We start from the raw sequence: 144,179 nt of genomic DNA, 5'->3' as shown, positions 1-144,179 counted from the left end.
TTAAACATTTACCAGTGCACCACTGCTTATAGGTTATTGAAAAAGATGTCATAGACAGTTCATAATCCTGTAATAGCACTAACCATGAGGATGTGGGAAGGGCAAGCAATGTGAAGGGAGAGAGCTAAGGAGTGAAAAAAGAACTTGAGTTCCACCTCCCAGTAATTCATAGCTTCTTGCTAAGCAGCTAAACTGTCCCTCTGCACTAGGGAGTCCAAAGCAAAAACTCACCCAACCCCAATGGGCCTCCTCTAGTGTGCAAAGTCTTACAATGCTGTTGGCTGTTCATCTCTGTTTTTTGCTTTCCACACTCAGCACAAATTTCTTTCTTTGTCTTTATTTTGTTTTTCTTTTTTTCTTTTTCTTTTCTTTTCTTTTTTTTTTTTTTTTTGTTACTGGGTCTCACTATGTTCTCAAGCTGTGGTCTTGAACTGCTTAGCTCAAGCAATCCTCCTGCCTCAGCCTTCTGAGTAGCTGGGACTACAGGCATGCAACACCACACATATTCTTCCCCTCATAGTCCAACACCAAATATGCACTGGTTCTCACCTTTCCTTACTGAAGTACTTGTCCCACTGCCTTCATCCTTTTTATCCTCAGACATCTGTTTCAGAAACATAGGTTAGTAAGAGTGATCTCAGTTGTTTTTTGATAATATGTACTTGTTATAAAACACTATTGCTGAGGCCCATTGATAATGTCTGGTTTTTTTATTATTATTTTTATTTTTATTTATCTTTGGAGAGTCTCACTCTGTTGCCCAGGCTGGAGTGCAGTGGCATGATCTCAGCTCACTGCAACCTCTATCTTCCGGGTTCAAGTGATTCTCCTGCCTCGGCCTCCCAAGTAGCTGGGATTACAGGTGCCCGCTACCACGCCCGGCTAATTTTTGTATTTTTAGTAGAGACAGGGTTTCACCATGTTGGCCAGGCTGGTCTTGAACTCCTGACCTCAAGTGATCTGCCCGCCTTGGCCTCCGAAAGTGCTGGGATTACAGGTATGAACCACTGGGCCCGGCCTGACAATGTCTAATTTTAAACATTCAGTTTAAACAAGTACTTACTGAGTTAAATAATAAGCTAATTCAGTATGTATTGAGTTCCTGTTATAGTGATCCTACTTCCACTTCCCATTAAGACTATGCTTTGATAGCAGAATCTACCAAAATGTTTTGGACCAAACAAAATGGAACAGACTTGAGAGAAAATAACACTGACAAGGAGCTATAGCTTATAAAGCTTTCCTGTACCCATTTACATTACAGAGAAGTAGTGTTTTTAAAAAATTTGATAGTACTCAGATTAGTTTAGTTGTTGTTTTTTTTTTTCTTTTGAGACGGAGTCTTGCTCTGTATGCCCAGGCTAGAGTGCAATGGTGCGATCCCAGCTCACTGAAATCTCCACCTCCCAGGTTCAAGTGATTCTCCCGTCTCAGCCTCCCGAGTAACTGGGATTACAGACATGCACCACCACGCCCAGCTAATTTTGTATTTTTAGTAGAGACAGGGTTTCTCCATGTTGAAAAGGCTGGTCTCGAACTCCTGATCTCAGGTGATCCACCTGCCTCGGCCTCCCAAAGTGCTAGGATTACGGGTGTAAGCCACCGTGCCTGGCCCAGATTAGTTTAGTTCTTAAAGGACACTTGATCAGGGTAAATTACTGATAGTTCTTTAAGATAGAAGACATCTACCATACACACAGATCTTTACCTGAATTCATGAACTTAATATCTCCTTAATCCCTCTGAAAGTTTCCTCCAAAATGTAATCATGATATATTATTTGTGAATACGGCAACCAAAAGAAATGGATTTCTTTGAATAGTTTCAATTTCAAATATTCTGCCCCCCAATACTCCATAAATATATTTGTCCCATTTTTCAGATTAGTGTCCCACTTTTTAATGCTGAAAGTGATTTTGCCAAAAGACACAGATATAAACCAACTCTTTCAGAAAATAACAAAAACTAGAAATTTTCATTAACACCTTTGACATATAATTCTCTCTCCAGGAATCTATCAGCAAGAAATAACCCTCAGAAGAAAGAAAGCTTTGTCCACAGAAACATTCATCACAGTATAATTAGGATAATAGAAAATTCAAAAGTAGACAATGGTTTAAGTAAATTATGGTACAATTATATGATAAACAGTTGTAAAATTATTATAATAAAAGTATGTCATAACATGAGGAAATAAGTGTGCTACCATACTGGGTTAAACATCAAGATGCAAATTTGTATATACAGCATGAGCACAAATTAGCTTAAAATATGAAAAAAAAGACTTTAAGGAGCATATAAAAGTGATAGCTATGGTTGGCTTTAAGTGGTGAAACGGACTTTTTCTCTTCTAATTTTTTCAAATTGTCTACAATTAGGAAAAAATGAGTTTATGTGGAAGTCCAGTTTCTTTGGGATGAAAAGTGCCATGGTTCGGTATTTATAACTGCAATCTAAGATCCTCGGCTCATTCTTAATATCTGATCTCTGCAACGGTAGGCAAGCATCTTTAATGAGGTGCCTTTTTGTTTTCTGGGTTACAGCAATCATTCTCCAAAAATCTTGAAAGCGGAGTTCACTTTTAAGATACCACTTTCTGGCCAGACACGGTGGCTCATGCCTGTAATCCCAGCACTTTGGGAGGCCGAGGCGGGCAGATCACAAGGTCAGGAGATGGAGACCATCCTGGCTAACACGGTGAAACCCTGTCTGTACTTAAAATACAAAAAAATTAGCCGGGTGTGGTGGCGGGTGCCTGTAGTCCCAGCTACTCAGGAGGCTGAGGCAGGAGAATGGCGTGAACCTGAGAGGCGGAGCTTGCAGTGAGCAGAGATTGCACCACTGCACTCCAGCTTGGGTGACAGCGAGACTCTGTCTCAAAAAAAAAAAAAAAAAAAGATACCACTTTATAAAAAATGCTTTTGGAAGAGGCTTAAATATTTTAAATTTAATATGTATCACTTAGATTAGGTTATAGAAAAGGAAAAAAATAAATTTAATATATATAAAGAAAATCAAAATAATTGGAAGTTTATAAACCTAAAAGTTAACAGTAGTTGGTTATTTCTACATAATCTGGAGTGATTTTTATTTTGTCTTCTGCCCTGTAATTTCCACATTTTCTATATAATGTGTACTTTTGTAATAGACAGGAGAAGTTGTTTAAAAACACTTATTAGGCTTATATCATTTCCACAGAAAGCTCTCACATTTGATGTCAAATCAAAACATAACCACAAAATCAAAAGAAAGATTTTGCATTAAACTAAGTGGGATCATATGAACTGTGGTTACGAAAAGCATTTTATTAACTGTCTTTGTGACTCAGTGAGTGAAAACAGCAGGAGTGCCTACCCTGAGGGGCAGAGTAGAAAATGTGGGCCGTGGCTCTCTTTCTGCCAGTAACAACTCTTGATTTTTCCAAGCCACTTAACACCTCTTAAGCTCAGTTTCCACATAAGCAAAATAAGGAGTTTGGATTACCATTGTCCAGAAAAATACCAGCACTAGCAATCTGAATAAACACAAAATAAAAATATAAACTAAATATAGTATTTATAGTCTGAAAGCAAAAGGGTAAATGCCACTTTAAAAAGTGGCAAATTCAGAGGAAATCAGCGTGCTTCACGTTGGAGGATAATTACCACCACATTTCCATCGCTCTTTTACCATTACTTCAAGGTTTGTAAATAAAGCCTCATAGTTTAGCAGAGAAAATGAAGAAGTTCAAAGTGAAGGAAAAATTCCATCCTCCTTTACTAGCTCTCATATGGTTCTCAGATTTCAAATCTGGGACCCTTCAGAAGAAGCAGTCTAGCCGACTGTAGCTGCCACAAGGGTACAAAGTGAAAAACGAAACCTCTAAAATAATTAAGGTTTTAATCAGGACTGAGTAGATCTAAGTGGACATTTCAAACTATGCTTTGAAGCAAACAAATAATTTGACAGGAAATCTGGGTATATTCCCCTTCTGTCACTAACACTTTTGTGACATTGGACAAGTCACTTAATTTCCTTGGGGCTTATTAATAAAAAAATGGGTGGGGGAGGGATAATGATAACTTACTTGCCTACAAACAGAAGGCCGGACCACATGCTCTCTTGAGGTCCTGGAAGCTCAAGGCTGTATTACTCCCAAGAGCTGATGCAAGCAAGGGAGCAGAAAAAATAGCTTAGACTGGGCCGGGCGTGGTGGCTCACGCCTGTAATGCCAGCACTTTGGGAGGCCGAGGCGGGTGGATCACGAGGTCAGGAGTTCGACACCAGCCTGGCCAACATGGTGAAACTCCATCTCTACTAAAAATACAAAAATTAGCTGCGTGTGGAGGTGCACGCCTGTAATCCCAGCTACTCGGGAGGCTGAGGCAGGAGAATCACTGGAACCCAGGAGGCTGAGGTTGCAGTGAGCCAAGATCGTGCCATTGCACTCCAGCCTGGGCAACAGGGCGAGACTCCGTCTCAAAAAAAAAAAAAAAAAAAAAAACAGCTTAGACCTCTTAATTCATGATGAAATTTTTTTGGTAATTTTCTAAAGTAGCTTTGCTTGCCAGGCCAAATTCAATATACTTAGCTAGGGAGTCTAAGACACATACAAGCTATCACTATTCTAAATCTCCTTTTGGCAAAGTATTTACCTTAAGAAGCATTTAGACTTTAGATGAACGTTCTTCACCAGGAGGTGGTGGTTATCAGAGTCTTTGATTAGAATGGAATCCAGCTGGCATGGACATAACAAACCTTCTCCACCCCATCCAGAGCTCATAGAGCATTAAGTCTTACTGACCACTGCCAGCCCAGGCCTCTGGCTATAATGCTAAATGATGGTGGTTTTCTCAATCATCAGCCTGGTATTAATGGCCAGCAAGGATATCATGTCAGCAAATTATAAGAGCTTGGTTACGGCTGGGCGCGGTGGCTCATGCCTGTAATCCCAGCACTTTGGGAGGCCAAAGCGGGCAGACTACTTGAGGTCAGGAGTTTGAGACCAGCCTGGCCAACATGGTGAAACCCCATCTGTACTAAAAATACAGAAGTTAGCAGAGCGTGGTGCCGTGCGCCTGTGGTCCCAGCTACAAGGGAGGCTGAGGCAGGAGAGTCACTTGAATCTGGGAGGCGGAGGTTGTAGTGAGCCAAGATTGCACCACTTCACTCCAGCCTGGGTGACAGAGCAAGACTCCATCTCAAGAAAAAAAAAAAGAGCTTGGTTACTCATAATATGTTGGAAGCATCACAGTCCTGATAAAGTGGGATATCTCATTCTTAAGATGATGGCATTTTAGTGGTGACTTTAGTTCTGTTTAGTCTAGTTCTGCTTATTCTATGCAGAAAGCGTATTGCTTCATTCTAAAAACCCCAAAATCCTACAGCATGTATCCTATCAATATGACAACTTTCGTATCTTTGATTAGAATCACATGGCTAGAAAAGGGATTTGGAAGTCATTAACCAGCAGGGAGGTTTATGCCAGCATTACATAGCAGATGAATAAACTGTAAACAATCTGAATGTTTCAAACTTGCAGAATTTTTTGGTGCAATCACAAGATAGAAAATTATGCAGTCATTAAAAGTGCTGCTGAGTGAATATAATTTAAAGAAGTATTTCTGATATATTATTAAGCTTAAAAAGCAGGATATGAAAATATATGCAATATAATGCCAACCATGTAAGATCAAAGATAGAGAAATGGAGAGAGATATATTGGGAAAGGCAGAGAAAAAAACCAAACTGGAAGAACATACTCCAAAATGTTAACAGTGGTTATCTCTGGGAAAGAGGATAACTGTAGCTTTATATTTTCCTCTTCACCTTTTCCATATTCCTGGATTCTCCAGAATAAGATTGCATTATTTTTAAAACTAAACAACTTTTAAAAGTAGTTTCATCAAAGTATAGTAAATGTATTTTATGGAAATTTTCCTAGTGTACAGTAAACATATTATTTAAAATGAAAAAAAGATATCCTACCCAGACAGAAGCCCTAGAGAAGAACATCAGGACAAATACGATAACAAAATACCAAAGCAGGAAGCTCCCTATGGTTCCACAAGAGTCATCCTTCCAGCATTCATAATCCTGACTTGGAATGGTACAATTTAAAGGTATGGGGGGAGGATCTACCTCCCAAAATAAGGAAAAAAAGGTCTCCCATGATGACTCCTTGCTCAGAAAATAAACCATGCTTAAAGGGATAAAGATGACTGGGAACTACTTCACTCCCTCTATGATGTATGACAATTTCCTTGGCAACCTATTATGACATATACTTAAGCAACTGTTCTAGGAACTGACAAATGCTTCTTGGATTTCTAAGTTTGTGGAAGGTTATTCAAATTACTCCTCTGAATGTTTATGTTATTTTCCCCCATACCTCAATATGGTGCATTCTGCCTTAATTTTTTTTCCTAAAACTTGTATATACTATATTTTCTTATCTTCACGTCTAAGTGTTTAATGTATCCACTCATTTTAATTCAGTCTCTTTTATATGTATCATGCCATTGCAAATTATCATAGACAGTTCTAATGTATTACCGATCGAACTGTGTTCCCTAAAATTCATATGTTGAAGCCCTCACCTCCAGTGTGACTCTATTTGGAGACAGGGCCTTTAAGGAGGTAATTAAAGTTAAATGAGGTCATAAGGGCCCTAATCCAATACAATTGGTATCCTTACAAGAAGACAGCAAGGATTCACGAGCACAGAAATCAAGGTCACAATACAAGGTGGCCGTCTGCAAGGAGACCCGCCTCAGGAGAAACCAACCCTGCTGACAATTTCATCTTAGACTTCCAGCCTCCAAAATTATGAAAAAAATAATTTCTGTTGTTTAAGCCACCTGTCTGTGATATTGCGTTATGGCAGCCCTAATACATAATGCTGTCATTTGGTCAGTGGTGTTCTTTTTTAAGCCTTGAATAAATGCACAACAGCTTATAGATTACATTAAGAGGGAAAAACACAGATGTGCCCGTTATGAACTACTATGAACTACATCAAATGCATACAATTTCTTCTTAGGAAAGAGTCACATATGGAGGGGGTGGGAAACCGGTATTCTAATTTTTTTTTTTTTTTTTTTTAGCAGGGTCTCACTCTGTCGCCCAGACTGGAATGCAGTGGCACCATCTTGGCTCACCGCAACCTCGGCTTCCCAGGCTCAAGTGATTCTCCTGCCTCAGCCTCCAGAGTAATTGGGATTACAGGCGCGTACCACCACGCCCTACTAATTTTTTGTCTTTTTAGTAGAGACAGGGTTTCAGCGTCTTGACCAGGCTGGTCTCCATCTCCTGACCTCGTGATCCGCCCGCCTCGGCCTCCCAAAGTGTTGGGATTACAGGCGTGAGCCACCGCGCCCGGCCGGTATTCTAATTTTGATTGCACCTTGAGCCCTTTCACTTTGAACAATTTTCCAGTTAGTTCATCTCTAAATCTAAAACTAGAGCAAAACAACATTGCTGCTAAAGCAATCTAAAAATGATAAAACTTAACAGCTCTTCAAGAGCACAGCATACCTGCCGATTTTCATTAATATACAATACCACGTGGTATTAATCTTAGGATCATTTTAGGAAAAACTTTGGCCATTGGACATACATGATGTAATCCACTAGCTTACTGTGACATGGCTTAATGTTTTTATTAGGAGGCACACTTCAGAACAAGTCCCCAGGCCCTGGGTTTCTGGCCGTGGACTCTAACGCGTCATCTCCTCCAGGAAGCTCGCGAGAGCTGGGGCTGGGCTGGACGCGCCTCCTTGGGGAGCACTGCATGCGCCTCCTTGGGGAGCACTGCATGCGCCTCCTTGGGGAGCACTGCATGCGCCTCCTTGGGGAGCACTGCATCCACCTCACCTGCCACCGAAATGCATCTGTGGACCTCCGCTGGGGTTGAGCTCCTCTGGGTAGTAACCAGGAAGGTCTTATTTTCTATATCCGTGCGCCTGGCTCAGCGGCACACTTGTAGGTATTTGTGCTAAATAAAACAAAGCTCAACCTTTTCCTCAGGATGAGCAGCTCTTCCAAAAAATACATACGAAAATGTGTTATTATTTTTAACCTCAAAACCACTAGCAACTTCAATAAAACAAATTTTGGGTGTGCTTGTTATTGCTGCACCCTATTAAACAGATTAAGAATTTAGGCCGGGCGCGGTGGGCCACGCCTGTAATCCCAAAAGGCGGTGGGAGGCCAGCAGGCGTTTGGGAGGCTGAGGCGGGCGGATCCCTTGAGGTTAGGAAATCGAGACCAGACTGGCCAACATGGCGAAACCCTGTCTCTACCAAAAAAAAAATTACATGGGGTCAGGACTCTTGACATAGATACTTTAACACAGGGGAAAGAAATGCTTTGTCACTGATGGTGTCTGGCCACTTTATCACGCCACTCTATCCTACGGTGAGCCGCCCTAATCAGTTTACACATGTGAGTCCATAAATGCCCTAGGGAAGCTAAAATTATATTAATAGATACAAAATTCAGCTTGTTACAATTATTACTTTTTACTGCGGGTTCAGAGCCTGGTCTGAATTTTGCTGCTTAGCTTTCTCCCGCAGCTGAGTGGGAGCCGCAAAACCGAGACCTGTTTCCCTGGTAACGCTCCGAGCGCCTGGGCCTGCGACCCCTCCCTTTCTCGCGAGAAGAGACTGCCCCGTTCTTCCGGTAACTTTAGAGCCGCTTGCCGGTGGCCTCCCGCTTGAGCTTGGCTTTGCGCATGCCCAGAGAGAGTGGCGCGAGCCTGCGCTTTCCGGCCAGAGGACATGGTACGTTTTCGGGGTCGTGTTTGTGCTTCCTGTCTTGGAATCTACGCGGGTTGTGGGAGTTCCGCGCCTGCTGATCTGTCCTGAGTTCAGCCAAGGGGGGATGTGGCTAGGCGTTCCGCCTCTCTAGGGGAAGGGAAGAAAGAAGCAATAGGGTTGCTGAAGTTCGTGCCCAGGAGCCGGGGAGGGAAGCTCTGGACTGGGAAATTGGGACGCGGGGGCTGAGTGGCGCGAAAGCTATTGCTCTCTCCTCTGTGGGATACGACTGCTTGTCGCTGGAACAAGTTTTGCACGGTCTGTAAGAGTTGAGCCTAGCTGAAGAAAGGAGGAATTATAAATCCCAAATGTGGACCAAAACAATGCACGTTTTCCCCTCTCTCCCTCTTACTCCGCTCACCACCCCATCATAAGTACGTGCCCTTCTAAAACTTGGATCCTTGTCCTTTATCCACACACAAAAGGGAGAGCCCTGGAGTACAGCTGTCCAAGTGCAGAGTTGTTTAGATAGTAATGGCGTCTGCATGAGGATGTAGAACAGTCTTTATGACTTACAGCAGATATGGAATATAGTCTCCCAAAACTTGACATTTTGAGTTTCTGAAATTAGCCTTTTGCCTAGTCCGTGTAACATACCCCAAAGACAAAATACAAAGTATTTCTAGACATAACCCTTAAATTACAAAATAAGACATTTTTATGTATTGGAAGTATTAAATTGTTCTTAAATAACCAGCCACGTCTGGGCGCGGTGGCTCACGCCTGTAATCCCAACACTTTGGGAGGCCGAGGCGGGTGGATCACAAGGTCAGGAGTTCGAGACCAGCCTGGCCGAGATGTTGAAATCCCGTCTCTACTAAAAATACAAAAATCAGTCGGACGCGGTGGCGGGCGTCTGTAATCCCAGCTACTCGGGAGTCTGAGGCAGGAGAATCGCTTGAACCCGGGAGGCGGAGGTTGCAGTGAGTCGAGATCGCGCCACTGCATTCTAGCCTGGGAGACAGCAAGACTCCGTCTCAAAACAAATAAATAGATAAATAACCAGCCACTTCTCTGTTGATTACACTGTGATGCCAATTAAGTTACGTATAATTTTGGGTTCCCTTTTCATATACTGATATTAAAATGGAAGAAGTTTTGATAAAACATTTTAAAGATGAGAGAAGGTATATGCGGTTTCAGTTACCTTTGTAAGGGATGCAAAATTTGGTTTTTAAATGGAGCAATAGTTTCTTCTGGTTAATTCCTGTGCTTTTTGTTTTTTCATAGATGCAGGGGGAGGCACACCCTAGTGCTTCCCTTATTGACAGAACCATCAAGATGAGAAAAGAAACAGAGGCTAGGAAAGTGGTCTTAGCCTGGGGACTCCTAAATGTATCTATGGCTGGAATGATATATACTGAAATGTAAGTGAATCAGTCCAAAAAAAGTGAAACTTTAAGAAGCCAGTGGCTGGTTCCACAGGTTTTTGTGTTTGTTTTTGATTTTTGGTGTTTTTAGGTTCACTGGAAAGCCTTTCTAATTTTTTTTCAGGACTGGAAAATTGATTAGTTCATACTACAATGTGACATACTGGCCCCTCTGGTATATTGGTAAGTAAGTAATTTTCACCGTAACTTACATTTACCAATAAAAAACTGCCTTCAGGTTTAATTCAGCTTAGTATACATTTCCTTATTCAACAAGTATTTGACTGCCTGCTGGGTTGTAAAAACTGGGAATACAGCAGAAAGGGAGCAAGGTAAATCCCTGCTATTATGAAAGGAACATTCTGTTAGACAATCAGATTAATAACACTTCAGGTAATTATGAGTTCTGTGAAGAAAAATAAGTTTAGAGGTTAGTGAGATTTGTTTTTATTACTCTCCTGAAATGCGCTTTCTGTGTCTCTACCTTTTTACTTTTCAAGACCAGCCCAGATTTCTGCTCCATTGATGCCTTCCTCAGTTTTCACATTCTTTCCTCTCTTCTTGTCTGCTCTTCCATAGTCATTGGGTATAAAGAGTCTTTATGGATGTTAAAGTAAATTTCATAGTCTATACACATTAATCTAAAGTCTTTCACAGGGAGATAGTGTGCCAAGTTGGGAGAGCAAGGGATTTGCAATCAGCAGACCTCGGTTAGAATCATGGCTTCACTAACTCTCTACTCTTGTAAGAGTCACTTGGCTTCTGAATAATGTTGGTTTATATTTAAAATGAAGGTGAAAATATTTATTGTACAGGGTTGCTAGGATTAGTGCTATTTTGAAACTCACTAGTAAATTACCTACACATAATTTTTTTTTTTTTTTGAGAAGGAGTCTCACTCTGTCACCCAGGCTGGAGTACAGTGGCACAATCTCAGCTCACTGCAACCTCCACCTCCCAGGTTCAAGCAATTCTCCTGCCTCAGCCTCCCAAGTAGCTGAGACTACAGGTGTGCGCCACCACACCTGGCTAATTTTTATATTTTTAGTAGAGATGGGGTTTCACTATGTTGGCCAGGCTGGTCTCAAACTCCCGACCTCAGGTGATCCACTCGCCTCAGCCTCCCAGAGTGCTGCAATTATGGGTGTGAGCCACCATGCCCAGCCACCCTACACATAACATTCATTAAATTATAGTTTTTATGAGGAATAAGAAGGTAATTTTAGTTTGCTAAGTATAGAGGGTTTTTGTGTTCTCCAATAGATGCCCTCCTCACCCCCCTTATTAAAAAAAAAAATTGTTCTCTTCCAGAGCTTGCCCTTGCATCTCTCTTCAGCCTTAATGCCTTATTTGATTTTTGGAGATATTTCAAATATACTGTGGCACCAACAAGTCTGGTTGTTAGTCCTGGACAGCAAACACTTTTAGGGTTGAAAACAGCTGGTGAGTGTTTTATATCTCTTGCAAAGGTGGGGAAAAGGTTGGCAATAAATCTTTCTCAGTTTAATTTTCCCATTTCGTAAACTCAAAGCTGGAAGGGACATCAGCTATCTTAAGCAGGATACAATAAATTGTCTTATGACCAATGATTATCATTCCTACTTGTATACATTCAACTATTTCATGGAAGTTTGTTCCATTGTTCAGGTGCAATTAAAATTAAATGACTAACTTGCTGAGTTGAAACCAGTTTCTAATTTTGCACTCTGGAAATGGTAAACACGTAATTTGTGTCCTTTGGTAATAATACATTCTGTGATTTAACAACCAAGTAACTCTGTTAACTTTTTTCCCTTAAGAGAAAGACTTAGTTGCTTAAATATATTTTCGTATAATTTTATTTGAAGGTACATACACATATGTTGCTTTTTTTTTTCCTTCTAGTTGTACAGACTACGCCTCCGCATGATCTGGCAGCAACCCAAATCCCTCCCGCTCCACCTTCCCCTTCAATTCAGGGTCAGAGTGTGTTGAGTTATAGCCCTTCTCGTTCGCCCAGTACCAGTCCCAAGTTCACCACCAGCTGTATGACTGGTTACAGCCCTCAGCTGCAAGGTCTGTCCTCAGGTGGCAGTGGTTCTTATAGCCCTGGAGTGACCTACTCGCCCGTCAGTGGTTATAATAAGGTAATGACTCTCTTCTCTTGTCTAGTCACATTATTTTAGAATTGAGAGGTATACTAAAAATCATCTAATGAGTCAAAACTTATCAGTGAGCAAACTGAGAGTTGATTTGCTCAGAACACCATTTAAAAACCAAGAATAGAACATAATATCTTAAACACAACATCTTAAAATGAAAGAGAAAAAATTAGCATTTACAGAGATAACAAACTTAGTGCACCATCTACGATCTTTCAGCTGTCTTTAAAACAAGTTGAAACCAGGATAATTTTTTACTTTAGTTGCTTTTACTCCTGTTTTCCCTCTTGCTTTCCTTCTTCGTGTGAGGCCTTTGTATACCTTTTTAGAGTTTTAGTGTGGTTTATCATGTTGGAGTGTCTTCTAAGCTAAAAGCTGGGATTGTCACATAGTTTCTTTTTTTTTTCCAATGAGTACAAATGATTCTTGAATATGGACGCTTTCCATGGAATAGTAGGAACCTTCATTTCCACTCCCACAGTAATGTGAAATTTTGTTCTAATTTTTAGGATTAATAGAAACAGGATTGACAAATTGAAATTTTGACTCCTTCTTGAAGCATAAAACTATTAATATAAGAGGGGCGTTGAAAGAAGAGTGGTCATTTCAGATGCTGTCGCTACTGTGTTGGACTAACATCTCTGTAGCTGCTAGTTAAAAGAGGAGTCTCTGGAGATGAAACTGACACATTCTCTGCCCTTATCCATTTACATATTTCTTTTTTTTTTTTTTTTTTGGAGACAGAGTCTCCCTCTGTTGCCTAGACTGGAGTGCAGTGGGGTGATCTCAGCTCACTGCAAACTCCGCCTCCCGGGCTCATGCCATTCTCCTGCCTCAGCCTCCCGAGTAGCTGGGACTACAGGCGCCCACCACCGTGCCCGGCTAATTTTTTATATTTTCAGTAGAGACGGGGTTTCGCCATGTTAGCCAGGATGGTCTCGATCTCCTGACCTTGCGATCCGCCCTCCTCAACCTCCCAAACATTTACATATTTCTTTGTAATGAAATTCCGTACTACTGGTTATCCAATATTAAAATTAATTTTGGCAGGTAATAGAATTTTGAAAATTTTGTACAAGTTAAATTTTTATGAGAAAGTATATATGTAGTGAAAATTAATAACTCATAGGTAAATGTGACTTTTAAAAATAATTTTTCACAAGATGATACTATATGATCCTTATAGAAAATTGGAAAAGTAAAACAGAAGGAAAATTATTATAGTCCTGCCACACAAAAATAATCTGTTTAATGGCTATTTAATACTCATCTAATGGATATACCATAATTTACTCTTCAATGTTTAAGTCATTTTCATTTATAAAAAAACTTTTTAATGTATACTAAATAGCCCTGTACATAAAATTATTGATAAATTTGGGATGGGAGTGTCTATCCAAAAGAATTGTACCAATTTACATTGTCGCAGAAATGTAGAAGAGTGTTCGTTTTACCACACTGTTGACCATCAAGTTAATTTTTTTAAAAAATAAATCTCTGCTAATAAGAAACATGACAATAGTCTATCGTAACTTTTAACATACATTTATTTCAAAGCCGCATAGCTAAATCAGGAACTTCTTGTGCTTTACTCACTTGTCTTTTGGGTCTGTATCCTCTGATTTTTTTTCTTGGGTTGCTGTTTAATTATAGAGTTTAATATATGTAGAGAGAGAGAGAGAGAGAGAAACTTTAAATGTTTAATAGTCTTATCTGTTTATCTCCTTGTGGTTTGCTCTGTTTTTAAATTTAGAAATTTTCTTAATTTCAGAATTGATTCCCCCCCCACCATAATATAAGATGATAATTTTCTCATTTTTGTTTTTTGCTAAAATTGATAACTAGTTGTCCCAATATTATAAATTATTTTTACCTTGATTGACTTGGAGCCTCCTTTGAATTACATGTGATTTGTCTTTTTCGGGGTGATTCTGTTCACTTGCTGTGTTTTTAGTGCTGTGTGTAGCAGTTTCATTGTGGACTGACTGTTAGAAGAGTTAACAAAAAATGTTAAATACTATTGCATTTTTGCTTCAAAAACAGATAAATCATAGCTTATGTTCTATTTGTACAAAAGAAGTGACACCACCAAAATATAATTTTTATTTTTAAAGAAATAATTTTTTTCTTATGTTAACTCTCCCTTTGTACCCACTCTTTTCCAGTTGTTTCTTCTGCCTTGTACATCTTTGTATTTATAAATTAGAGGGAAAAAATAATGAATTGAGTTTTTTTTTTTACCTTAGTAATCTTTCTTTTTTTTAAATCTTAAAAGATATGTCAGGAAATTATCAAAAGAAAGTAAAGGTGACGGCTGGGCGCAGTGGGTCATGCCTGTAATCCCAGCACTTTGGGAGGCCGAGGCAGGCGGGTCACAAGGTCAGGAGATCAAGACCATCCTGGCTAACATGTTGAAACCCTGTCTCTACTAAACAAAATACAAAAAATTAGCCAGGTGTGGTGGCAGGCGCCTGTAGTCGCAGCTACTCGGGAGGCTGAGGCAGGAGAATGGCGTGAACCAGGAAGGCGGAGCTTTCAGTGAGCCGAGATGGCTCGCTGCACTCCAGCCTGGGCGACACAGCGAGACTCTGTCTCAAAAAAAAAAATAAAAAAATAAAAAAGGTGACAAAGGCATATCAGGAAAGCATAAAAATAAGGTGGTAGTATTAACAATGAATAACTTTAGAGGAGGAAGAATTATATGAGACAAAAGGTCATTTTAAGTTGATGGAAGAAATAATACGTAAGATAAAATAATAGTTAGAATCACAATCCCTGTATATTGAATAATACAGCATCATAAAATGTAAAACAAAAACCTTTAGAAACATGAAATCAATAAACACAATTGTATTGGAAGACTTTAGCATTATCAATGTCTGATAAAGTAGGCAACAAATAAGGACACAAAAGATTGGAACAGTAAAATTTAATAAGACAACCTCCATAAGAATACTATTGAATATTGTACCTTTCTATTTGAGATGTTCATGAAATTGTACACATTGTATTTTCTGACCAAAACAAAAATAAAACTAGAAATTAAAAATAAAGGTTTGAAAAACACCACTAAAATGTTTAAAAATACTCACCAAAATATTAGGTTAAATTAAAATTAGGAAAACAAGAATGCTTCAATATCAGAATTTATGAATATAGTAAAAGCTATTTGCAGTGGTAAATTCTTAACCTTAAATGGTTTCATTTTTGTTTTTTGGGGGGGTTTTTTTGAGACAGAGTTTCACTCTTATCACCCAGGCTGGAGTGCAGTGGTGTGATCTCAGCTCACTGCAGCGTCCGCCTCCCGGGTTGAAGGGATTCTCCTGCCTTAGCCTCCTGAGTAGCTATGATTATAGGGGCCCGCCAGCATGCCCAGCTAATTTTTTTATTTTTAGTAGAGATGGGGTTTCACCATGTTGGCCAGGCTGGTCTCCAACTCTTGACCTCGAGTGATCCGCCCACCTCAGCCTCCCAAAGTGCTGGGATTACAGGCATGAGCCACCTCGCCCTACCCATTTTTGTTTTAAAAAATAAAAATAGATGTACCCAGAATTCAGGTCAAAGTTAGGAGAGTACAACAAGGAGGATACAGAAAAAATGATAGGTATATGGTACAACATGGATGAGTCCTGAAAACACTATGCTAATGAAAGAAACCAGTCACAAAAGACCACATATTATATGATTCTAGTTACATTAAATGTTCAGAATGGGCAAATCTATAAAGACAGGAAGATTAGTGGTTATCTAAAGTTGGGGTGGGAAGGAAGGAGAAAAAGGGATTGATTTTAGTGGAAGAACAAGAATGTTCTGAAATTGATTGTGATGGCTGTATAATCCTGTGAATATACTAAAACACATTGAGTTGTGCACTTTACATGAGTGAATTGTGTGGTATGTGAATTTATATCTCAATAAAGCTATTTTTAAAATGATAAAAGCAAATGTTAATGAACTGTTATCTAAGAGCTTTTTTCTGTGTGCATGGGAAATCCCATAAAATAGACAAATCTGTCAAATCAGCAGAGCAAATAAGACATAGACTTAAGGAGAAATTGAAATGGAAGATTTAGAAAAGGATACAGAGAAGTGTAAACCAAAATGAATATTTTTACATTTTATGGTAAGAGCAGAGAATAGCTATTACCATAACGTTTCATGTCTCTGTGTTGTTACTGATCTTTTTAAGTTATTCTGTCTGCTGAAAACACTCTTAATATCATCCTTTGTTTAATGATGATAAAACATATCATTTTTAAGTGCATAGTTCAGTAGCATTAAATGCATTCAAATTGTGCAGCTGTCACCATCATCCGTCTCTAGAACTTATCATCTCCCCACTGAAACAATGTGCCTATTGAACAATTAACTCTCTTTTTCCACCCCCTAAGTCTCTGGCAACCACTATTCTGTCTCTGAATTCGATACTGTAAGTACATCATGTAAGTGGAATCATACAGTATTTGTCCTTTAACTGGCCTATTTCACTAGCATAATGTCCTCAGAGTTCATCCATGTTGTAGCATGTGTTATAATTCCCTTCCTTTTTAAGGCTGAATAATATTCTATTGTATGCATACACCACATTTTGTTTATCCACTCATATGTTGATGGCTTCCGCCTTTTGGCTTTTGGGAATAGCGAATGCTGCAGTGTACATGGCTGTACAGCTTATCTGTTTGAGTCCCTGCTTTCAGTTCTGGGTATATATCAAGAAGTAAAGTTTATGTATCAATTTTTAATTTTTTGAGGAAACACTGTATGGTGTTTGTTTGTTTTGGTAGAGATGGGGTCTTGCTATGTTGCCTGGGTTGGTCTCAAACTTCTAGACTCAAGCAATCTTCCTGCCTCAGCCTCCCAAAGTGCTGGGATTACAGGCATGAGCCACCACACCTGGCCCCGTACCATGGTTTGTAGCCACTATGCCATCTTACATTCTCACCTTAGAATATTTGCATAATGATATACCAAATAAAGCATAGTAGTTTAAAATAATTGCTTGTGTTAGTCTGCTTGGGCTGCCATTAAAAAATGCCACAGGCTTTGTGGCCTGACAGAAATTATTTTCTCATAGTTCTGAATGCTAGAAGTCTAAGATCAAGGTCCCTGCTAGTTTGGTTTCTGGTAAGGGCTCTTTGTAGTTTACGGACAGCCACTTTGCCCTGCCATGGCCTTTCTGGTATCTCTTCATATGACACTGAGCCTGTCAGAACAAGGCCCCACTCCAATGACCTCACTTAGGTTAATTACCCCTTTACTTCAAAAACAGCCACATTGGGGGTTAGGGCTTCAACATATGAATTTGGGGAAGACACAGACATTCAGTCTATAATGTTCACTTTTTTTCCTCTAGACTGTAACCCTCTTGAGCACAGGATTATGTGTTTTTATTCATCTTTGTTTCCTTAGCACAGTATATGGAATATAGATGCTACATCAGTGTCTGTTGAACCAAACTAATAACTTAGAAAAGTTAATGAAATACATTACTTTTCTTGGAAAAAAAAAAAAGCCAAAAATTGGCTAAGAAGTAGAAAACCAAAATGAGAGAGAAAGTTTAAAAACAATATATCGAATACATCCCCAGAAGACTGTAGGGCCCTTAAGTTTTATTATTGAGTTCTTTTAAACTTTGAAGAAACAGTTACTTTATAGACTTTTTATTATGGAAAATCTCAAACTCACAAAAGTGAAGAGACCAGTTTTAATATAGTAAACTCCTGTGTATCTTTTACCCATCTTCTAAAAGTTATTAATATTTTGCTGGGGTAGGAACAGCTAATTCTAATCCAGTAAAACAACATGTTAACATAAACTTGAGTTAGAAAACAGGATTGAAATCCTGGTATGATCTTCAGCAAGTTACCTAAACTCATAAGGCGAATATAGTAATCATATGTACCTGTTATTGAAAAGATAAAATAAGACAATGTATATATTAAGCGTAATTAGCACATTGCCTAACATATATAATGACTGCCTAAATACTTGGTATTCAATATGAATTATTACCAAATGCAGAAAAGATGAGAACACCACTACCTATTTCACTTTACAGAATGTAATAAAACTTAAAGCACAAAATAGTTCTCCCTGGGATCTGTAAAAAACAAACCGAAAAAACTTAAAAACAAATAGGACAATGTGAAAGTTGTAAATTAAATAATGGTTTGAATTCACAGAAATTAACAACTTTTTTTTTTTCCAAATAACTTTTAAGGAATAATTGATGACCAGGTAAAATTTATCCTAACAATGCAAGAAATCTATTAATACATTATATTCAAGAGTTCATTTAAAACCTAAAGTTTGAAAAGCTGTTTCCTAAAAACATCCATTTTAATATTAAAAACTTTGGTTAAGTGGCTGGATACACAGTAAATATCCAAAATCAATAGCTTACAGTCATATATACGCCAGCATTATTCAATTAGATCCAACAGGAGTTTCAAAATTCCTTTCATAATTGATTAAAAAACATAAGATTCCAAGATTGAGCTTTAGAAGTAAAGTGGGGCCAAAATATTGCCAAGAAATAATAAGAGATGCTAGATGAAGAGGGATGAAATGTTCTTGGATAAAAAGATACTGTTACGAAGATTTTCTCCCTACATGCTAATGTATAAGGTGTATGCAATTCTAATCAGTCCCAGTCTACCATTTTTAAAGAATAGATTTATGCAAGTTACTCATTGATTTTAAAGTTAATAAAGAAAAACAAATGATCCAAGAAAATTTTGAGTAACAGGATACTTACCCATAGACATTAAAACTTAATAAGTAAAATATTATGGCCTGTAAGCAAAAATAGGCCAATTAATGCAATAATAGCCCAGATATAGTGTATATAATTATGTAATATGTTAATTTTAAAAATAAAAGAGAAATCTGTGTGGAAGAGGATTAACCTTTTTATTTTCAAACAGCATTTAACAATTACAAGACTGGTTAATCTTTAACTTATTGCAAACTAATACGAAGTGATAATAAGACCCCAATGGAAAAATATTATAAATGTACTTGAGTAAACATTTAAATAAAATAAGTAATCCAAGTGACCAGTAATTGTATTTTTTAAGTGTTCAATGTCATAAATATAGGGAAATGCAAATTAAATGTCCAGTTTTTAAAATTCTTGTATATCAAGTAAATGTTAATATGCTTTCATCAAATAATTTCAGTTTTAGGAATCTGTTAAAGAAGCCATCAGAAATTCAGTCAAAGATTTATGTACAGCTATCTTCATTGTAACATTGACAAAGCTATGTATATTTTAGAGATTTTAAAATACATAAAATATGAAAAAGGATTATATTATCTCTGGGTGGCAAAGTTACAGATGTTTATACTTTCTATTTTTTAAAATATGCATGTGTTACTTGTTTTTTTAAGAGATAGGGTCTTGCTCTATCACCCAGGCTGGAATGCAGTGGCACAGTCGTGGCTCACTGTAGCCTCTAACTCCTGAGCTCCATGAGTTACCTTTTTTTTTTTTTTTTGATGGACTTTATTTTTTAGAGCAGTTTTGAGTTCACAGCAAAATCAGGAGATCTCATGTACATCCCCTGTCCTAACATGCATAGCCTCCCCCAGGATCAGTATACCCCCTCACAGTGGTATATTTCTTTTCTTTTTTTTTTTTTTTTTTTTTTTTTTGAGACAGAGTCTCGCTCTGTCACCCAGGCTGGAGTACAGTGGTGCGATCTCGGCTCACTGCAAGCTCCGCCTCCCGGATTCATGCCATTCTCCTGCCTCAGCCTCCCGAGTAGCTGGGACTACAGGTGCCCACCACCACACCCAGCTAATTTTTTTGTATTTTTAGTAGAGACGGGGTTTCACCATGTTAGCCAGGATGGTCTCAATCTCCTGACCCCGTGATTCACCCACCTAGACCTCCCAAAGTGCTGGGACTACAGGCGTGAGCCACCGCACCCGGCCTCACAGTGGTGTATTTCTTACAGCTGATGAACCTGCATTGACACGTCATTATCACCCAAAGTGCATAGTTTACATTAGGGTTCACTCTTGGTGTTGTACGTTCTATGGGTTTGGACAAATGTGTAATGACATGTTCACAATTATAGTATCATACAGAATAAAACTGCACCATTTATTCATTCATCTTTTCCTCCAAATTCCTGTTAACCAGTGTTTTTTTTTAATTGCCGCCATAGTTTTGCCTTTTCTAGAACGTCATGTACTTAGAATCATACCCGTGTAGCTTTTCGGATTGGCTTCTTTCACTTAACAATATGCATTTAAGATTGCTTTATGTCTTTTCGTAGCTTGATAGCTCACTTCTTTTTTTTTTTTTCTTTTGAGATGGAGTTTCGCTTTTATTGTCCAGGCTGGAGTGCAGTCGCGCGATCTTGGCTCGCCACAACCTCCGCCTCCCGGGGTTTAAGCGATTCTCCTGCCTCAGCCTCCCTAGTAGCTGGGATTATAGGCATGCGCCACCACGCCCAGCTAATTTTGTATTTTCAGTAGACACAGGGTTTCTCCATGTTGGTCAGGCTGGTCACCGACCTCAGGTGATCCGCCCACCTCAGCCTCCAAAAGTGCTGGGATTATAGGTGTGAGCCACCGTGCCCAGCGGTAGCTCACTTCTTTTTAGTGCTAATACTCCATTACCTAATTTTGCCAGTTTATTTACTCGTTCACCTACTGAAGGGCATCTTGGTTGCTTCCAAGTTTTGGCCATTAGGAATAAAGCTGCCATAAACATACAGGTTTGTGTGTGGACGTAAGTTTTCAACTCCTTGGGTAATACTAAGGAGCACAATTACTAGTTCGTATGGTAAGATAATATTTACTTTTGTAAGAAACAGCCAGACTGTTTCAAAGTGGCTGTATCATTTTGCATTCCCACCAGCAAAAAATGAGAGATTCTGTTGTTCCACAACCTCATCAGCGTTTGATGTTGTCGGTATTGTGGATTTTCGCCATTCTACTAGGTGTTTTACTTAAGTCAAAAACCAAAACAAAATGAATTTCAATTAAAGAAAAATAAAGTAAAGATCTTTTATTTTGTATAGTTGGCGAGCTTTAGCCCCTCTCCTCCTTCTCCGTACCCTACCACTGTTGGACCAGTGGAGAGCAGTGGATTGAGATCTCGCTACCGTTCTTCACCTACCGTCTACAACTCACCTACTGACAAAGAAGACTACATGACCGACCTACGAACTTTGGATACTTTTCTCAGAAGTGAAGAGGAGAAACAGCATAGGGTTAAGCTAGGTACATATATATTTCTGTATAGCTACTATACATATTTTTGGTGTCAATCCTTAACTTACTATTTTCATTATTTTAATATCCATACTAACATACTTTATTAGCTTAGCGTGTTTTGTTTTACTTTATATGTAACATTATTTTATGCAGTTAGAATTAAGTTCACTAAATTTAAGAAGTGAAATATAGCTAAACTAAGAAATCTCAAACCTACAATAAGATTGAAAGCTTTTTCGTATAATGTAAGTTACAATTTCTATTTAAAGTTGAGGCTACAAAATAATGTTTTGAAGCAGCGCGTAGTGAACTTACTCAAATTATAGCTGTCTCTTTTCAGGTAGTCTTTTGGAAGGTTGGTGTGGCAGAGCAGGCTGAAAGAGAGAGCATGTATTTACTTGAGAAGCGCTGCTGTTTTTCATAACATTTTAAAACTTGCGTTTTAGTATTTCCTGAAAGCCTATAGTTTACCTTGGGAAAGAGTGTTAGCAAATCTTAATCTGTTTGGGGTGGATTTGATTATTACAGAGTCAATTATTTGAAACCAAATTAGGTTATTGAACTGAGTAATGATTTTTCCCCTGTCAGGAACTTTCACGAAAGCATATTAGGCGCTAATACTCAGCTGTGGCGAGGAAGCCGGTTATTGGACCATGACTCTTTGTGTCGCTTGAAGTCTCACCAGTGATTTCTAATTTCATTTTGCCTGAAAGTGCCACAGATGTTACAGAAACCAGTCAATACTATCTTCTTATTTTTGATACATGCTTTTTGAAAAAAATTTGAAATATTTTGAGTCTACTGAAACTTTAATACAGAGTATAATACAAAGAACCTATGTATCCTTGGCACATCTTTGTAATACCCAGATATTTTCTGACTTCACTTTTATTCTTTATCCCAGTAGGAGCTATTTAGAAGTAATATTATTATTGTTTGGAAGTGTTATTGGTGTTGCTTTTAATTTTCAAGCCTGAAAAGGCTTGGTTACCTTTTTTTTCTCCTAAGTTAATTTTACTGTGGTTAGAGAATCTGATCTGTACCTATCAATTTTGTGTTTGTTTGAGACTTGCTTTTAGGTCTACTATGTGATCACTTTTCTGTAAATGGCTTTGGTGTATTGAACAGAATGCAGAGTCTCTAAATTTGGGGCTCTATATTTGTTCACTGTCACACTTCTTGATGGTATTCTTAACTACTTTATCTTACTAATTTTTATCTGCTTTATCTATTGGTTATTAAGAAAGTGTGCCAAAAGCTCCCGTTGATTGTCTTCCATTAAATGTTTTCTTGCAATTCTGTCAGATTTGCTAAGTATACATACGAGATTACGTTAAATGCATGTAAATTCAGAATTGTGAATATCATTCTGGTGAATTATGCCACTTATCTTTATCTCTTAGGCTTTTTGCCTTAAAGTCTATTTTGTCTGACATTGACACATCTATATTAATTTCCTTTTGGTTAGTATCTGGCTGGTATATCTATCTCTATCCCTATACTTTTAGCCCTTCTATACCCATGGGTTTTCGAAAATTAAGTATTTTGTGCAAATTAATAAATGATTAATAAGTATTTTGTGGGAAGCTACTTATCTAAAACTATATAGTTATTTGGTCCCCATCAAACTTTTTTTTTTTTTTGAGACTAGGTCTCACTGTTGCAGTGGTGCAGTCTTGGCTCACTGCAGCCTTGAATTCAGCGCTCAGGTGCCTCTCCCACCTCAGCTTCCTGAGTAGCTGGGACTACAGATGCGTGCCACCATGCCATGCTAATTTTTGTGTTTTTAGTAGAGACAGGGTTTTGCCGTGTTGCCCAGGCTGGTCTCGAACTCCTGAGCTCACACAATCCACCCACTTTGGCCTCCAAAAGTGCTGGGATTATAGGCGTAAGCCATTGTGCCTGACCCCATCAAACTTTGACTTACTGGTTCTAACATCCTTTTAAGATTATTTTCAAAATTATTACTATGTTGGTTGTCATGGAGCTTTCCAATTTCATCATTTCTTCTATGTTTATTCCTTTAACATTTTTCCTTTTTTTTTTTACTGTAATACAGTATACATAAAATTTACAATATTAGCCTTTTTTTTTTCTTTTTTTGAGATGGAGTCTTGCTCTGTCGCCCAGGCTGGAGTGCAGTGGTGCGATCTCGGCTCACTGCAACCTCTGCCTCCCAGGTTCAAGCGATTCTCCTGCCTCAGCTTCCCAAGTAGCTAGGATTACAGGCATCTGCCACCATGCCTGGCTAATTTTTGTATTTTTAGTAGAGACGGGGTTTCCCCATGTTGGCCAGGCTGGTCTCAAACTCCTGACCTCAGGTGATCTGCCCGCCTCGGCCTCCAAAGTGCTGGGAATTACAGCCATGAGCCACCGCGCCTGGCCCAATATTAGCCATTTGAAGTGTTTAATTAAATGGTGGTAAGTACATTTACATTATTGTGCAGCTGCCTTTTACATTTATTTGTTGGTATTCTGTAAGATAAAGGTTTCTTCTCCCTAATCATATCACTTATGTTGATGATTTGATTGTCTCAGATTGGGCTAGTGGGATCCTCTGTAAGCTGACTTCTCTGTTCTTTTGACATGACACTATCATTCTTTGAGCTAATCCCCCTGCCCGCACCACCTTTCTAGCACCACAAAATAGGTCAGGCTCATTTTGTGTTTTCCCTGGCTAGCTCCAGAGTCACTCTGTTTCTCTAAGAGCCCTGATTCCTTTTAATGGAGAATGATACTTAGAAATTATTATCTGGGCACTGGGCACACTGTTGTTATTGAGGTATCATTACTCCAGATCCTCTAGGAAATATTTGTATGGACGTATACACAGATATATGTACACACACACATCTATATGTGTTATTCTATGTTTTTAAAAAACCATGAGTTTATAATGTTACTTCTAATTCCAGTCCAGCTATACAGTTTATTCTGTCCTCCCCACTTTTTGTATTTGTAACTTTCTCCAGTAGTGAAAAACCAGGCCCTCATATTCTCTCTCTCATGCACACTTTTTTGCTGAATCATTTGAAAGGAAGTTGCAGGCATCATGCCACTTCATTCCTGAATATTTCACATGCATCTCCTAAGACCAAGACATCTTCCTTTATAACTACAATATGGGCTGGGCTCAGTGGCTCACGCTTGTAATCCCAGCACTTTGGGAGGCTGAGGCAGGTGGATCACGAGGTCAGGATTTTGAGACCAGGTCAGGATTTTCTGACCAACATGGTGAAACCCCACCTCTACTGAAAAATTAGCGAGGCTTGGTGACGCGAGCCTGTATCCCAGCCACTCTGGAGGCTGGGGCAGGAGAATCGCTTGAATCCGGGAGGCAGAGGTTGCAGTGAACCGAGATCACACCACTGCACTCCAGCCTGGGTGACAGAGTGAGACTCTGTCTCAAAGAAAAAATAAATAAATAAATAAATAACGACAATATGATTGTCATGCTTAAGATACTATGGGTGTTCATATTCACATTTCCCCAGTTGACCCAATACTGACCCTTGTAGTGCTTTTTTTTTTCTTTTATTGATGCGGGATCCAATCAGGTATCACATATTGCATTTACTTGTGTTTCTGTTGTCTCCTTAAATCGAAACCATTTGGATAGTGTGGGTTTTGTGGGATTTTTTTGTTTTGTTTTGTTTTGTTTTATGACATTTACATTTTGAAGAGATGAGGCTGTTGTTTTGAAAATTCAGATTTGTTTGATCATTTTGTTACTGTTAGATTCCGTTTAAATATTATTTTCTGACAAGAATACAACATAGGTGGTGGCATGTCCTTTTCAGTGTATCACATCAGGAGATACATGATGCTGCTTTGTCTCTTTGTCGGTAATATATAGTAAAATTGGATCACTTGGTTAAGGTGATAGCAACTGGATTTCTTCATGATTTTCCCTTTATGTCCTGTTTCCTTAACAGCCTTTTACCCAGTGATTTTAGCATCTGTTGATGATCCTTGTCCTTGATAAAGTGGTGATTATAAAGTAGAGATTTTCTTTGTTTTTTTTTTTTTTTTGAGACGGAGTCTCACTCTGTCACCCCGGCTGGAGTGCAGTGGTGTGATCTCGGCTCGCTGCAAGCTCCGCCTCCCGGGTTCATGCCCTTCTGCTTCAGCCTCCCGAGTAGCTGGGACTACAGGTGCCTGCCACCACGCCTGGCTAATTTTTTGTATTTTTAGTAGAGATGGGGTTTCACCATGTTAGCCAGGATGGTCTCGATCTCCTGACCTTGTGATCCGCCCGCCTTGGCCTCCCAAAGTGCTGGGATTACAAGTGTGAGTCACTGCGCCTGGCCGAAGTGGAGATTTTCTAATTATTTATTTCTACACTTCATAGTTTGGCATTCTTCTCTAAAGAAGAGCATTCTGTTTTACCCCCACCCCAGCTTTTTTGGTTTAGTCACTGTGGACTCATCAGCTCTTTCTTTAGTAATGTCTAAACTGTTACTTAACTAATTCATTGAGTTTTTTAATTTCAGCCACTTGTTCTCATTTTATAGTTTTATTTGGTCCTTTTCAATTATGCCAGGTTTTTGTAGAATATTTTTTATTCTTATGTTTTCAGTTCCTTTTTCTATCTCAGTTGCTTAAACACACTTTTTAAATGTTATTTGTCCAATAGTTCAATTATCTAAAGTTCTTGGAGGTTAAATACTGACCGTTTTTGTCTTGTTGGTTGTTAGGACTGCAGTCTTGTTTCCTTGTGATTGATGTAATTTCTGTTTGTTTCTGGTAAGCTTATCTTGGCTGGATGGAAGCCTTGTCTCTTCCTAGCTGTTTTGTATTTGCCTCTGTCAGGTGCCTTAGGAGTATTATTGACTTTGAGCTAACTTAAGTAATTTCTAAGCTTGGAGATTCCTGGACCTCACAGGTAATATAAATGGGCACTCTAAACCCATGTGAAGATACATCTATAATTTTTAAATCTCAGGGTGTTGTTTTTCTTTTTTTTTTTTTTTTAGTCTCCCAACAACCTATGACAGACAAGCTTTCATTATCTCCTGGTCCCATTGAACAGATTGTTTTCTTATCTACTCTGAATGTGGCCCTTTGAGATTCCTGGTCCTCTACCAGGACCAGGGACTAGGGGTAGGAGAAAGGTGTCAGCCCAACTCTCTGCCTCTTAAGGGCCCAAATCCTTATCTCCGTTTCCCATTTGGGCAATGAATCCAAGCTGATAGATTTCTCAAGGCCTACAAAATTATCTAGAGCAGCCACAGCAGCCTCTTACGGGCTATTTTGATTTTTAATTCTCTTTTCATTTTTAACCACTGGCTATTCATAGCCTTACTTTTTTGCAAGCTCCATTATTCATCTTAATAATTTTTTTTTTTTTGAGATCAAGTTTTTTTTTGTTTTTGAGATAGAGTCTAGCTCTGTTGCTCAGGCTGGAGTGCAGTGGGGTGATCTCAGCTCACTGAAACCTCCGCTTCCCGGGTTCAAGCAATTCTCCTGCCTTAGCCTCCCGAGTAGCTGGGATTACAGGCATGCACCACCACACCTGGCTAATTTTTGTATTTTTAGTAGAGACAGGGTTTCACCATGTTGGCCAGGCTTGTCTCGAGCTCCTGACCTCAAGTGATCTGCCCGCCTCGGCCTCCCAAAGTGCTGAGATTACAGGCGTGAGCCACCGTGCACTGGCCTAAAGAATGTATTTTATTTAATAAATGTTTTTAGATATTTATAGTGGGAGATGTTTTAGGTTGTCTGGTTTCCTCTGTTGCCAGATTTCCAAATCTCCATGTGCTTTGACTCTTAGGTCTTTGAGGTTCTCCAGCTATAGATTGTGTGCTGTTGTAGTGGTGGTGGTGGTGGTGATGGTGGTGTTCGTCATGGAAAGGCCCTATTTTGTCATTACTTGCTATGTACATTTTTTCTTTGCTTTGACTAATGCCCAGAGGTACTAGAACTTCCTATTTCTATTCATTGTCTAAAGCCAGTCCTCAATGAAATTTTTCTCAAATACAAGTTTTTTCATAGAAAACTTACGTTTCTTAAAGTTAATAATCGCAATGATTAATCAAATAGGATAACTTTATGCTCTGTTATGACCATGTTTTTACTTTCCATTTCTGTTCTCTATTTATTAAATCATTTGTGTTGGTTGACAACTGCTTTTCTTGACATTAATTCATTCCTAAAGTCAGTTTTGCCAGAATTTCATACAGTGTGATGTTTCTTTACTGTATATAACTTTTTATGCCAGCATGAAACATTCACCAACGCTAACAAAACTAGCTAACCTTCAAAATTTTGATGAATTGAAATATTGCTACATACCCGTTTGATGATTTCTAATTCTTTGTACCCGTAAGCATAAGGAAAATGAGTTTTATTATTTTCTAGTCATTCCTTTTAGAATTCTGCTAAGATTAAAAAAAAAAAATTGTTTCTATTTATAAGTTTTGTTTGAGGGTATAAAGTACCAATTGATATTTTTTATATCAGTTAAACTCTGAAAATATAAGCCCTTCATAAATACCATATAATTGTTGTCAAAAACTTGCTTATTTATTCAGGCGCTATGCTAGATGCTAGGGAAAAAAAATGCTCCCTGCTTTCAAGGAGCTCAAATTCTATTTGGGAAAACAGACAAAAACTATAACCCGGAAGTGTGATTAATATCCTGGTTCAGAGGCCTCTGTAGGAGTACATTCCTAAATAGAACTTTTTTTTACATTTCTTAAAAGTAAATTTATAAATTTAGAAGGATAACCATCAGATAGTCTTTTAGTACAACTCAGGAATTACCACAGGCTGTTAAGTAAAACACAGTAAAGTACAGGGACAAATAAGTTTAGCCTGTTACCAGAAGAGTAATCTTTTAGTAGGAGGCTATAGTTATCCCTTTTAGAAAGAGCTTCTAGAAATTTCAAATAAAGAACTTGCTTGGCCTATTTATTTCCTAAAGAAATTTGTCTTTTGTTTGTTTCTTACTAAATGATTTAAAAGTCTTAGAGAATGAAACGAGCTTAACTTTTCAACAGAGCTAGACAGATGCCTTTGACTGCTTATTGTTTTTATGACTGTTAAATTGATATGGCTCAGAAAATACTATTTAAAATCTTTAATCACAAGCAGACTGTGATCTCTAAAGAGAAAATTATGTTGGGGAGAAGAGAATCTCCTTGAGGGTTGGTCTTCTGATTCCTGGATTGCCATTGCCTAGATACAAGTGTTAACTCTAGATGTCAGAATTGCTACAACACACTGATACTGTTTATCTTAACAATTGTAGGGAGCCCAGATTCTACCTCTCCTTCCAGCAGTCCTACTTTCTGGAACTATAGTCGTTCTATGGGGGATTATGCACAAACTTTAAAGAAGTTTCAGTATCAGCTTGCCTGTAGGTCTCAGGCCCCATGTGCTAACAAAGATGAAGCCGATCTCAGCTCTAAACAAGCCGCAGAAGAGGTAAGTGGAAAATAAAAGTGACTTAATATTTATGATTTATGCATTGCTAGAAAGTCTTCTACTTCTGGAACATTTTTTCTGTAATCTTCCATTCTGTTGGACAGAAATGTAAATCTGGCACACATTAGGCAGTGGGAAAGCTCCTGTCTTACTTTGTGTGCCTAAAATTAAAAACTAAATTATATCATACATTTTACTCTGTGACACACAGTTCACCTTAGTGCCCTGCCTGAAACATATTTTTACATTGATTATAAAAAGGCTCTCAGGTATATAATTGTACTTAACACATACAGAAGTCTTGCTTTTAAAATATATTTGGATTAGAATATTTGTCAGTAATTTTGTCACTTTAATACCAAATATGGAATTTTTATTTTGTTCTTAAAAGCAAGAAAAATGGGCTGGGCACAGTGGCTCACGCCTGTAATCCCAGCACTTTGGGAGGCAGAGGCGGGTGGATCACGAGGTCAGGAGATTGAGACCATCTGGCCAACATGGTGAAACCCCGTCTCTACTAAAGTTACAAAAATTAGCCCAGCATGGTGGCGTGCGCCTGTGGTCCCAGCTACTCAGGAGGCTGAGGCGGGAGGATTGCTTGAACCTGGGAGGCAGAGGTTGCAGTGAGCTAAGATTGCGTCACTGTGTTCCAGCCTGGACAACAGATAGAGACTCCATCTCAAAAAAAAAAAAAAAGCAAGAAAAATGTTCTTTACACATACCAATGTAAGGAACTTTTAAAGATAAATCTGTGTGTGAACAGCATTTATAAATGAGTAATAAGAAAATTACTGAATATTAATTAGATGAATATTGATGTTTGGGAAATTTTTTTTCAAAGTTCATTAAATATTTTTTAGGATGGGAGAAAGAATGATGATTTCTATCAAGATTTTAACTCACTGTTCATTTTAAACATGAATTTTTATAGGTCTGGGCAAGGGTGGCTATGAATAGACAACTTCTTGATCATATGGATTCATGGACAGCTAAATTTAGAAATGTAAGTTCTGACATTACTCTTTGGACAATATTAGTGCCTCTTAATATGCAAAGCATGTTATTAGAATATCATTTAGAGTTCATTATAAATTAGAATATTAGTTATAAAGGTACAGTATGAATGGTACATATATAAGGATAAACATGACTTACTATATGGTATTTATTTTCATGAGATTTTTTCTTCCTCCATATTTAGTGAATTGTTATGTTTTGAGAAGATAAAGGAATAATATGTTTAGTTATTGAGATCCTCCCTTTTCAGTTCTCAGTTTTATTTTCCAAAGAGCTTTTCTATTGGAGCCTTTTATTTACCTAGAATTGTGAGGGGAAACAAAAATGAGGTCCTTGCCCTCAGAAAACTTAAAGAGTTAGAGAGATAAGACAACATATGCTTGAAGCTATTTCAAAGTAGATGATGATTTCTGTTTTTCTAGAGAAGATCCCTCTAATCTTGGGCCAACGTTTCCATATACAGAGTGAGTGAGTTCCCTATTTCCAACTCCACGTCCTCCTCCCACCTTCTCTAGTACCTGTGTGTTCTGGGTTCTGTTAGGCATATGGACTTCCCCTTCCACTATACGGAGCTCCACTTAGCTCTGAAGGGGTACTGCTTCTGTTGTTTCATCCTTCAACACTCATCCATCCACTCTGCATCTTCTAGAACTATTTTGAAATCACTTGTGCTCATTTTTTATCCTTTTACTGTTATTTAAATAGGGCATCAAAATAGAGGGGCAAAAAGTGGTAGCCTACTTTATTGAAACAGAAACCTGGATGGCATTTTACGGATAATTCCTGAACCCAATCCTAGACTTACTCAGTTAGAATTTATAAGGGTGGGGCCTAGACCTCTCTCTGGGACACGTTAGGTAATTTTGTTACAGCCAAAGAGTACAGCTGTACTCTTTTGTACCATTTGTCACAGCTGGCAAATTAAGATGCATGTAGTAAATGTTGGAAGGATGAATGAGTCAAATCATCTCCTGAAACTGGAGTTTGTTGTAGTTTCTGTTATAGGCTAGTCTAAAAATGCTAGCATGTTTAAAATATGAAGTCTTAGTCAGACAGAGTATTAGCTACTTAGAAGAAATACAAATACATTTCCTCATCTGAAGTCCCTAGGTGACCATGTGCTATAAAATTTAGAGTTTTTGGATTTTTTTTTAAGCAATACATGTATACCTGTACCGTATAATTTATAACACCAGAGTCTAGTTAACACCCAGTAATCAACCACATTAATACTTCTGCAGAAAAGCATATGAATAGTCACACTCAGTGAGATAAAGCCTATAAATAGCTTCATGTGAATTCAGTTCAAGTCTTGCCAGTATATCAAAATTTGCTTCCTTACATGGATTACAAGAAATCTTTTAAGTTCCCAGAAGGTTTTTGTTTCAGTTGTTTATAATATTGTATTTCATTGGAAACATTTTTTCATCCTTTTATTTTATGGATAAACAAAAGCATGGAAACAGAAGTGGTAATTGAAGTTGCTACAAACACATACACAAAATAATAACACACAAACCAGATGGGATGCATCCTTAGTCTTTTCACATCCCAGCATTAGTTTTATATTAGCCATGGAAAAGGCATTTGAAAGTCCCAGTCCTAAAGTAATATTGTAATATTCAAAAGCCAGTTTCAAATGTAATAAGTCTCTGTTTTTCCACATGGTTAGGGAATTGGGTGAGCCTGCTGAGAGTTAAGCAGTTATGTTAGTTTGAAAAACTATCTTACTGATTGCAAACCAATATAAACACTACATTAATAAATGTGTGAATAGTTACCCTACAAATGTAAACTGAAGATTATCCTTTTAGCTAAACATAATAATCAGAAAATTTTAAGAAAAATTTAACATATAGCTAAAAGTTTTATTTTTTTTTTTCAGGAAAAAAAAAAAACATGTTATTTAAGAATGTAGTTTAGTTGCCAGGCGCAGTGGCTCATGCCTGTAATCCCAGCACTTTGGGAGGCTGAGGCGGGCGGATCACCTGAGGTCAGGAGTTCAAGACCAGCCTGGCCAACATGGTGAAACCCCGTCTCTACTAAAAATACAAAAAATTAACTGGGCGTGGTGGCAGGTGCCTGTAATCCCAGCTACTCAGGAGGCTGAGGCAGGAGAATCCTTTGAACCCGGGAAGTGGAGGTTGCAGTGAGCTGAGATTGCGCCATTGCACTCCAGCCTGGGCAACAAGAGCGAAACTCCATCTCGAAAAAAAAAAAAGGAATGTAAGTTAGTTAATTTACACTCCAGTGGCATATTTATTTAACCATCTCTTGATTTCGGGTAGCTATTACTTTCATTCTCTTTCACTATACTTTATGATTCTTTTAATATTCAACTATAAGATAGTAAAAAAAATTCTTAGAATTGCTTGTAAAAAAGAAAGTAATTATTTGACAGCTACTTGGGAATTATGTATCCAAAATCTGTACCTTATTTCTTCTAGTGGATCAATGAGACAATATTAGTGCCACTTGTTCAAGAGATTGAGTCTGTCAGCACACAGATGAGACGAATGGGTTGTCCAGAGCTACAGATAGGAGGTATGTGAAAACAGAGCCCAGTGTTGGATTTCTATTAGTAAATCTACCAAGTGGAAAACTTCTTCTTGTAATGGATGGCTTAACTTATTTTGTTACCTTGGGGTGAAAAACCCCAAATGTCTATAATCTAGTTTGTTTTTTTTTTTTAACGTGACAGCTTTATCAGAATGTAATTTAGCTACCATATAATTTACCCATTTAAAATGTACAGTCCAAAGTCTTGGGTTATGCACCCATCACCATAGTCAGTTTTAAAGCATTTCATCACATGAAAAAGAAACTCTCCACCTTTTACCAGTCACCCCCCGTTCTATACATTTCTCCCAGCCCTTTGCAAGTGCCAGTCTATTTTCTGTCTCTGTAGATAGGCCTGTTGTGGATATTTCATATGAATGGAATCACAGAATATGAACATGACTTTGTGACTGGCTTCTTTCACTGAGCATAATGCTTTCAAAGTTTGTCCATGTTGTAGAATTTATCATTACATCATTTTCTTTATTGCTGCATAATATTCAAAATAGATCTACTACACTTTGCTTATTCATTCATCAGTTGATTGACATTTAGGTGGTTTTCACTTTTTGGCTCTTATGAATAATGCTGCTGTGAACAGTCACGTACAAGTGTTTATATTGGACCTATGTTTTCATTTCTCCTGGGTATATACCTAGGGGTGGAGTTGTTGAGCTGTATGGTAACTCTGACTAACCTTTTGAGGCACTGCCAGACTCTTCTAAAGCACCTAGCTGCACCATTTTACATTCCCACCAGCGTGTACGGGGTTCTGCTTTCTCCACATCCTTGCAACACTTGTCATAAGTTTTATAGTCATCCTGCAGTAGGCGTGAAATGATGTCTCATTTTGGTTTTGATTTGCATTTCCATGATGACTACTGATGTTGAACATCTCATGTGTTTATCAGTCATTTGTATATCTTCTTAGAAATGTCTTTTTTGGCTGGGCGCGGTGGCTCACGCCTATAATCCCAGCACTTTGGGAGTCGGAGGCGGGCGGATCACCTAAGGTCAGGAGTTCAAGACCAGCCTGGCCAACATGGTGAAAACCCCGTCTCTACTAAAAATACAAAATTAACCGGGCATGGTGGCAGGCGCCTATAATCCCAGCTACTCGGGAGTCTGAGGCAGGAGAATCGCTTGAACCCTGGAGGCGGAGGTTGCAGTGAGCCGAGATCGCCTGGGGGGCAAGAGCGAGACTTCGAGACTTTGAGACTTTGTCTCAAAAAAAAGAAGAAATGTCTTTTTGGTTCCTTTACCCATTTTTAAATTTGGTTATTTGTCTTTTTGTTGAGTGGTAGATGTTTTCTTTATATATTCTAGATATAAATCCAAGACTCTTAGCAGATATTAATCACAAAGCTGTATAAAGCATAAAGACTATGTAATAATAGTAATTTTCCATCACCTATTTTCAACTCTCTTATCTGCTAAAGGTAAAATTTTAGGGTGCCATATAAATTGCCTAAAATATATATACTATAACTTAGTTATTAAGTAATTACCTTTACCAATAATGCTACGGTGCATATCCTCTTACCTAAATCTTTGTATACATTTGTAATTATTTCTTTAGGATAATTTCTTAGAAGTAGACTTGTGTGTCAGTAGGTATGAATATTTTAAGATTTTTGTTGTTGTTGTTTTCTAGACAGAGTCTCGCTCTTTTGCCCAAGAGGGAATGCAGTGGTGCTATTATGGCTCACTACAGCCTCAGCCTCCTGGGCTCAAGAGATCCTCCCACCTCAGCCGCATCCAAGTAGCTGGGACTACAGGCACACACCACCACACCTGGCTGATTTTTGTATTTTTGTAGAGATGGGGTGTCCAGGTTGGTCTTGTACTCCTGAGCTCAAGCACTCCCTCCACTTTGGCCTCCCAAAGTGCTAGGATTACAGACATGAGCCAATGCATCTGGATATATTTCAAGGCTTAGAAGATACACATCTCTCCAAAAAGCTTTTACCAGTTTGTACTCTAGCAACCATGACACATATAAGAATGTTTTTCCTAACATTGGATATTGCTAGTACAGTTGGATATTTTGAAATTTTTAATTGCTTTTTACATTTCTATGCATAGTTATCTTGCAGGATATGATAAAAGAAATCACTACCATAAAAAGCTTCTGCTTGTCCTGGCATAATGGGCGACTTATTTTGAAAACAATTGTGTGTCTTTTTATACATGTCTTATACAAATTTTCTGTATATTAGTTGTTTATAGATTTGCCAAAATCGATTTGGCTGCTTCTCTGGGGAAGGGGAGGAGGGGGTGTTGCATGTGTAAATCTGGCTATCTTGCTGAGAATGGTTCTAGGTAATGTAGATCGTGCAAATTAAAATGCTTTCTTTCATTTATTCCTTCGACATTGAGTGCCTAGTCTGTTCCAGGTGTTAATACTATTCTAGGCACTGGGGGATACAGCAGTGAGCAAAATGGCCAAAGTCCCTGCCTTCATTAAGCTTTCATTCTAGTAAATGAGATAGACAATAAAAAAGATAAAGTACTTTGGGCCAGGCACGATGGCTAACACCTGTGATCTCAACACTTGGGGAGTCCAGCGTTGGTGGATTGCTTGAACCCAGGAGTTTGAGACCAGCCTAGGCAATATAATGAGACCTTGTCTCTAGTAAATAGAAAAAAAGAAAAAAAGTGAACCAGGTGTGGTGGCATGTGCCTGTAGTCCCAGCTGCTTAGGAGGCTGAGGTGGGAGGAGATTGCTTGAGCCCAGTCGATTGAGGCTGCAGTGAGTGGTGATTGTGCCGCTATACTCCAGCCTGGGTGACAGAGCAAGACACTGTCTCAAAAAACAAAAAGAGAAGAAGAAAAAAAGTACATTGGACAGTGGTTAGTGCTAAGGAGAAAAAAAGCACAGGAGGGTAATGTTATTAATGTTTAGAGAGGAGGGGCGAAATTTGAGGTAGGGTGGTCAGGGGAGACGTCATTGACTTGTATGAAGACCTGAAGGTAGTGAGGAACCAGCTGTATGAACACATGAGAAGAGCATTTTAAGTTCTTTTGGAAACTCACTTTTAGAATAATCAGTGTTCTCTGTGTTTTATGTTAACAGAGGCTAGTATTACTAGCTTGAAACAAGCTGCCCTGGTTAAAGCGCCTCTCATTCCGACTTTGAACACAATCGTTCAGTATCTAGACCTTACTCCAAATCAGGAATACTTGTTTGAAAGGATCAAAGGTAATTATTGATTTGAAAAGGAAAAAATAAGAGCTTTTTTACTATGCTGGAATTTTATCAGTAAAGATTAACAAGGAAAAACTTTTAATTAAAAGTATAACATGTCTTATAAATACGTATTAATGATAGCTTAATAACTTTATTTTGTGTAGGAAACTTAAATATGAGCTAAATGGGCTCCAGTGACTATTTCACTCATTTCCTACTTTTAGACTCATAAGAATGGGTGCCATTATGACATTCTTTATAGTTCCAGTGTGCTGAGCCTTATTTCTCTTAATTTTTATAATTCCTATTTAATAAGTTGCTTCCTTATATTTCTGTGATATTCTTATTATTTGGTGGAAGATGTGCTCTCCTGAGGAGACTGACTTGAGAATCAGGAAATGTAGGCTCCCTGACACCCCCATACACCCTCTGTGCCTCTCTACTTACAGAGCAATTCATAACGTTAGAATTTTTTAAAATTTGGATAAACTTTTAAAAGATTCTCATCACTAAGACAAGCTTTAGAAATAGTATTCAAATTGATCATAAATCTTAATTTGAAAATATTATAGTGTTCTCCCTTTCCCTTAAGGTTAGAGCAGGGTTCAGGAATAAACATTTTTCATGACTTTTTAAAACATTTTATATAAGGAGAATTTCAAACATACACAAAACTAGAAAAAATAGTATGCACACTCCTCTTGTACACATCACCCAGCCTCAACAATCACTAGTCCCTGGCCAGACCCTGCCCTATCCATACCCCGTCCACTTTCTTCCTGTATTGTTTGAAGCAAGCCCTCATGTCATTATCAGTTCATCTGTAAATATTTCTTTGTATATCACTAAAAGATAAGCCTCCCACGACCCCCTGCTTTTGAGACAGGGTCTTGCTATGTTGCCTAGGCTGGTCTCCAACTCCTAGGCTCAAGCAGTCCTCCCACCTCAGCCTCCCCAAGTGCTGGGATTATAGACATGAGCCACCATGCCCAGCTGAGCCTTTAGAAAACTAATACAAACATACATAACCAGAATACAATTATCATTCTTTTTTTTTTTTTTTTTTTTTTTGGAGACAGTCTCTGTCGCCAGGCTAGAGTGCAGTGGCGCAATCTTGGCTCACTGCAACCTCCACCTCCCGGGTTCAAGCGATTCTTCTGCCTCAGCCTCCTGAGTAGCTGGGATTACAGGCACACACCACCATGCCCAGCTAATTTTTGTGTTTTTAGTAGAGATGGGGTTTCACCATGTTGGTCAGGCTGGTCTCAAATTCCTGACCTCGTGATCCACCCACCTCGGCCTCCTAAAGTGCTGGGATTACAGGCGTGGGTCACCACACCTGGCCACAATTATCATTCTTAATATTCTTTTTTTTTTTTTTTTGAGACCCGGCTCGCTCTGTCACCCAGGCTGGAGTGCAGTAATGGCACTAGTGCAGGAGTGTATAGCTCCTTGCAGTCTTGAACTCCTGGCTATGGCAATCCTCCCTCCTCAGCTTCCCAAAGTGCTGGGATTATAGGAGTGAGCCACCATGCTGCCTGGCCCTAATATTTCCTGTGTTATGAGATATTAAGTCTGTGTTCAAATTTCTAGCTATCTCATAAAAATGCATAATTTTTTGGCAATGTTTGTTTGAATTGGGATTCAAATATTGTAATACATTGCAATTGGTTATTTCAGTTTATTTTAAGCTATATGCTTCCCATTCACCTTTTTTTTTCCTTTGCAATTTATTTGTCAGAAGAACTGGATTGTTTGTCTTTAGTGGTTCCCATAGTGTGGGTTTTGCTGAATGCATCCCTATTGGGTAGTTTTACATAACCCCTTCTCTTTCCCATAAATTCATGTTTGAGTTTTTTGGCAAGATTGCCTTGTAGTTAGGAAGGTATTTGTACATCCAAAAAGAGAAAGTGTCTGTGTATGTACACATATATACAAAGTATATAAAGGTTTTATATCAAATATACAAAAAAGCTTAAAAGAATACAGTGGGCTGGGCACGGTGGCTCACGCCTGTAATCCCAGCACTTTGGGAGGCCGAGGCAGATGGATCACAAGGTCAGGAGATCGAGACCATCCTGGCTAACACGGTGAAACCCCATCTCTGTTAAAAATACAAAAAAAAAAAAAATTAGCTGGGCGTGGTGGCAGGCACCTGTAGTCCCAGCTACTCAGGAGGCTGAGGCAGGAGAATGGCGTGAACCCGGGAGGCGGAGCTTGCAGTGAGCCGAGATCACACTACTGCGCTCCAGCCTGGGCGACAGAGCGAGACTCTGCCTCAAAAAAAAAAAAAAAAAAGAATACAGTGAACACTGTCTTGTTCTAGATTGGATAGTTAGAAACCTTTTGACATATTTGATTCTTTCCACATATATATACACACACACTTTTTTTTCTTGCCGTGCCATTTGAAAGTACATTGCAGACATTACTTTTTAGCATGCATTCTCCTAAAAGTAAGAACATTCTCCTACCTAACCATAATACAATTATACCTTTAAAAAATAATAGTTTTCTGATATTTAATATATTGTCCATATTCAAATTTTCCCTACCCATCGACTCTTTTTTTTAAGAAGCCAGAATAGTAGTCAGATAAATCTAAAATCCCACATTTTGGATTTATCTGATGTCTTCAGGGACATGTTTAACTTTTGTCTTTTTATATCTTTTATTTCTTTAGGTTTGGGTGTTTTGATCAAGTTTTTTAAATGATTTGCTTCTCTTATTATATTCCCTTAGCTTTTTTTTTCTTTTCTTTTTTGCATACTCTTAGCTTTTAAAAATTTCACCTTGTTGCCACAGAACTCTCTCAGGGAGGTTGTATGAGCTCATTTCGATGGAACAGAGGTGGCGACTTCAAAGGACGAAAGTGGGATACAGACCTGCCCACCGATTCTGCTGTAAGCCCCTAGATTCTTTCATTCATTTATTCATTTACTGTTGATTGACTGACTGACACAGGGTCTTACTCTGTCACCCAGGCTGTAGTGCAGTGGCACAGTCACGTCTCACTGCAGCTTTGATCTCCCAGGGCTCAAGTGCTCCTCCCAGCTCAGCCTCCCAAGTAGCTGGGACTAGGCCTGAACCACCACACCCAGCTAATTTTTTTAATTTTTTGTAGAGATGGGGTCTCACTTTTTTGCCCAGGCTGATCTCGAAGTCCTGGGTTCAAGTGATCCCCCTGCCTCAGCTTCCCAAAGTGCTGGGTTTACAGACACGAGCTACTGTACCTGACCCTTAGATTTATTTTGTTTTTTTCAGTTTCCATTACTGGATTTATGTGTTTTTGTTTGCCTATCATAAGAATAAGTGTTAATTTAGAAAATAAGGTATTTATAATAGTATCAGCATGTTCACCCAACCACTGTTAATATTTTTGTGTATTTTTTCCCTTTACTTGGTTGCTACTATTTTTTAATGTTTTTATCATATTTGTAATTCTCTGGTGTGTAAAATTATGTACTCTGCTTTTTTTCCACTTCTGTAATATTTAGGGTTTTTTTTTACTTCAGCCTCCTCCTACCTAGATATTTGTTCATTATTACACACTGTCATTTAACTATTCTCCTATAGTGGACCTAAAAGTTTGAGACACTTGTGGTGGAGAAGGAATTTTTACTTGTTTTTTGATCTTGAGTAATGCAGCATGCAAATAGTGTGATGCGCATTGCTTTCTTTCTTGGGATTGTCACTTTAAGAGAGACTCCTAGAATTACATTTAGGAGATCAAAGAACATAAATGTTTTTGTGTGCTTACAAGTTTTTCAAAATTATGTTCGCTTTTTTTTTATAGTGACTGTTACGGGTGAAAATTAAGTTTTATGTTGAGATTCAGATTGAGAATTGAATGTATTTTATCTTGGTTTTGCTATTAACTGTGTTGGTATGAATGATCCACTTAGCAAAAAACTAAGAATGCCCTGCTTTTCTAGGGTTGCTATGGAAAACTAAAAATGAAGATCAAATATGTAGGGAATGGGAGTCTGGTGTTTAAGCCCCACCCTCCACCCCTACCCTCAACAGATTATGGTAACTTTGTAGGCTGGAGTATTTAAACTTTTTCAATTTGAAAAGGAAACCTTCTCATCAAAATATAGACTGATTTGATGGCAAATATCTTTTTCTATTTTAAATTTTGAGTAGATTATTTGAATTAAGCCTAGCTTCATGTCTTAAACACACTGAATTCCTTTATGATTTAAGAGAGGAATTAGTGAATTCCTTATCTTTGTAGGAAATAATACTTTCAGTTAAAAGAATAGGTGTGCTACCTGAACTATGTGTTTTTATCTTTTTATTCTATAGATTTTATCTTGTAAATCTAACCATTTGACAGCATTTTTCTAAGTCACTCTTCAGAGAAAAAATTTTTTAATTGGAATCGTTATAAATACAGATGTTTCTAAAGGGTTCTACATCCATGCTAGATTTTCATGCTGACTTAAAAAAAAAATTATTTCTTCATCCTCAGATCATCATGCATGTATTTTGCACCTACCTTGATTCCAGATTACCTCCGCATCCGAAGTATCCCGACGGAAAAACTTTTACTTCTCAGCACTTTGTTCAGACACCAAATAAACCAGGTATAAACCTCTCCTAAAAGAATGTGTTGAGATTTTCACACAAAATATCTCTGGGGGTTTGGTTTTTTAATGCAGCATATTGCCTTCCTTTACAGATGTTACAAATGAGAATGTTTTTTGCATTTATCAGAGTGCTATCAACCCTCCCCATTATGAGCTCATCTACCAGAGTCATGTATACAACCTGCCAAAGGTATTTCTATATAGAGAAGATGCTGTTACAGAATGTCTTGGGTGATTTGCTTGGATGATGTTTTTAAAATTATAATCTCATGTTAATAGAAGAAGTAAATTTTTTAAATTAGGGGAAATGTGTTTCATACATATATATTTCTTACTATAAAAGTAATATGTGCTTAATTTGGGGAAAGTATAAAGAAAAAGAAGGAAAATCACTCATTCCATTACCTGAGGCAGTCATTGTTGATTTTTTGATTGGTATATTGCCTTTTGGTAAATTTCATTTTGGTCTTATGTCTCTTTTTAGAGGCAGAGTCTAGCTCTGTCACCCAGGCTGGAGTGTAGTGGCATGATCATAGCTCATTGTAGCCTCGAACTCATGGGCTCAAGAAGTCCTTCCACCTCAGCCTCCCAAGTAGCTAGGACTACAAGCACGTACTAGTATACCTGGCCAATTTATTTTTTGTAGAGACAGAGTCTCTCCATGTTACTCAGGCTGGTCCTGTACCCCTGGCCTTAAGCAGTCCTCCCACCTCGGCCTCCCAAAGTGTTGGAATTACAGGCGTGAGCCACTGTACCTGGCCCTTTCTTTATATTTTTTATGGGCTAAAATTATTTATGTAGTTTTATATCTGCTTTTAAATATTAGCTTTATAACATAATTTTCCATACTATTAAAAATCTTCATAAAAATTCCTTTTTTTTTTTTTTTTGAGATAGAGTCTCACTCTGTTACCCAGGCTGGAGTGCAGTGGTGCAATCTCGGCTCACTGCAACCTCTGCCTCCCGGGTTCCAGCAATTCTCCTGCCTCAGCTTCCCGAGTAGCTGGGATTACAGGCACCCGCCACCACACCCGGCTATTTTTTTGTATTTTAGTAGAGATGGGGTTTTACCATGTTGGCCAGGCTGGTCTCAAACTCCTGAGCTCAGGCAGTCTGCCCACCTCGGCCTCCCAAAGTGCTGGGATTACAGGCATAAGCCACCATGCCCGGCCTAAAAATACTTCTTAATGGCTATAAAAAAAACTTCACTAGTATAATTTATTCAACCATTTCTCTACTGTTGTACATTTTCTGTATTTCTTATTTTTTATTATAAATACTGCTGAAAAGGTAGAGGCAGGCGGATCACGAAGTCAGGAGATCGAGACCATCCTGGCTAACACAGTGAAACCCTGTCTCTACTAAAAATACAAAAAAAATTATCCGGGCATGGCAGCATGCACCTGTAGTCCCAGCTGCTGAGGAGGCTGAGGCAGGAGAATGGCGTGAACCCAGGAGGCGGAGCTTGCAGTGAGCCGAGATCACGCCACTGCACTCCAGCCTGGGTGGCAGAGCAAGACTCCGTCTCAAAAAAATAAATAAAATAAAATAAAATAAATAAATACTGCTGAAAATGTATCTTCATGCATACAGCTATCTGCATTTCTTTAGTCCAGAGTTCTAAAAGTGGAATTCTAGGTCAAAATATTTTTAAGACTTTAAAAATAACATGTTACCAAATTACTTTATAATAAAGGTTATTGTATCAATTTATACTTCCATTAATGTGTTTTACTTTTTTTTTGAGGTAGTCTTGCTGTGTTGCTTAGGCTAGTATCACATTCCTGGGTTCAAGCAATCCTCCTGACTCAGCCTCTTGAGTAGCTAAGATTACAAGCACATACAGGTTTTTTACTCTTTTTTTGAGACAGAGTCTTGCCCTGTCACCCAGGCTGGAGTGCAGTGGCGTGATCTCGGCTCACTGCAACCTCCGCCTCCCAGGTTCAAGCGATTCTCCTGCCTCAGCCTCCTGAGTAGCTGGGACTACAGGCGCGTGCCACCACACTTGGCTAATTTTTTTTGTATTTTTAGTAAGAGATGGGGGTTTTACCGTGTTAGCCAGGATGGTCTTATCTCCTGACCTCGTGATCCGCCTGCCTTGCCCTCCCAAAGTGCTGGGATGATAACAGGCATGAGCTGCCACACCGGTTTTTTACTCTTAATTACAAGCATCAGTTCTGTTGATAACCTTTACAATTATTTTTGTTACCAGCATCTTTACTGAGAAATTTTACATTGGCTATAATAATAAATTGTGCTGTCTATCAGATTCTCAGGAAGAGATGTTAATTTCATTTCTTCAAGTTTAATATTTTAGCTTTGTATGTAAATACTTTGGGCCATTGAAGTTCTTGTGAATATCCATGCCGATCTTTGTTTTTTAACCACTATCTGTTTTTTTTCCTTGTTCTTACAGTGTAAACATTATCTTTTAAAAATCATACATTCTCTCAGATTCTTGAGTTAAAAACACATTAAATTAGAGTAAGTGGGGAAAAGTTAATCTGTAAATTGAAAATCTAAATTAAGAGCTGTTTTTACAGACCAAAAATTACATATAATAGTTTGATTTTAGAGCTACCAATATGCTGCCTAGTATTCCCTTGCAGATAAAATAAATTTATATTTAATGTTATTTATATGCTAAAGTATATTCTGATATATTTTAAAGTATGACTAAAAGCTTTTTTTATCCCAACACTTGTTTATGCCATTATAGAGCATTTTTGTATGTGTAGTGTACAGGGGCACCAACCTCAGAATAGCTCTCCAGGCTCTTCCAGACCTTAGTAAGTGTTTCTCCCCATGTGTGAAACACAGTCCCCCAGCTCCCAACCCCCCAGTATGTTACCTTTCTGCTCATCTTTCAGGTTGCAGCTTAAAATACAAAAAAAAAAATTAGCCAGGCATGGCGGTGGGCGCCTGTGGTCCCAGCTACTTGGGAGGCTGAGGCAGGAGAATGACGTGAACCCAGGAGATGGAGGTTGCGGTGAGCTGAGATCACACCACTGCACTCCAGCCTGGATGACAGAGCAAGACTCCATCTCAAAAAAAAAAAAAAAAAATCTTTCCCTCAGGGAGGCATTCTGTCGCTAACCAGTCTAAATCAGACACTGCATCTTCATATGTTCCTATGGCACCTCCTCTCATAGCATTCCTCAAGCTTTGTTGTGATTCTTAGTTTACTGTCTGCCTTTCCTACTGGCCCTTATGTCCTTGACATGTATCCTTTCTGTCTTACTCACTGCAGTATTCCCACTTCCTAGCACAAAGCATAGGTACTTTGTTTAATAAATAAATGAAAGTCTGAATTATATGGAATTCTGAGTTAGTAGGATATGAATTGATAAGATATGTATTTACCTACCAGATTGAATCTTTTTTGTTTGGTTTAAATCTTGTCTTTTTTGTCTTTGTTCCAGGGCAGAAATAATATGTTTCATACATTGTTGATGTTTCTCTACATCATAAAGACCAAAGAGTCAGGAATGCTTGGGTAGGTACTTATGCTTTAAAAACGTAAGTAGTTATTTACTGATTTTCTTCCTATGTTAAGATTCTGCAGAAGGCAGCAGCATGTAACTGAAGGTTTATGGATTGAACAATAGATAATGGTTTCAGCCCTGTCACAAACTACCTCTGCTATTTTGGGCAATCCATTAGCTAACTCCTTGGAACCCATTGGTAAAAGGCAAGTGGACTACATCATTAGCATTATAGTTGTGTTCCCTGGAGGAATAATTCAGAGATAGATAAAAATTAGACTCTTGCCGTTTAAAAACTTTTTTTTTTTTAAATCTGGAGACTGTTTTTTTCCAAGCCATTTCATTTCAGACACAAAGCATTCTGCAAAGTGTTTACACTTCCAGAGAGACAGAGTCGGTACCTGTTCCGTAATATCATTAACTGGAATGGAAAAGTAGTCAGTTGAAATCGTTTACATACTTGGTAACAGAGCTCACATACTGCAAGAAATTCAAAATTTTAGTATTGTCATTTTGATGATTAGAAATTTTAGTGTATCAAATGACACATGAAATAAGTAGACCCCAGCTAAAGCTAGGGATATTTGTAGTGCCTGATCTGGGAGTCGGAAAACCTGGGTTCTGGGTCCAGCTCTGCCATACTAAGTAACCTAAGGCTAGCAAAAAAAAAAAAAAAAAGGGATGGGCTTGGAGCAGAAGGGATTGTGGTCATTTCCACTTCCGATATGCATGCGTCTTTAAGTTTTAGATAGCATCCTGTTTGTAATTTAGAGTTTATGCGTGTCCTAGAACTGTGCCATCCAGCACAGTAGCCACCAGCCCCATGTGGCCCTGAACACTTGAAGCAGGACTAGACAAAATTGAGGTGCGCTAAAGTGTAAAATGTGTAACAGATTTCAAAGACACAGCCCCCAAAAAGTAAGATAACTCCTTAAAAATTGTATATATTTGTTACATATTGAAATGCTAGTTTGGATAGATTTAGTTAAGTGGAATATGTTCTTAAAATTAATTTCACCTGTTTATTAGGTGTCTACTAGAAAATTTAAAATTATGTGGCTTCCATTTGCAGTTCATATCATATTGTATTTTTATTGGACAGCACTGCTCTAGAGAAAGCAAAGCTCCTTAAATATATCGGATGTAAAGATTAAAACAGACATGAACAAAAATGTGTAAACAAATATGAACATTTATTAGCTTTTTTTTTTTTTTTTTTTTTTTTTTTGAGATGGAGTCTCGCTCTGTCACCTAGGCCGGAGTACAGTGGCACCATCTCAGCTCACTGCAACCTCTGCCTCCCAAGTAGCTGGAACTACAGATGCCCGCCACCATGCCGGGTATTTTTGGTAGAGACGGGGTTTCTCCATGTTGGCCAGGCTGGTCTCAAACTCCTGATCTCAGGTGATCCACCTGCCCGGCCTCCCAAAGTGCTGTAATTACAGGCGTGAGCCACCACACCCAGCTGTTAGCTTCTTTTATCATATATTTTTTAATGTAAGAAAGATTAGGAAACTAACTTTATTGAGGCATCTAAAGTAACAGGGTTTTTTATTTTTAAATTATGAAAATAATGCATACTCAGTAGACAAGTATTTAAATAACACAGCAGTGTATAAACTAGAACTAATTTCGAATTATGTGTAGAGACAGTATCTCACTGTATTGCCCAGGCTGTGATCTACCTGCCTTGGCCTTCTAATGTGCTGGGATTACAGGCATAAGCCACTCCACCTGGCTTTATTTTTGTTTCTTTTGCTTAAAAATGTATTGTATCCAAACATAGTACTTTATGATCTAATTTTTAGTCTTATGGCATATCTTGGACATTCTCCCATGTCAAATTTTCCCTAAAATGTCTAGGAATGTTTGGTTATAAATATACTTACACATATATATTAGATGGAATATGGAATTTGATATAAATATGTTGTTAATACAGGTCAAGTATTCTTTATCTGAAATGCTTGGAACCAGGAGTGTTTCGGATTTGATTTTCTCCGATTTTGGAATATTTGCAATAATTACTGAGCATCCCTAATCTAAAAATCCCCAAAATGCTACAGTGAGCATTTCCTTTGAGCATCATGATGTCACTCAAAAAGTTTTGGGTTTTGGAGCATTTCGGATTTTCAGATTATAGGTGCTTAACCTGTATAATATAAATAAGCAATTAATTTTTGGTTCTAATTGAAAATGTATCTTTTCCTCTGTGGATCCAAATTGATATTTTGATGCATAAATGGTTTGTCATGATAGCATGAGGTTTGAGTGCCATATACGGTCTGTCATATGCTTTAAAATGAAAAAGTGCTTAGTGGAGCAGCACTTTTTCATTTACTGAAATGTAATGAAATTTACTGAAAGGCCAAAAGAAATTGATACAATTTTTAAAGCGCTATCTTCTCTTAATGAGCAACTTATATATGGAAAATTAAGCATTTTAGACTAAAACCAGTGTTTTTAAACTCGGGGAAAAGCTTGGAAATTATTAACCTTTCGAACATGAATAATTTTTTAAATACATCCTAAAACAAATAGTTAAAAACTTTCCTATAACTTAAAAGAAATAAGTGAGTGGCTCAAATATAGTCCATTTGGATTTATGACCATAAACCCACAGATTGATCCAAATACATTATCAATTTAATGCCAGGTATTTGTGCAATAACAGGAATCAGATGAATGTTCTACTTGCAAAAGGAAAAAAAAATCTAGACAGACTTGACTGCACAGTGACTTACATGTTCTGTTCAGGAAAAGACACTGTAAAGTTTAAAGTTAATGACAAACCGAAAGCATTATTCTGCTGTAATATGAGCAGTAGTAATTGGGTTTGCAAATATAGCAAATCCAAGCTTATATTTGTTATATATAAAGAACATATATGATTTTATTAGAAAAATGGACAAAGGTATGAAAGATTTCTTCATAAAGTGTGCAAACAGCTCCTAAACACAAAAAGATGCTTAGACTCATGAACAAACAAGTCAAAATTAACTTTTTTTTCTGTCAAATTTGATATTATTTGTAGTGTCAGGGTATGAAGAAATGGAAAATACAGTTGATAAAAATTACCTGTTTCGAAAGGCATTTTTGGCAGCTTTTTATCAAAGTTAATACATTCTTATAATTTTAAAAGTCATAGAGGGCTAAAAGTTCATGACAGAAATGAGCAATTCCCTGTATTCCCCAAGTCTGCTTCCCAAAGTAGACTGTATTCCCCAAGTGGCTTTTTCTTCAGTTATTACTCTCATAGTTCCAAATAATAGAGGTATACAGCTCTCTTGATTCTTCAGTTTCAGATATTATCTGTTGATTTTTTTATTTTGTTAGGTGAGTAATTTCTTTCTCTTATAGCCCTCTTATTCCCTCAGACTTTGAATACAGTCATATTACTCTCTGGAAGAGAAGTATATGTATTTTATTGTTGTTATATGTAGTAGGATTTAATGTATTACTAATACACATATGAAAACTCACTAAAGTATCCCCAGTAGTTAGTAAATTCCTAATTCAAATCGAGTAATACAGTTCTCTGAGAGGCTAGCATCTCCATATCTTCCATCTTTTAAATACAATTGATACTTTTACTTTAATCTTGCTTGTTAAAATTATTCTGTTAGCTGGTGTAATAGCTGGTGTATTCTGGTGTAATAGTTCTTGTTTACTGAAAAACTAACTGTCAACACTCCATAAATCTATTTATTCTAAATTTGGGTTTTAAACATAGTTAAGAAAGTAATTACTGTTACTGGAATTCACCTGATAAACCATGTATAACATAATTCATTGCAGAATCACATTAAATATCAATTAAACATGTATTATTCATAAAGATTTTTGTTATTAGAAAAAGACCTTAAATGCTTGGCAACCAATTCTAATAAAATTTTTTTTTCTCTTTATAGGAGAGTTAATCTTGGTCTATCTGGTGTGAATATATTGTGGATCTTTGGCGAGTAGCAAGTCATATATTTAATTCCGACATTTAGACTATTTCACTGAACCAGAAGTCGAAACTAAACATCTCTGAGCCACTGACTCTTCTGAAATAAAATACACATGGGTGTATGTTACAGACTCTTTAGATTTAACAGAAAATGTAGCTGTTATGAAATGTAATTGTAAAAATATGTCCCTTATCTTCTGTATCGAGACATTGCCTTTAATTTTATATCACTTTTCAGAAATTTCAGTTGACTACCAAACTGCAACCCTTCGGATTTTTATTGACTCAAAATAGTGCCATTCCCCTTAATGAAATAGATTTTGAGTCTTTTTTTTCATTATAACCCCCAAATGAGAATCATCTACCTGATTCTTGTACCATAAAAAAATTTTTTTCAGTCTTTTTTTTTTTTAGAGAGGGTCTCTGTCACGCAGACTGGAGTGCAGTGGCACGATCTTAGCTCACTGCAACTTCTGCCTCCCAGGTTCAAGCAATTCTCCTGCCTCAGCCTCCTGAGTAGCTGGGATTACAGGCACGCACCACCACGCCCAGCTAATTTTTGTATTTTTAGTAGAGACAGGGTTTCACCATGTTGGCCAGGCTGGTCCCGAACTCCTGACCTCAGGTGATCCACCCACCTCGGCCTCCCAAAGTGCTGGGATTATAGGCGCGAGCCACTGCGCCCAGCCTCAGTTATTTTATTTAACAGTATAAGTACTTAGAAAGTAAGAAAATTGCTGATTTAGTTTTTTTTTTTTTTTTTTTTAATGTTTCCCCAGCATTCTGCAAGTTAGGCCAAAGCCCACATTCAAAGAAATGAGATTAACTCTTAAGTAATGTATTAAGTTTATGTATATTTTAAAATATTATTAAAGGAGGTTTGAAAGTATTGACATTTAAAAAGTCAACACTTAGATTAAATTTAGCTGGTAGTTTTAATTTGGGTTTTAGTTAAGAGTGTGAGGACATCAGGAAAACTGTTTACCACTTTGGTTTTAGCAGCTCAGTTTTACTATTCCATAATATGTTATTTTTAAAGTTCTCTTTTTAAGATCACAGTGATATCCTGTCTGTTTAAATTTTTTAAATATGTTCAAAATATCTGGAGGGTGAGAAGTTACCAAGTTTGTATGTTTTGTTTGACTCACCATCTTTATTTTCTGTATATATATGTAGTAGCTGGCAATTGCGTGTATTTTCTTGATTAACATATTAGAGACTGCTTCCATCATCTTATGTAAACCTGGAAACAGCTGAAACTAGTCTTTTCTGAAGAACTGTTTATCAGTATTAGATGTGCATCCCATTTTGTCATTCCCTCAGACTTTGAATACAGTCATTACTCTGGAAGAGAAATGTAAGTATTTTTTTTGTTATCTGCAGTATGGTTTAACATGTATTAATAATACACATATGCAGACTCACTAAAGTATCCCCAGTAATTAGTAAATTCCAAATTTAAGTCAGTACAGTTCTGTATTTGTAAATTCTGTCTTTCAAAAAGTTGTTCGTGTTTTTAAAAGTTGATGTCCAAAGGAAAGGAGCTTCTTTTAAGTACTTTTGGTGTATGTTAAATATTTATTTGCTATGATATTCTAGAAGAAAATATCAAACATGTTAAATATAAGAACATGTTAAAATTTAAATTTGCTATTTCAAAAGTTACTGAAGATGTCTTGGAATAACAATTGTCATGCTGTTAAACTAGTTGCATATACTTCATTAAAAGCACCGTGGAGAAACATTTCAACAATGCATAAGATGAAATGTCTTTTTTTCTTTATAGGACTTAGATAGCTTTTAGTCTAAAAATTCAAAGCTTTAATATTATATTTTTAAAGTGACTATCAAAAAAATACAGTCTGCAGTAAATATATACATAGGGATACACACTTAAAAAGATGTTTTGTTTGCATACTATTAATAAGTCTAGTGTGGATTACTGTACTCTGGGTAGCTTTCCTATATTAGCTTTTCTTCCCAAATATTTGAGCCAGTTTGTACTTAAATATAGCTTTTATTAAAAATACTTTGGTAGATTCATTTGAATTCACCCCTCAGGAAGACAGTGCACTGCAAATAAGGCAATTTTTTTAGTCCTTGTGTTAAAATGGATAAATGTCTACTAATATCTCTGATCAAATATTATTTACAGGATATATGTCACAAGTTTTTCTTTGATTGCTTGACTTCTTGTGGGATCAGATCCACTAATCTTCTAGATTACATTCACTTCATCATTTATCCTTTTCTTTGTCTATAAATATCATCCTTAAGCCAGATTTCTTTTAGAGGCATATTAGGTGTTTATAATTTAGTTTCTACTGAGACATACAAATGTTACGTTGTGTGGCTTTCTTTCTCAAACTAAAATATACTTGACACAGATATTTTATATTTTAACAGTAAAGACACGCAGCATGTGGGGTGGCACTTTTTTTTTTTTTTTTTTTTTTTTGAGATGGAGTTTCACTGTTATTGCCCAGGCTGGAGTGCAGTGGCATGATCTCAGCTCACTACACTCAGCTCACTGCAACCTCTGCCTTCCAGTTTCAAGCGATTCTCCTGCTTCAACCTCCCGAGTAGCTGGGATTCAGGCACCCGCCACCACGCCCGGCAAATTTTTGTATTTTTAGTAGAGACGGGGTTTCACCACGTTGGCGAGGCTGGTCTTGAACTCCTGACCTCATGATCCGCCCATCTCGGCCTCCCAAAGTGCTGGGATTACAGGCATGAGCCACCACACCGAGCCCTTTCTAGACAGCTTTGTAATAGAAATGCGCACATTGAAATGCACACATTCCTCAAAGGTCAGTCTTCGGTCCTCTGATTCACTGTATATGCTTTTCCTTAGAGATCTCATTCATTCCACTTCATTTATCACCTCTCTGCCTTTGACTCCCGAATTCGTCTTCAAGCATAATGTTTCTCCTGAGCTGTAGTGTTGATTTCCATCTACCTGTCAGACATTTCCGCTTGGATATTCTGTGAACTCCGTGTCTGGAACTGAGTTCACATCTGCTCAAATCAGCTCCCTCTACTTACATCCCTTTTTCTGTTCATTGTACTACCAGTTACCGATGCTCAAAATTCTGGTGTCATCTTTTGATTCCTGGAGCTCCCTGGGTCCCCAATCCAATCAGGCAACAAACCTCATCCATTCTTTCTTAACAATGTCTCTTGCAGCTGCACTTCTTCCATTTCTGCCACCACTATGCTCATTTACACCCTTATCAACCCACACAGGACTACTGCAACAGCCTAATTAATCTCACAGCCTTCGAATTGTTGCCATACTTCCAGATTTTCCAATTCATCCTGCACATTCTCTTCAAATTCATCTTCCTAGAACACCTGTTTGATCATTTCATCCCCCTGATAAATTCCTTAGCCTGACATTTAAAGCTCCACACAATCTGGCCCCAACCTGGCCTCATGCACCTAAACCCTTGGCTCCAGCCAGTGCAGGCTGCTCACTGCTTGCTGGGTTCTCTCTATGCTACCTCCTGCTCATCCTGATCACTCTCTGGAGATGCCCCCTCCCAATCTACTGTCTTCCCCTGCATTGAGACTTCCTCTAATTAAACCTTCTATTTGGAGCTAGTCCTGACCACTCCAGATGGCAGTCATTTCTCCCCTTGAGTGATTAGATCTGTGCCCCTCCTTTGGCACTCAACAGCTACATGAATGGATTCAGAAGTGACTTTTAGTCGAACAGTAGGTCCTCATGTCTTATCCTTGCACAAGAACTGAGTTTCTTACTAGTCTGAGCTGTGCTGCTGTTCAAGTATACTTGTCAATGGCTAAAACTACCTTTTGGGAAAGCCTCACGTTCTCCTCCAAAGGACACCTTTTGATCCCTCCAAGCACACTGGCTTTCCTTTTGTGGCTAGACCTAAGAAGGAGGAAGCACTCCTGGGCCTGGACAGCCGCAGCAGGGGGACTGCTTGAAAAGTAAAGGTGTTAGGAAAATGATGAAACTCATTCCAGTGCTTCGGGGGTCTTCCTTAGTAACCTGGGGGTGAGGGCACTGCACTTATGTACAACAGCACAACATTGCCCCAAATGCTGCAGGGACCAGTGGCGGGGGCCGGGAGGGGCTGGCTGGCCTACCTGTCCTTCTGGGTGGGTTTAGTCACAGCTGTCCCTAGACGTGGATGAGATCAAAAGTCTTCAAGGATAAGCAGCACACGGCTGGGCTCTCTGGCAGGAAGGCTTCAGGGAAGGACCCATGTGAGGCTTTGTCTGCCCAGTTAGAATGAGAGGGCTTTGTACAATCAGCACGTATGCCTCTTGGACCCCAGTGACACTGCCATATCTCACTGGGTATGCCAGTAGCTTTCTGCTGGGTGTGCAGGATTGTTAGGCGTTAGCTCTGAGCCACATTATAATTTGATCCCTGGATGTTCATCAATAATAACGTTTTCACACTGAACTGCATTGACCTGGGATGGGACAGATTATGGATTCCACAGAGGCGGCACCTCAGTGGGAGTTAGGAAGGAGAGTCTAACAGCAGGATGGGTGTGGAGAACAGCACCACAGCCCTGCCGCCCCACAGGGGACAGCAGCGACCCTGAGGATATTTCTTAGCAAACTTACATGCAGACAGTCCCAGGCACTACTGTGGATGAGATTTGTAAGTCCTTTTCTGCCCCAAACCAAAATGAGTATTTCAAAATCAATCTGGCTAGAAGAGCCACTGGCCTCAATGCACTGAGCATTCAGTGGGAGGACTAAGCTCTGTCATTAATTGGGGCAGGACAACCAGTCTCTCACACTGATTTTTTTTTTTTCTTCTTCTTCTTCTTTTGAGACGGAGTCTCGCTCTGTCACCCAGGCTGGAGTGCAGTGGTGTGATCTCGTCTCACTGCAACCTCTGCCTCCCAGGTTCAAGCAATTCTCATGCCTCAGCCTCCCAAGTAGCTGGGATTACAGATGCCTGCCACCACACCCAGCTAATTTTGTATTTTTTAATAGAGATGGGGTTTCACCATGTTGGCCAGGCTGGTCTTGAACTCCTAACCTCAAGCGATCCATGTGCTGCGATTATAAGCATGGGCCACCGCACCCAGCCCTACACTGATTTCCAATAAAATAAGATGGGCTGGATGTGGTGGTTCACGCCTGTAATCCCAGCACTTTGGGAGGCTGAGGCAGGAGGATCACTTGAGCTCAGGTGTTGGAGACCAGCCTGGGCAACATAGTGAGACCCTGTCTCTAAAAAAAATAATAAGTGATAAGATACTCTTCATACCTAGAGGTAATTGAGAAGCTCAAAGTGAAAGTAATGAATGGACTGCTTTTAGGTGAAGGAAAAAAGAGCAAATTCATATAAAAGTAGGAAGTGGCCCCTTTGGCACTGTAAAGCAACTGTCTCGTCCTTGGATCACACTGAGCTACAGATCTTCACGGCCTTGACACCCACCCACCCCAACTGTGCTAGCCCAGCTTTGTCTGCCTCCTGCTCCCTCTGTCCTTCCCTTCCCGAGACCTGGCCATTCATTGCCCCGCCATAGACAGTAGCACCCTTGTAGCCTGAAGGCTGGGCTTTCTGGTGTACCAAGAAAACACAGTCTCCTTCCTTTACCATTTCTAAACTTGAAGGAAAAAATAACAATCCCGAATCAGACTCTGCTTTCATGCACTGCATCCCATAGGAGGAAAGTTAGAAGGTGGTGATCAGCTCCATTGGGGGCAAAACTTGTTTTCTCAGGAGCAGCAGCCAGGCATGATTCTTTCTCAAACACATGGTGTGGAGACTGGAATCAGGCAGCTCTGTGATAGTTTTGGCCCAGAATACTGGCACCAGCTTAATGAGCTCCACCTCCGAAGAAAGGCCCCTTGTGTTCCTAGTGGGGAGGAGTGTCATCCACGGTACAGCCTGAGGAGTCCCCTGACTCGGGAAAGACTTGGCAGACGGAAATCTGAACCTAAGCTGCCAGGCCGCAAACCTGGCGGTTTGAGAAGGTGTTACGTGGCTTCCATCTCAAAATTAAATTCAGTATGACACTCTGCTTCCAGTTGAATGGTCTGCGTGAATTCTTTAAACAAAGCACCCCAAAACCACAATAACCATTTAGTACCTCTCTCCATGGACCAGAAATTCAGACAGGACTCAGTGGGGACAGCTCCTGTCTGTCAGCTCCACAATGTCTGCAGGTTTACAGGTCTGGCAGTTGATGCTAGCTACTGACTAGGAGCCTAACTGGAGATACTGGCAGAACACCCACCCTTGGCCTCCACACAGGGCCTGGGCTTCCTCATAACATGGTGGCTGAGTTCCTAGGGCCAGTGTCCTGAGAAAGTGAGAGAGAGAGAGGCAGAAGCATATTGCCTTTTATTTATAACTTAGCTTTGGAAGTACCATGTTTCTTCACTGCATTCTGTTGGTCAAGGCAGCTACAAAGAACTGCTCAGTGTCAAGGGGAAGGAACACAGACCCCAACCACTCAATGGAGGAATGTGCCACATTACAGCACGTCAGATGGAACATTTATTGGTGTGACCATTTTTGGAAAATACAATCTGCCATAATGTACAGTGCCAAAAAAAATTAATACTCTTTGTCTCATTGATCTCAGGAAAATTTACCTTAGGAAAATATTCAACAGAAAAAAATAGTTATGCCTAAAGGTGTCCGTCGTGAGTGCTTATTCATTTATTTACCCATACATCCAATAATTTTTTTTTTTTTTTTGAGACAGAGTCTCGCTCTGTTGCCCAGACTGGAGTGCAGTGGCACAATTTCTGCTCACTACAACTTCTGCCTCCTCGGTTCAAGTGATTCTCGTGACTCAGCCTCCGGAATAGCTGGGATTACAGGCGCCTGCCACCACACCCAGTCAATCCAATAAATACTGATTGAAGTATTTTGCCAGATGCTAGGAATACAAAGAAAACGTAAGATCTATCCTTCTTTCTTTCAAATAGCTTCCAGTCTATGATGGCTAAAAATAAAACCCATCCAAATGTCCAGTAATAAGATGGTTTAATAAATTCTATGTAGACCAGGCAGGGTGGCTCACACCTGTAATCCCAGCACTTTGGGAGGCCAAGGCGGGTGGATCACCTGAGGTCAGGAGTTCGAGACCAGCCTGGCTAATATGGTGAAACCCCATCTCTACTAAAAATACAAAAATTAGCCGAGTGTGGTAGTGCACGCCTGTAATCCCAGCTACTCGGGAAGCTGAGGCAGGAGAATCGCTTGAACCCAGGAGGCAGAGGTTGCAGTGAGCCAAGATCGCACCATTACACTCCAGCCTGGAAAACAAGAGTGAAACTCCATCTCAAAAAAAATAATAATAAATTATATGTAAACTCTAGGAGATACGATCTTGAGATGTTATCATCACTTAAGGATTTTTATTTTGACCTCTTTTTAAAACTCTCTGCAGCTCTGAAAAGACTATGTGGAAAGATGGGGAAATGTTGGATAGAAGTGAAAACAAATCAAAGTTGTATGTCTACTGTGATTACAATTATGTAAAAATATGCATGCATGTCACCAAGGACTAGAAGAGAATATCCAAATGTGAACTCACTTGTTGAAGTGGGAATATGCATGATTGTCCTTACGTTTTCTTTTCTTTTTTTGAAGTATATTTCAATGTTATATTGCTTTTATAATTGAAAAGCTCCAGAAAAAATATTGTGGTGCAAATTAAATTGTATAGGTCAAAGGGAGAGAAAGTACTGCTGGGTGGGAAGCTGACAGGAGAGACTTCATTAAAAAGGTGACATTTGGGCCAGGTGCAGTGGTGGCAAACTCCTATAATCCCAGCACTTTGGGAGGCCTGAAGTTAGGAGTTTGAAACCAGCCTGGCCAGCCAACATGGTGAAACCGGTTTCCGTCTCTACTAAAAAGACAAAAAAGTTAGCTGGGCACAGTGGCTCACGCCTGTAGTCGCAACTACTCAGGAGGCTGAGGCAGGAGAATCGCTTGAACCCAGGAGGTGGAGGCTGCAGTGAGCTGAGATCACGCCACTGCACTCCAGCCTGGGTGACAGAGTGAGACTCCATCTCAAAAATAAAAGTAAAAAGGTGATATTTGGATTTCAGTAGGAGGAAGAAGCAGGCTCAAGACAGGAAAGGAAGAGATGTCTTTAGAAAAGTGCTAAGAATCCAAACTGAGATGGGTTTAGAGGAGCATGGGCAGATAGCACTGGAAGGAAGAGGGGGCCTCAGGTGCTGGACTCAGGATTTCTGACTTTACTCCGAGAGACTCTGGAGCTTTTTGAGCACAGCATTAACTGAAAGAGTGCTGAAGGGAGACGACCCACCGCAGTTCTGAAGAAAGGCAGAGCTGGAGCAGTTGGGAAGACCCATGAGGAGGCCCCAGCAGTCATCCAGGGCCTGGACTGCAGAGGCGGCAAAAAAAAAAAAAAAAAAAAAAAAAAAATACTGGAGAGCATCTGTGGAAGACAAATGGTCACAACTTGGGAGCTCAGTGCACATATCTAGGTGACTTGGAAGAGGGTGGCACAAATACCAGCAACAGAGCAATGAGGAAGAGGAACCGGTTTGCAGCAGAAGAGAAATTTTAAACGGGTTGCATTTGAGCGGCTTTGGAACATCCACATGGAGATAACAACAGAGAGTTGGAAATGCGAGTCTGAACCTTAAGGAGGAAAGCTCTACTTTTGGCAGAAGAACTGGAACGTATCCCCTCTTCCTGGAGTGCCTTTCCCTCAGCTGTCTCCTTTCTGGTCCTCAGTAAGGTCTCTGCTCAAGTACCCCTTCATGCCCTTTCCTGCCACCCTACAATGGTGCCCCTGTCACACACACACCACCGCCCTCGCTCTGCTCAGTTCTTCTCTGCACCTACCTGAGATTTTGCTTATTACCTGCTCCCCTCCTCGAGCATCACCTTTAGAGTTGGGACACTAGTCTCAACTTCCTGTTTGAAAAACTGAACATTAAAAGGCAACCATGTCAAGAATATTCAGAATGAAGGCTGGGCATGGTGTCCCAGGCCTGTAATCCCAACACTTTGGGAGGTGGAGGCAGGCAGATCACTTGCACCCAGGAATTCGAAACCAGCCTGGGCAACATGGCAAGAAGACCCCGCTGGGGAGGTGCGTGCCTGTAGTCCCAGCTACCACAGAGGCTGAGGTGGGAGGATCACTTGAGCCTGGGAGGTCAAGGCTGCAGTGAGCTGTGATGGTGCCACTGCACTCCAGCCTGGGTGACAGAGCAAGACTCTGTCCCAAAAAGAAAAAGAAAAGAATATTCAGGATTAAAAAACAAAAAAGTAAAAAGCAACCAATTCACTCTTAACGAAAATTTCTACTGTGAATTGTTACAACAAATAACATGTTCTTCCGACTCCTTTAGTCTTAAGGGTTTAAAACTTTCCTGCTAAGTTATAGATAAAAAATACAACTCAGAAGGAAGGATACAAACCAGCTCTTTGTTTAAAAAAAAAAAAATTGGCCGGGCGCAGTGGCTCACACTTGTAATCCCAATACTTTGGGAGGCCCATGCAGGTGGATCGCCTGAAGTCAGGAGTTCAGGACCAGCCTGGCCAACATGGTGAAACACCGTCTCTACTAAAAATACAAAAATTAGCCGGGCATGGTGGCATGCACCTGTAGTCCCAGCTACTCAGGAGGCTGAGGCATGAGAATCGCTTGAACCCCAGAGGTGGAGGTTGCAGTGAGCCGAGATCACGCCATTGCACTCCTCCTGGGCAACAAGAGCGAAATTCCATCTCAAAAAAAATTAATTAAATTTAAATTTTATTTATTTTGTTTTGTTTTTTGAGACAAGGTCTCATTCTGTCACCCAGGCTGGAGTGCTGTGGCACAATCACGGCTCACTGCAAACCTCAACCTCCTGAGCTCAGGTGATGCTCCTGCCTCAGCCTCTGGAGTAGATGGGACCACAGGCACATGCCACCATGTCCAGCTAATTTTTGTATTTTTTGTAAAGATGGGGTTCTTGCTTTATTGCCCAGGCTGGTCTTGAACTCCCAGGCTCAAATAATCCTCCTGCCTCAGCCTCCCAAAATGTTGGGACTACGGGTGTGAGCCACCGCGCCAGGCCCACGCCAGCTCTTTCTGAAGGAAGGTTCCTGAGTGGTGGCAGATGCTTCCACGTACATCCCGTGTGGCCAGCACTTGTTCACGTGAACACTTATAGCTGCAAGGGAACCTGGGCAAAGTAATTTTGGTTCTCTGTGGCCGTGTCCAGCTAAGAATCTAACACAAAGGAAGAAGAGGATGGCTATGAATCAAAAGCAGCAGTCCAACCCCGCAGGAGATGTCTAAATAAGCCCACAGAGCCTTGGCTACACCTGACTCTGGGGATGGTCACTGCTGCGGATGGAGGACTCATCAGTTCCCTTGAAACCTCTTACTCTCACCAAGCGCTTCCTTAAGTGGTTCATCTTTTTTTTTTTTTTTTTTGAGACAGAGTCTCACTCTGTTTCCCAGGCCGGACTGCAGTAGAGCGATCTCGGCTCACTACAACCTCTGCCTCCCGGGTTCAAGCGATTCTCCTGCCTCAGCCTCCCAAGTAGCTGGGACTACAGGCACACACCACCCATGCCCGGCTAATTTTTGTATTTTTAGTAGAGACGAGATTTCACTATGTTGGTCAGGCTGGTCTCAAACTCCTGACCTCATGATCCGCCCACCTCGACCTCCCAAAGTGCTGGGATTACAGGCGTGAGCCACCGCACCCAGCCAATTGATTCATCTTCTGTCCCTTCCCCAGGCACTGGAAATGAAATGTTCAGTAAATCCTGCAGAGCAAAAACAATGTAGACATGTCCACAGTGCTTCTGGAACAACATTCCAAGTATTTTTAGCCAGTGCCAACTACATAATTTGCGAGAGAACCGGAGCAAAATGAAAACGTGGGGCCCTCTGTTCAAGAATTTCAAGACAGCCACAGCAGGGCGTTACACCCAGCACAGAGCCCTCCTAAGGGCCCATGCAGGCTGGGTGCAGGCCTGTGAAGACACCTCTGTGGCCCACCCCACATCACACACATAGGTGTGGTTTACAATATGAAGCACCCCATGCCAGTAGCGTTGGCTTTTCCAGCTGCTTCAGGTTTTTTGGTGAGATTTTGTCCTTGTCACAGCTCAGAAAAGCTTAGAAGGGGCCTTGGAGATCAAACAGTTGGACTGTCTTGTTTTACAGACGGCCCAGAAGCCCAGAGTGGGCCTGTCAGTGCCCAGGCCCTGCTGGTGCTGGGGTTCGAGGCCTTTCTAGAAGCGTGGCCTCAGGACACTGCTGCAAGAGGACGCCCCCTGGCGGCGCTGCTGGGGGGCTTGTTTCCTCCTGGCTTTCCCCCCCAGGCTGGCTCCTCTAACCCTCCCTGCACCTCCTGTGGCCTGCTTGGGTCAGACTCTTCTTCCAGCCTCTGGTCAAAGCAGAGACAAGAGGTCACGCCATTGGGAGGGTCACAGGAAGGCCTGACAGTGGCCTGACAAGGGAGAGCTGGGCCCCTGCGCTCTGATAATCCCCTCCACGGCCACCTCCGTGCTGAGGGCTGTGCCCCTTGGCACCGAGATGCATGCAGAGCTTACGGGAGGACTTCCTGGCTGGGCACAGCCTGCCAGCCAGGTACCAAGGACACCCTGATGGGCGCACAGGACAGTCCTGGCGGAGGCTGGAGCAGGAGGCGATGGGCTGCGGCATGGGGGTTGCACAGAGCAGAGGCAGCAGCGAGGCCAGATGGCCTGGTCCCGGGGAATGGGCAGGCGCTGAGGTGTCAGATGGGCACGCTTGTCCCCGAGGGCAGGCAGGTGGCACGAAGCCAGGCGGAGGAGAGAGGCGGGATGAGCAGGGGGCCAGCCAGTCACGCATGTGGTCCCCAGGCAGCTGTAGGCACTGCGGGCCCTCCTGGGCCCGGACTCTGGGCCAGGCTGCGCAGCTGGCACTTGGAAAGGTGCCAGGGCTCCTGCGGGGCCTCCCGAGGAGGGGCAGGGAGCCTGGCTTCTCATGGCCACCTGCTCCTGGCTGGAGCCCAGAGCCGGCTGGTGTCAGCCTCGGGCCTGGCTCGCCTCCTGGCTTCTGACCAGGCCTGGCCCTCCCCACCACCCACCACACCCCTGCCCGCCACCCCCCTGCCGTCCCCACCACACCCTGAGGGGTTCTGGCTCCTGAGGTGCTGAGAGCTGTGAGCAAAGCAGAAGCAGTTGGGCACCGTGTCCCCTTCACACCCTGGCAGCACTGCCCCGGCCTGGGACAGCCCCCAGGTGGAGCACACAGCCCAGGCCATACCCACACCCTGGGTCTGTGGTGTATGTGGTATGTGTAGCTCTCATGTGTATGCATTAGAACCTGGAAGCCCAGGTGTGAGAAGGCACCTTTTTCTGTCTCACCTTGAAGCAGTGTGGCCCTGCTACGGTCTCCCCAAAGGCTCCAGGGCCACACCAACACAGCTGTCCCTGCCTCACTGAGGACATGGAGGCCGATGATCACTAGTTTCCTGTAACATGGGGAGTTGTGGGCAAAAGAAACGCAACTGTTTCTCACCTGCTCCCGTGGGCTCGAGAGCTGTGAGGTGTTTGCCAAGCGGCCAGGGACCCTCAGCCCATAGTGCCTGGGTGCCCACAGCCCTTGATCGGTGGACTCTGTGGCCCCTTTCTAGAAGATGCTTTGCAGAACTGACTGCCACTCTCCTTCCTCCCCCACAGCATCTCCCTGAGCTCTGGAGAGAGGGCCTGACAGGGCGCAGGTGGAGGGAGGCAGGGTGGCCGTGGGCAGAGAGAGGGCCTGGGACCCGTGAGAAGACGGCAGGCCGAGGCCGGCGCCTCCCTGGAGCTGAGGGAGACCCGCAGGTCTGTAAGGGGCCCTATGCCTAAACCCTGCCCTCCACATGGGCCGCTGCCGTTGTGCGCCTGGACCAGGCAGGGAGAGGGAGGAAGGTCAAAAACGGCCTCTCCTTCCTCCTTCCTCCTACCGGTCCCCGTGGCTGCTCAGGAACTGGCTCCACTGACTTTTCTGAGCTGCTCTTTGGAGCCAGGCGGTTCCCCGGGTACCAGCGCCAGGCCCAGCCTCTCCGCGGCTGCCCCCATGGCCCCAGAGGCCGGGGAGGTTCACACCCCTGTGGTGGTCACTTACGTTTGCTGTTCTCCTGCCAGAAGCTTCTCTGCCCTGGCTGGGGTGGGGAGGGAAGAGTCCGTGTGGTCTGGCCCGGCCCTGGCCTCTGCCCGAGTGCCCCCCAGGAAGACCCTGGCTGCCAGCGCGCCAGCCGCTTCCCCGCCGGAGCCACTCCCAGTGGGGACCGCAGGCAGAGTCTGCTCGGGGCCCAGTGGCTGCCACCCCTGGCTGAACTCTTTTCTTCCCCGCATCCATGTTCTCTGTCTGCAAAAAGAGATCAAAAATCCCCGGCTCTGAGTCAGGGGGCCGTAACCAGGGGCCTCTGCTCCTCCGCACAGCACAGCCCTCAGGAGGCAGGGACGCAGTTTGTCTCCAAAGGCGAAAACGGGCTGAGTGAGCCACTGTCTGCTCCTGCCCGTGCTGCCTGCCTGCGTGCGTGGCAAACGTGCCCTGCCTGGAGTCACAGTTCCTAAGTCCCCGTCACAGACTCCCACGCAGGGCAGGGGGCCATGGGCCTCTGGTGTATCTGGGGAATGTGGTTGCAGTGTGAGGGTGTGGTGTGTGGTGCATGGTGCGTATGTTTGTGTGGGGTGTATGTGGTTTGTGGTGTATGTGGTTTGTGTAGGTGTGGGGTGTGTAGAGGGGTGTGAGGGTGTATTTGTGTGGTGCATATGGTGTGTGCAATACATGTATGGGGCTGTGTATATGGTGTGTGTGTGTTTCTGGTTTGTGGTGTATGTGGTATGTGTAGCTCCAATGTGTATGCGTGGTATATGGTGTGTGGGGGTTAGCAGGGTGTATGGGTGAGTGTTGGGTGGTGTTTGTGTGACGTGTGGTGTGTGTGGTTTGTGGTATGTATCTGTGGCTTGTGTGTGTGTGTGGTCTGCAGTGTGTGTGGCTTGTGGTGTGTGATGTGTATTTGTGTGGTGTGTGTTTTGTGGTATGTTTGTGTGGCTTGCAGTGTGTGTGTGTGTGATGTGGTGTGTGCGGCTTGTGGTGTGTGTGATGTGGTATGTTGTTTCTGGTGTGTGTTTCTGTGATGTGGGTGGCTTGTGGTGTGTGATGTGTGTGTGGCTTGTGGTATGTGTGGCTTATAGTGTGTGGTTTTTTATTTGTGGTGTGTGTGTTTGTGTGATGTGGTGTATGTGGCTTATGGTGTGTGTTTGTGATGTGTGTGTGGCTTGTGTGTGGTTTGTGGTCTGTGGTGTATGTGGCTTGTGATGTGTGTATGATGTGGCATGTGTGGCTTGTGGTATGTGTGGCTTGTGGTATGTGTGGCTTGTGTGTGTGGCTTGTGTGTGTGATGTGTGTGTGGCTTGTGTGTGGTTTGTGGTCTGTGGTGTGTGTGTGTGATGTGTGTGTGAGGTGTGTGTGGCTTGTGGTGTGTGTGATATGTGTGTGTGGCTTGTGGTGTGTGTGATGTGTGTGTGGCTTGTGTGTGGTTTGTGGTCTGTGGTGTGTATGTGATGTGTGTGTGAGATGTGTGTGTGGCTTGTGGTGTGTGTGTGTGATGTGTGTGTGGCTTGTGTGTGATGTGTGTGTGGCCTGTGGTGTGTGTGATGTGTGTGTGATGTGGTGTGTGTGTGATGTGGTGTGTGTGGTTTGTGGTGTGATGTGTTTGTGTGATGTGTGGCCTGTGGTGTGTGTGTGTGTGATGTGTGTGTGGCCTGTGGCATGTGTGTGTCTGATGTGGTATGTGTGGCTTGTGGCGTGTGTGATGTGGTTTGTGTGGCCTGTGGCGTGTTTGTGTGATATGACGCAATGCGGCTTGTGCCTGCACTGCCCTGGAGCAGAGTTCCCTAAGGGAAACCTGATGTACAGTATTTCCTAGGGCTGCTGCAGGGAAGGGCCTTGGTGCCTTCCTAAGAACAACTAAGAGCAATTTTCTTAGAAGTGTGGTTTTGAGGCCGGGCGCGGTGGCTCTCACCTATAATCCCACCACTTTGGGATGCCGAGGTGGGCAGATCACCTGAGGTCCGGAGTTCGAGACCAGCCTGGCCAATATGGTGAAACCCCCGTCTCTACTAAAAATACAAAAATTAGGCTGGGCTCAGTGGCTCACGCTTGTAATCCCAGCACTTTGGGAGGCCGAGGCGGGCGGATTACGAGGTCAGGAGATCGAGACCACGGTGAAACCTCGTCTCTAATAAAAATATTTTAAAAAATTAGCAGGGCGTGGTGGCGGGCGCCTGTAGTCCCAGCTACTCGGAGACGCTGAGGCAGGAGAATGGCTGAACCCAGGAGGCGGAGCTTGCAGTGAGCTGAGATCGCGCCACTACACTCCAGCCTGGGTGACAGAGCGAGACTCCGTCTCAAAAAAAAAAAAAATAATACAAAAATTAGTCTGGTGTGGTGGCGTGCGCCTATAATCCCAGCTACTAGGGAGGCTGAGAGAGGAGAATCACTTGAAACCGGGAAGCAGAGGCTGCAGCGAGCCGAGATCACACCACTGCACTCCAGCCTGGGCGACAGAGCGAGACTCAAAAAAAAAAAAAAAAAGTGTGGTTTCGGCCCCTCCTACAGCATGGCCACCTGTGGCCCTTCCTTAAAATGCAGGTCTGGGCCCACGCTGATTTACTGAATCAGAACCTGTAGGCCTGGGGCCTCCTAACCTGCCCTTTTTAACAAGCTTTCCCGGTAACTGCACCTGGTGAGTTCACACAGCGCGACCTCGGGGAGCCATGGCCCGGTCTTCCTTAGTACCTGCTGATGCGCCTTTCTTGGGTGGTGGGGCCCCGCAGTGTACTTGGTAGCAAACATCTCCCTGGGTCACAGTTGTTCTTGCATGCTAGTGTTCTTGAACATTTAATATCTCCTCTGATTAGCCCCCTTAGCCTCACTGCACTGTGCCCATTTGAAGCCTTCTGGTTTAAGTAGCATGAATATCACGGCCACTGGGTGCGTTTTGTTCTCAGGCCATCTCGTGGGTAGATTTGTGTTTTCTCACCATTTTATTTCATTTCATTTTATTTTATTTTATTTTTATTATTATTATTTTGAGATGGAGTCTCACGCCGTCTCCCAGGCTGGAGTGCAGTGGCACGATCTCAGCTCACAGCAAGCTCCGCCTCCCGGGTTCACACCATTCTCCTGCCTCAACCTCCCAAGTAGCTGGGACTACAGGCGCCTGCCACCACGCCCGGCTAATTTTTTAAAAAAATATTTTTAGTAGAGGCGAGGTTTCACCGTGTTAGCCAGGATGGTCTCGATCTACTGACCTCGTGATCCGCCTGCCTCGGCCTCCCAAAGTGCTGGGATTACAGGCGTGAGCCACCATGCCCGGCCTCTCACCATTTTAATAATATCCTTGAGAGCAGACACATTTCCTGTTTTTGTTTCCTTTTTGTTCCCCAGGGTCTAATTTGTGTTCCGTACACAGCCCATGCCCAACTGCAGGCGGAAGTGAAATGGCGACAACCTGGAGAGACTCTAAGAGCCCGTGGGAGTTCCTGGAGGAACAGGGCAGGGCCCCTTGCTGCAATGGCCCCACACCTGCGGCTGCCTCTTCTGCACCCACACCTGCCTGGGGTGACCGCCTCCCCCCGCCTCACTAGCTGAACATGAGGATGAGGGCTGAGGTCCTGCTGGCAGACCCAGAGCAGAAACGGGCACAGCAGAGGCCGCAGGGCAGGTGGTTGCAATGGGCAGAGCACCCACCTCTCCATCTGCTTGGCTGACAGTGAGGTGGGACAGGTGCCAGCCTGAGCCCAGTCACCTCCCCCGGTCACCTTGCCAGGTCTCTCTCTGTGCCCAGCCCTTTGCAGCCACCACCCCCGTGGCTTCCTCCTCCAGCCCAGCAAGACTGAGAGTGCCCTTCTGCAGGAAGAGGGCCTCACTGCTGGTCCCCAGGCAGCAGGATCTGGGAAGGAGACAGCACATCTTCAATGCCACTCTCCATATTCATGTGCCCAGCCGCCCCGGGGGAGCAGGAGGCTTTGAGGACTTGCAGGATCAAACGTCTTCAAACAAGCCTTTAGTCTCTCCACCCACAAGCTGAGTCCAATTTTAACTGAAGCCTATGAAGTGCACAGTCCTACAGAAACCATTACAAGAATCTTCTGGAAAAACAGAGGCAATACTCCCTGTAGGAAGGAGGATGAAAGTACTCACGGCTTGCCAAGCCCTCTGGGCAATAGGTCCCAGGGTACCCAGCAGACAGCTTCACCATCTCGGGTCTCTCCAAGGTCTCTCCCAAACCTGGTCTCATTAAAAGAAAACCAAAAGGGCCATATTATTTGGTTCCCATCTGGCCTCTCAAAATTTCAAAACTTTAATCAGTAGAACGTTAAAAAAAGTTAGGCTGGGCTCAGTGGCTCATGCCTGTAATCCCAACACTTTGGGAGGCTGAGGCGGGTGGATCACCTGAGGTCAGGAGTTCAAGACCAGCCTGGCCAACATGGTGAAATCCCTTCTCTACTAAAAATACAAAAATTAGCCAGGCACACTGGTGCGTGTCTGTAACTTCAGCTACTTCGGAGGCTGAGGCAGGAGAATTGCTTAAACCAGGAGGCAGAGGTTGTAATGAGCTAAGATCGTGCCACTGCACTGGAGCCTGGCGACAGAGCGAGATTCCTTCTCAAAAAAAAAAAAATTAACAATAACAAGGAAGCCACCAGCTGGCCCTTCCTGTGATCTTGCCAGACTGGATGGGAAATGGATGACACCATCTGGGCCTGACTTTCCTCCCAGGGAAGAGTGAGCAATTCCACCATTCGAGGACCCAAGTTTAAAAAAAAAAAAAAAAAGACTTTCCAAATGAGGAAGAGTTATGCCCCTAAGCAGCTTAGGTTTAAAATACCGTTTGCTTCCTGCATCCCACTGCTGCCGCCCCAAGCCAGCCCTCTGTCCCCTATTCCAGGCTAAACGTTACGACACAGCATCTTCAGGAAGGGCTGGCAGGTCAAGGTACCACAGGAGGCCCCCAGTGCAGAAATGTGCAGAAGTCTGGGAGCAGGAAATAAATTATGCTGGTGGAAAAGACAAAAAAAGAGTTCTAATTCTTCCTACAAGCCCAAGTCTACGATTTACACTTCTTCCTGGAGCCACCTTGCTCTCACCAGGGAGAGTCTGAACCTAAGTCTATGGTGGAAAGGTGGGGAAGAGGCACACTGCCCACGGTGACATTCAAGCAGAGGAGAGAGGTTTGGTGGCTCGTGCTGGCTGTCCCTTTTTCAAGGAGCCACTGCAAGGGAGCCTAGGCTTCTGGAGCCGGGAGGGCAGTGCCTCCATGGAAGGTTCCCATGCGTTCTCCTCTGGCAATGGTGGAGTGGCCCCTGCCCCATTTGGTGTGGCCCTGTGAAAAAGAGGCCAAGGCAGGCGGGAAGACTGGACGGGGCGGCAGAGTGGAAACCACAGCTGGGGCTTGGGCTCTGCTCTTGGAAGCACAGCAAGGGAGCAGCTGGGCTCTTCTTCCCCAAGAGGACTGTTGAGGAGGAAGCTGTTGGAGGTAGATCTCCCCACTGAAGGGCTTGCTAGCAGCCTTAAGCCAACTAGGCTGGCTCCCCTTACACCCTGCTGCCCGCCTCAGACTCCTATGGAAGCTCCTCAGCCGCGGAAGCTTCACCCTGGGTACAGGTTGGGTGTCACACACAGACCCCAGGGGTCATCAGCCTCTTGGGCACTGGTGCCCTTCCTGAAGGGACTAACCGTCATCCTCCCAGGGAGCAATCCAGACTACAAAGATGGCGGAGGCCAAACTGGTGGAAAGAGATGGTGTTGAGGAGACAGCCTGCTCCCCGAAGAGTGAGAAGAGCACCCTGGGAAAAGACCCCTGTAACGGCAGCGAGGGCTGGAGGCAGCCGGGTGGGTGGTGCCACTCAGGAGGCTGGCACCACAGCTCCTTTCAGGCTGTTAAATGTAGCATCAGTGGCCCCTGGAGTATCTAATCAAACACCTACCATTGGTCTGGCACTCTCCTGGTCACCCTGACTTTATCCTTGTGCCTGATTAACACAACCTTTTGAGTGTGGATTTTCTCTTTGGCGAGGAGGAAGGCAAGGACCAAAATATTTCTTTCTTTTTTTTTCTTTTTTTTTGAGACAGGGTTTCACTCTGCTGCCCACGCTGAAGTGCAGTGGCGCCATCTCGGCTCACTGCAGCCTCTGCCTCCCAGGCTGAAGCAATCCTCCCACCTCAGCCCCCTAGCAGCTGGGAGTACAAGGGCATACCACTGCACCCAGCTAATTTTTATATTTTTTTTGTAGAGATGGGCTTTTGCCATGTTGCCCAGGCTGCTCTTGAACTCCTGGGCTCAAGTGATCCGCCTGCCTCAGCCTCCCAAAGTGCTGGGATTACAGGAGTGAGTCACCGCACCAGGCCAGAATATTACATTTCTAAGCCGAATTGCTGAGACCCAAAACCATGTATTGTTTAAAGCCAAGGAGGCTTTTCTGCAGAGCTTGTGCAGCTAAAACACCTGGCCAAGTGTGTGGATCCAGGTATGCATGTGTCGCCAGAGTCCACTCTGCTTTGCTGGCTTGTTCTCTTTAGGGCAGGCTGTCCCCAGGCAGAGGTCACAGGGCTCCTGTCAGCTCCAGGCTCAGAGCCTTAGGTCAGCAACCCCAGGAGAAAGAATCTGAGTCTTTTTCCTTTAGGTCTCGCTCATGTCACCCAGGCTGGAGTGCAGTGGAGTGATCTTGGCTCACTGCAGCCTTGACCTCTCAGACTCAAGTGATTCTCCCACCTCAGCCTCCCAAGTAGCTGGGACTACAGGAGTGCACCACCAGGCCCAGCAAACTCTTTTGTATTTTTTTTATAGAGATGGGGTATCGCCATGTTACCCAGGCTGGCTTTGAACTCCTGGGCTCAAGCGATCCACCAGCATGTCTCCCTAAGTGCTGAGTGTGAGCCACTGTGCCCTCTTTCAGTTCTTTAGGAAAAAGTATAGTGGGCAGGGTGCAGTGGCTCATGTCCGTAATCTCTGCACTTTGGGCAGATTACCAGAGATCAGGAGTTCAAGATCAGCTTGACCAACATGGTGAAACCCCGTCTATACTAAAAATACAAAAAAAAAGAAGAAGAAAAAAAAAAAATTAGCCAGGCATGGTGGCAGGCACCTGTAATCCCAGCTACGCGGGAGGCTGAGGCAGGACAATTGCTTGAACCCAGGAGGGGGAGGTTGCAGTGAGCTAAGATCGCACCACTGCACTCCATCCTGGGTGACAGAGCAAGACTCTGTCTCAATAAAAAAATAAAATAAAATAAAAAAGAAAAAGAAAAAAGAAAAGAAAGAAAAAGAAATAGTGATTAACATAGAGAATACGCTTGTTCCTACTGAGATGTGTCATATCTTCACATTCTGCCCCGAGCCTGTGTATAAAAAAAGTTTAGAGAAACATAGGAACATGAAGAACAAAGACACTCAAGTCGACTCTTTCCACGAGGCCCCACTGTGTGAGTTTCCTAGGGCTACAAAAACAAAGTATCGCACACTGAGTGGCTCAACCAAGAGAGATGTATTATTTCACAGTTCTGGGGCCTGGCCGTTGAGGTAAAGGTGCCAGCAGAGTCAGCTTCCTCTGAGGGCTGTGAGGGAGAATCTGCCACGCTTCTCTCCTGGCTCTGGTGGTCTAGTGGCAAGCCTTGGTATTTCTCGGCTTATAGACAGACCTGTCAGCCAGATCTCTGCCTTCATCTTCACATGGTATTCTGTGTGTGTGTCTTGGTTCAAATTTCCCCTTCTCAAAGGGATACCAGTCGTACTAGATTAAGGCCCATTCTAATAACCTCATTTTGTTTTTGTTTTTTTGAGACAGAGTCTTGCTCTGTTGCCCAGGCTGGAGTGCAGTGGCACAATCTCAGCTCACTGCAACCTCTGCCTCCCGGGTTCAAGCAATTCTCCTGCCTCAGCCTCCCAAGTGGCAGGGATTACAGGCGCGCATCACCACGCCCGGCTAATTATTGTATTTTCAGCACAAACGGGTTTTCGCCATGTTGGCCAGGTTGGTCTCGAACTCCTGACCTCAGGTGATCCGCCCACCTTGGCCTCCCAAAGTGCGGGGATTATAGGCGTGAACCTCATTTTAATTTACCTCTGTAGAGACCCTATTTCCAAATAAGGTTACATTCTGAGGTTCTGTAGGCTAGGATTCCAACATATTTTTTTGGGGGGGGATGGGGGGGACACAATTCAATCCATGGCATCCACTAAGGACACAGCCCTGCCCTGCCATGTGGCAGCTGATTGGAGTTGTGTTGCTATGAAACAGGGAGGGCTGTGTTTATAACCAGCCCAGGCATTGATTATATTCCACCTCGGAGCACCCATGGGTAATTTCACAAGCAGGCTGCAATTCACACCTGGATCTCCCATTAGAGCAACCTGTCAGTGGCTTGCTTGGTTACACACATTTTCCAGGTGACACAGGACAATTCAACACGTGACAGGTCAGCTTTCGCTCTGTGGGTACAGACAAGCCCCCAGCAGTCACGTCCCAAGGCTCTCCGGGAGACCTGGGCGTACCAAGAGCTTTTCACTTTCTGGTTTTGTCTCTGTGCCAATGAGCCCACGCCTGACATTCCACCGGTGTAATTCCAAGAAGAATTCTCTCAAGATCAATTGCCCAACACATACTTACTGTCTGACACAGCCATTTGTATTCCTTTTAGAGTCCTTTCTTGCATTGCTGACTTCAAGAAAGCAAATTAATTATTTGAGACACCGCTATTAAATTGACATAGTGATTAATCTGATAATCCTTTTTATGAAATTACCTCTGAAATGCTAACTTTTCATCTTTTGAAACTCACTGTGAAAATTACTGTGAAGATTACATTGTACCAGCTTTCAGCTCTGTAAATCTTAATGGCAGTTTTTCGCCAAAAGCAATAAAAGCTGTCCTGAATTTATCAGGTCAATCAGGAAAGAGGCAGGCGGGCAGGAAATTGAAGGTGACTCCCTTTGCAAGTGGGGGTTTCGACGGATGGACTTTGAAACCTGTTGTTGCTGGTTACACACAGCGAGGAACAGGAAGCAGACAGGAGCACGGAGCCCCGGTGCAGGTGTCAGGGCTGCCTGTCTGAGAGAAGGGCTAGTGTGGTTCTAAGAGGGTCTTCTCCCCTCTTTCCTCTCCCCCAACCCCTCCCAGTGCGCTGCCAGGCTGAGCCCATCGGTAGTGGTGGAGGCCTCCAGCACATCCCACTTGGGCTGAACCCACAGAGAGCTGCCTCATTGCCACTGCCCCTGCACAATCCCCAAAAGTCTTTGGTGTGGGGTAGGGGCAGGGAGCACACCTGGGCTATTGCCCTCCACCCTGCTTTTCCCAGCGGGCAGAGTCTTGGCCTCAGGATGAATTTAATTTCTCCAATTGTGCTAGCAGTTGTCATGTAGAAGGACTCTTTTTTTTTTTTTTTTCTATTTGAGACAGAGTCTCGCTCTGTCACCCAGTCTGAAGTGCAGTGGCCCGATCTCAGCTCACTGCAACCTCCACATCCTGGGTTCAAGTGATTCTCCTGCCTTAGCCTCCCAAGTAGCTAAGGCAAGTGCCACCACGCCTGGCTATTTTTTTTTGTAGTTTTGATAGAGATAGGGTTTTGTCATGTTGGCCAGGCTGGTCTTGAACTCCTGACCTCCAGTGATCCGCCCACCTTGGCCTCCCAAAGTGCTGGGATTACAGGCTTGAGCCACCTCACCTGGTCGATGTAGAAGGACTCTTAAAGCCTGGCTGGGGCTACTGGGCCTGGTGGCAGTAACAGCATCCACCTTCGTTATCTTTCTAAGGCCAGTCTGTTTTTCTTTTTAGTTGTAACCTCTGTGCCTCACATCGTGTGCTTCACCAGGAGTGTGTTATGCCACTCTGCCAGCCTCTTCTAAGGCCGCAGCACACTTCCCACTTGTTGGAAGGGGAACTGGGGAAGGACACAGCCTACTGACCCCATGGCCCCATTTATCCCCCCATCCACCCCTCCATCTGACAGCGTACACTGAGCATCTACTATGTGTTAGGCTCTAAAGAATACAGACAGAACAAGAACAAGGCAGAGACGATTCCAGTCCTCATGGCACTTCCATTCTAATGGAGAAAGTCCGGCAATAAACAAGGTGTGTACTAAACAAGATGGTGTTCCATTCTTTGGGAAGAGGACAGGGAGTGGAGAGTCCTGAGCAGAGGGGAAGAGTATACAGTTTTAACCAGAGAGGGCAGGAAAGCCCTTGCTGCCTCACTCGCCTCACCCTAGCCCTGGCTCTGCCTCATTCAGAGACCACATTAAAAAACTGAAGGAGGCCAGGCATAGAGCCATGTGGATACTGGAGAAGGAGACCTCCAGAAAGAGGGAGCACGCCTGACCGCTCAAGGAGCAGCAACGAAGCCACCGTGGCTGGTCGAGAGTGAGCAAAGGCACAGTGGTAGGAGTTGAGGCCAGAGAAGTTTGGACTGTGCGGGCCCTGGAGAGAGCTGGGTAAATGGGACATTTCAGGGTGTTCTGCAGGCAAAAGCAGGCCCTCCCACCCTCAGTTCTGTTCTGTCTCCGGGAGTCCACAAGCACCTGAGGGCCCACGTGAGGAGAAGAGGCCTGGGTTTTCCGGGCCTGGAAGCTCCACTGCCAGAAGCATTCGCCCCCTGGCCCAGACAAACCAAGGTCAGAAGGCACCTCCACCCAGGTTCCCACAGGCGTCCCTGCTGCTGCTTCACTGGGCTGAAGCTACCCACGTTCACTCAGCTTTGCCAGGGCAGGATGCTTACTCCCTACAACCTCCCTCTGTGCCGTTTTTCTCCTATCCCTGGGCACGCAGGTGAAAGCTAAATGAGGAGAGACCCGCCCCACACCTGAGTGGCCAGGCTGACTCCTGTGGTGGAACAAGTTTTTAATAAAACCAGAAGAGCTTCCCAATTCCACGCCTCGCGCAGTCTCTTCACCTTGCTCCAGAGGAAAGACCCAGAGTATGGCAGGGCTGTGGTTAGCGAGGGCTTTGGTCAGCAGCTGGAGAGTGCCGTAGTGACATGGTGACAGTCCTTGGCCCCCAGGAGGGGCGGAGGCCACCCCTCTGGGACCCCCAGCCCTAGAATCCCATGCAGGAGTGACTCTGCTGTCCCATCACACTCACAGCTGCAGCAAGGATGCCTTTCCAGCAGTCACACTCCCACGCAGGGGTCAGCCTTCCTCCCAGGGGGAGCAGGGTGGAGCGGGAGCTGGTCCTCCCAGCATACTGCAGGCGGACAACAGTGGCCTGTTTCAGGTGACACCTGTCTTTGGGCCCAGGTCCCACTTCTGTGGTTGTCCCCAGGCTGAGCTGCCCCCTGGAAGGGTTTTCTGGAAAGGACCAGAGAGGTGTGGATTTCGGAAGCTCTGAGAGCTCTGGCACTTCTGTTTTCTGCTCCCTGGGTTGAGTGGCCAGAAGAGCGTGTGTGCTTGCACTTTCGGTATGACCCCTGGCCCTTATGTGTCTCTGTGTCCCCAGGCCCCTGCTCAATTCTCCACTTCACCGAGGGTGCCTGACCCCTCTCCTTTTCCCTCCATCCCCCCACTTCTGAACGCACCCCACCGTGTGCATGGGAGGGTCCGTCCTCCCTGTGGCTTTTCCGGGGAGCCTTTTCTTCTCCCCGAAGTCACCCCCGCATATCCCGGAGAGCCACAGCGCCTATCCTCTGGGTTGCCATGGAAACAGCCTTCTTTCCTCTTCCCTCCTGTTTACCTTGGTCAGGGACTGCGGCAAAAACCAGCCCGTCGCTGAAGGAGAGGGAGAGCAGTGGGCGGGGGAGCAGGGAGGGAGCCAACCCGCTCCAAACCAGATCATTCCGGTTCAGAGCGGCTTCCCCTCCGGTCCTAGGAGCCTCTCCGACAAGGCGCGCTGGGCTGCGCAGGGAGGCCCTGGGCCGAGCTGGCTTTAGTGGGGAGGGCCTGAGACCACCCTGGCCAGCGCCCCCTCCCCAGTTCCGTCCGGCCTCCATGCGTCCCTCCTGCCAGTGCTGGCGCTAGCGGGGCCTGGGGCGCTGTCCCTGATTGCTGGCTGTTCCCCGCACAGGGGCGCCCTGCTGGGGCGGGGGTGATGGGAGCAGAAGTGTCCCGGCCCCAAAGGTGCTTTCGCCCTCCTGGGACCCCCGGGCACTCTCCTGCGGCAGCTACAGGGATGCTCTGTGTGGCTCTGGCTTAAAGCTTCCCGCTGCGTTTAGAGAAGCCAAACCCTTCGTCCCAGCCCCGGGATAGGTGCGGGGCCGCCTTTTCGCGGGGATTCCCCTGGCTCCCACCGCAAGGCTTCTTCCCCTTGCAGAAGACACCAGAAGCTGGGTTTTGTCCCTGCCCCGAACACTCTGGTCACACTTTCTAGCTCCCCGTGCACACCGGGCGGGAGGCTTTCCTTGTTTCTACGCCACACAGCTCCTATTCCCCCTCCATGGGCCACTGTGGTCATCTTGCTCGTTTGCTGTGGTCTGATCGATCGCCTCCTCCCCTATGGAAGCTTCCCGAAGGCAGGGCCCGCTCACGCAGCACCCCAGCACCAATGGCACGTGCCAGATGTTCGGTGAGCGACGGTGGCCTCGAGGATGGGACGCGCGGCGGCGCCGGGCTGCGGGGGTCACCTCCCGGCCGAGTCCCCTCCCCGCTAGCGGGAGGCAGCTTCTTAGTCGTCTGGGTGTACAGACTGAAATCCACGGCTCTTCCTCCCCAGCCATGTGCGCTGCAGGCGGCAAGTCCATGGCCAGCGGGCGGGTAGCCCAGCGCACCGGGCCTTGGGGAGCCGCCCGCAGCACGGACCGCCCTGGCCCCTGGCTTCACCGCCCCTGCGCGGCTGCTCCCAACCCCGAATCCCGGGAAGCCAGGGGTGACTTCACATCCCTGAAAGCCCTTCTGAAAGAATTTTCTCAGTAACTATCCAGGCCCATGTGCCTGCCGCCGGGTCCCAGGAGGATGAAAGTTCTCATGAACGCGACCTTGCAAGCTTGCAGACTTGGACTCCCTTCTCTGGCCCTTGGCAAATCACTGAATTTGTCTTGTCTTGGCCTGCCAATCTGTGAAACGGGGATAAAACTTCTAGGCCTGCGATTCAATACAGGCTTGCCGAGGAGAAAATGAACTGAAAATGCTTGGCTGACATGGCAGGGGCTGCAGAGGCTGGGCTCTGGGGTAGTGTGTGTGTTTGGGGTCCGGGGTTAGATCCAGTGTAAAGCTGGAGTTCTCGTCCTGGATGCCCTAGTATGCAAGTAGCTCTGAGACACCCCCGTGCCTATTGTTCTTATAAACCGCGTCTTTGTGGGCAGCAAGCCTGTGCAGTGCAGGGTGAGCCCAGGCAGAGGCTGACATCCCGAACCATGACCTGATCTTAGCTGTTTCAAGGTGAGGTTTGGGTAGTAAATAACCCAGGTGCAGGAGATGCCTGGATGGCCTGGATGTATTTTTCTGGGGCTGGGAGAGTAACAAAGTTTGCTCCCTGACAGTGGGGTGGGGATTTTGAACACATCCTAAGCAGTCATGGTGAGAGCCTCCTCCACTCCCAGAGCCTTGCAGTTCTAGGTGGCAGGTTCAAGGAGGATAAACTGACCAGTCTGACCCCTCTAAGGTGACACAGGCTGCATGGCAGCTGCTTTCTCTTTTCATGGATGTCATCTGCAATACTCTAAAGCTCCTGGCCTGCTGTGGGGCCCCCAAATAGTAAGTGGCCAGAGCTCCCAGCTGTCTCTGCCTTCTCTTCCCAAGTCCTGGAGCTGGGCTGTGGTGGCTCCTGACCTCCCTGAGTGGTGTTTGGCACCTACCTTCCTGCATGGGCTGCTGAGCTCCCCTGCTGAGCTGTCTGCTGGAGAATCTGAGAAGCCTCTTGCTTTTGCATTTGAGGCTGCAAGGCCAGCGTAGGGTGAGCAGATTGGCTGGGTTGGCTTTGTATGTCACTCAAAACTACCTCCTCTCACCTGGCTGTGGATGAAAGAAAAAACCTCTGCTCTACAATAATGTTCTTGCTTGATTTTATGAATGGACAGGATGGTAAGGAATAGGCTTTGGGCAACAGGATAAAATCACAGCTAAGCCAGGTGTGGTGGTACATGCCTGTGGTCCAAGCTACTTGAGAGGCTGAGGGAAGAGGATCACTTGAGTCCGGGAACTGTGATCGAGCCACTGCACTTCAGCCTGGGCAGCACAGCCTGTCTCAAATAAAACAAACAAAAACCCCACACCTAAAACTTGACAGAGTGTGTATTTTCTAAAAACCTCCTCCCTCTCTTCCATTTTTTCCTTCCACTAGCCTCTAGGATTGGCTTTTAAACCAAAGATTCCCAAGTACCAGTGAGGTTGCAGCTGAATCAGGGAAGAACTTGAAAATACAAATACTCCAGCTGCGTGCTTTGAATCGCCCCGTCTTATGTGGTCAGAAGAGACTCAGACTCGCCATATTCTGAAGAAGAGCTAGACTGAAAGAGCTACAGAAGGTTCTGCTTTAGGAAGGTGGAAAAAGTAAAAAAACAAAAAATCAGGATCACACTCAAAAACCAGCAGTCACTGCCATAGCCCCTCTGTGTCGTCACCTGTCTTACTACCATGAGCTCTTGCAGCTGTTTTTTTTTTTGGCTACTCACCTTTTTTTTTTTTTTTTTTTTTTGAGATGGAGTCCTGCTCTGTCACCCAGGCTGGAGTGCAATGGCACTATCTCAGCTCACTGCAACCTTCGCCTCCCAGGTTCAAGCAATTCTCCTGCCTCAACCTCCCGAGTAGCTGGGATTACAGGCACCCACCATCATGCCCGGCTAATTTTTGTATTTTTAGTAGAGACGGGGTTTCGCCATGTTGGCCAAGCTGGTCTCAAACTCCTGACCTCAGGTGATCTGCCCATCTCAGCCTCTCAAAGTGCTGGGATCACAGGCGTGAGCCACCATGCCTGGCCTGATATCCACCATTACTCTCTAATTTACACGTGTACCTGGCTGTTGCTTCAATCTGAGACATTCTGTTTATCCCCTTCCTGCTATGGAGAGCAGGACTCAGCTCACTTGCATCACCACCCTCCCTCCCTCGTCCTACATTTAGTTTCTTCTTTAATGGTTAACTTTGTAATTTTTAGTAAATTTTTTTTTTTTTTGAGTTGGAGTTTCGCTCTTGTTGCCCAGGCTGGAGTGCAATGGTGTGATCTTGACTCACTGCAACCTCTGCCTCCTGGGTTCAAACTATTCTTCTGCCTCAGCCTCCCAAGTAGCTGGGATTACAGGCGTGCGCCACCACGCCCGGCTAATTTTGTATTTTTAGTAGAGACAGGATTTCTCCATGTTGGTCAGGCTGGTCTCGAACTCCGGACCTCAGGTGGTCGGCCTACCTCAGCCTCCCAAATTGCTGGGATTACAGGCGTAAGCCACCATGCCCGGCCTTCACTTTTATTTCTTATTCCATCAACTAGAGAGCAATCACAGTGAATATCTCCATAATGCTTACTATATGCCAGGCGTCATTTGAAGTACCTTACCCATATCTACTTATTTCAGCCACACAGTATGAAATAAGTAGATAGTATGGAGAGAGGTTACTATTGTTAGCCCCATTTCAGAGAAAAGGAAACTAGGGCCATTTTGTTATTATTTTAGTGGTTCTCCAAGAAGGAGCGGAGAATACTTGTGTACTTGGTCTGCCACTGAGTTCTAATGGGCAAGGATTGGGAAACGTTCATTCTGGCCTTTGCAGTGAAGTCCCCTGCTGGACAATGAAATATGACAATAAAAAGTAAGGTAACAAAATCTCTCATCTTGGCCGGCACTGGCCAGTTAGCTCAGCTGTGGGTCAGGGGTTCCCAAATGTCTTAAACCAGCTGAATTGGAATCAACAAAAGAGTTTATTAAAATACACACCTATTAAAATATAATCCTTGGGGTTTGGGCCCAGGAATCTGTATTGTTAACAAGTATGGATCATGGTTTTGAAACCAGTGGGTTACAGGTGGCTTGGCAGTGGGCCGTGTTCTAGTCCCTACTCCATTTTCAATACTTTTTCTTGGAGCCTGCACTATGCAAGTGGAAATCCTGACTGTGCCACTCACTAAGGAACCACCTGGAGCGGGCAGCAGACCTCCCACCACGGTGGGATCAGTGATCTTAAGATCAGGATCGAGTTTAAGAGGTAACTCTAGTCCTAGCACTGCACACCTATGGTACTCACCATTATGCTGCAGGCTTTTTTGGCCAAACATCCTAAATAAAGAATGTTAGATCTTGGGGATTATCTAGCCAACCTCCTCATATTTGACAGATAAGTAAACCAAGACCCAAAGAAAAGCAAGTTGCATACAGAACAGGGCTATTATGGACTGAGCCAAGAGCAGAGCCCTTGTCTCCTAACCCCCAGGTCATCTCTTCCTAGAATTGCACTAAGAGGTAGCCACTAGCCATGTGTGGTTATTTCCCTATAAATACATGAAAATTAAATCAAATTAAAAATTCAGTTTCTCAGCCATACTAGCCACATTTGAAGTACTCAAAAGCCCCATGTGGCTTGTGGCTACCACCATATTGGATGGTGCAGATACAGAACATTTCCACCATTGCAGAAAGCTTTATTGCTCTAGCACTGGGCTAGAACCTGGCCTTTCATTTGAAGGCAGTAGGGAAACTGGATGGTTTTACCAATGTTTTCTTCCCTCAAGCAATTACTGCAGAAGATTAACTACAAGAGAACGTGGTTGTTGTTAAAGTAGCTTAACAACATCATTTTAACAAACTAGAATTATATACACATAAACTGGAAGAACAAAACCACGCAAACCAACTAGGCCACTGAAACTCCTCCCACTAGGCCAAGATGGGTCTTAGATGCCTTATCTAAGAACCAAATCAGATGCACATAAGAGCCCATTTCAAAGCTCTGGCTGGTCTGAAGACTGAAAGGTATAGGGTGCATTTCTTACATCTGGTAGGTTGGAGAGGACTATAGTTAGGAGAAATAAACCCAAGGAAAGAAGACTGCTCTGCATAATAAAGTATTAACTGTAAGGTGGATGAATGGGTAAAAATTGTTTCTCTTCTTCCTTGTAGATGTATATTGTAATATCTAAGATTATTTGTCCATGGAAGGTGTGTTCGATCCAATAGTTAACCAATGGAAACACTGAAAAATACAAGGCATCTGTTCAGTTCTAGAAGGGAGAACTTAAAAGTGACCAGACTTGGGAGTATCCTTCCCTACCTACTCTGGACTAAACAGACATGGAGAAAAGCACTGCATGGAGAAGGATTAGAGGATTAGAGATCACAGCATCATAAAACAGAGGTTTGTTTTGGTGAGGGAAGCATCTGGAAGACCAAGGGCAGAGCTAGGAAGTGTAGTTTCACCCCCAGAGGACCCCTGCACAGGGCTCAGCAGCTCCTGGGGCTCTTCCCTCAGATCATAAAGACAGTCATATGACTATATATACAGGTTCACATTTTCCCTTTGAATTATCTGTAGCTCTTCCAACCCTTCAGAAAAGTCTTGATATACCTATACAAACTTGTCTAGCAGTGGTTTGGGGAACGTGGGGTGGGGCGGTGAGAGGGAGTGTGGGCTGCCCGACAGTTGCTCCCTTGCTGATGTCTTTGTGGAGGGAGCAGTGTGCTGGCGAGGGAACTCTTGTGTGTCCAGGAGTTCCAGATAGTGAGCAGATAAAGAACCCACAGTGGAGTGGGGGTGGAAGGCAGATGACTCACAGATATTACAGAGAAAAGCTGAGCCTGGTGGGGGTGGTGGAGGTGGGTAGGACTGACGCTTCTGTCATATAGGTGCGCTCACGTACACACAAATTACCATTAGACAATCAAGGTGAACTTGAACCAAATTGATTTGGATAAGATTTATTGATCAGATTGTTTTAGAAAACCAACAGCAAAACACTGACAAGGTACATAAATACAGATTGGACATTTTAGGGTAAATTCACTGTATTTCCTACTTGCTTGTAGGAAACCGAGTAAAGTGGAAAAGCTGTCCTGATCATATGGCATGCACACCAGACTGCAAAAGGACGTCCACACTATTTAACAGGACTGTGGCAAAATAGCTTTAAAGTAAGGCGAGCATTGTGTATGGCCCAAGCATACCCTGTAGGAAGAGCAAAGCTAGGCTCACCTCTCAGAGACTGTGTCTCAGAAAGAGGCTTCCTTTCTTGCCTAGGTTCTTCCATGAAATTCGTCATTGGCAGGTGCTTTTCCAGGGAGATGCCTGTGCTCTCCCTGTGCAGACTCTGTGCACAAGGAAGTGGCCTTAGAGAGTGTGTTTTCTGATGCCTCCTTTATATTCTAAATGTATAACTAGTAAAACAACAATTACTACCGCTTGGTGAAATTGTTTTTTGTTTTTTGTTTTTTTCTGAAAACTGCCTCTGACTCCACCCTGTACACTGACTAAGCAGGGCCCTTAAAAAACTTATAAAAAGTTGTTTGTTTGTTTTTTTTTCAAATTAAAAACATGAAAATTACACCAAAAAGATGGAACTACTTTTGTAGCACAACTCAGAACTTCTGTTCGTAACACCAGACTAGAGAAGAGGTCGCTTTTGGCTGAATCTAATGACCTTAGAAGGGAAAGGCCATTGCTGGGCAGGATCTGGTGGCAACGCACACGGAAGTCCTAGAACTCTATGAAGCCTACCTCAGGCCCTGCGGGTGCGTCTGGAGTTCCAAGGCATTTGGGGAACCAAAGCAATTTCAGCTAACAGTGACCAGTTTTTAGAATGGAACTTATGATCAGAGGACCATAAACCCTCATCCACCCTAGAGCTCAATGCCAGAAAAATAAAAAATAATACAAAAAATAAAGGAAAATAGCTTTTTGTGCTATATCAGAATGCTGGCAGGTAGACAATTCAGTAACCTGTGCCACTTTCTAAACATCTGTAAGACCACAAAAAAAAAAATGGGTTTTACAGAATACGAAGACCAACACAGTCTTAGAGGATCATTCAACCTTTCCTACATGCCAAGCTGTGTGATTGGAAAATAGAAGAGCCATAGCTCTTGCAAGATTAGAGGAAAAGCAAGTATTTGTCAAGAGCCAAAGAAATGTGTTCAAATAATGGAGTTTCCTCTGTGTCGCACACAGCTTTTCCTTCCCGTAGGTACTAAGAGTTCTTTGGTGGTTAGAGGAGAGATGGCCTGGAGCTCAGGGCAGGAGATGACGCTGAAGAGTTACATCTACTCAGGATTACCACCTGTGGTTCCTAATTTCAGCATTCAACTCTTAATTGTTCAGCCTGACTAATTACAGGCAATCATCTGCTTATATGGTCACTGGTTGTCAGCTCCTACTGATTGTTCCTTTTCCTTTTCTACCTACTCATTAACCCCATTCCATGGAAAAACAGGTGCTTACAGGAAAGGATAGGGAGGAAAAAGAAATGTAAATGAATCTATTGTTTGGTAGAAAAGTTGATTCACTGATTATCTATGGATTTCAATGATCTGTGCTTTACTCTTGCTACTGTGGATAACCAAAAGTCACTGTTAACGTATCTTTTGCTTAAAAATGTTAATATGCTTATTATGCTTTAAAATCTAGCTATTTAAGGGCATGAATGGTTTAAAGCAAATTTTTACATCATGTCATTATGGCCCTGAAAAAAGGAGATTCTGCCAATGGAAAGGGTTTTGTTTAGCCCCAGTTAAGATTTCAATCTATTCTGTGTCAGTTTATAGTTTTTCCAGGATATGGAAAATATTAAATGAAGAAAGCATCATTTTCTTCATTTAATAAAGTATTACATTCCCAGATAAATTAGTATATACATAGGAGAATGGTTAGTGTTAAATACTAGGTTTTAATTCTCCGTTTAGGAAACTCCTTACAGATGGACTTCCTTGTTCTCCGGCAACAAAATGTAAGACATGCAAACATGAGAGAGTACAAAGATGACAGGGAGAAAAAAAATCTCAACTCTAACAAACCTAAGGAACAATGAGTCCCTAAGAGTTGGAGTAAGAAAACATGGACTTGAAAATCCAGCTTTATCATGACATGAGTTGGCTTAAGCCAGCTGATCACATCTAAAATTCTTGGCATAATTTGACCCTAAAGTAGTGAGCTCACTTCCCCAAGATGCAAAAAAGTAGTCTACCTGCTTTATAGTTACACCCTATATATAATCTGTATATATCCATATGTTTCTATATATTGCACTTAAATTTACAGGACTGTAGTAAGACGGCTGGGAGTACCTCAAAGAGGCAGAGAAGCAGCAGGCATAAACTTTCCTAAATCAAGTAAACAGTGTCAGGAATTCCGAGTGCTGGTTATAGATATACCGAAACGCCTGATGACCCCTATCTAATTTCTAGTTATCTACACTTAGTCATTTACACACAGTCTCATTTGGCATCCAGAACATGTACACATGTGTGGTTCTATAGCACTCAGTGCTGGTCATACCATGTCATTTTTACTAGCGTTATATTAAAAGAAGACACTTTAGACCAAGGATATATACTTTTATGAAAATAAAACACACAGGTCTTCGATGTCAGGCCTCCAAGGTCTACCTCAAAGAAGACTGCCCTCAGAAGGCTTAACAAAGGATGCCAGCAAGTATGGATGGAACCAGACCACATCTCTCTTCAGCTCTCTGGTGTAGCAGGGCTAGAGAGTCACTTCTATCCTAAGGACCATGAAAGTCTAAGCACAGAGGCTGAGCATTCAGTCTTTGGTCCCTGTATAAATCCAGGTCAAAAATCCTCTTGCCACCCTGGACAGCCTGGCTTGTTCAATTTAGAATATATTTCCACCAAATATCCAGAGGCCAGGCTGAAGTCATGCAGCAACGCTCTGTTTTGGACTAATGGAGCTGCTCAGACTGACTTGCTCTGGGAGAGAACGGAGGAGCAAGCCTGGCAGTGGTGGCAGGAGGTTAAGTGCTACACAGACTGGTAATGGCAAGACGTGGGAGGATGGGCCCCTAGAGGAGCTGCTCCTTTTTCTGCCTCTCTCCCACATTCCTCACTCCCCAGAAAGGACCCAAGTTCACAGGTGCGTGGTTATTATAAGACTTCCCAGAATACAGGCTCCATGAACTCAACCCATCACAGAGGGGATGGTATGATAAGGCCTAGAAATCAGGAGCATGTCTGGAGGCTGCGGTTTTCTCTTTCCCAGAACTGAACACCAGATGGTAGCTTTTTAACCGTAGCTCAAAGGTCATTTTAAATCCACACATAAGCTAAAGAGATCCCTTCTGGGATGAAGGAAAAAGAATAACTTTAAAAGCTAGGTGAAAAAAGAGGCACTTAAAGGAAAGATGTGTTCCAACTCTCCCATGCGAGTCTCCTGCTGTGAGCTGGCCCCAGGAGGACCAGCGCTGCCCCTTGCACGCCTTCAGCCTTCAGCACCTTGAGTACACCTGCGGCTTACACATGCGCATGGTGAGCCTCTTGCTCAGCTCCCCTAGCAGCCAGATGGCAAAGCGAGTAAAAATTTATGTCATTCTTTTTAGAATTAAAAAAAAACAAATCAAACAAACCAGAACTAAAATTTCACACACACAAAATGAACGCTACTCAGTTTCATTCCTTCCTCATGCTAGTTTTTAAATGATACTTGGTTCTTCAGGAAGGATGACCTGTGGCTTTACCCCCAAGACCTTGTATCCAATTACTAGACAATTATTCACAGCACCATGCACATTAAAGCAGACGGAAAAGAAGGCAACAAGCTAAGGGAAAAATCAAGGACCAACTGCCTGAGAAAATGGCAGGTACCTGGCCCAGAGATTAGAAAAGAAACAAGTTCTCAAAAGGAAATGGCCAAGATGATAGCCAAAGACCACAGCCCGAGTGGAAGCCAAGTTAACAAGCCCAGAGGATGCAGGTTTTCTCTGCCTGGCTCTTCTCTGGCCTCCCTCGGGAGCTTGTGTTCATGTTACACGGCATTTACACCACATACTTAGGGTCTACAATTCCCCATGAAGAAGTCAAAGAGATATTTAAAACCATTAATAAGCATAAGAGAGTTTCAAAACTGCCAGAATGAAGAACTTTGGCCACCACAAGTTTTTCCGTTTGAAACATTCTTGGTGCCATAATTTCTAAGAGCAACAACAAAGAGCACGACCACGACACACACGTAAGTCTTTTGACAAGCCAACTCTAACCACTGCTGGCACCATGAGGATGAGAAAGAAATCACTAACCAAGAGTTGCTGGGCTGCTTAACCTTCCTTCAAAGCCAAAGGGTAGGTTTGAGTTATCTGTGCAACAAGATGGCAAGCACTGCTGCCATCAGACCCAGCTACTACTCAGTTAGACACATCTTGAAAACACTAAGTTAAACATCTAGGTTTAAGTATAACCTGCAAGATTCCCAAGGTTAGCCTTCTCAGCTTCCCCTAAATTTGTGGTTGTTGCTGTTGCTAGATGTAAAAATTTTTTAATTTCATTTTTCTTTATGTTGATGATGTTTTAATTTCTAGAATATTGTATGACATGGAACTGTTCAGAATTCCTTTAAAAAGGAATCTGTCTTGATTAATAACATTATTAAGGTACTTTCAGGCTTTCCCTTAACTCCATCGAGAAGGAAGAGGGAGTATGTGAGTACATGTGCATGTAATGGGTCAGGAGGAAAAGAAGCAAAGAAGGAAGCACGTGGGAAAGTGAGATGTCCATAAACTGAAAAACCAATTTACAGAAAGGCATCTGATGTATTTTCTAAATAAGGCCTTGATCAGGGTAACCAATCCTCTTTGTAGCACATTCTACACTGCCCATAAATAAAGGAGTCTCTTTAAATTAACATTTCCAGTATCAATGAACAGTCCAGAAATCCTCATTTCAAGCGTTCGATGAGTCCCTGTGTGAGTCCAAGGTGCAGAAGTTGTGTTCGGGAGAGGTTTGCAAGGTTAGGGAAGGCCGCAAGCAGCTTCTCCCATGCCAGTTCCAGCAGGCTAGGTACCACCAGCCAGATCTTAAACAATGACCCAGTCCGTTTGTTTTCATGGATGTTCACCACTCCTCCATGAATGTACATGCAACCAGCCTATGAGTAGTCAAAAGAGGACAAATTCAAATGGGAGAGAAACATACAAGGCTGAAGACTCGGTGGGGAAAAAGCATAGTAGATGGAATCAAAATGAAATGAAACAAGAATTCCTCACTGATCCCAATACCATGTGGAGATCAAGAGGGTTTAAATAATTAATGAATTACTAAGGGAAAAACTATATATATATATATATATATGATTTTTTTTTTTTTTGAGACAGAGTCTCACTCTGTCGCCCAGGCTGGAGTGCAGTGGTGCAATTTCAGCTCACTGCAAGCTCTCCACCTCCCGGGTTCACGCCATTCTCCTGCTTCAGCCTCCAGAGTAGCTGGGAATACAGGCACCCGCCACCACGTCCGGCTAATTTTTTTTTGTATTTTTAGTAGAGATGGGGTTTCATCCGTGTTAGCCAGGATGGTCTCAATCTCCTGACCTCGTGATCCGCCCACCTTGGCCTCCCAAAGTGCTGGGATTACAGGCGTGAGCCACCGCGCCCGGCCTATATATATGAATTTTTTTTTACTTCAACAACAAACAATTTCACTATTAACTAACATTAAACTAAACCTATATTAAGTATCCAAGATGCCAAATACTGGGAATACAAAGATGAAAATAAAGGCCTTTGCCTTCAAGAAATGAGCAGGATCTTCAATAATATGGTATCAAGGGGGTAAAACTATTCCGCCCTCCCAGGAAACACCTTTGACATCACGGTCAGGGCCGGAATGCCACAGGTAGCATTTCTCTTACATTTATGTTATTCTCTCAAATTTGGGTGTGATGATTTTTCTCCTCTTTTCTTAGAGGAGGGCCTATCTTTGGAAGGAAGTTTTAAAAATATGTTATTAATCATCTAAGGTTTGCCTATATCTGGCTTTTTTTCTTGCTAATATCTCTAAAAAGATTTCCTTATCATCTGTAACTACATAAGGAAGATATGAAAATAAAAACTTACTGGTGTAACAGCTGCACAGTGAAAATAAACTGGCTCTGGCATGGTAGCTGGGAGCTTCACCCATTGGAAAGTCTGCAGATTCAACTTCCAGATATCTCCCAGGATCACCTCTCCATTATAGCCCCCACAAATAAATACATCTATGAAGAAAAGAGAAAGCCAAGATCACACAAAGGAAAAGAGCCAAAGCTATGGGGTGTTTTAGAGTAGGTCACACAGCCAGCTGACATGCGGCCAGTGAAGTGGATTGCCCCATGACACAGACGACTTCTGCTGTGCAGCCTCTCATGCTGTTGTCTTGTCCCTCAACAGAACTGAGATGCTATGTCAGGGTCTTCCCTGGGACTAAGAATGCAAGCCTCTAAGGAGCCTTCATGTCAAAGTTTCCAAATTCAAACACATACCTACAGATTCCAGGCACAGAAAGTAAATGAGCAAGGGGGTCTAGGGAAGATAAACAAACAGAAGTCTCAGGAAAACAGACAGAAATGCTCATGCTCTAAAAGAGGCGACAGCTATGCAGCCCCAGCTGTTCGGTCCTATAACAGACTTAAGGCTGGCAATTGCCAGATCGTCCATTTTTTTCAAGGCAAGTTGGAAATCTGGTTATGTTTTTAAAAATGAAACATTTTGATTTTTAAGTTTTGGCTAGTGTATATATATATATATATATATATTTTTTTTTTTAAGAGACAAGGTCTCACTATATTACCCAGGCTGGTCTTGAACTCCTGGGCTCAAGTGACCCTCCCGCCTCAGCCTCCCAAAGTGCTAGGATTACAGGCATGAGCTACCATGCCTGGCCTCAAAAAAAATTTTAATACACATATGAGCCAAACAAAACACATTTGCAGGCCACCAGTTTGCAAACTCTTCTTTAAATAATGTCCTGGAAAGAATATACATTTATCTGCTCGTAGAGACTAAAGTCTCTATGTAGACATTTAACCTGAGGAGGAACGTTCACTTCACTGCAATGTTCAGTTTAGGAACACAAAAGAGGCTCTTCCAAGCTTTCTTCAGCGAGAAGAGGACAAACTGAAGCTCTGTTTGATCTGTACAGTTATTAGGAATAATTTTCCCAAAATGAAAGGTGTGGGTTTTCTGGTAAAATCAGTTAGTTATAACTGATTAGATAACTTGTAACAAAGGCTATGTGAACCTTCAAACGAAATGCCTAGAACTAAGGTTGAATTCTATTTGTATGGTGCTTGGCCTCAAAGAATTAAATGAATAAATTTCTTAACTCAGGTCTAGACCAAGTTTAAGCCAATACTTAAGCTATAAAATTCACTGGAAACTTTTTTGGCTAGGATTCAAGGAAAACTGAAAGTACAGTTCCATTCTCACAGAGAGAAATGTGAGCAATGTCATTATCTATAAATCTTATCCAGAAAGCAGGAGCACAATAAAAAATCCCTCTGAACTAGAGATGGCAGAATAATCCTAGTTGCATCTGAACTAAGTTGCTAAAAGCATACAGGCTATCTAACTCATTTATACATGCTTTCCTCCCAGAAAAAATTTAAGAGCTATATCAAACGATGAAATAAGTTGTAAATTAAAAGACAGGAAGGTTATCCAGAGAGGAGTCACTTATCACATTTAGTTAAAGTAGCTGCAGCTGCTTTCTGAAGCCATACAATGCCTTTGTTGTAATATGGCCAAAGAATGAGTGAAGAGTTCCATTTGGCATCAGAGAGAGAACAGAATCAACTTTATGAAATAACACTCTGAAGGAGTTATTACAATTTTAATACAATGTTCGCTGAGGTCTCTACAGTATAAACAGTCAAGATTATTAGTATTAGCCACCATAACCACAGACATCTGTTGAGGTGTGGGATGCTGAAACATCAAGTGCTACAATAAAAGCTTATTTATCACCATTTTTTGAGTTCTCTAATAACTGAAGGAACCCAAACACCATACTAGTTTACATTATGAAAACGGCTGACAGAGGCATAACTATGAATTTCCCTTTAAGTTTACAAGAAATAGACTTTTCTCAAAGTTATGAGCCTCTTTTGAGGCGGCTATCTTAGGAAATAAGACATTTTCAGAAGATACAATTACAGAAATGGAAGCAAAATGTTATTTAGAATCCTTACCATTTTTTATTTGAACACAACTGTGACACCTTCGGGCTGCAGGAAAGCCTGCCAAACACACAAACACAGAAGTTCCATTACTTACAGAAAGACTGGGAACCACACTGATATAACACAGTGAAAGACACACTACGTGTAACTCAAAACAATCCCTTTGTTACATGTTAAGCAAACATTGACTAGTCCTTCCACTCCCTCCTTATTTCAAAAGCCATCAGGACTCTCATCGTAACAGTACAATGCTAAGGTGCCGGAAACAAAGAGGGAAAGGACAGGAGTTGCTAGTGGCTTTCCCAAGCCCTCTTACCCACAAGGAGATAGGTAGATCTTTATTATTTATTTAATTTAGAGACAGGGTCTCACTGTGTTGCCCAGGCTGGAATGCAGCAGTGCAATCTTGGCTCACTGCAGCCTCCGCCTCCTGGGCTCAAATGATCCTCCCACTTCAGCCTCCTCAGTAACTGGGACTACAGGTGCACACCACCACACCCAGCTAATTTTTTGTATTTTTAGTGGAGACAGGGTTTCACCATGTTGCACAGACTGGTCTCGAACTCCTGGGCTCAGCCTCCCAAAGTGCTGGGATTATAGGCATGAGCCACCATACCCAGCCGGTAGATCTTTATTTAGGCTCCAATTTCTTATATCACCCATATTTCCCAACTTCTGCCAAAGAATTCAACAAAGAGGATTAAAAGTCTCTTTGCTCAATCGCTAAGGAGAATTACTGTGTTTTTTTGTTAGTTTTTGTTTTCGTTTTTTATTTATTTATTTTTTTGACAGAGTCTTGCTCTGTCTCCCAGGTTGGAGTGCCGTGGCGTGATCTTGGCTCACTGCAATCTCTGCCTCCCAGGTTCAAACAATTCTCCTGCCTCAGCCTCCCAAGTAGCTGGGATGACAGGTACATGCCACCACGCCCAGCTAATTTTTACATTTTTAGTAGAGATGGGGTTTCACCATGTTGGCCAGGCTCGTCTCGAACTCCTGACCTCAAAGGATCCACCCACCTCGGCTTCCCAAAGTGCTGGGATTATAGGCATGAGCCACCACGCCCAGCCCTAAGGAAAAATTATAATTGGGCTAAGGAATACAAGTATTTTCTAATACCAGTTCAACAGATTTTTCTTTCTTTTTGAGATAGGGTCTCATTTTGATGCCCAGGCTGCAGAGTAGTGGCTCAATCATGGCTAACTACAGCCTCTATTTCCCAAGCTCAGGTGATTCTCCCACCTCAGCCTCCGGAGTAGCTGGGACTACAGGTGTACACCACCAGGCCCAGCAAATTTTTTTGTATTTTTTGTAGAGACAGGGTCTCACCATGTTGCTTGGGCTGGTCTCAAACTCCTTGGCTCAAGCCTTGGCCTCCCAAAGTGCTGAGATTATAGGCATGAGACAATGCGCCCAGCCCAACAGGTATTTAACTTGCCATATAACTCAGTAAAATTACTTTTTCCTTCCAAAATGAGTAAAAGTATAATACATGTTTGTTAAAGATAAATTAATCAATACTTTAAATTTACCTATTTTTTCATGGGGTTTTGTTGCAATTTCCTCCCAGGCATTCGTTTCAAGGTTGTATGCATGGATCTTGGAGAAAAAAAAGAACATATACACATACATAAATAATTGTAATTTTAGCTAGCCTGAAAAAGGATTTTTTAAAAAATAGACTTTGTTTTTTAAAGCAGTTTTCAGTTCACAGCAAAACTGAGCAGAAGGTACAGTGATTTTCCATACAGAAAACTGGACTTTTAACAGCAGCAGCCTGCGTAAACATATATTCTTAGTTGAAAAGTCTTTCTTTTCTTTTGCTTTTTTTCTGATCTTTCCAAATACAAGGGAAAACATTAAATGAGGCAGTTGAAAATTAAACACATATATGATTTCAATTTTTATTTTATTTTTTATTTTTTTTTGAGATGGAGTCTTACTCTGTCACCCAGCCTGGAGTGTAGTGACGTGATCTTGGCTCACTGCAGCCTCTACCTCCCAGGTTCAAGCAATTCTCCTGCCTCAGCCTCCCGAGTAGCTGAGACTACAGGTGCCCGCCAACACGCCCAGCTAATTTTTTGTGTTTTTAATAGAGATGGGGTTTCACCATGTTGGCCAGGCTGGTCTCAAACTCCCAACCTCAGGTGATCCGCCCGCCTCGGCCTCCCAAAGGGCTGGGATTACAGGCATGGGCTACCGCACCCAGCCCACTTTTTAAAATTCACAGCAAAAAACGAAGAAAAAGGTTGGAATGAGAAGCTGCAGTGCATGTGATGCTTGATTTTCTTGTATATGTTGTTCTGCAACTTCCACATTTTCTACAAGGGGCATGTATCATTTTTATAACAGAAAAAAGCAAGTGTTTGTAAGGGAATGTGGGAATTCAGTTTTGACAAAACTTGAAAAAGACCATTAAGGTTCCAAGCAGTCCAGGAGCTCTACAGCGTAATCTAGGTTCCCCTGGGATGTGTGACTATGACGTTTTAGAAATGCCACAGGGATGGATGAATAACAGCCCTTTAGAGCTCAGCTTTCTCAAGTTCATGACGTGCAACCCTAAACAAGCCTGTTCTTTTTATATACACAGCAGTGATGATGATGCGGATGTGACATTCTGATAATGCTGGTTCCAATTCTAATTAGTTGCTCCATTCAAGCTACTATGCCTTCCTTTTAGTCACTTTCCTTTTCCAGCATAAGGGGATAATTTTTATAAAGTATTTTCAGTGTGTGATAAATAACACCTGTCAACTGAAAGCATTTTGGGGCACAGGGTTTGACCTTATAAAGTGCATCCAACACAAAATAGGTGTTAATGAGGAATGTGCTCAAAAATTAAAATATCCAAAGTAACAGAATTATCTTGCTTGGTTGACGCAAGCCTCTTTCTATCCTTCTCCCTCTCCCTTTTTTTCTTTTTAAAAAAATATACCTTGTTTAAGGAATATGCTGTCCAGGAAGTACCACCTCCCAAGATGTAAATCCTCTGCCCGTCATGTGCAATTTCATGTCGGTATCTGAAAATTTACAATAAAATTCATTTATAATTAAGTGAAAAATGACCTAAGATTTAGCTATAAGGTTTTTTTATTACATCATTATTTATAACAATAAATTATTGGAAATAACCTAAGTGTTTAACAATAGTGAATTGGTTATATGACTTACAGAATATACATAAAATGGATTAGTATACAACCAGTAACAGAGTAGGCACCAGATGGTGGTTAATGTATTGAGAACTTTTTTGTGTCATTATTTTTTAATCAATTGCATTAAAAATTTATAGATACATAAATATGTACAGAAAATGGCTATTAGGATATAATCCAAAACATTAAACCTGGTTATCTTTGAGTTTAGACTTGGATTTTTATTTTCTTCATTTTGCTAATTTGTATTTTGTAGAATTTTCTATAATCTTTTGTGATAACTTTGTATAAAGGGGAAATTATTACATAGTTTTAAAAAGTGATCTGTCTACATTTAGAGACCTTAGACTATGAGTTTGCAAATTAAGATACTTATTTAGCAGAAAATTATGCTACACAGAACTGTGGATATAACATAAAACACCTCAGAACTTTCATCCAGGCAGTCTAGCTAAAAGCTAAAATAATTTATGATATGTCCATAAAATGACTTAAAGAAAGCAACCATGTGAAAATGCTTTGAAAACTTAATCTATTGCCTTCTTTACCTGAAGGCCTTGTGGCTGATAAAATAAACTACATCAAAATCATTCCAGTTAGAGGCCGACTCCCAAGTCCTCTTATGGTAGTTTTACAATGATCAGTCCACTAACAGTCTACAATTAAGATAAATTCTTCCTTAGCACCTATATGCTATTTTGTTTAAAGAGGCAACAAAGAAGCACTGGATTCATCTAAATAGAGTTAATAAAAAATGGTTTACTGTCTTTGCTTTCAAACTGGAGGGGGAAAAAAAATCTCTTCAAGTATTTCAGTGAGTTTAATTCAATTTTTTTTTTTTTTTTGAGACGGAGTCTTGCTCTGTCGCCCAGGCTAGAGTGCAATGGCGTGATCTCAGCTCACTGCAACCTCTGCCTCCCGGGTTCAAGCAATTCTCCTGCCTCAGCCTCCTGAGTAGCTGGGATTACAGGTGCCCACCACCACACCCAGCTAACTTTTTTTGTATTTTTAGTAGAGACAGGGTTTCACCATGTTGGCCAGGCTGGTCTCGAACTCCTGACCTCATGATCCGCCTGCCTCAGCCTCCCAAAGTGCTGGGATTACAGGCTGCGCCCAGCCACAGTGAGTTTAATTCTATGAAGAGGCAACTGCTATTAGGAAAGAAAAGTGAAAGATATAGATCTGCTACTAGAAGGCAACTAGAGAGAACATGTGATGTTTGAGTGTTTAACACAGCACTTAAAATGAATGACCTTTCCATCCATCCATCCATCCATCCATACATCCATCCATCATTCATCACCCATCCATCCATGCAAGCTTCCTTCCATCTATCCAATCAACATTCACTGGGCATCACTGTGGGGATGGCCCCGTACCCTGTACTGAAGATACGTCTGTGAGAGAATGAGCCAAAGAATTCTAATATGCAAGTTAAGAAGGGAAATCAGGCTCAGCTTGGTGGCTCACACCTGTAATCCCAACACTCTGGGAAGCCAAGGGCAGGCAGATCGCTTGAGCCTAGGAGTTTGAGAAGCAGCCTGGGCAACATGGTGCGGCCTCATCTGTACAAAAAATTAGCCAGACGTGGTGGCACATGCCTGTATTCCCAGCTACTTGGGCGGAGGGCTGAGATGGGAGAATGCCTTGAGCCCAGGAGGTCAAGATTGCAGTGAGCCATGATTATGTCACTGTACTCCAGCCTAGGTGACAGAGTGAGACCCTTTCTTAAAAAAAAGGGAAATCAAAAAGTAACTGGACGGTAACTGTTTTGTCTGTAATATGAAATTTGGTTATAGTTGTTACCACTGGTTTCTTCTTCAAAGTGTTACTATCTTCCTAATGCAGAGAGACTAAAGTATAAGAGGAAATGACATGGAAAAAATTCTATAGTTTAGAAGGAAGTATTATTTCCTCACCAGAAGAACTTTTTTTACTATAGACCTTTCTTTACTATTTACCTGAGATCTAACATCCAACAGCCAGTTAGTTATTCTAACTGGGGCCAAAGGGTTTTCTTCATATTGCCAACACTCTGAAAGAGGTCAAATGTTAGCACGAAAGAATAAATATGCTTGAATCCTAGAACCTCACCTCTCTTCTGGTAGATCACAGGATAGGTTGTTTGGTTTCAGTTGTGTCCACTCTCTGGTATTGAGATCTAACTTGTGCAGGTCTGTGCTGTAAATATAGCCGGTTGTACCTCCAAAGACATAAAGGGAGCCATTGATGATGGCCATAGCCTGGATAACAAGGAAAGGTGAATAAGACCGACTTGTTAACACTTGATTAAAGAATGTAAACTTACCAGATACCTCCAAATCAGGTTTTATGAAATTCTCTTGTATTTTAATCTTTTAATGTATCAGACTCTTAAAAGAATAAAGATTTTAGAGAACCCAGAGATTATTTTAAGAACCTGGAAAACACCTTTAGAAAGGTGAAGCTTTACTCAACTGGAAAGCAAGTCCTACCTGCCAAGATGATTCTTAAGGGTCCTGGCTGATCAAATAATTTCTAGCCCATGGGCATAGCATTTCCGTTGAAAGCTGCTTCTCTTTATAAGCAGTCTGAAGAAAAATGCTCTCAAGAAGCAGCAGATATGAAAATAAGCCACCACAATCTGCTAAGTAGAAACCCTAGTTAGCAGTTCAAGGAATCTGATGTTTTCCACTGGACCCTTTTCAATGAAAGTTTCAGCTATTGTTATGGCCACTTCTTAAGTTTAAATGCCTCCTGTGGAAGCAACAAAGTTATCCAGTATGTGCTCCTTTGAAGTTAAGCTCAGAAGCTGTTTATCAGTACTAATGCCAGCGAGTCAAGAAAGAAGTCAAAGCTTGGTTGTTTTAAGCTTAAACTCTCAAAGAGTCTCTGATGTATGGTGGGTTGCTCCCTATCTTTCTGGATATAAATTTTCAGACCTAAGGTTTGAAGCGCTGGAACCTAAACTAATCTCTACATAATGTATGTTTTAGCTCAGATCCATGTAAAAGTTTCTTCACCAAGTGCTTTCTCATCTACTCAAGAATCACTCTAAAAATGACCAGGACCCAGACCATAGTGAAGCCCAATCTCTCACGGGGGGTGAGGGTAGAGGTGGAGGTGGGGTTCTAACATTTAAAGGAACTTCCATACAGGTCTACATCCTGACCTAAATTGAATTAGAAACAGAAAGTGAAAAAAAAAGAAAAGAAAGGAAGAGAAAAGAAAAGAACACGGCAAGTAACCAGATTTGCAAATTATAATTTCATATCAGAACTAAAAAATCAAGTACTAACCACAAAGAACTCTTCTCCATTAAAATAAAATGGTAACAATTACAAATATTCTAACACCATCCCCAGACTAGAAAAATATGAACAAATACACCATGACTGGCCACAGATTGGTACCTGTCCATATATACGACTGGGTTTCTTCCCCCGACAGCTGAGCAAAGCCCATCTCTTATACTTCACATTACACACATGGACGTCATTGCCGTTGCTCTCTCCAAATGGGATGCCCGTACCTCCAAACACTAACAGGTTGTTTCCATGCAGCACAACTGAGGAAGGAGAAGCACAAGTTCTGTTCACAAATGGCTACCTGCAATTTGTTCCCACATAAACCCAGAATATCTGAGAAGCTACACATATCTGCTTTAATGATCTCATAAGATAGCTCAAACCACTGACATCTAACTAGTAGCTGAGCGTGCCAAATCTGAAAATCTGAAATCTAATTCAAAATCCGAAACTTTTTGCGCACCAACAATGATGCTTAAAGGAAATGCTCACTGGAACATGTTGGATTTCAAAGTTTTGGATTTGGTATGCTAAGTACAATGCAAATATTTAAAAAAAAATTTTGAAATGTGAAACACTTCTGGTCCCAAGCATTTCAGATAAGGGATACATAGCCTATACTACAAAGTTCTGCAGAAAAAGATCTAATTCCACTATATGGGCTCTATCACATAGTTCATTGCTAGGCATATATGACGTATTCAATACATATTTATGGAATTCACTAAATACTGTGTATAACAATATTGAGTTCCATGAACTACAGTCTACCCAGTATACCACTGCTGCTGAAGACAGTTCAAGCATGCAGCAAAGCAGAGAAAAATGAAGTATCATCTTTGCCTTAGCAAAGACCCAAGGGGACTCAGAATAAAGGGACTAAAGGGACATTCTGTTTTTGCCAGGAGAATGATTTCTAAATTTACAATTATGGTTTCTGTCATTTTAATCCTCTACCAGATAAAACAAAACACACCAATATCCTACAGGTAACTTTGGTGTTCTTCCTCCTGTAGCTCTTTTGTTCCTGCCACCACACACACAAACATACACATGCACACTGTACACACGTATTCTCTTCACTCATACATATGCTCTTTCTCTCTCTCAAAATAGTGCTCCTATGTTATTTCAGTGGCTTTTTTTTTTTTTTTTTTTTTAAGACGGAGTCTTGCTCTGTCTCCCGGGCTGGAGTGTAGTGGTGTGATCTCAGCTCACTGCAACCTCCACCTCCCGGGTTCAGGTGATTCTCCTGCCTCAGCCTCCCTAGTAGCTGGGATTACAGGTGCCCACCACCACGCCCAGCTAATTTTTGTATTTTTAGTAGAGACGGGGTTTCACCACATTGGCCAGGCTGGTCTCGAACTCCTGACCTCAGGTGATCCACCTGCCTTGGCCTCCCAAAGTGCTGGGATTACAGGCGTGAGCCACCACGCCCGGCTGGCTTTTTTTTTTTTTTAACTCTTTTTTTGTTTGTTTGTTTGTTTGAGAGGCAGGGTCTTGCTCTGTCACCCAGGCTGGAGTTCAGTGACACGATCACGGCTTACTGCAGCCTTGACCTCCAGGACTCAAGTGATCCTCCTGCCTCAATTTCCCAAGTAGCTGGGACTACAGGTGTGTGCCACCATGCCTGGCTAACTTTTGTATTTTTTTGTAGAGATGGGGTTTTGCTATGTTGGCCAGACTAGTCTTGAACTCCTGAGCTCAAGCAATCCACCCATGTCAGCCTCCCAAAGTGCTGGGATTATAGGGGTGAGGCACCACATCTAGCCTTCATTTATTATTTTTTTGAGTTGGAGTCTTGCTGTCTTGCCTAGCTGGAGTGCAGTGGCATGAACATGGCTCACTGCAGCCTTGAACTCCTGGGCTTAAGTGATCCTCCCACCTCAGATGTCCAGGTAGCTGGGACTATATGTACAGGCCACTATGCCCAGCTAATTTTTTTTTTTAAGAGACAGGGTCTTGCTACATTGCCCAGGCTGGTCTTGAACTCCTAGCCACAAGTGATCCTCCCGCCTTGGCCTCCTAAATTACTGGGATTACAGGCCTGAGCCACCACGCCAGCACTGATCGGCGATCTTTGATGTTACTGTTGTAACTGTTTTGAGGTGCCATGAACCACGCCCATATAAGACAGTGAACTTAATAAATGCTGTGAGAGTTTTGACTGCACCAATCAGCCATTCCCTCATCTTTTTCCCTCTCCTCAGGCCTCCCTATTCCCTGAGACACAACAAGATTGAAATTAGGCCAGTGAATAACCTTACAATGGCCTCTGAGTATTGAAGTGAAAGGAAGAGTCTACCGTATCTAACTAAATCAAAAGCTAGAATTGACTAAGCTTAGTGAGGAAGGCATGTGGAAAGCAAAGGCAGGCGAAAGCTAGGCCTCTTTCAACAGTTAGCCGAATTGTGAATGCAAAGGAAAAGTTCTTGATGGAAATTAAAAGTACTACTCCAGTGAACACACGAATGATAAGGAAGCAAAACAGCCTTATTGCTGATATGCAGAAAGTTTAAGGGGTCTGGACAGAAGATCAACTACAACATTCCCTTTAGGCCAAAGCCTAATTCAGAGCAAGGCCCTGATTCTCTTCGATTCTATAAAGGTGGGGAAAGGTAAGGAAGCTGCAGAAGAAATGTTGGAAGCTAGCAGAGATTGGTTCAAGAGGTTTCAGGAAAGAAGCCATCTCCATAACATAAAAGTACAAAGTGAAGCAGCAAGTGCTGATGCAGAAGCTACAGCAAGTTATCCAGAAGATCTAGCTAAGTGGCTACACTAAACAACAGATTTTTAATTTTTTTTTTTTTTTTATTTTTGAAACGGAGTCTCACTCTTATTGCCCAGGCTGGATGGAGTGCAGTGGGGCGATCTTGGCTTATTGCAACCCCCGCCTTCCCAGGTTCAAGGGATTCTCCTGCCTCAGCCTCCTGAGTAGCTGGGATTACTGGCGACTGCCACCATGCCCAGCTAATTTTTTTTTTTTTTTTGTATTTTTTGTAGAGACAGGGTTTCACCATGTTGGCCAAGCTGGGTCTCAAACTCCTGACCTCATGATCCGCCCGCCTCAGCCTCCCAATGTGCTGGAATTACAGGTGTGAGCCACCATGCCCGGCCTCTTTTTCTTTTTCTTTTTTTTTTTTTTTGAGACAGGGTCTTACTCTGTCACCCAGGCTGGAATGCAGTGGCATGATCACAGCTTCTGCAGCCTCAACCTCCTGGGCTCCAGCCATTCTCCCACCTCAGCCTCCCAAGTAGCTGGGAATACAGTCGTGCAACACCATGCCTGGTTAATTTTTTTATTTTTTGTAGAGAAAAGGTCTCACTATGTTGCCCAAGCTGGTCTTCAACTCCTGGGCTCCAGTGATCCTCCTGCCTCGGCCTCCCAAAGTGCTGGGATTACAGGCATGAGTCACTGTGCTCAGTGAAAGTGGTTTCTTGAGATAGAATCTACTCCTAGTGAAGATGCTGTGAACACTGTTGAAATGACAAGAAAGGATTTAGAATATCACCTAAACTTAGTTGATTAAGCAGTGGCAGGGTTTGAGAGGACTTGACTCCAATTTTGAAAGAAGCTCTACTCTGGGTAAAATGCTATCAAACAGCATTAAATGCTACAGAGAAATCTTTTGTGAAAGGAAGAGCCAATTGATGCAGCAAACTTCAATGTTGCCTTAAGAAATTGCCACAATCACCCCAACCTTCAGCAACCACCACCCTGATAAGTCAGCTGCCACCAACATCGAGACAAAACCCTCCACCAGCAAAAAGATTACAACTCGCTGAAGGCTCAGATGGTTGTTAGCACTTTTTAGCAATAAAGTATTTTTAATTAAGGTATGTACTTTTTTAGAGATAATGCTATTGCACATGAAAGAGACTAGTGCATAGTGTAAACATAACTTTATATGCACTAGGAAACCAAAAATGTTATGTGACTTGCTTTATTTTGGTGGTTTGGAACTAAACCCAGGACATCTCTGAGGTATGCCTGTACTTTGCTCAACAGCTATTAACTGTCATCGTCATAAGCCCCATTTGTTGACCTTCTACTGCGTGATACTTTATATTGAACCCTCTAAGATATTATTAATCCCATTTTACAAGTTAGGAAATTAAAGCTAAAACTCACCTGACAAGCTGAATTCAAACTCAGGACCCAAATAATTTGGAATCACCATACTGTTATTACCCTAGTAAAAAGCCTATCCACCCACAGGGCAAAATCACATTATAGTGTTATAAATTATTGATGAGGAATATGGGACATTGAACCTGGCTTCTCAGACATTTCATAAAGTCAGGAGTTACGAACTGCTTGCACTCACGTGACATAGATGCCAATTCCCGGGGCATGTAGCCATCTGTGCCCATCTGGTGCCATACTCCTGTAGCAAAATGATACCTCCAGAGTTCCCTGAAGAGAGGATAGTCTTCATTATCAGGCCCTCCCGATTCATCATAATCTGGGTTATAACCTCCAAACACATATAGGTTGGTATTATCTGCCACGCAACGATGTCCACTTCGTGCTGGTGGAGGTCTGTGGCCTAGGAGAGAAGAGGACAGTTTTCCACAGGTGTCCTACCAGTTTAAAAGCACAAACAAAATTAGGTAACAACCATTTTAGCCATAAAAGGGGATCAGGAAGGATTTATAACATGGATATACTTCTTATTTGTTTAGATTTATAACATGGATATACTTCCTAATAATACTTCTTATGCACATATACTACTTAAGATTTTAAGGAGCTAGTCTCTACTTCTATTTTTTATGACTACCTTCAGATTTTGATAACTGTAAAAAGCATGACAAATTCAAGAAAATGGCTGACAACTTGAAATTTTCAAGAAAAGAGGGAGGAAAGGTTTAATAATCCAAAAGCTAACAGGACAAGTTTTCTTATTTCCTTAGAGGAGAAAAAAACACAGGCCAACTAAATTAAACTGTGAATATTAGAGAACTAAATAAATATAATCACAAATATGAATGAGTCATGTATAAATAAAAATACACACACACAAAATCTATGAGTTTTCCACAAGATATAATTATACACTTAAAATGAAAACTGGCTGTTAAGGAGTTACAGTAAAATTTTGACTTTAAATAACATCCCGGATATTATGGAGGTTAACAAAGAATCTCCTTATATTTATCTCAGAGAGCATCTTTCATCCTATTAAGAGCTTTACTAAGAAAAGCTATTCCTACAATTTAAATTTGAAAGTGTCCTGAAGTCTAAATTATATCAACTTTTTTTTGAGACCGAGTCTCACTCTGTCACCCAGGCTGGAGTGCAGTGGCGTGATCTCAGCTCACTGCAACCTCTGCCTCCCAGGTTCAAGCGATTGTCCTGCCTCAGCCTCCCAAGTAGCTGGGATTATAGGTGCCCGCCACCATGCCTGGCTAATTTTGTGTTTTTAGTAGAGACAGGGTTTCTCCATGTTGGTCAGGCTGGTCTTGAACTCCTGACCTCAGGTGATCAGCCTGCCTTGGCCTCCCAACATCCTGGGATTACAGGTATGAGCTACTGCACCCGGTCTCAACTAGTTTACTAAAAATTACTTCAAGGTTATTTTAGAGTAAAAAAAAAAAAAAAACAACTTTATTGTAGTTTCTGTTATCCTTAAAATGTTTATATCAATCTATACAAACCCTTGCCTAACTTCAGAACCAAAGATGCTTAAATACATATTGGATGGAATAAGAAGCTACTATAGTTGTGACCCTAAAGATGAACGTAGTTTTTTATGTTGGTAATAGATACTAGTATAAAGTTAATATTTAGGACAACACTAGACACCTAATAAACATGTTATACATTTATTACCAACCTAATACAGGCCTTCTATATTTACTTTTTAAAATCAAAATCCCACTTTCTAAGGTTATATTTTTAAACAAGAGCTGAAATTGTGCACAGATTGAGAGCAACAAAAAACAGTGAATCACTGAGTTACTCACGTCCAACCTGTTAGTCGTGTTTGAAAGTCTTTGATGGTTCCTCACCACTCAAGTATCAAGTCCCCTGCCCAAAATGTTAGAGCTTTTCTCCTACTAACCTTGTCCTACTGTCAGTTTCTCATACTTCTCTCTGCTTGGAAATCCCAGAGTTCCTCCCTTACACCTTGGCCTAGTCTACCTACCTACCCATCAATCCCTACTTGTGGAAATACCTAAGTCTAGTGCACACCACCCTTTTCATCAAATGAACCCTTCCAGTTCAGTACCATATTACTCATATATTAGTGTATACATGTACAATTAATAAGATCACACCTTAACTATGTAAATACATGAATATCAGGCAAACTATAATCAGTTGGCAAATTTACTATTTACCTTAAATGAAGAACTCAGTTTCTCTTTTTAGGACTCTTGAAACAGAAAGTGTGGTGTGGAAGAAAAAATAAGAGCTCCTATAAATGTCTAAGTTTGAATCTAGGTTCTTTCTAATTGCTACTTTGAGCAAGTCACTGACCTTCATTTAGTCTCAGCTTCCTCATTTGCATATTGGGATATTATTACTGCACTTCAAAGATTTGTTAGATTTGTCATGTTGAAATGTTTATTGGCTTATACAGGTAACTTTCTAGGAGGCTGTGAGCTATTTAAGGGAAAAGGAATACATTTGTATTTACCTTTCTATAACCAAGCCTCGGGCACACAGCAAACACTAAATGAACCGGGAATCAACTTATTTGGCATTTAATTTTTTCTATGCATTTTGTCAGTTTGTTTTTCTTTTCCAAACAGTTTATAAGCTCCTCAAGGGCAAAGGTCATGTATAATAATTATCCTGTATCACCCACAACACCTAAAACAGTTAGTACCTAAAACAGGTACTAAAAGTTTGGTTGACTTTAACGTCAGGCCAAAGTAAACAGCGACAGGGAAGATTAAAACAGTGTCTAACTCTCAGTGGACTTTGGTATTATTATGCCTAACCGATACATGGTTAAAGGAACAGGTGTTGGATTATGCAATGTTCTTCTCAAGGCACAAATGCTTCTTTCTAAGAATTAGCAAGACAAATTTAAAGAAGAAATCTAACAGAGTTGCTATGGTCAGCAGACAGGAACTCTAAAAATCTCTGTCATTTGCTGTATTACCTGAAGCCAATAGATAATTTTTAAAGCTGCTTTTGGGCAAATATGAAAAGAAATGCAGTCTATTCTACATTTTCTCTAAATGGCTGTACAGCAGGGAAGGTGATGTTATAAGTTTATTGCCAACTATCTCTGTGACAAATACAATTCACATGGATTACACAGTTGAGGGGTCTGTGAAAAGACGGTTTCGTATTTCTCTACTCACTCACTCACTCACTCAGGTCAAAAATATTGGGCCAGGCATGGTGGCTCACACCTGTAATCCAAGCAGTTTGGGAAGCCAAGGCGGGTGGATGACCTGAGGTCAGGATTTTGAGACCAGCCTGGTCAACATGGTGAAACCCCGTCTCTACTAAAAATACGAAAACTAGCCAGGTGTGGTGGCAGGCAGGTGTAATCCCAGCTACTCGGAAGGCTGAGGCAGGAGAATTGCTTGAACCTGGGAGGCGGAGGTTGCAGTGAGCCAAGATCGTGCCACTGCACTCCAGCCTGGGTGACAAGAGCAAAACTCCGTCTCAAAAAAAAAAAAAGTTATTATTGGATGCTGGCTATGTACTAAGTACCATGTACTGTGCTAGGTGCTGGGGATACAGTGATAAGGCAATGACTACCTCTGTCCTCGGGAGCTTACAGTCCAGCCTGCACAGCCCAAGTCAGTAGCCATGAGCCATAACATATGGCTCCTGAGCACTTGAAATGTGGGTGGTCCAAACTGAACTGTGCTTTACATGTAAAATACTCACTGGATTTCAAAGACTTAGTAACCAAAAATGAATGTGAAATTATTAGTTTTCATATTGATTGTATGTTGAAATGATATTTTTAATATACTGGGTTAAATAAAAATATTAAAATTAATGTTACCTGTCTGTTTTACTTTTTTAAATGTGGGTACTGGAAAAATTTTAATTTTGTGGTTTACCTATTTCTGACACAGTGCTGATCCAGCCCAACTGTTGGCTTCTGTTAATAATTTCACGATCTCTGCAAATCACACTATTGGGTAAAGAGCATCTAATCAATATTTGATAAATATTAAACATCCTGTCAAGGAATCTCATAGCTGAGAGTAAAAATGCAACTCCTCTTTCTCTCTCGCCAGTAACTACAGATTTCTTTCTCATATTTATAACCCAAGAGTGACTAACATATTAAAAAGCCATTCCATTTTGGATAAACCATGGGAATTTGTCTGTCTGGGTTAATGCCACGGAGACTAAGCATTAATTTTTATTAGGTGAAATATAGCATAGGGTCCTCAACCTTGACAAAACTGAAATTGTGTTTCAGGGTCTAAAGTAGCTCTCTAAATCCTCCCCCAAATTCTCCAACTGCAAATCCCATTTTCCTAAAAATTACTTGCTGCTAATAAAATCTACCATAGAATTCGTTTACCTGATTCAGGAACTCCCAGTGGAAAATGTAAAAGCAAAAAATTAAAACAGAACCTGTATTCACAGGTATAAACACTTAATATCCAGAAGGGAACATGAAGCTAAAGGATTATGTCCCTGTGATGTGGGACCCATCCTCTCTTCCATGTCACAAGGACTTGCTCTTTACCGAGGGAGCAAGCAGGAACTTACGGTAACCAGGGAAATGGGTTTTAGTTTCTAGCCCAAAGGCAGAAAGAAGCTAGCTGTCTGAGATAATGTGACAGAAGGTTAAGTTGTTTCCAGTGTTTTCACTATTATAAATAATATTGTAACAAAGCTTCCTCTACATATATTTGTATACAAATGTATGAGAATTTCTGGAGGTAGAATTTCTAGGTCAAAGGAATATGCATTTAAAATTTTTATAGAAAAAATAAAAAATACAAAACAAAAATTTTTTAATAGATACAATACTGTTATAGGGCCATACTGCTTTCCAAATAGAATGGACCCATTTCTACTCCCAGCAATGTTATGCCAGTGCCTACTTCTTCATGCTTTCTTTAGCCTTCTCAAATTTGTGCCAATCTGATGGGTATAAATTGGTGTCAGGTTAATCTGCATTTCCCTTATTTTACTAGTTCACATGTTTATTGGCCCATTTGTATTTCTTCTTTTTGGAACTGCCGGATCATCTCCTTTGCCTACTTTTTAGATCTATTAGGTTGTCTTCTCACCATTGTGTAATTTTTTTTTCTTTTTCCTTTGAGACAGGGTCTTACTCTGTCGCTCAGGCTGAGTGAGACCTACCTGTGGTAGCATAATCACAGCGCACTGCAGCTTCAACCTCTCTTCCTCAAGTGATCCTCCCACCTCAGCATCTAAAGTAGTTGGGACTATAGGCATGAGCCACCATACCTAGCTACTTCTTTTATTTTTTTTGTAGCGATGAGGCATCATTATGTTGCCCAGGCTGGTCTTGAACTTCTAATCTAAGCTCAAATGATCCTCCTGCCCCAGCCATCCAAAGTGCTGGGATCACAGGCATAAGCCACCTTGCCCGGCCCCAAATTCTTTATTTTATATGTATTTCTTCCAGCCTGCTCCTTGTCTTTTGTTTATGGCATCTATTAACATACAGAGGTGTTGAGTCTCTCAATCTTGTCTTTTACAGCTCCCTTGTTCTATATTTCATTCACCTCTGCATCATTATAAAATGATTAAGATATTCTCATTTATTTCGAATAATTTCATGTTTTGATTTTTTATATTCAGAATTTGAATACATCAGAATTTATATTTTTGTGTGTTACATAAGGTAGGGCTCTAATTTTTCCTCCCAAAATAAACAGGCTACTGTCCCCAAACCACTTAAAGAAAGCCACCCCTCCTATACTTATTTGAAATGCCACCTTTACCATATACTAAATCGACATGTTCTAGAGTAGAATTAGGAAAATCCCAATATTCAGGTCTAATCCCCTTGGACACAAAATTTATTGCTCTTTAAGAATATATGAATGTAAATATATATAAACAATATGTAAATATATAAAAGAACATCACAGAAGCTTAAATACAAAAGCTTGTAAATAAAGTAGTACATAACATTTATTGCTTAGTAAGTCTGTTACTTACAAGATGTAGCCACCTACAGATGTGCTAATGAACATTTGTGGTGAGGCCATTTAAAAAAAAAAACTTATTGTTAAAAGTATTCATTAGTTATAAATATCGAACAGCCTAAATGATTAATCAATTTAACTGGTTACTTCTTTCCAAATATAAAGGCCACAATTACCTCTACCACAAAAGACAGGTCTTCTGTTGGACCTAGAAGCCTCAAGGAAAGCCAAGGAAGTTTGATCCAGTTAGCTCTCCCATATCCCCCAAACGGCAGGTACAACTTTTTACTACTCCCAGAGCCCAAGTTGCTCAGACCAAAGCAATCCATTCACACCAGCCCACAATATTACTTGTTGGTTATATAAGCATCTCCTACCACAGGGCCTCCCAAAGTGCTGGGATTACAGGTGTTAGTCACCATGCCTGGCCCTCATTACCACATTGTTTTAATTATTATAGCTTTGAACTATCTTTCAATATTTAGAACAAATTCCCTTTTGTATTACTTTTTCCCAAAAACTTCCAGTTATTTTTCTCCATTTACTTTTGCAATGAATTTTAGAATGAGTTTGTTAAGTCTATAAAAAGTTCCATGGACAGACAGCATCTTATCCAGGTGATCAAAATTAACATCACCAGTAATGGGACAAATCAATCAACATCCTGTGCAATGAGATGATCACAATATTATTTCAGTGATAGTCCTGCCAAAAATATATAAGCTGAATGTAACTATGAGAAAATGGGGAGAAACCCAAACAAAGGGACGTTTTACAATATACCTAGGCTGCAACTGTTCAAAAATATCAATGTCAAAAAGACAAACGCTGAGAAACTGTTCAACACTGAAGGAGGCTAAAGATACATGACAACAGAATGTAACACACAATCTCAGATTTTCTACTGCTATTAAAGAACATTATTGGCCCAGCACGGTGGGTCATGCCTGTAATCCCAGCACTATGGGAGGCTGAGGCGGGCAGATTGCCTGAGGTCAGGAGTTTGAGACCAGCCTGACTAACATGGTGAAACCCTATCTCTACTAAAAATACAAAAATTAGCCAGGCGTGGTGGTGGGCACCTGTGATCCCAGCTACTTGGGAGGCTGAGGCATGAGAATCGCTTGAAACTGAGAGGTGGAAGTTGCAATGAGCTGAGATTGCACCACTGCACTCCAGCCTGGGCAACAGAGTGAGACTCCGTCTCAAAACAAACAAACAAACAAAAAGAACATTATTAGGATAGTGGCAAAATAATAATGGCAAAATCTGAAACAAGGTCCGTAACTTATATACTAGTATTAATTGTACCCATTATTTATAGGGTTAATAATCAGTGTTGATGCCTAATTTTGATACAGGTTCTGCAGTTATGGAAGAGAATGTCTGTTTTTCAGGAGCAAACACTTTGGTACACAGACATAAAGAGATATGGCAAAATAGTGAAACCCTATCTGTACCGACCCTGCCAAAAAAAATTAGCCAGGCATGGTGGCGCATTCCTGTAGTCCCAGCTACGTGGGTGGCTGAGGTGGGCTGGAGGATCGCTTGAGTGCAGTAAGCTATGATTGCACCCCTGCACTTCAGCCTGGGTGACAGAACAAAACTTCATCTCTAAAAAAAATTAAATTTTAAAAAATTAAAAAAAAAAAAAAGAGACCTGCTGGGCTCAGTGGCTCACATCTGTAATCCCAGCACTGTGGGAGGCCAAGGCGGGTGGATCACTTGAGATTAGGAGTTCGAGACCAGCCTGGTCAACACGGTGAAACCCTGACCCTACTAAAAAAATACAGGGTGTGGTGGCGCACACCTGCAGTCCCAGCTACTCAGGAGGCTGAGGCGGAAGAATCACTTAGACCCCGGAGGCGGAGGCTGCAGTGAGCTGAGATGGCGCTGTTACACTCCAGCCCGGGCGACAGGGTGAGAGCCTGTCTCAAAAAAAGAGAGAGAGAGCAAGACATCATGTCTGCAATTTTCAAATGGTTGAAACAGAAAAATATGTATGTGCGTATTGTGTATAAAGGGGGGAAGGGAGAGAGGAGAGGGAGCAGGATAAAGTGAAAGACAAAATAACATTTGGGGAATCTGGGTAAAGGATACAGGAGACATTTTTTTCCTTTTCTTTTTTTTTTTTTTTTTTGAGATGGGGTCTCGCTCTGTCACCCAGGCTGGAGTGCAATGACTCAATCTTGGCTCACTGCAACCTCCACCTCCCGAGCTCAAGCGATCCTTCCACCTCAGCATCCTGATGAGTGCTGGGACCACAGGCGCGCACCACCACGCCCAGCTTTTTTTTTTTTTTTTTTTTTTTTTTTGTATGTTTGGTAGAGACGGCGTTTCGTCTCGTTGCCCAGGCTGGTCTTGAGGCGGCTAACTCCTGAGTTTAAGCGATCCACCCGCCTCGGCCTCCCACAGTGCTGGGATTACAGGAGTGAGCCACCGTGCCCGGCCAGGATACAGGAGAATTTCTACCATTTTTGCAATTTTTGCAATTAAACCGGAAGTTCTATGGCAATTAAAATTCTATTTTTAAAAAGTCCCTTGAGGATTTTATCTGGGATAACCCATTAAGGAACATAATCCCTAGCCATTTATTCTTGTCTTTTTTGATGTCCATGAGTATAGTTTCTTTTGTCTTTTTTTTTGAGAGGAGACTCGCTCTGTCGCCCAGGCTGGTGTACAGTGGCGCGATTTCGACTCACTGCAACTTCCGCCTCCGGGTTCAGGCGATTCTCCCACCTCAGCGTCTGGAGTAGCTGGGACTCCAGGCGCACACGACCTCAACCAGCTAGTTTTTTGTTGTTGTTGTTTTTTGTTTTTGTTTTTTCCCGGGGAAGGGTTTTTGTTTTGTTTTGTTTGGAGACGGAGTCTTGCTCTGTCCCCCAGGCTGGGGTGCAGTGGCGCGGTCTCACCTCACTGCAACCTCCGCCTCCCGGGTTCCAGCCATTCTCCACCCTCAGCCTCCAGAGTAGCTGGGACTACGGTACGGGCCACTGCGTCCGGCTTTTTTTTTTTTTTTTTTTTTTTCTTTTTTGAGACGGAGTCCCACTCTGTCGCCCAGGCTAGAGTGCAGTGACGCGATCTTGGCTCACTGCAACCTCTACCTCCTGGGTTCGAGCAATTCTCCTGCCTCAGCCTCCCGAGTAGCTAGGATTACAGGCGTGCGCCACGACGCCCGGCTAATTTTTGTATTTTTAGTAAAGACTGGGTTTCGTCATGTTGGCCAGGCTGGTCTTGAACTCTTGACCCCAGGTGAACCGCCCACCTTGGCCTCCCAAAGCGCTGGGATTACAGGCGTGAACCATGGCACCTGGTCGCCCAGCTAGTTTTGTATTTCATCAAGTTTCATTGTTTTTTTATTTCTAAGTACTTTATAAATTTCCATACAATTGTAACTAGATACCTCTTTTATTTTGTAATTGGTTGCTGTTAATATATAGGAAGGTGGTTTATTTTTGCAAGTTTAAATTTTGTCCAGCCAATTTTCTGAACTCTAGTATTAGTTATCATGAATTATCTTGAATTTTATAGGTAGACAATCAGATCATCTGTTATTAATGCCAACTTTAACTCTTCTTTTCCAATATGTGTACTTCTTTTTTCATTTTCCTGGTCTTCTACTGTATTGGCTGAAAACTCCAGAACAAGGTTGAATAGTGGAGATGACAGTGGACATCTTTGTCTCGTTTTTTTTTTACTTTAATGAGGACACTGGTAAGGTTTTGCCGTTATTATGTTTGCTATTGGTTTCTTATCAATAAATGATACATCATATATGATATTTACTACTGGTTTCTTATAGTATTCTGTCATAAAATAAATCTTCTTTTATCCCTGGATGCGTAAGAATGTTTTCCCTTACCAGGAATGGATGTGGGGTTTATTTGTTTATTTATTTTTGAGACAGGGTCTTGCTCTATTGCCCAGGCTGGAACACAGCAGTGTAATCACTGCTCACTGCAGCCTTGACCTCCCAGGTTCAAGCAATCCTCTCATCTCAGCCTCCCAAGTAGCTGGGACCACAGGTGTGTGCCACCACGCCCGGCTAATTTTTGAATTTTTTTTAGAGACAGAGTATTGCCCAGGCTGGTCTCCAACTCTTGGGCTCAAGAGATCCTCCCACCTCAGCCTCCCAAAGTGCTGGGATTACAGGCATGAGCCACTGTGCACCCAACACAAAGTTTCTATTCAAATGTAACATACAGAAAAGCACATATGTCATAAGGGTACTGGATGCATTGTAACAAAATGAACACATTAAATATCAAATTTTATTAAATGTTTTATTTAATACAGCAAAGTCACAATTTTTCTTTAAGCCTATTAAAGTAGTAAACTAAATACATTCCACAGATAAGGTCCATTTGATCTTGATTTCTTATTTAGATTTGTCCCTGCAATCTTATGTATTTTTTATTTACCGCTCTTTCTCGCTTTATTTTCCCACTCTTCTGATTTTATTGAAATAAGCTTTCTTTTTTCCCCTACAAAGATCTGTATCTTATTACCCCTAACACTTGCTGAAAAATAAACTTTTATTTTTCAACACTCTTCAGAAAGAACCACATCTGGAAAGACTCGCCTGTTAATGGTGGTTGAGTGAAGATGTGAGGCAGGATCTTTGCTTTTTAAATTTAACTCCTTTTATTGTTAAATATGGCATGCATTAGAATTTACATAAATATAAATGTACAAATTATTTATTTATTTATTTATTTATTTATTTTGAGACAGAGTTTCGCTCTTGTTGCCCAGGCTGGAGTGCAACGGCGTGATCTTAGCTCACCGCCTCCGCCTCCCGGGTTCGAGCGATTCTCCTGTCTCAGTCTCCCGAGTAGCCAGGATTACAGGCATGCACCACCACGCCCAGCTAATTTTGTATTTTTAGTAGAGGTAGGATTTCACCATGTTGGTCAGGCTAGTCTCAAACTCCTGAACTCAGGTGATCCACCCACCTTGGCTTCCCAAAGTGCTGGGATTACAGGCGTGAGCCACTGCGCCCAGCCTTAAATGTACAAATTATTAAAAAGAGAACACGTAACCACCATCCAGCTCAAGAAACACAATACTGCATAAAGTGCTTAATAAATTATTAAAATAGGAACATATAACCATCACCCAGGTCAAGAAACAGAATACAGCCAGCACCCAGAAACCCTTTGACTGCCCATCTTGATCACACCCTCCAACCTCCCTTCACTTCTAGAGTATCCTACTTCCTGATTTTTAGGGCAATCATAAAAATCTGTTGTCTTTTTATAGCTTTACTATACCTAGGTATGCATCTCTAAACAATACTGTTTATTTTGGCCTAGTTTTAAAGTGTATTTGAATAGAATAATATATGTAGAATAATATAGTATATTTTCTTTCCGGGCTCTTTTATTCACAATTATGTTTTTGAGATTCATCCCTGTTCTAGGGGAAAAGAGGTGGTCTGTTCATTTCCCTTGCCAAATATTATTTATTTGTATGAATATATGTCACAATTTATTTATCCAGTCTAAGTTGTGTGAAGAGGCATTTTGGGTTGTTTCAAATTTGTGGTTCTTAATGTTGCTACAAACATTTTTGCACATGTTGCAAGTGCACAGGGGCTCGCATTTCTGTTGGCTATAAATGTAAACATGGAATTTCTGAATCTTAATGTATGTAAATCTTCACCTTCATTTGGTAAAGCCAAAATGTTTTCAAAATGGTTGTACCACTTTACATATCCAAGGGCAGCATGTGAGAATTCCTGTTGTTCCATGTCCTTGCCAATATTTGGTATTGCCATTGTCAGTCTTTTTAATTTACCAATTCCTGTGAGTTTGTAGAGCTCTCGTGGTTTTACTATTCATTTCTCTCATTGCAATGAGGGTGAGCGCCTTTTCATGTTTATTGGTCATTTGAATTTTTCTTTTGGGAAATGCCTGCTGATATGGTTTGGATCTGTGTCCCCACCCAAATCTCATGTTCAATTGTAATCCCCAGTGTTGGAGATGGGGCATGGTGGGAGGTGACTGGATCATGGGGACGAAGTTCTCGTGAATGCTTTAGCACCATACCTCCTTGGTACTGTATAGTGAGTGAGTTCTCACAAGATCTGGTTGTTTAAAAGTGCATAGCACCTCCCCTCAACTCCTCTTGGTTCTGCTCCTGCCATGTAAGACACCTGCTCCCACTTTGCCTCTTGCCATGAGTAAAAGCTTTCTGAGGCCTCTCCAGAAGCAGATGCTACCATGCTTCCTATACAGCCTGCAGAACCGTGAGTCAATTAAACCTCTTCTTTATAAAGTACCCAGTCTCAGGTATTTATTTATACCAGTGCAAGAACAGATTAAGAACACCTGCTTAAGCCTCTTACATACATTCTCTCATTGAACTGTCTTTTTTGAAATTGATTTGTAGAAATGTTATATATGCTTGCAATAAGGATCCTGACTTTTCCCCCTATGTATTTCTGTATTATTTGAATTTTTCTTTTAGTAAGTAGATAATACTACACCTGTAAATTTTAAAACAAAAAATTCTAGGACCTTTAGTACAACTCTCAATTTAATTTTAGTTACAGAATGTTATACAGTTGACCCTTGAACAAAATGAATTTGAACTGCACAAGTCTATTTATATGCAGATTTTCCTCTGCCTCTGCCACTCCTGAGACAGCAAGCCCAACTCCTCCTTTTCCTCTTCCTCCTCAGCTTTCTCAGTGTAAAGACAGTAAGGATGAAGACCTTTATGATGATCCACTTCCACTTAATGAATGGTAAGTGTATTTTATTTTTCTTATAATTTTTTTTGAGATGGAGTCTTGCTCTGTTGCCCAGGCTGGAGTGCAGTAGCACGATCTTGGCTCACTGCAACCTCTGCCTCCTGGGTTTAAGCGATTCTCCTGCCTCAGCCTCCTGAGTAGCTGGGATTACAGACACCCGCCACCATGCCCGGCTAATTTTTGTATTTTTAGTAGAGAGGGGGTTTCATCATGTTGGCCAGACTGGTCTCAAACTCCTGACCTCGTGATCCACCCGCCTCAGCCTCCCAAAGTGCTGGGATTACAGGTGTAAGCTACCACTCCTGGCCTGGATTTTTCATTTTACCAGAGTACATCTTCAAGTAATTTTATCAAAATGGGGTATGTCACAAACTTTCAGAAATCTTATTTTGACCCCCCACTTAAACATTAGTGAGGCTGGGTACTGAATTCTGTCTTGAGAATAATTTCCCCTCAGAACACTGAAGGCATTTATCTTGTAGCAAACCATGCTGCAGGTGAGAAATCCATGCCAGTCTGATTTTCAGTTTTGAGTCTATGTAACTTGTTTTCTACCTCTGAAATAGTAAGTACTTTAGTAACGTATAGGGAGGTACTTTCTGTTGGTTTGTTTTTGCATTTTTTCCTGTTTGGTCCTTTATACATGAAAGGCGTGCCCTTTATATGTGAAAACTCAGATTTTTTTTTTTTTTTTTTTTTGAGTCTTGCTCTGTAACCCAGGCTGGAGTGCAGTGACACGATCTCAGCTCACTGCAACCTCTGCCTCCCGGATTCAAGCAATTCCCCGCCTCCGCCTCCCGAGTAGCGGGGATTACAGGCACCTGCCACCACGCCTGGCTAATTTTTTTGTATTTTTAGCAGAGACAGGGTTTCACCATATTGGCCAGGCTGGTCTTGAAATCCTGACCTCGTGGTTCACCTGCCTCGACCTCTCAAAGTGCTGGGATTACAGGTGTGAGCCACCGTGCCTGGCCAAAACTCAGATTTTTAAATTTTCTCCCTTCCATTGTCTGATCTTTCCTTCTGTAACTCCTGTGAAATGGGTACTTGATCACTCAGATCTATCCTCAAAGGATGAATTTTCCTCATGTACTTTCTATCTGTAGGTCTTCTTTATAGTCTGCAAATTTCCTCTATTTTATTTTTATGAAAAGTAACTGGTCTTAAGTGTATTGTTTAACCCTCCAACTGAGTTTTAATTTCAGCAATCAATTCTTCAATATAAAACTAATTCATTAATCATTACTTTTTATCCATGGAAGCGTTTTTTGTTTTGTTTTGTTTTGTTTTTTGAGACAGTGTCTCGCTCTGTTGTCCAGGCTGGAGTGCAATGGCGCGATCTCATCTCACTGCAACCTTTGCCTCCCAGGTCCAAGTGATTCTCATGCCTCAGCCTCACGAATAGCTAGAATGACAGGCGGCTGCCACCATGCCCAGCTAACTTTAGTATTTTTAGTAGAGATGGGGCTTCACCATGTTGGTTGGCCAGGCTGGTCTCGAACTCCTGGCCTCAAGTGATTCACCTATCTCAGCCTCCCAAAGTGCTGGTATTAGAAGTGTGAGCCACCACGCCCAGCCAGGAAGCTGTTTTTTTAAATTTATGGATCTAATTCACTCTTGGCTCTGTAAAGATACATTCTGTGATTAGAACTTCCTCAAGTTCCACTCCACTTGTTCATTATCTCTGTTTCTACCATAGGCAGCTGTTTTGTTTATTTTAGTCTCTTCTTAGTTTCCCTCAAATGTATGATGAGCCTTTATCACCTACTCATATTAATAAATGAAGGACTACATTGGTTAGTTATTATAAGAAACATGTGTTTCCTCAACAGTTGTATTAATTTGCCTCCAAAACCCAAATGGAAGGTCTGTCTGAGTGTGGGTCTCTGCAGGTAAGTGGCACACTGACAGACAGGCTTCCCTTTACAAGTGGAGAAAAAGAAAGCAGTTTGACCTTATTATTGCCAAAATTGGCAGGCTGTATTTTGACAGTATTGTCCTTTAATGCATATGGATCCTTGATAGAGCTCCTCTTCTTGTTCTCCTCTCATTCCACTCTCCTCATCCATCTACTACAAAAGCCCATTCGCTAAGGCTCTGCTTTGTGCACTCTTCCTCCAGTCTTTTTTTTTTTTTTTTTTTTTTTTTTAAGAGGGAGTCTCACTCTGTCGCCCAGGCTGGAGTGCAGTGGCATGATCTTGGCTCACTGCAAGCTCTGCCTCCTGGGTTCATGCCATTCTCCTGCCTCAGCCTCCCAAGTAGCTGGGACTACAAGCGCCTGCTACCACCCCCGGGTAATTTTTTGTATTTTTAGTAGAGACAGGGTTTCACCGTGTTAGCTAGAATGGTCTCGATCTCCTGACCTCGTGATCCGCCCACCTCAGCCTCCCAAAGTGCTGGGATTACAGGTGTGAGCCGCTGCGCCCAGCCTTCTTCCTCCAGTCTTAATCGATGCTCGCAATGCCTGCCCAATCCTCCCCAAGGCAAATCTTCTACTTTCCTTGAAATGTTCTCATGGCTTTATCCTGGAACTAATGCCGTTGCTAGGGCGCTTTATGTGAAGGGAGAGAAGGAGTAGGGGAAGTAACTGTTTTGAAGGCAATTCTTTCATTACCTGCCCTGATATTCCACCTTCCCCCAAAACTGCTCCATCTTCCTATACTTGCCACCTCTATGCTTAGAGTTTAAGAAAAGAGCCCTACTAAGACACTCTCTGACTTCCACCATGAAACAGGAGCATCTATTCTGGGTTGCATTTTATTCTGTGCTGGTTCCTCCATCAATATAATTCCAATTTTTTCTGGTACCCTAAAATTTCTAAAAACTTCTGGCATTCTAACAATAACAATAATGATAGCTAGCACTAATTCAACATTTGCTATATGTAAAGAAACTCTCCTAAGTGCTCTGTACATACTGTCTCTCGTGATCTTCACAGTAACTCTAGGAAGTAGATACTATTATCATCATTCTAATTTTACAGATGAAGCAACTGAGGCAAAAAAAGAATAAGCAACTTGCCCAAGGTCATACAGTTGCTAAATGGCAGAGCCTGGATTCAGATACAAGTAATCTAGTTTCAAAGTCTCCCTTTTCTGTTTTTTTTGTTTTTAATTACAATGATTTATTCTTTGTCTTATGTCTGTTTTGTCATTTCCAATGACATCTGAGAAGTAGGGAAAAGTAAATGGGTATGTTAAGTCTGCCATTTTATAATAAAAACCATTGTTTTCATTACGCCATTACTGTTTTCACTACACCACAATTTTAATTGGTAGAAATATGTTTTAGAGAAGATGTAGGACCTAGTGAAGAGGAATCTAGTGACAGAAAATGGGCCCTATGAAACTGTCTACAATCTGAACCAAGAGAGGTGATATAAAGAATTCCAAAATATGAGGCTTCAAAGTGGCTATTTCAAAAGTATAGATAAGTTAAAAACAAACAAACAAGCAAAACCACACAACCTATTGAAGCATTGAACAATAGCATTTTCATGTTCTCAACAATTCATTAGTTCACTGTCACCAATACCAGAGAGAAGTTGAGAACATAATAAAATGTTACTCCCATCCTATTTTCTGACAGTGGCCTTTACAATACTTTAATTCAAGGTCAAATACATATGATATACCTGCTACATGCACTATGCTACAAACTGGAGTAAAGATATGAAAGGCACTGTCCTATTGTCCCTGCCCTTACAGAGCTTACAGTCTAATGGGAGGCACAGACAAGTAAACAACTACAATTCAGTGCAATAAGTGCTATGATATAGGTAGGTACACGGAACAAAGAGGGGAGAGGCCTGCCAAGGAAGTTTCCCTGGAAATACTCTTGGACTGAGTGTTAAAGGATATGCTATTAATGCTATTATTGGTTGTTCTGGAGAGACTAAACTGAATTTATTATCCTTTGCCTAAAATCTACATCTAATTTCACTTCCACTTCCTTATATGTCAAATCAATTCTCTACTTTTTTTTTTTTTAATGAGACAGGGCCTTGCTCTTTCACCCAGGCTGGAATGCAGTGGCATGATTATAGCTCACTGTAGCCTCGAACTCTTAGTTGCAAGCGATCCTCCTGCCTCAGCCTCCCAAGTAGATGGGACTACAGGCATGCCCCCACCACACCCGGCTAATTGTACATGCGTGCATGTGTGTGTATGTAGACAGGCAGGGTTTCACTCTGCTAGGATTGCAGGTGTAGGCCACCATGCCCGGCCCCTATTCTCCATTCCTATTACAACTACCCTCATTTCAGTCTCCATCATTTTGCACACTGATAACTATAATAATCTCATAATTAGCCTTTAATTAAATTTCTTCACTAGCTAAAAAACCAAATCTGATCCTGAAAACTCCACTTGGGTGGTGCCCACTTGATCTGGGCCCTCTCCAGCCTCTTTTGTCCACCTCTTTCCCACTGTGCTGAACTTTCTCTACATCTCTAAAAACACCATGTCCTGTTTTGCCTAAATGCCTTTACTCAAGCTGCCTGATCCCCATGGTTTGAGAGGATCCAACCCTCCTTTGCTGACACCTACTCAGCCTTTAAGCACATCCCTTGTGATGTCATCCTCATGGCCACTCCTCTGTCACCCTCCTTCAGCCAAGTTGAGTCAGATACCTCTCCTGTGTGCTCCCATAGCATGCTACCTCATCAGAACACTTACCACAAATAATTATACTCAAATTATTCTGTAATTGTCTGTTTACCTGATTCTCTATTACTTAGATCATCAGGCTAGCACAGTACATAGGAAGCAATCAAGAAATACTGAAAGAATGAAAGAATGAACGAACGAACAAACGAAGAGACTTAAGCCTGTGAAAGTTGATGAGACAACTAAAGGAGATAATGGAGAGGACAGAACACTGGAACAATATCCACCTTGAGGGGGCAGGAAGAAAGAAGCTAGTGAAGGAAACAGAATGAACAATCAAAGAGGTAGGAAGAAAACATCTAGAACTATACAGTAAAGCAACCCAAAAAAAGAGAAAAATTTAAGAAGGGCAAGTAGTTAACAGCCTCAAACACTACATAGAGGTTAAAGAAGGTGAGAACTAAAAGAAGGCCACTAGTGATCCTGATGTTGCTGATGCTAACTCCCACCTCAATTCCAGCACTGCCAGGGGCCACCTTTCTCAACCACTGATTGAGGCTATTGAGGGCTTACAAATAACCAATGGTATAAAACTTACCTGTGCAATCTTTTTTCTCCACAATCAAAAAATTGAAAAACAAACACCATACAAAAGAAAATAAAATCCCCATCATACAGATACAACCTGTTATGTCACTATTTGTTTTTTATGTTTATGTGTTTTATATCATTATTATGTTGAATTATATATCCTAAACAATTCCTTAATTATGCTTATATTTAGTATGTATAATTATATTAATATAACTAAAATGAAGTTTAATTTATGCTTTATTCAGCACAAGTTAGATTTCTCATTGGAAATTGGTAAATTGGCATTCTAATTTATAAATAGAAAAAATGCTATAGAATTAGACATGCCTGCTTGGCCATGTGTGTACAATGGATAATACTAAAATCATCTAATTTTTTTTCTTTTTTATGGAGAAAAGTCTCACTCTATCGCCCAGGCTGGAATGCAGTGGCGCAATCATGGCTCACTGCAACCTCTGCCACCTGGGTTCAAGTGATCCTCCCACCTCAGCCTCCCATGTAGCTGCGACTATAAGTGTGTACCACCATGCCCAGCTAATTTTTGTATTTTTTACAGAGACAGGGTTTCACCGTGTTGTCCTAGCTGGTCTTGAACTCCTGGGCTCAAGCAATCTGCCCACCTTGGCCTCCCAAAGAGCTGGGATTACAGGTATGAGCCACCCAGCCTGGTCCTTAATTCTTACTAACAAAATTTACTCATGCTAAAAGGTGGTATACGATCTTGAGGATCTTATCTTGACCCATTTTATGGTTGATTTTATGCATGCTCTGGAGCTCAGGTGACAAAAATAGGTTAGGAACTAGATATAGAAACATCTATAGCAGTTGCAGGATTTTTTCCTAGGTTAAAAAAAAAACAAAACTCCAGTTAAAATTAGATACACTGGGTTGTAAATAATTTAATACAGTCTAAATTACAACATTAAGTATGCTTGTGTGATAATTTGTTGTATCTAGAAAAATAGTGTGAACCAGAGTTTTCAACCCTCTTTTGAGATTTTCTTTTTTCAGTATGGAGTATGTATTAGTAGAAAAAATAAAAAGTAGAAGGAATGCAACATTTCTAAAAGTAAAAACTGCTAGGTCAAAGGGTATGAATATTTCTAAGGTTTTTAATACATATTACCAAACTGGTTTCAGAAAAGCTGTATAAAATTTACACTTCCTTCAATATATGAGCTTTATCTTCCCATACCCTTGCCAACATTGGGTATTCTTATTTTTGGTCTTTGCTCATCTAATAGGTAAAAACATCTTATTGTTTTAATTGTTGTGTTTATAATAATAGTAAAAATAAATACTTGTTCATAATTATTGGCACTTCTTTTTAACAAACTGATAATTCTATATCCTTTTACCTATTTTTCTAGTGGGCATTTGTTTTTAACCTATTGGTTTATAAGAACTCTTTATATATTCATATTACCCCTTTGTTAACAAATAATTCTCTTTTTTATCTTTTAATATATGACATTTGACATAAGAGGTTTTTTATTTTATACCATTACATAATCTTTTATTTCTTCCTTAGAATCATATTTAGAAAATTCTTTCCCACATCCATATTTTATAGATTATTCACTCAAAATTCTTTCTAATATGGCTACTGTGGAATACCATTTATATCAGTGAGATGATTTATCTCTACCATCTAATAATACACTAAGTGATTCTGACTCCCTGAAACTTACAATTACAATCCCAATAGTGGCCAACAAGAAACGGGTTTAAAATTAAGTTCTAGATTTTTCTTATTCCAACTGTTTCATTAGCTGTTTAGATGATTTTTAAAAACCAGAGTTTTGAGCTTAGAAAATTCATTCAAAGTTCCCTTTAACCCATACGAAGCACAGATCTCTTGCTAGTTATCACCCACCTCTCAAAAACCTGTTAGGGATCCTTATGATGGGACAGGACTGAATGAAGCGCCTCCTAACTGGGTCCCATCGTATTTTCTTCTTACCTGTTACCACAATTATCAGCAATAAGTCAGACACATACAACACATTGCAAATAATACATAGTTACTGTAGTTATAAAGACAGAAAAACAGGAAACAAAACAATACTTGAATACAGAAAGAAAGTGACGTAAAGTAGCATTTAACCCTGTTTTGGAAGTCAAAATTAAATTAACATATAAGCAGTGATGAAGGTTTTCAACTCTTACCCCCAAAAGAATACAATTTTGTGCACCGTTTTTGGGAATTCTGGTTCAATAGTATGTGCACTCAATAATCACCAATGCCATCTTGTGGCAAAAATTCACCAGGAGCTTTATGAACAGATTAGAAACGATGACATTTTTAAGTCAGTTAATTTCAAAATGGAGCTCTGAAACTAATTGGACATAACAGAGGCTCCTGTTCTCTTCAAGGTTCTATTAATTATATGGTTAAGAAGATAAAGCAATGGGCACCATTCTTTAAATACAAAATAAGCTGACTCTACTATAATTAAATTTTAAAACAGCAACCAAATTAAACAAACATTTAATATCTTGGCACTTCCATGGGGGAAGGGAGGGAAGGGGCTCATCTGCCTTCCCAGGAAGCAAATTACCTCCATGTTAACCCCAATTAAAATATGTTTTCTTATAAAATAGAATAAAAACCTAATTAAATTAATGGAACTATTATGGGGTAATTATCTCTTTTCCCAAAGTTTTGATCGCTCCCAAAGATAGCTCTTATTGACAATAAAAACAATTAACACTTGCATAATGTTTAGGGTTTACAAAGAGCTTTCACATATATTACCTCATATAATTCTCACAACAATCCTGTATTGATTCAACAATCATTTTATTAAGCATCTGCTATGCCTGGAGCCCTATGCTAGGACCTGAGATTGCAAAACAAGGACATGATTCCTGCTCTTCAGAGCCCACGGTCTCATAAGGAAGGCAGATGTGTAAACAAATAATTACATTACAGTGAAGGAACTGCTGTAACAGGAGCTACCAAAATACTTTGAAGAAGATAGTATCATCATAATTTTTCAAGCAAGGAAGCTAAAGGAAAATTAAATGACTTAATGCCAGAGCCAGGATTCAAGCGAGGCCTTCTGACTCTAAAAACTTGCCTCTTCCCACTACACCATATTTTATCCTGTCTTAAATTCCCTAGAAAAAGAACGGTTTTTATTTTTGGCAACTGGAAATATATATTCAGATGTCCATCAGCAGGGTCTAGTTTGCTTACTACAGAATTTGTACATAGAGATATACAGATTCTGTATAATGAAATGGCATCACCTGCACATGTGCACTTAATTTTGTAGAGAATACAGACTCATGGAAAAGGAGAATTATTTATTTTGCAAAATGATTTATCTTTTAATAGTCTAAGTCTTTTAAATCAATGATTCTCAAATGCTGGTCTACAGACCACTGCTAGGCTAAGGTGAAGATTCACCAGTCCAACACAAAATGAGAAAAATATGGACAAGGCAATAAGTTTTTCAAAAAGCTAAAATGTTCCATTTAAAGGCCTGCTCTTTTTTCAGAGATTAGAACCTTTTTGTTGTTAAATATTCTTTACTTTATGAAATGATGCTGATAAGAAAATGGTAGTTGGTTTTCTTTTTAATATTCTTTCGTGGAAAAACTGAAAATTTGCAAGCCCATATCTACTATAAATATACATATATGGATAAATATAAGTATATATATTTTTTTAATGTACAGGTTTATGACATTCAACAATCTAGAGAACCATTGTTTTAAATCAATACAGTATGTGTTGAGATGACTCCAGAGTCCAAAACTGTAAACCACACTGTCAAAGGATACATTAAATATATAAGAAACCTCCCTTGCCCTTAAGTTTACATTCTAATTAGGGAGACAAGACAGACACACAAAACAATTAGCAATACAAGACAGAATATAACAAGTGATTAGCTTAAAATTTGACATTTTTAGGTATCAAAAGCGTTAAAATGTACATACCCTTTGACCCAGCTATTCCACTTCTAGGAATCTATTCCTAAAGAAACAATCATAGATGCATGGAAAGATGTATGGACAAAGATATTAACTATGGTATTATTTATAATGGTAAAAAATTAGAAACACTTTCAACGTCCAATGATAGGGGATGGTTAAGTATGCTAAATAAACATACTTAAATATGCTCATATTCTACATACCACTGAAGAGTATATACAAAACTATTTATTAACATGACAAAACATTCACAATATATTGCAAATGAAAAATACAGTGTACAAAATAGTATTAAAGTATGATACCATTTTAGTAAAGAAAAAAGTATTCTTATATATTCAGAAAAAATACAGGAAAGATTACATCAAATTAATGTACTTGACTGTAGTTATCTTTGGATGGTTCTAATGAATTATTTTTGTTTTTTCCCCTTTATGATGGTCTTTATTTTCCAAGCTCTCTGAGTAGGCATTACTTTTAGACTGGAAGAAAAACAATACTGTATTATTTTAATTTTTTTAAAAAGTGATTAGAAAAAAATACTGGAAAGAAACATACCAAAGTCTTAACACTGGTTATGATTGGGCTTGAGATTATTACCCCTTTTATGTTATCCATAAATTCTACGATATATGATTTTATAATGGAAAAATATTAAAAACTACTTTGGAGTAACACTGAGGGAATAACATTAAAAATTACCAAACCGGGCCTGGCGTGGTGGCTCACGCCTGTAATCCCAGCGCTTTACGAGGCCAAGGCAGGCAGATCACTTGAGGCCAGGAGTTTGAGACCAGCCTGGCCAACATGCCAAAACCCCATCTCTACTAAAAATATATAAAAATTAGTCAGGCGTGGTGGCAGGTGCCTGTAAACCCAGCTACTCAGGAGGCTGAGACAGGAGAATCGCTGGAACCCAAGAGGCGGAGGTTGCAGTGAGCTGAGATCATGCCACTGAATTCCACCCTGGGCGACAGAGTGAGACTCTGTCTCAAAAACAAAAACAAACAAAAATAATTAACACACCAAAACTGTAATAAAAAACCCTTTTTATGTCTTCTCAGGGCTTCTTTGGCATGTCTCTCTCTCAGCAACCAGCATAAGTCTGTATGCATAGACTCCTGTTGACTCTGCGGAGGTTATTCAATCAAGGCAGGCACTGACTTCAAAACCCATTTTATTCTTTCACCCAAAGAGCAGAAAAAAGAGAAACCAGCAACATAACAGTGTGACGCCAACACAAAGGTACTTCTTAAATTTTTAAATAAATGTATGCCTCTCCAGTTTCATATAAATATATTACTGGTCTGAACTTTTATTCATTGAAGTTTTAATTTTTATATATTCAAAGTGCCAACCTTCCTACGTGATAGCTTTGACTCTTCAAAACAAAAATATAGGCCGGGTGTGGTGGCTCATGCCTGTACTCCCAGCACTTTGGGAGGCTGAGATGGGCAGATCACCTGAGGCCAGGAGTTCGAGACCAGCCTGGCCAACATGGTGAAACCCCGTCTCTACTAAAATACAAAAAAAATTAGCTGGGCATGGTGTCATGCGCCTGTAGTCCTGGCTACTCGGGAGGCTGAGGCAGGAGAACTGCTTGAGGGCAGGAGAACTGCTTGAGCCCAGGAGGCGGAGGTTGCAGTAAGCCAAGATCACGCCACTGCATTCCAGCCTGGGCGACAGAGTAAGACTCTGTCTCCACAAAAATAATAATAATAATAATTTCTTCAATAATTTCATCAATATTTTATTTTTTGCTAGTTTTTAGTTTTTTCTCTTTTTTACTATGTTTACTTCACTATAAATATAACATAGTCATTGGCTGAATTAAGATGGTAGGCTGAGCACAGTGTGAGCAAGCTCACCTTCCCCTAAAATCTCCCAAATAACAAAAAAAAGTCATTAAAAAAAAAAAAGACATAATTAAAAGAAAACAAGAAATGCCCTTAGTGGACTAATACTATGAGGAATCACTGGAAGATGAAAAGCAGATAGAATCGGACTAAAGAAGACACCACAGTCCTACACACCAAGAGCAGAGGACCAGGGCAAGTGGAGGGACCAACTCTCGGGGTCAACTAAGCCCCAAGGTAAAAGACAGCAGGAAGAAGTGAAACCATTTTAAACATTTACAGCCTAAGTGATTGGAGTGTAGCACAGAAGTTACATAGCAGGTTAACCCCTCCCAGCCATCTACCTCTTTGGGTCAAGCATTATAGAATAGAGGTATTTGCTCCCAGATGGGAACAGTGGCAAAAACAACAAAGGTGTCACTCTCCAGCTAGAACAATCAGTGTGAACACTGGGATCAGAGAGAGAAGGTAGAACCCCGTGGGGATACTAACACCCAGGCAGAAGAGGGGACAGTAACACTGAAGGAGCCTGGCAAGTAGTACACTTCATCTCATTGCTTATTCCATCCCTATCCACAATCTGTGGAGACCTGCTGCAATAAACAGATTTAACACTCACAGCAAGGCTAACTAGGACTCACAGATAAAGATGATTGAGCATAAAACTAAGGCCCAAGCATGAAGAAGTATTATAGAAAAGTATATTAAAAAGTTAAGACACAAAAGAGAATCGAACAATATTAAAATTTCAACTACCTTGTTGTTTGTTTTGCCAAAATGAACAAGCTAATCCTATACTTCAGATGGAAAAAAGCAAGAAACCCAGAATATCAAAACAATCTTGAAAAAGAAGTGAAAGAAGACTCATACTTCCTCATTTCAAAACTTTCTGCAAAGATACAGTATTCAAAAACTGTGGTACTGGCATATGGATGGACATACAGATTAAATTAATGAAATTGAGAGTCCAAAAGTAAACCCTAACATCCATAGTGTCAACTGATTTTTTTGACAAGGGTGACAAGACTATTCAGTGGGGAATAAATAGTCTTTTCAACAAATTGTCCTGGGACACTTGGATATAGTTTTACATTTAGAATTCTATACCTACTCCAACTCTTGCTTAAGAAGGAGAGTGAAATAAAGAAATTTTTTTATATGCAAGGACCCAAAAAGTTTGCTTCCTTCAGACTTCTGATGAAATAATTACTCAAAGATATATAACTGGATTGTTTTTTAAAAAAATTAATGCAAGAATAACAAACAAGGCCCAAGAAAAGGGTAAGCAGAGAAACCAGTAAAACCTTTAAGTCTAAATATGCACTGACTGGGGAAAAAAACATTACTAACATTCAAAACTATAATCTCAGATGCTATCAACAGGAATATTTATAAGGGTAGGAAGGGAGGCTGAGAGAAGGAAAACCAGAAGAACATTAAAGTATCTGTCTTATTCAGATGAAGGATATAGAAAATGACTAATATAGATATTGATGAAAAAATATAAATTGAGGTATTGTGTAAAAGATTTAAGAATACTAGCTGGCTTCACTGGTGAATTCCTCCAAACATTTAAGAGCCAATTGCCAAGTCAAATTGATATAAGTAACCAAAGGTCTCATTCTAGAGAACCTGAAGACACATGTAAGAAGTCAGTTCTGATTTTCTAAAAATGAGAGAGACTAGTTAACAGTAGTTGCCAAAGTGTTTTATCAAAACTGATCATGGTGGCAAGGATGCAGAGGAACTGGATGAGTTATACTTTGCTGGGAGGAATGTAAAATGATACACACATACTCTGAGAGACAGTATGGCAGTTTCCTACAAAACTAAACATATACTTACCATACAACTCAACAATTACATTCTTGGCCATTTACCCCAGAGAAATGAAAACTTATGTCCACACAAAAACCTGTACACAAACGTTCCTAACAGCTTTATTCACAATAGCCAAAACATGGAAGCAATCCCAATGTCCTTCAGCGAAATGAATGGTTAAACCTGTGGTACAACCATGAACTATTGATTCATGCAACCAATAGGAAAAAAAAATAGTGTCAAAAGGTTACATACTGTATGATTTTACTCACATAACATTCTTGAAATGACAAAATTTTAGAGAACAGATTAGTGGTCACCAGGGGTTTGCCAGGGAAGGTGGCTGTGGCTGTATCAGGGTACCACCAGGGAACCTTGTGATGGAACTGTTCTGTATCTTGACTGTGGTGGCCACACGAATCTAACATGAAATAAAATTGTACAGAATATGATACACACACACACACACACGAGTACGTGTAAAACTGATGAAATCTGAGTAAGGTCACTGGATTGTATCAATGTCAATTTCCTAGTTGTGTTATTGTACAATAGTAACAGGATGTTATCATTCCAAGAAATTGCCTGGGGAAGGGTATATGGATCTCTCAGTATTATTTCCTTCCCTTCTCTCTCTCTTTTTTTTTTTCTTTAAGACAGAGTCTTGCTCTGTCACCCAGGCTAGAGTGCAGTGGCATGATCTTGGCTCAATGCAACCTCCACCTCCTGGGCTCAAGCGATCCTCCTACCTCAGCCTCTCAAGTAGCTGGGACTACAGGTATGTGCCACCACACCTGGCTAATTTTTGTATTTTTTGTAGAGATAGGGTCTCACCATGTTGCCCAGGCTGGTCTCAAACTCCTGGGCTCCAGTGATTTGCCCGCCTCGGTCTCCCAAGTGGTGGGATCACAGATGTGAGCCACTGCACCCAGCCAATATTATTTCTTAAAACTGTAAATCAATCTACAATTCTCAAAGTAAAAGGTATAAAAATTGAATAAAAACCAAAAGGAAGAAAAAAAAGATGGTGCCAATATGGAATAGCTTACATTCAAAAATGATATATCTAAAACAATTATGAATATTTAACAATTAGAACTATTAGGCCAAGGCGGGCAGATCACCTGAGGTCAGGAGTTCAAGACCAGCCTCAACATGGAGAAACTCCGTCTCTACTAAAAAAAATACAAAATTAGCCAGGCGTGGTGGTGCATGCCTGTAATCCCAGCTACTCGGGAGGCTGAGGCAGGAGAATTTCTTGAACTTAGGAGGCAGAGGTTGCGGTGAGCCAAGATCGCGCCATTGCACTCCAGCCTGGGCAACAAGAGCGAAACTCCATCTCAAAAAAAAAAAAAAAAAAATTAGAACTATTGAATCAGAGAAAATGATCCAAGAATTCTGACTTAGGTGGCTACAACATGTGGTACAGTCCTACTCCTATATACAATTCAGGATCTATAAAGAATTTCAAAAGAGAAGCAAATTAATACTGTATTTGGAATCGCTGCACAAGAGCTCCAGGCAAAGTGTCTAAGGGAGGCTAAATCCAGCCTTCACTCTATTCTCCAATGTACCCATGGGACTATGTCTACCTGGAAGAGGAATCTTTTTAAAATTTCACAATGGCATACATTGAGCTAACAGTGACCTACTTGTTAAGTAAATGACTTTCTTTTAAATTTAGGATAATCAACATTTATTATCTACTCTATGCCAAACACCTTTATATACTGAGTATCTACTCTATGCTTAGCACTTATAAATACTCTTTTTTTTGGCGGGGCGTGGGAGAAGTAGACACAGGGTCTAGCTATGTTGCCCAAGCTGGTCTTGAACTCCTGGACTCAAGAAATCCTCCTGCTTCTGTCTCCCAATAGGGAGACAACAGGCATGTGCCATCACACCTGGGTCATTTTTGTTTATATTGTAGAGATGGGGCCGGAGTTTCACCATGTTACCCAGGCTAGTCTCAAACTCCTGAGATTACAGACATGAGCCACCATGCCCAGCAGTCTTTTTCAATTTTAACATTTTATGATTCTAAGAAGTTTCGGACAAGGGGAAAAATTTAAAAGATAAAAGTTCATTTTAAAATATATGTTTTTTTTTACTGTACATGGGTTTTTTTCTGTAAGATTTACCAAACATCTTGCCTGCATTTGTACTTTATATGTATCGATGTGAATGTGCCTATCTTGAAATATTAACTATAGCCAGAGATTGTTTTTCTTAATTGAGTATCATCTCCTTCCTTTTTATCTCCAGTAAAACTTCACTTAGAAAAATAAATTGAGGCCAGGGGCGATGGCTCAGGCCTGTAATGCCAGCATTTTGGGAGGCTAAGGAAGGTGGATCACTTGAGGTCAGGAGTTCAAGACCAGCCTGGCCAACATGGTGAAATCCTGTCTTTACTAAAATAGCTGGGTGTGGTGGCAGGTCCCTGTAATCCCAGCTACTCGGGAGGCTGAGGCAGGAGAATCACCTGAACCTGGGAGGCAGAGGTTGCAGTGAGCCGAGATTGTGCCACTGCAGTCCAGTTTGGGTCACAGAGTGAGACTGTCTCAAAAAAAAAAAAAGAAAGAAAGAAAGAAAAAGAAAAACAAAAAACCAAACTAGAAAAGTGATCAATTTTGAAAGTGAAGACACGGCCGGGACTGGTGGCTCAGGCCTGTAATCCCAGCACTTTGGGAAGCTGAGGAAGGTGGGTCACTCGAGGTCAGGAGTTCGAGACCAGCCTGGCCAACATGGTAAAACCCCCGTCTCTACTAAAAATACAAAAATTAGCCAGGCGTGGTGGTGCACGCCTGTAATCCCAGCTACTCAGGAGGCTGAGATAGGAGAATTGCTTGAACCCAGGAGGCAGAGGTTGCAGTGAGCCAAGACTGCACCACTGCACCCCAGCCTGGGGACAGAGCCAGAGTAAGTCTCAAAAAAAAAAAAGGTGAAGACACAACTTTTCTTTATGAACTCACTTTCCCTTCTCTCAGGTCATTTTCTATTGGCAAATGCAATGCCTTCCAAGAAAATACCTAGAGCTGACTGAAGGATATAAAAGCTTATATTGGACTAAATCCAGCAAAAAGCAAATAATAGTCACTAATTAGCAAATTTTTAATATCTAATATCTGATATTTTAAAAGTTGCTTTAAAAAGTATAACATGGCCGGGCACAGTGGCTCACACCTGTAATTCCAGCACTTTGTGAGGCCGAGGCAGGTGGATCACTTGAGGTCAGGAGTTCGAGACCAGCCTGGCCAACATGGTGATACCCTATCACTACTAAAGATACAAAAATTAGCCAGGCGTGGTGGCGAGCACCTGTAATCCCAGCTACTCGGGAGGCTGAGGCAGGAGAATTGCTTGAACCCGGGAGGTGGAGGTTGCAGTGAGCCGATACTGTGCCATTGCACTCCAGCCTGGGTGACAAGAGCGAGACTCCATCTCAAAAAAAAAAAAAAGAAATTCCATATTTCTGTTTTAGGTTTGTGTGTATGTGTGTGTTTTAAGGAATTTGTTTTATGTGACACCAAAATATTTGTGGTTAGCATTTGATCAATTACACATCTGATTGAAATTAATTGAGTTGACAGTTTGTTGATGAAACCATATGGCAGGAGCTACTATGGGTAAAAAGGGAAAAAACTCAAAAGAAAAAACACCATTCAACTCCAAAGATCACTTATCTCATTTTTTTGTGAGTCATAATACTTCTAATTTCACTTCACTATCCAGTCTTATTATGTCTTATGACGCTTTAATGCTCACATCCTAGATAAAGCTTGGAACAAATTCATGGAATATAGCAAATATAAAAGGGAAGAGCATGAGATTGGGCTGGATTCTAAATGCAGCAGGAAGCTACTGAAGGATTCTGATCTGACAAGCAACATAACCATAGCTGTGCATTAGGAAGATTAATCTTGTTTAAATATAGAGAATGGGTTAGGAAAGTAAGACTAGGAATAGCAAAAAAAAACATTTTTAGTGTAGTCCAGTTTACACCAGTGAGGACCTCAATTACAGTACTAGTAACAAAAAGAACTGGGAAGGACAGGAAGCAGAGGGGAGTGCAGCATGGTGCATGGACTTTAGAACCACATTGCCTGGGTCTAAATCCTAGCTCTGTCCCTTGCTAGCTGTATGTCCTTGGACAAGGTTTTGTCCTGGGTACCCCAGCTTCCTTAACTATAAAAAAGGGGACAGCAATAGTATCCGTTCCCTTACTGGGTTATAAGTAAATGTTTATATAAATCCCTGGCTAATATTATTATAGGGATAAAACATAAGGATGTAAAAGACTAGCTGAATGGGAAAGCGGAGTAAAATAAGGGGATAAGTGTGAGTTTTTAAGTTCTACAACTTGAGGAAAACTTTAAAAGCACAGATATTAAAAGGCAAATTAGCAATATTTATCACTATACATTGCAGTGATTGTTCTTAAATAACAGAAACCAGAAACAAGCTAAATATCCATCAATTGTGTGGCTGGTAAATTACAGCACATTCACACAACACAATACTTTCAGCCATGAAGAAGCATGAGATAAGTCTAAATGTGCTAACACAGAACAATCCCCAAAATATATTTTTAAGTTAAAAAAAAGACAGATGCAGAAAGAATACTTTGTTGTTGCACTCTGTTTTAATATAAAGATAACATACACCTATATGCACATATATGCAAATTCTATTTCTGGAAAGACAGACCAGAAACTCTAGGGAGATGACACTGCTAGGGAGACAGACTGCAAAACGAGGGATCTCAGGTGAAAGGGACACTTTCTCCTCTTGCATACTATTTGATTTTACCAAGTTTATGTAATGTTTTTTCATTTTAAAAATTAATGAAAAAGACTTTTAGGAGGAAAGCTGTATGCATTCAATCATAGGAAATCATACTTACATATTTTAAGTAAGCGTAACCTTTATGTGTTCTACAAGCTTGCCCAATACTGATACTGGTAAAAGTCTAATGATACAGAGTGTTCAAAACCACTTAAAAATTGGGCAGAAGACTATAGAACCATTGAAAGTGAAAAGGAAAGAAGCAAAGAAGGTCAATAAAGTAGGAGGAAGACAAGGACTGCTTACTTTAAAAAGTAAGGGAATGGCCTTAAAAATAATTTGGGGAAAATAAAGCCTTAAAAAATATACAGGCTAATAAAAATTAGGCTGCACCTCAAAATTCTAAGTAATTACATCAATTTGTCATTTGAAATTCTTAATATATTTTCCAATGTTATAAATAGTTAATAGGTCAGTCCCTACTCAGCCCACAAAGGCCTACTATACCCTGTAAGATTACTTATAGTACTGTACTAATGGTAGTACAAAGTCCACCATTTTATTTTATTGTTGTTGTTAATTTTTTTTTTTTTTTTTTTTTTTTTTTGAGAAAGAGTCTCACTCTGTCACCCAGGCTGGAGTGCAGTGGTGCAATGTCGGCTCACTGCAACCTCCACCTCCTGGGTTCAAGCGATTCTCATGTCTCAGCCTCCCAAGTAGCTGGGACTACAGGCCCAAGCCACCACGCCCGGCTGTTTTTTGTATTTTTAGTAGAGATGGGGTTTTGCCATGTTGACCAGGCTGGTCTCGAACTCCTGACCTCAGGTGATCCACCCACCGCAGCCTCCCAAAGTGCTGGGATTACAGGCAGGAGCCACTGCACCCGGCTGAGTCTACCATTTTAAAACCTTATCCTACCTTGCCCTCGACAAGGTAACCTCTCCCTCCTTCTTGAAACATGTTTTTCTCTTGACTCTTATGAAACCAAGCAGTCTTGGTCTTCCTCCTACCTCACTGACCTTTGCTTGCTTCTCCTTTCCTTCTCACTTTCAAGAGTTATATAGTCTTCTGCCCAATTTTTAAAAATATTCTTTTTTTTTTTTTTTTCTGAGATGGAGTCTTGCTCTGTCCTCCAAGCTGGAGTGCAGTGGCATGATCTCGGCTCACTGCAACCTCCACCTCCTGGGTTCAAGCAATTCTCCTGCCTCAGCCTCCCTGGTAGCTGGAATTACAGGCACCCGCCACCACACCCGGCTAATTTTTGTATTTTTAGTAGAGACGGGGTTTCACCATGTTGGCCAGGCTGGTCTCAAACTCCCAACCTCGTCTCAGCCTCTCAAAGTGCTGGGATTACAGGCATGAGCCACCACACCTGGCTAAAAATATTCTTTGGTGAACTCATCCAGTCCAATGGCTTGCTAATAATTCCAAAAAACATTGTGAGCCTCACCATCTCCCTTGAGTTTGATTTTTTTTAATGTAAAGATTACTTACTCTATATCCTTACTTGGAGGTCAAATAGGCATCTCAAGCTTAACACTGCCAAAACAACACTCTTGATTTGCCCCCTACAATCCTGCTGCTTCAGATCTGTTCCATCACATTTGATGAGACTGTCATCTATCCAATTGCTCAAGACAAAAACTTAGGAGTCTTTTTTTTTTTTTTCAGAGTCTCGCTCTGTCACCTAGACTGGAGTGCTGTGGTGCAATCATGACTCACTGCAACCTCCGCCTCCTGGGTTCAAGCAATTCTTGTGCCTCAGCCTCCCGAGTAGCTGGGACTAATGGCATGCGCCACCACGCCCAGCTGATTTTTTATTTTTAGTAGAGACGGGGTTTCGCCATGTTGGCCAGGCTGGCCTCAAACTCCTGACCTCAAGTGATTCACCCACCTTGGCCTCCCTCCCAAAGTGCTGGGATTACAGGCGTCAACCACTGCATCTAGCCTTGTTAGCAATCATCTTGATTCTTCTCTCTCCTTCACACCTCATAGCAAATCCTATTAATGCTACTTTCAAAATACATCTCATATTCAACCACTTCCAACCACTGATATACCACCTAGTCCAAGCCACCACAATCTTTTTAGGAAAGTACTTCTATAGTCTTCTAAATGACCTCCATGCATCTGTGTTACCATGTCCCATTAGCCATTCTCCAACCAGCAGCTAGAGGGAGCTTTAGAAAATAATAAATCATACCACATCACTCCTGTGCTTAAAATTACCCAATAGTTACCCTTCAATTTTATAATAAAGATCACAAATTCAGTTTTAGGCTTGCTGAGCTTCAGAAATATGAAGCATGTAACTGTAGATATGGAGAAAGCAAGGAAATGGCCCTCAAAAGAGATTTGGGCTGAAATTACAAAGTGGCATAACTTATTGGCATATGGATAGATATTGAAAATCACAGATTTGGAAGAGAACACCTCGAGTAAGTTGAAAAGAGAAGGGTGGGGACACAGAACCAAGAATTGAGAACTCTCATACATAAAGTCCTGGTAGAAGGGAAAGAGTTGACAAAGACGACTAAGGATGAGGCCAGACACATAAGAAAACGAGACCTGACACCCAGGAAGCCAAAAGGGAAAAGGATGTTTAAAAATGAAGGGAGATCAAGGCAGATGGAGATTTTAAAATGTCCCTTTGACTTGACACACATAAGTCATTTGTGGGTTTGTTTGTTTTTGAGATGGAGTCTCACTGTCGCCCAGGCTGGAGTGCAGTGACGCAATCTCAGCTCACTACAACCTCCACCTCCCGGGTTCAAGCAATTCTCCTGCCTCAGCCTCCCAAAGTGCTGGGCTTAAAAGAGAGAATAGGAAAAAATGCTATGTAGATTAAAGTATACAAGGGTGGGTCTAAGAAGATGACTAGGAGAATGGCACTTTAGAAAGAAGAAATGGTATGTACAGAATCAAAAAACAGTGTAGCACAGGAAATTCCAAGTTTTTAAAAATCTCTCCTCTCAACCTACCTTGTTCCAAGAATTTAAGGCAACTAACTGAAAATACTTCTGTATAGCTGAAATATAAAATGAAAGACATAAATGCGGAGGGTAAAGAGGTAGAAAGGGACAAATAGAGTGAGGGTAAGGAGGAAGAATCAACAACACAATTCCTTATCGAATTGTGACCAATTCTATAAGGAATGAGTAAAAGGAAGGAATCTAATGTGATTCCCACATTTCTGGCTTGACTCACCAAATTGATGATATAGCCATTAAATTAGTCAGGATAAGGAGCACAGGATGAAGTAACAGGTTTGCCAGGAAAAATGATGAAATTGTTTTTTGAAAATGTTGTATTTGAGGTACTCATCAGTCAGTTGGTAGAAACATCTAGAGGCTGCTGGCAAACAGGTCAGAGAGAGAGATGTGGGTTAGACATAGATGTAGGTTTGGTCAGGACATTAATGATATCTTACTAAGAGTAAGAAGGGGAAACAAACAAAAGAAATACTCTTGGATACCAATATTAAGTGGCAGATAAAGGAAAACTAATAGGAAGTTCAAGAGATACAAGAATAAGAGCTCTTTAGGAACAGGAACTTTAGTTAATTATGTATTCCTAGGGTCTAGCATAGGAGACAGTTAAAACCAAATTCTAGAGAAGCTGGGTAGGATGAAAACTAAGAGCTATCTACTGGAGTTAGCAATTAGGACGTTATTACCTTAGTAAGAGCACTTGAGTAGAACGATGGAGGCAGAAGTGAGACTGCAAAAGACTGAAGAGAAAAAAGAAATTAAAATATAAACAACAGAGTCTATTCTTTCTGAAAGCCTGGCTATAACAGGGAGAAGTAAAATAGGCCACCAGCTAGGAAAAAACCTAAAATGTTATTTCATATGGTAAACTGAGGAGAAAGAGATTCCACCTAATAAAATAACAGAAAACATAAGCAAGCCTTGTGAGTAAAACATTTAAATATAGAACAGTTTTAAGAGAATCCCAAATTCCTACAGGTGATAAGTAATTATTTACACAGTATTAAATGATTAAAAAGAAACCCAAAGAAACTAACAGAATCTCCAGAATTTATTCTGCCTACAAGAAGTTCTTATTTTTGAATTTCAAACTGGTCACCCGTGAAACATCTTAAGATGCAGATTCCTGGACGGGTGCAGTGGCTCACACCTATAATCCCAGCTACTTGGGAGGCTGAGGCAGGAGAACTGCTTGAACCCAGGAGGCGGAGGTTGTATTGAGCCAAGATTGTACCATTGCACTCCAGCCTAAGCGATAGAGTGAGACTCAAAAAAAAAAAAAAAAGATGAACACTTGATAAAGAACTAAAAGGAAAGTAAAATATCAAAATGTTGATATAGCTGTCTTTAAGTAATTTTCTCCTTGTCTCAATTTTTCTACGTTTTCCAATTTTGGGGGTTTTTTTGAGGCAGCATCTCACTCTGCTGCCCAGGCTAGAGTGCAGTGGCATGATCTCGGCTCACTACAGCCCCAACCTTTTGGGCTCAGACAATCCTCCTGCCTCAGCATCCCAAGTAGCTGGGATTAGCTGGGATTACAGGCATGTGCCCCCACAGCTGGCTAATATTGTTTATTTTTTGTAAAGACAAGGTCTCACTATGTTACCCATGCTGGTCTCAAACTCCTGGACTTAAGCCTTTTGTCCGCCTCCGCCTTCCAAAGTGCTGGGATTATAGGTGTGAGCCACCACACCCAGCCTATTATCCAAATTTTAATTAATGAGTTTGTATTCCTTTTATATAGTGGCTGTGGTAGGGGGTGGGAGACAACAGGTTTTACAAAAACTAATGTCTCAAGTTCAGAAAAGAAAAGAGATTCTAGCTCTAGAAAGGCAGACAATAGAAAGAAATATAAACAGAGAACAGAAAAGAAATGGAAGAGAAAAATAAAACCAACGCGGAAATGAAATCTTCATTGAAAGTAGCACAAAGGAGTACCAGACACTACTGAAAACATAGTAAGGGACATATTAATAGATGACAGAATTGAGAAAGGCAGGCAAAACATAAATGACCTGTGAAAACCCAAAACATTGTTGACATAAGTTCAAGATCTAAATAAATGGAAATACAACATGTTCAACGACCTAGAAGACTTAACATTATCAAAATGCCGGGTGCAGTGGCTCACGCCTGTAATCCCAGCACTTTGGGAGGCCGAGGCAGGTGGACTGCCTGAGCTCAGGAGTTCAAAACCAGCCTGGGCAACACGGTGAAACCCTGTCTCTACTAAAATACAAAAAATTAGCGGGGCATGGCAGCGTGCGCCTGTAATCCCAGCTACTGGGGAGGCTGAGACAGGAGAATAGCTTGAACCCAGGAGGCAGAGGTTGCAGTGAGCCAAGATCATGCCACTGCACTCCAGCCTGGGTGACAAGGGAGAGACTCCGTCTCAAAAATAAAAAACAAACAAACAAAATATATAAAAGAGGCCAGGCGCGGTGGCTCACGCCTGTAATCCCAGCACTTTGGGAGGCCGAGGCAGGTGGATCACGAGGTCAGGAGATCGAGACCATCCTGGCTAACACGGTGAAACCCCGTCTCTACTAAATATACAAAAAATTAGCCGGGTGTAGTGGCGGGCGCCTATATTCCCAGCTACTCAGGAGGCTGAGGCAGGAGAATGGCGTGAACCCAGAGGGCAGAGTTTGCAGTGAGCCAAGATCACGCCACTGCACTCCAGCCTGGGTGACAGAGCGAGACTCCGTCTCAAAAAAAAAAAAAAAAGAAAACTGAAAGAAAAAAATTAATAAAAAAAGAAAATATTGGAACTAAGTTTTAAAAATCCAAGAGCCGGTTATGAACAAGAAAGGGCAAAGCCTCACATAATACAAAATAAGAAATGATAATGAGTAGTTGCAAATCCAGGAAATAATTGTGTAATCATAAAAGAATACCTTGGTCAATTCACACAAATAATTTTGAAAATCTGGATGAATTGGGTGATTTTCTAGGATAACATAAATTATCAAAGCTACCCCCAAAAGATATAAATTGTAAGCAGCCAACTATCAAAGAATGATATAATTGGTCTGCACACGGTAGCTCACACCTATAATCCCAGCACTTTGGGAGGCCGAGGTGGGAGGATTGCTTGAGCTTGGGAATTCAAGATCAGCCTGGGCAACATTGAGACCCCACTGCTACAAAAAAAAATTTCTTTTTTAATTAGCCAGGTGTGGTGGTGTACACCTGTAGTCCCAGCTACTCAGGTGGCTAAGGAAGGAGGAACCCTTGAGCCCAGGAGGTTGAGGCTGCAGTGACCCATGACTGTGCCACTGCATTCCAGCCTGGGCAACAGTGTGAGACCCTGTCTCAAAAAAACTAAGAAGTATGATATAATTGGACAATATAATTGTCTAAGAGCTTCTTCTACCCCCTAAAAAAGAGGAGGTCCAAATGACTTCATGGGGAATTCCACAAAACCTTTAACTTCAATGCCATTTAACCACAGAGGGGGAAAAATGCATAGAAAAAGAAAGGAAGGGCCAGGCACAGTGGCTCATGCCTGTAATCCTAGTACTTTGGGAGGCTGAGGTGAGAGGATGACTCGAGGCCAGGAGTTTGCAACCAGCCTAGGCAACATAGCAAGGCCTTATCTCTACAAAAAAATTAAAAATAAGCTGGGTGTGGTGGTGCACGCCTGTAGTCCTAGCTACTTAGGAGGCTAAAGCAAGAGGTTGGCATGTGCCCAGGAATTCAAGGCTGCAGTGAACTATGATTGCACCACTGCACTCCAACCTGGGCGACAGAGGGAGGGAGGGAGGAAGAAAGGGAGGAAGGGAGGGAAGGAGGAAGAAAGGGAGGAAGGGAGGGAAGGAGGAAGCGAGAAAGGGAGGCAGGGAGCAAGGGAGGAAGGAAGGAAGGGGGGGAGGAGGTGTGGGAAGGGAGGAGGTAGGGGAGGGGGAGGGAGGGAAGGTAAAAGGAAGGAAGGAAGGAAGGAAGGAAGGCAGGAAGGCAGGCAGGCAGGCAAGCTTTGAAATAGTTTTATAAAAGTGGAAACAAAAATAACACAATAAAAAAAACAGAAAGGAAAATGAAAACGCCTATGAGGAGTGATGCAAAATTTCTAAGTAAAGTTTAGCAAACAGAACCCAGCAGTACGTTTAAAATACTAATACACCACGACAAAGTAAGTTAATTCAGGAACACAAGAATGGTTCAGTAACAATAAATCCATTAACACAATCTACCACAATAATAGATCAAAGGACAAAAATTACATTATAATTCCCATAGATGCTGAAAAGGCATTAGCAACATTACTTCTATTTATTAAAAAAATACTTTAGGCCTGGCATGGTGACTCATACCTGTAATCCCAGCACTTTGGGAGGCCGAGGTGGGCGAATCACTTGAGGTCAAGAGTTCAAGACCAGCCTGGCCAACATGATGAAACCCTGTCTCTACCAAAACCACAAAAGTTAGCCAGACGTTGTGGCGGGCACCTGTAATCCCAGCTACCCGGGAGGCTGAGCCAGGAGAATCACTTGAACCCAGGAGGCGGATGTTGCAGAGGGCCAAGATCGAGCCACTGTACTCCAGCCTAGGCAACAGAGTGAGACTCTGCCTCAAAAAAAACAAAAACAAAACAAAAACAAAACAAAAACTTTAAAAAAACAGTAACAGCTGAATACTTTAACATGATAAAATATGTATGCTTCAATCTAAAGCCAGATCTAATCTTAATAGGAGAGCATTAAAAATATCTGATTGAAGTAAGGAATAGGACAAAGCTCCACTACTATCTTATTGTTTAGTATTTTTGGAAAGTACTAGTGAAATCAATTGAACAAAATAAAGAAATAAGTATCAAAAGTGAAAGGAGGGGCCAGGCGCGGTGGCTCACGCCTGTAATCCCAACACTTTGGGAGGCCGAGGAGGGTGGATCACGAGGTCAGGAGATCGAGACCATCCTGGCTAACATGGTGAAACCCCGTGTCTACTAAAAATACAAAAAATTAGCCGGGTGTAGTGGCACGCGCCTGTCATCTCAGCTAGTCAGGAGGCTGAGGCAGGAGAATGGCGTGAACCCGGGAGGCAGAGGTTGCAGTGAGCCAAGACTGCAGCATTGCACTCCAGCCTGGGTGACAGAGCGAGACTCCGTCTCAAAAAAAAAAAAAAAAAAAGTGAAAAGGAGGGCAGGGCGCGGCGGCTTATACCTGTAATCCCGGGAGGCCAAGACAGAATGATCACTTGAGCCCAGGAGTTTGAGATCAGCCTGGGCAACACAGCAAGACTCCATCTCTATTTTATTTTATTTTTATTTATTTTTTATTTTTGGAGACGGAGTCTTGCTCTGTCACCCAGGCTGAAGTGCAATAGCGCAATCTTTGCTGACTGCAACCTCCGCCTCCAGGGTTCAAGCGATTCTCCTGCCTCAGCCTCCTGAGCAGCTGGGACTATAGGCATGCACTACCACATCCGACTAATTTTTTTGTGTGTGTTTTCAGTAGAGACGGGGTTTCACCATATTGGCCAAGCTGGTCTCAAACTCCTGACCTCAAGTGATCCGCCCGCCTCAGCCTCCCAAAGTGCTGGGATTACAGGCATGAGCCAACACGCCAGGCCTATTTAAAAAAAACAGAAAAAAAAAATGAAAAGGAGAAGATAAAATTATCATTATTCAGTAATGATATGATTATTTAGCTATACCTGTTATTCTCTAGAAAAACAACTGGGAAACTATTATAGATAATATTAGAATTCTTAACGTGGCTAGGTACAAAATTAATACTCAAAATTTAATAGCATTCTCATATTCAAACAACCACATAAAAGTTATAAAAGAAAGTAGAAACCCCGGCCGGGCGCGGTGGCTCTCGTCTGTAATCTCAGCACTTTGGGAGGCCGAGGCCGGTGGATCACGAGGTCAGGAGATCGAGACCATCCTGGCTAACATGGTGAAACCCCATCTCTACTAAAACTACAAAAAATTAGCTGGGCGTGGTAGCAGGTGCCTGTAGTCCCAGCTACTTGGGAGGCTGAGGCAGGAGAATGGCGTGAACCCGGGAGGCGGAGCTTGCAGTGAGCCAAGATGGTGCCACTGCACTCCAGCCTGGGCGACAGAGCAAGACTCCATCTCAAAAAAAAAAAAAAAAAAAGAAAGAAAAAGAAAAAAGAAAGTAGTAGAAACCCCATTTACAATAGCAACAAACAAGATAAACACCAAGGAATAAACATAATAAGAAATGTGAGAGGCCTATATAAAAAAATAAACAACTTTTTAATGTTGATAGATACAAAACAATACTTGAATGACAATAAATACATATACTGTTCTTTTTTTTTTTTTTTTTTTTTGAGACAGAGTCTTGTTCAGTCACCCAGGCTGGAGTGCAGTGGCACAATCTTGGCTCACTGCAACCTCTGCCTCCCAGGTTCAACAATTCTCCTGCCTCAGCCTCCCGAGTAGCTGGGATTACAGGCACCTGCCACCAAGAACAGCTAAGTTTTATATTTTTAGCAGAGATGGGGTTTCCCCATGTTGGTCAGACTGGTCTCAAACTCCTGGCCTCAAGTGATCCGCCTGCCTCAGCATCCCAAAGTGTTGGGATTAAAGGCGTGAGCCACCGTGCCTGGCCACATATACTGTTCTTGAACATAAAGAAATGAATATAGACCCTGTTTTTGAACCTCAAAACGATGTCAATTATCTCTAAATTAATCTATAAATATAATACAATACCAATAAAAATACCAACAGGACAGAGGAGCAGGACTTGGTTAGCTAATTCTAAGTCATATAGAAAAATAAACAAAGAAAACTTCCCAGGAAAACTCTGGGAAGTAGAATGAGGGAAGATGATAACCAAGGAATGGAGTCATTAGGTATAAATAGGTAATCTGATCAATGAAACAGAATAAAAGTCCAGTAATAACCTCAAATTGTAGGAACTAAGTACACCTATAGACAACATTTCAATCAGCAGGGCAAAGCTGAACTAAATGAAGGACACTGCCATAACTGGGCAGCCATCTGGAAGAAAAGTATAGTTGGATTCCCACCTCGACACTTTATTTAACTTACATTTTGTGTGGGTAAGTGCATTTAACTTAAAAATAAAATTACAGAAGTACCTGGAGAAAACACAAGAATATTTAATTCGAATTAGAAATAATAATAAAATAGGAAAGGCCTTTCTTGTGACACAAAACCTAGACTCTGAAAAGACTGATAAATTTCACAACAAAACATTTAAAACATTTAATTTCTGATGAAAAAATAGACCATAAACAAAGTCAAAACGCAAATGAAAAACTGTGAAAAATATCTGCAACATGTGTCAATGGCTAAGAACTGATTTCATTAAAATACAGAGTTCCTATAAACCAGGGGTCCGCAACCCCCAGGCCATGGACCCCTGGTACCGGTCCATGGCCTGTTAGGAACCTGGCCACATAGCAGGAGGTGAGTGGTGGGCGAGTGAGCATTCCCGCCAGAGCTCGGCCTCCTGTCAGATCAAGCATTAGATTCTCATAGGAGTGCTAACTCTACGGTGAACTGTGCATGCAAGGGATCTAGGCTGTGCACTCCTTTTGAGTCGCTAGTGCCTGATGACCTGAGGTGGAACAGTTTCATCCCGAAACCATTCCCCCCACTCCTCCACCCCACCATCCCGGTCCATGGAAAAATTGTCTTCCACGAAACTGGTCCCTGGTGCCAAAAAGGTTGGGTACCGCCTTTATAAACAATACGAACCATCCCAATAGAAAAATGAACAAAAAATATAAACAGATCTATAGATAAAGGAAACAAATAAATGGCTCTTTTATCTACCTATTGGAAAGACACTTAAGAAAAATATTCCTATTAAACTGACAATTTAAATAACGTTTGATAACCCACTCTGTTACCAAAAGAACAAGGAAGACAGCACTCGAACAACAACAGGGAAACATAAACTTGAAATTTGACAGAATCTATCAAAGTTTAAGCAGTAAACATATATCCTTTGACCCAGAAACTGTACTTCTACAAATTTATCCTAAAGAAAGACTCTGTCATGTGCAAAAATTATATATGTATAGGGATATTCATTGTATCACTATTTGTATTAGCAAGATTGTAAACATCTTAAATACCCATCCAAACAAAGGAATGCTACCGTCTCCACAAAGTCCCTCCCGTCCCCCCTAAACCTGGAAAAAATATACAGGAAATGCATCATTGGTTGCTTCTAGGGAAGGCAGTCAATTAGCTGGGGTCAAAGGAAGAAGAAAAACTTGCCTTTTACCATATACTTTTTTGTATCATTTGGATTTTATACACATTACTTACTTAAAATTTTTAAGTTAAGACTACAGTATTATTTTTACCCAGCTTTACCAACTGTTACATTTTTCCTTCTTTTTCTTTGTCAGTTTTCCAGTTCCCATGTTAGCAACAATGTTTAACTGTTTTCCCAGCTAATCATGGTATTTAATCAAACTCACACAGTTAAATCACAACAGCTACCTGAATTCCATTGCCCCATGAACCCCGCGCTCCTGAGCTCTCTCTGCATACTTATTCTACAAAAAGCACAATTCCCTGTTCATTACTGGGTGTATAGAAATTATGAGTTAGTAAAAATCCAGGAGTAAAAAGCTATTAATTTCTTGGCCTATGAGGCAAACACATAATCACTAGTGAACTTCAGAAAACAGCAGAAAGGCAAGTGCTTAAAAAAAGGTTTCACAAACTATCGTTTGTGCTGTCGCAATGGATGCAGAGTCTAATCCACTACTTTACATTAAAGAACCTGATTTTGGCCAGGCACGGTGGCTCACGCCTGTAATCCCAACACTTTGGGAGGCCAAGGTGGGTGGATCACAAGATCAGGAGTTCGAGACCAGCCTGGCCAACATGATGAAACCCCGTCTCTACTAAAAATACAAAAAGTAGCACAGTGGCGCGCACCTATAATCCCAACTACTCAGGAGGCTGAGGCAGGAGAACTGCTTGAACCCGGGAAGCAGAGGTTGCAGTGACATTGCGCCACTGCACTCTAGCCTGGGTGACAGAGCAAGACTCCATCTCAGAAAAAAAAAAAAAAAGAGAGAGAACCTGATTTTAACCATCTATCCAGAGTCAATGTGGCTAGAGGATTGAACCACACTAACCAAACTCACTAGACACTAATGTGTTAATATATAATGCCAATGCATTAATTTAGAATTTTAAAAATATATGTATATGTATATGGCATATATATACGTATATGTGTGTATAGGTATACGCACATACATCTCAAGAGTATCAAATCATGCATATCAAGGAATCACACACAAATGGTAAAGTATGCCCAAGGAGAGCCACATGATGCTATGAGTGTTACAGAGAGAAGAGACCAAGTCAGAAAGTCACGGAAGGCTTCCATGTAAAAAACATTTTGATCAAACTGAGATCTAATGGAAGAGAAGTTAAAACAAGAGAATGGAATGAGGAGTAAGAAGGTTCTTGGATGACGGAAAAGCTTGTGCAATGGACCTGGGGCAGGAGGAAGCATGATACATCCAAGGGGGCAGAAAAAGATCAATGACCAAGAGAACGTAACACAGGATTAACTGTAGAGTTAGAGACGAGTCAGACGACACAGTGCCTTTGAGGCCATGTTAAAGATTTTTGCCTTATCCTAAGAGCAATAAAAAGGTTGTGAGCAGGGATGAGAATGTATTTGGGCTTGCAAAAAGACTGGTGTGCTATATGAATTGAAGGGCAAGAGTAGAAGCAGGAATACTGCTTAAAAAGCTCCTGCAGGAGACCTAAGTGAGGGATGGTGGCACCGTGGATTGGAGTTATGGCAGGAGTAAAAGAAACGGACTTGGTAAATGATTACACCTGAAGTGCAAGGGAGAAGAAAATATTGAGGAGGATGCCCAAGTTTCAAGTTTGCATAACTGGATGGATAAAGAAGCTATCACTGAAGGAGAATGAGAACACTCCAGGAAGACCAGGTTGTTTTGTTTGGTTTCATTGGGGGCTGGATGGAGGGTTGAGATGTAAAAAGTAAGAAAAGGTTCTAAGTATCAGTAACTGGAAGTCTTGGTAGAGAAGGATGAAAAATGGAACATGGGGCTGGCTGGGCGCTGTGACTCACGCCTGTAATCCCAGCACTTCGGGAGGCTGAGGCGGAAGGATCACTTGAGGCCAGGAGTTTGAGCCCAGCCTGGCCAACATGGCAAAACCCCATCTCTACCAAAAATACAAAAAATTAGCCGGACGTGGTGGCCCGCACCTCTAATCCAGCTACTTGGCAGACTGAGACAGGAGAATTGCTAGAGTTCGGGAGGCAAAGGTTGCAGTAAGCCAAGACCGTGCCACTGCACTCCAGCCTGGGCCACAGAGTGAGGCTCTGTCTCAAAAAAAAAAAAAAAAAAAAGACAAATAGGATTTAGAGGTCAAAAGAGAGAGACAGTGAGCTATACTATAGTTTTTTTTTGTTGTTGTTGTTGTTTTTTAATGTTTAACTTGAGATGTGGTCTTGCTTTGTTGCCCAGGCTGGCCTTGAACTCCTAGGCTCAAGTGATCCTCCCACCTTGGACTTTCAAAGTGCTGGGGTTACAGATGTGAGCCACCACGACCAGCCGCTATAGTACACTCAAAAAAATAAAAAATTTGGCTGGGCGAGGTGGCTCACGCCTGTAATCCCAGCACTTTGGGAGGCTGAGACAGGCAAATCACCTGAGGTCAGGAGTTCAAGACCAGCCTGGCCAACATGATAAAATCCCGTCTCTACTAAAAATACAAAAACTAGCCTGGCGTGGTGGTGGGCGCCTGTAATTTCAGCTACTCAGGAGGCTGAGGCAGGAGAATTGCTTGAGCCTAGGAAGTGGAGTTGCAGTGAGCCGAGATCGCGACACTGCACTCCAGCCTGGAGAACAGAGCGAGACTCCATCTCAATAAATAAATAAATAAATAAATTTAAAATAAAAGGTTTTATCTCCAAGGCCCGTCAACCAAGCCTAGACATCCTATTCCTTCCCATCACCTAAAATATTTTAAAATCTATCAAAATGCAAGAAAAGGGAGAGGTTTAAAATGCAAAACCTAGCAGAATAAAGAATTGGTATGAAAGAATTTCAAACTACATAATACATTGAGGTATCAGATGTGTCCCAATTTTGAGAATGAGTAAAGGCGCAATGAAGTGTCAGTCAAGAGAAAAGGGAAGCAGAAAAAAGAGACTGATGACCCTGCTTTACAAATTTTCACAGTTTAGACACGTTTATCTTTACCTCCGGATAAATGGCTGTTCTTGGTCTTGTGTGCTAAGGGAATGCAGAAATAGCTCCACACTGAAGCCCCTTAGCAGAAATCATGGCTTCCACTGCCATCACGTGGTTGAAGTGAGGAAGTGCACCAAGGAGGTTCTAGGAACCTAGGAATGCCTACTTGAAGCCCATGGTATAATTAATCCGTGATCAAAGACCTAAAGATTGCAGTAGTAGAGGGCAAACTGGTGACAGTGTTTGCTAAGAGATTCATCTTCTAAGCTGTCAATACACAAAAATCTAAGTTTTTATTATTAATTGGGAGTAAGAAAAAAGATTGCTCCTTTTTTCTTTTTCATGTTAAAGATCATATATTTAGCAATTCTAGGATGCCCAGTCTGATATTAACGTCTCAAACCCAACTTCTGGTATATTATATGACTACTTACAAATGCCTCGATTTAATGCATATAAATGGGGTAATGTACATTTCTAGCACACATCAATAACCTCATCACGAACATAAGCAATTGTCTCATTAAATGTGCTAAATTCCCTTTGTCATCTTCAATTTAATCAAATAATAATTTTTGACTAGAAGTATAAGGCACAGTCTTAAGCACAATTCAAAAAAACCAATTCATCATGTTCTCAAAACTCATCAGCTAAACAAATATATCACTAATATAATCAATATTATTCACAAAAAACACGATGAATAATTAACACATCATTCCTGATAGTTCTTTTCATAGTAAAAATAAGCTTGCCCAGTGGGATATTTGACGTTCTCTGCATTATTTAATTCCCTACCTTCCTTCTACTAGATTGAATATTCAATTACAAACGTACCTCTTTAAAATTGTCTACACATACATATCCACTTGATTTTATTTTGTTTTCAAAAGCATCTGAACTCAAGGCTAGGGCACTGTAGACCAAAATGTCAAATAATTGTATTGGGTACATTTTTCCAATTCTCAGTTGTTTTTATATTGGAAACACAGCATAATTGTGTCACTAAGTATATTTTTGATCTTCACTTTCTCCCCTTAAAACCTAGACACCATTATCCTGTCTCTGAACATTCCAAAATATTAATAATCCAACTAGTTTTCCCTAATCCTCTAGGTTCTCTTTCCCATACACTCCCCAAACACTCCCCCACCCCTTTCTTCCGTTTCAGAATGCCTCTTACACACACACCCCGTGTAGTTTTTACAAAATCACTCCTTGGAATGCGCTTCCCTCTTCTCTCCTTAACTTGGCACCCTTTTTGAAATAATTTCCCACAGCTAGGCGCCAATGTCTTTCATTTACAAGATCAAACTGCGGAAGGGGAAGAGATTGGGAATCGAGTAACCGAAACATTTGGAAATGTCAATGAGACAGTGGCCTCTCCTTTGAAAAGAAAACAAAACTCTCAGCACAGAGCTTTCAACAGAGCACAGATACTTTTCTTCGCTGTGCTCCTGTTCCCTCCCTGACCTCAAAGACACCTTCCCTTTTCTCTGATCCCCAGTCCCTCTGCTATGCGTGGGGCCTGCCTTTCCTCCTCCCAAGGAAAAGAAAGCCAGGGAGAAAAAGAAAAGGTAGCAGTAACCTTCCCGCCCGCCGCGCCCGCAAGCGGTCAGGACCCTGTCCCACGACTCACCTGGCAGGTGCGGCCGCCCGGAGAGTTGCACGAAGCGGTTGAGCTGGCCAGTCCCCCGACCCCCGCTGCCCCCACTGCCCCCGCCGGCCCCGCTACCTCCGCCACCAGCGCCGGCGGCGCCTCCTCCCCTCCGGCGGTTCCTGTCCCAGCCCTGGGCGGCCGACATGACCCGCTAACGATTGCCGCAGCCCGGTCCCGTCAGCGCCTGACCCAGCGGAACCAGCGGAGCCTCCTTCCTGGGCTCCTCCAGAGACCCAGGAGACAGGGGAAGGGGGCAGCGCCCGGTCCCACCAGAGACCAATGACTTACCGCCTTGGTGAAAGGCAGCCAATGGTCAGTCGTTTTCTTGGTAGGTGGCGGGAGGCGGAGAGAAACGTGGTAACCATAGCTATGGCTAAAAAAAAAAAAAAGTAGGGGGAGAGAAAGGCAGAAGCAGCCACTCCTAGCTCTCATCGTCCGAGCTGGGCTGGCCGGCGTTACCCCGACTCCTGCGGGGCCAGGCGGGCCAATCGAAGGCCGAGTGTCAGAGGCCGCGCCTGCGGAAAGACTCCCGGGGACGGCCAGTGCCTCAGTCTTGGTTAGGATTCAGGAACTTTTTCCCATAAACATTGCAATCAGACACTGGAT

The 144,179-nt window shown here is 41.6% G+C and overlaps 3 protein-coding genes and 2 long non-coding RNA genes across 11 annotated transcripts in view; 2 read left to right on the top strand and 3 right to left on the bottom strand.

Annotated features, from left to right (window-relative positions):
* Positions 1–6,220, bottom strand: part of SSMEM1 (serine rich single-pass membrane protein 1) — an 8,960-nt gene extending 2,740 nt beyond the window's left edge. The window contains exons 1-2 of one of the 2 annotated variants that reach the window (XM_016958157.4): positions 5,968–6,220; positions 550–604 (exon numbers count right to left, since the gene is read on the bottom strand). In XM_016958157.4, the coding sequence (XP_016813646.1) occupies positions 550–604; positions 5,968–6,180 (268 nt within the window). In that variant the 5' untranslated portion in view covers positions 6,181–6,220. Of the gene's footprint in view, positions 1–549; positions 605–4,634; positions 4,722–5,967 lie in introns of those variants that run through there. The other variant, XM_009454200.5, reaches the window with a different exon arrangement.
* A 1,451-nt stretch (positions 6,221–7,671) lies between these two features.
* On the top strand, positions 7,672–49,515 carry TMEM209 (transmembrane protein 209). Of its 5 annotated transcripts, XM_063813859.1 has the most exons (16): positions 7,672–7,962; positions 8,543–8,762; positions 10,026–10,162; positions 10,290–10,348; positions 11,477–11,608; positions 12,050–12,291; positions 21,342–21,543; positions 28,790–28,965; positions 29,897–29,968; positions 32,430–32,526; positions 35,618–35,743; positions 38,537–38,634; positions 40,206–40,320; positions 40,416–40,513; positions 43,746–43,819; positions 47,720–49,515. In XM_063813859.1, exons 2-16 carry the CDS (start codon positions 8,760–8,762, stop codon positions 47,772–47,774), a joined length of 1,686 nt encoding a protein of 561 aa, XP_063669929.1. In that variant the 5' UTR covers positions 7,672–7,962; positions 8,543–8,759; the 3' UTR covers positions 47,775–49,515.
* On the bottom strand, positions 13,836–14,291 carry LOC107975947 (uncharacterized). Its single transcript, XR_001719508.3, has 2 exons — positions 14,180–14,291; positions 13,836–13,945 (listed from the first exon to the last, which is right to left on the bottom strand). It is a non-coding gene; the product is annotated as an uncharacterized LOC107975947 (long non-coding RNA).
* Positions 49,516–78,537: 29,022 nt separating the features above from the next.
* On the bottom strand, positions 78,538–143,828 carry KLHDC10 (kelch domain containing 10). Of its 2 annotated transcripts, XM_519376.6 has the most exons (10): positions 143,553–143,828; positions 117,179–117,265; positions 97,554–97,775; positions 93,331–93,485; positions 92,033–92,181; positions 89,719–89,803; positions 88,316–88,382; positions 86,796–86,843; positions 84,685–84,824; positions 78,538–83,720 (listed from the first exon to the last, which is right to left on the bottom strand). In XM_519376.6, the coding sequence occupies exons 1-10, from the start codon at positions 143,716–143,718 to the stop codon at positions 83,511–83,513; spliced, it is 1,329 nt and encodes a 442-aa protein (XP_519376.2). In that variant the 5' UTR covers positions 143,719–143,828; the 3' UTR covers positions 78,538–83,510. The 2 variants fall into 2 exon arrangements, with proteins under 2 accessions (XP_519376.2, XP_009452474.1); XM_009454199.5 differs by lacking the exon at positions 117,179–117,265.
* On the top strand, positions 114,687–120,568 carry LOC107975946 (uncharacterized). Its single transcript, XR_001719504.4, has 3 exons — positions 114,687–115,052; positions 115,859–115,951; positions 120,315–120,568. It is a non-coding gene; the product is annotated as an uncharacterized LOC107975946 (long non-coding RNA).
* Positions 143,829–144,179: the final 351 nt, after the last annotated feature.

This window comes from Pan troglodytes, chromosome 6 (genome assembly GCF_028858775.2).
Source record: "Pan troglodytes isolate AG18354 chromosome 6, NHGRI_mPanTro3-v2.0_pri, whole genome shotgun sequence".
In the NCBI taxonomy this organism is placed as follows: Eukaryota; Metazoa; Chordata; class Mammalia; order Primates; family Hominidae; genus Pan; species Pan troglodytes.
This window is presented reverse-complemented; position numbering and strand designations above follow the sequence as displayed.

Coding starts and splice junctions, on each gene's coding strand:
- TMEM209 (XM_063813859.1), top strand. Junction 21,544..28,789: donor ACAGCATAGGGTTAAGCTAG/GTACATATATAT, acceptor TAACAATTGTAG/GGAGCCCAGATTCTACCTCT. Junction 43,820..47,719: donor AAAGAGTCAGGAATGCTTGG/GTAGGTACTTAT, acceptor TTCTCTTTATAG/GAGAGTTAATCTTGGTCTAT.
- KLHDC10 (XM_519376.6), bottom strand. CDS start 143,718: ATGTCGGCCGCCCAGGGCTGGGACAGGAACCGCCGGAGGGGAGGAGGC. Junction 97,776..117,178: donor CCCTAACAGGTTTTTGAGAG/GTGGGTGATAAC, acceptor CTTCTCTCCTAG/GCCACAGACCTCCACCAGCA. Junction 92,182..93,330: donor CCAGTCGTATATATGGACAG/GTACCAATCTGT, acceptor CTTGTTATCCAG/GCTATGGCCATCATCAATGG.